The sequence below is a fragment of the Poecilia reticulata genome, chromosome 8 (genome assembly GCF_904066995.2).
Source record: "Poecilia reticulata chromosome 8, P_reticulata-male-v2, whole genome shotgun sequence".
Taxonomy (NCBI): Eukaryota; Metazoa; Chordata; class Actinopteri; order Cyprinodontiformes; family Poeciliidae; genus Poecilia; species Poecilia reticulata.
In genome coordinates this window covers 15846275-15967147 of record NC_088837.1, presented here as the reverse complement: position 1 = coordinate 15967147, position 120873 = coordinate 15846275, and the positions used below count along the sequence as shown (strand labels likewise).

General features: G+C 39.9%; 2 protein-coding genes across 9 annotated transcripts in view; both read left to right on the top strand.

Moving 5' to 3' along the window:
- Nucleotides 1–16399: 16399 nt before the first annotated feature.
- On the top strand, nt 16400–91809 carry bahcc1a (BAH domain and coiled-coil containing 1a). 8 transcript variants are annotated; one of them, XM_081610061.1, is made up of 29 exons: nt 16400–16820; nt 19700–20024; nt 55219–55401; nt 63331–63453; nt 63547–65829; nt 66307–66418; nt 66514–66713; nt 66944–67105; nt 68719–68972; nt 69062–69407; nt 70702–71646; nt 73304–73473; nt 73811–73947; nt 74126–74239; nt 77476–77590; nt 77898–78093; nt 78270–78461; nt 79427–79600; nt 80052–80332; nt 80583–80663; nt 82135–82261; nt 82614–82728; nt 83162–83237; nt 85556–85664; nt 85743–85856; nt 87004–87165; nt 87889–89129; nt 89237–89473; nt 89599–91809. In XM_081610061.1, the coding sequence occupies exons 2-29, from the start codon at nt 19856–19858 to the stop codon at nt 89806–89808; spliced, it is 8628 nt and encodes a 2875-aa protein (XP_081466187.1). In that variant the 5' UTR covers nt 16400–16820; nt 19700–19855; the 3' UTR covers nt 89809–91809. The 8 variants fall into 8 exon arrangements, with proteins under 8 accessions (XP_081466187.1, XP_008414417.2, XP_081466189.1 ...); XM_008416195.3 differs by having other exon boundaries at nt 16402–16820; nt 66947–67105; nt 77898–78132; nt 89599–91808; XM_081610063.1 differs by having other exon boundaries at nt 16403–16820; nt 66947–67105; nt 77901–78132; nt 89599–91808.
- A 21509-nt stretch (nt 91810–113318) lies between these two features.
- fscn2a (fascin actin-bundling protein 2a, retinal) overlaps nt 113319–120873 on the top strand; it is a 14382-nt gene continuing 6827 nt past the window's right edge. Inside the window, exons 1-4 of the mRNA XM_008416199.3 lie at nt 113319–114670; nt 117799–117955; nt 118207–118328; nt 118438–118605. Coding sequence (XP_008414421.1) covers nt 113848–114670; nt 117799–117955; nt 118207–118328; nt 118438–118605 — 1270 coding nt within the window. The 5' untranslated portion in view covers nt 113319–113847. The remainder of the gene's footprint in view (nt 114671–117798; nt 117956–118206; nt 118329–118437; nt 118606–120873) is intronic.

The following is a 120873-nucleotide window of genomic DNA, read 5'->3' as shown; positions in this document are numbered from 1 at the left end:
GCTCTCCATGAGAAAAGTACAGAACAAATGGTGAATGGTGGAGAAGCTAACTGTCCACAAATGCCAACACTGATAATGGAAAGTTCAGTGGAAGTACAAAAAGCGGAAAAAAGTTTTCAGTCGGTGATTTAGTGAGTCATGTTAGCTGCTGTTGTGCTTTATCAAATCCAAAGTCTCCGCAGGTATCTACCAGGAAATGTTAAATCGCTTCATACCTTTCTGTGCAGACAAACTTTAGGGAAATGTCAATTTCTTTTTCCAGCAAGACGTAGCGCCTGCCCACACTGTCAAAAGTAGCAGATCTGTTTTTATGACCAGAGTTACACTATATGTGATTTGTCAGCACAACGACCTGGCCTAAACCCCATGGAGAATCTATGGACTGTTGTCAAGACGAACGAATGAATGAATGAATGAATGAATGAATGAATGAATGAATGAATGAATGAATGAATGAATGAATGAATGAATGAATGAATGAATGAAAATATTTTATTAATACCAGGGGAGAAAATTGATCGATGTGAGATGGCAGACCAAACAGTACAGAAACGCTGGAGGCTGATAATAAAGTAACGTGAGCTTCCTTAACAGAGGCTAATTGTGTCCTTGACACACAGCATTTATGCAGTAATTCATGCAAAAACAAAACAAAACAAAACTGTGATCAAGTGTTGAATACATTCCAGTGGCAAGTATAGGGATATTTCAGCAGCTTTTTAAAATGTTCATTTTAAAAATGTGTCTTTTGAGTGACATTCTAACGTATTTAGATGCACTTGTGTAAACACAAGAATGTGATCCAGGACAGATCAGTGTTACTCCCAGAAATAGACGGAATATAACCCAAATAATTACCTTACAAAAGCCCCCTCTCTGCTTCTTCTATCGAAGAAGATACATGAGATCTATTTCCTTTCTCCTCCATCACCTTCTGCTTCTCCACGTCTTGCTTTTCACTTGCTCCATTTTGCGATCAATCTGATGCTCATTTTGTCTAATGAGCTCATTAGGATGTCTTAAGCAATAGTGATGGATTATAATGGCTTTGAAATATCCCACTGATTCACTTCTGTAGCAGGCCGGTAAAGTTGAGGCCCTCCACTGAACCCTGTCTCTTGCGGTATGACCTCTCTCGTGGGTAAAATCTCTGTTGCAGCCGCCCTCCCTTCTCGTTTTATCCGGGCAAATCCATTTTTAAAGCTTTCTTTAGAACAGTGTGAAAACACATCACGGTTTATTCACTCCTCTCTGCAGCACCTTTCTAGCCTCAGCGCTGTTACATTAAGTCGTATTTTACACAATTACAGAGATGAGCGTGTGAAACCGAATGTTAAATTTAGAAATCCCATCATCCCACCCTATCAAAACAAAGGAAATGTGTTACAGTTGGTCAGCCTGCTGAAAGTCTTTAATTTTTATGGCTCGCCTTTTTTTTAACAGCCATGACTGATGGAGCCATGTGAGTTTAAAGCAGTGGGAGTCCCAGTTTGCAATGCAGACGTGTTCACGGCTCCACCAGCAACACATCTGAGGGCATGATACGGCTTTGTGTGTCCTGTTTGTGTGTTTGCATTTGCATATGTAATTGCACGTGCATGGCAGCGGTAGATGGTGTTGAGGAAAAGAAAAGGTCCGCGCTTTGCATCCACGTAGATATTGCGGACTCAGCACTCGAGCTTGAATATCTCCAGCAGTTTTAATGGCCCAATCCTCTGCCGGTGAAGTTTGTATTCCAAATCCTGTCCATAATCTAATGGCCTTTGAAAGTCTGCCACTTCCTCCTGGCTGACAGGTTGTGCATTTGGATCTAATTGAATCCATTTACATCCTGCACAAATGGAAAGCACATGGAGGCCACATCCACCTGGTTCTGATCAGCTACCGAGTTGGGAGAAGCACACTCTTCGGAGTATGCCTCGTGCCAGCAGGGATACGCTACACAGAGCGGACTGAAGAGAAAAGGAAGAAAGGACACGTTTTGATATAACAATTGGCTCTAATTTCAGTTCAGCTGTCCTGTCTGAAGCGTGGCTTGTCCCTGTGTTTAGACTGTGTTCTGTGACTGTTGTTCTGTTTTGCCACAAGGGGGAGTCTGGCAATAATTTTGAAAGTGTGCCTGTTCAAAATGTGTCCAGGTCTCTTGAAGTGTATCATTTCTAACTCACTGCTCCGTGAAGGAGCGCATGCACACGTGCAGTGGAATTCCAGTCATGATTGGAGTGCAGGAAATGTCTTAAATTGCTTTCCTTGTTTTACCTGTTTGCTTCAGCATGAAAAAAACAAACAATTTATTCATATTTCAAAACCTTCTCTCCATGTGAAGTTAGTAAACGCTGAGCCAATTCTACATTAAGCACAAGTCTTCATAGTTCCAGTTCAGAGTTCACATAACGTCCCAAATGTAATCAAGGACAGGGAATGACTCCAAATCATGGAACACATTCTGTGCAGTGTAACTTCAAATCTGAGTCCTCAATAGTAACAGGATGTGAATTAAAAAAAAAAAACAGGTTATTTAAAGTGAACCAAACGTCAATTTTGACTCCAACATTGTTGTTCTAGAACAGCCTGGAAGGATTATTTAGTATGTCAAAAACGTGATTTCCTAAGAGGAATAAATATATTGACAAATGAAAAATTATTTTCATATTTCATAAGAAAGCTGCAACTCAGTAAAAAAAAAAAAAAGTTCCCTTTCAGTTGGAACAGTTTTCGTGGTGTATCTGGTAAAGCTCTGTACATATATTAATTAACTTGACATCCATTGTGATATCCGCTTTGACTTATTCAGCAAGACAATTTGAGCTGCTGAATGGTTTATGTGGCCCAACACGGAAAGAGTGTTACCAATCAAAACTCACGTTTAAAGAAATATATACTTCTTAATCAAATCAAGCAAACATGTTTTTGCACAGGGGCGCATCACAGACATTGTTAAAAGATAGAAAAACTTAGACAACAAACAGACAAATAAATAATTAAATAACAGAAGTTTATAGTTTTACATTCTGACACGTTTATCAGAATTAATTTATTTTTTTGTTTTCTGATTTGTCTCTTGATGCATTTTCTGAAACAAAAAAAATTACAGATAGCTGATCAATTACATTGAAAAAGACACTTTTTAATGACATTTTTGGAAGCATACATTCCTCCTCTGATTGTGATTTTCATAAGCCTTTGACCATAAGTCATATGTATGAGCTGAAATTCTATGCATGAACTATTTTGGGTAACCCATTTATGCATAAATTGTTTTTTTTCTTCTTTTTTTCTCGGGGAGACAGATATGCTTTCCATGACCAGCAGAATGCATCAGCGGTTAAGGAGTGGCTTCTGGATGTTTAAAAACATCTATTTTTCCTTTCGGATATAGACATACAGAAACTCACAATTCTGTGACAAGCTCATGTATTCCTCACGATTTACTTGTCACTCTTTTTTTTATAGTAGGTCTTTTCTCCCAGTTTAAGTCTGAATGCAAATTTAAATGCAAATGTATGTTTACATGGTACCTTAATGCTACATCAAACAAATTGTGCCATGCAAATGAGAACGTTTGGGGGCAGTTTACCCACCTAAAACAGGATAATTTGAAAAGAATAGTCTAGAAACATTTTAGGAGGGGTCAGTGCTACTGTAAATCAGTAATGTTTTAGCCTTAGCATGCCACAGATTTGTCACTATGACTTCAGAGACTTGATTATAAAATGGGATTATGTGAGATCTGTAGGCAAGCTTTTCAAAACATATTGAGCCCCACATTGTACCTAAACTCTTTATTGTTCCTAATCCGCATGAACAGGAAAAAAAACAAACAAACAAACAAACAAAAAACACTTAGAGGAACAGTGTCCTTAAGACAGTTTAAGAAAATCTGGCCAAGTAGGGCATGGCCAGTACAAACATAAAGAAAAGCATCTAATATTGTGAAATGAATGTGTGGTGAAGTAGGGACTCAAACAGGCCACCGTTGTACAAGAACAGTCACAGCAGAGGAAACGCTAAAACACTAAATTTCAGTGAAACTGTCAGAAAATAACTTACATTTTTTTATTATTATTTTACTACCAGTAAGTCTCTAAAAAAAAAAATTATATATATATATATATATATATATATATATATATATATATATATATATGTATATAATTTTTTTTTGCATATTCTATTCTGGAAATTTGTAAAGAGCATATTTATGTTTTAGGCATAAACCACGACGAGTACTAATAATATGATCATTTTCAGATGTGGTGTATGTGTACTGCAGCTGGAAAATATATTACTGAAATCACATTTTATTTATTGACAATTTGCATTACAGTTGCTTATTTTCGTATTACAGTTTCATGTCTTCTTACAATTTTTTCTCTAACTACCTAGTCCCTTGTTTCGCTTTAGCAATATTTCCTAAAAAAAAAATGTCAAAATGTATTATTAAGTTAAAGTCGTGCTTTATGACTTCACTAGTTCTGGCATGTGGATGTCTGAGTACATTTAAGATATTTTCAAGCAGCTGCTAGTTATTTTGGCTCAAACTTTTATTCACTTCAGTTTATAATTTCATTGTAATGCTTATAAAGGGACTGGGAGTTATAATACAAGCAGTCTCCAGTCTCCAAAGCTAGACTAGTGCTGACTGCCAGCCGTAACCTCATATTTACCACACAGATATTTGACTCATACTCATTTTTTATCCTTCTTCCTGCAGCACAATACACCCCATTCATTATAATTTTAGCATTATTTCAATGCAGCATTCTGTCTTTGTAATGCTGTTGTAGTGTAATGAAGTTTTGCTGGCCAGTGTCTACATTGTGGGTACGGCCACGCTGTGAAGGGTAGCAGCATGTGGAAAGCAGTGTTTATGTGTCTGCATGAATATACAATCTGGTCATTGTGAATGGCCTACATTCACGTGTGTGTGTGTGTGCGTGTGTGCGTGTGTGTGTGTGTGTGTGTGTGTGTGTGTGTGTGTGTGTGTGTGTGTGTGTGTGTGTGTGTGTGCGTGTGTGTGTGTGTGTGTGTGTGCGCGTGCGTGCGTGTGTGCATGCGTGTGTGTGTGTGTGTGTGTGTGTGCCTGCGTGTGCGTGCGTGTGTGCAAATGGAATGGGGGCAATGAGTAACACCATGACCTTCATCGGGTTCCCCTCAGTCCATCCCCAGCCCCACTTACGCCACATCTGGTTTGACCATCTCCACCTCAAAACCCCTGCTAGCCACCCCCACCTGCACCTCATCAATCCTCGGTGTCATCATTGCCACATTTCTGGCTATTGCCAAAGTAAGCCATGACGCTAAGACGTGAAAATGATGAATAGACTTTTTCCGGACAGGAAGCTGCCTGCGATGGTTGAAGAGACACCCCACCCTCACTCATCTTTCCCATCTATTTGGCACTTTGTGTGGGTTTTTTGTTGTTGTTGTTTTTTTCTTGCTGTGCCTCTCTGTTGTCTACCACTCTTGCATGGAGCAAATATGAGTGGTTACGCTTTCCGATACCTTTAACAAACACTTCATATAATGTATAGATGTGAAATATCGTTCAGTTATTCACAATAACTAGAGTCCCTGAATATGACTGAGTTTCTTACAATTGCTCTAACTGAGACATTCTTTCTAAACTGTGATCAGATATGGTTATTAGCTTCACAAATAGTAGTAACTTTTTCTGTCATATGATTTTTAATGTTTGTAGCAGGGGCATGCGTTCAAGGCCTCAGCCACATGTTTTCTCGAACAGAGCCCGCTCATAAAACCCCTCTATGGTCTGTCCTATGAACTTAAGCTTGCAGCGTCACAGCAAAGAATCACTCTCTTGTTTCCTTTCTCCCCCAGGCCAAAGTGGCACTGTTAGATATTTAAGAGATTTAAGCCTTCTTTGTCAAGGCACTGAAACCGCGTTTTCTGCATGCCCAAAATTGCGGTCCACCAGCTTCAGTAGAATAGTTTCAGTATCTCTGTTTCACACTGCGAAAGGATGTCGACACTATAAAAAGTTCTACCAAAGTTATATATAATATTCTGAGATGATTTGCTTCCCAAGTCGTTCAAAAACAATTCTCCATGGAGTTTCACGGTTTGTTTCTCATGAGATGTTCCAAGCAAGATAAACCGCTCTAGTTTGATCCACTGTGATCAGCAAAGCAGATGTGAATTTGAAAAATACTCAAAAATATGCGTAGTTACTCCAAATCTAAGGCATTTGAGAGTTTCACGTTCAAAATATTTCTGTTTTTGTTATCATTGTTATATTTGGATTTCCTTTATAGACTAATTTGATTTGTGGACCCAGATTACAGATTCCAGTTATTTATGTGGAGCAGCAGCAGAGTTTTTGACCAAATAGGGCTCACTACTCAGGGTAGTATTCTGTGGGGGGGTGGTACCTTTTTTATTGCTAAATTTTATGTCAACAATGTGGTGAATTAATTTAGAGAAAATTATTACATAATCCACAACTTTTGATTCTGTCCTAACCTAAAGGGTAATGTTACTGCTTTTAAGGACTGTGTGCTGCCTTTGATCATTTCTCGTTCAAAATATTAAATATTTAAACTGAAACTTAAACACGATTAGATTCAGATGAGAATGTTTAAATCTAAGACTGAGATTTAGAAAACCTCACTGGTGCGAAAACACAAAACCCCATTTCAATGTTTTTTTTTGAAGGGGGCATTGTAAATACCTTGGATTGAGAGAACCATACAAATGGGAGAGAGAAATCATACATGTAGTGTATTGGAGGGCAATATAGACACACCAGTGGATAAAACACACGTTACTATAGGTTCATACACACAAAGCTCTCATTTAATCCTTTATGATGCGTCTAGAATTTGTAACGATTTTAATTAGGAAAGGTGCAGGAGAAATCTACTCCTTGGTGGAGCTGAAACTCCACGGGGGCCTGGAGCCAATTAAAAATATGTGCTGATCAAACAGCCTATCCTCGCCCTACACGAATATCACCGGAGCCTCTGCTGCCGCTAAGGGACGTCCATGCTCAGGGCCCTTTGCTCTCACCGAATGAGATCTGGTGTTGCAGGGCTCCATCCAACTCTCCACAGGCCTGAGACTCGGTTTGTTCCCATCAGCAGTGGGTGACGAAGGAACGATGCAGTGAATGCAGGCCCCTTAAGAGGAATCCTTTAGCTCACAATCAGATGTTTGTGAGAAAATGTCACACACCCATTTGATCTCCAACAGAGATGGGATTTTCTTCCCCCTCCCACATAAGGGAGTTGGCCGGGCCCACTTTTTTTTCACACCTCCAGTGAGAATGTCATATTAAATTAGAATTATATGTCAATTTAAAATGACAACGAAGGTTGTTATTAATTACACTGTTCCTTTTGTTTCAGGCAATTCAGGCAAATTTGCCAGACCTAGGAGTTTTCAGAACAGATCCTGTAAATTTAAACAGATGTGAAAGATGCTTAGATTTTTTTTTTCTTTTACAAAATGTAATATTCTGGAGGAATCCTTCATCTCTGTCGCACATTTTTTTTCTCCTCCCTTAGCAAAGTCCATCCTCCCTCTATCATTAGACATTTCTGTCCCTGGTGATTAATGATTCTAATGAGCATGTGCAGCCACTCACTCAACACTACACGTTATCCTATCCTCTCTCGTCTAAGCCATGTAAAATGTCCTCTAGAGAGAGAGAGAATACTGAATCCTGGTCATCCTCAGCCAAAAAAAAAAAACAGTCTTTCTGTACGCCTTGTTTAGTATATCATCAAATAAAATACAAATGTATTTTCATCACAAACCACATTACCCTTTTGTAGGCGAGTAGATCTGCAGATCACTTAAGTAAAAGACTCATTGAACATATTTCAGAATTTTTACAAGCTTTCATTTTCAATTGTGTAAATTGTTCTTGAAAAAGATAGTTCGTATTATTTCCATGACAAAATAAAGATGTAAAAAGGTGTGGATGAAATGAAAAAAGTGAGCATAAGACAGGTGAGAATGCAGGCAAAAAGTTGCCAAATTATATCAATACTCAGCCTGTAATTCACCGCAGTGGTAAATTTACAATCGATTTACAAAACCAGTACTTTGAAATATCATCATTTTTGCAGCATTCAGATAGACATTGTCATAACTGCTCCCGGTCTGACCAGCATTGTCACTTTGAATTACGAAGGTATGCATCAGTCTGAACTCCTACCAACAACTTTGTCACCAAATGACTAGCTATTCTTACCTTAATCCACATAATCAGTTTGTCTTTTACTCATGAGAATTCAACTGCTCCACAGTAATGAATCTCAAAGTATCAATTCTGAGAATCAGTCTGTCATGCTCTTAACCTTTTTGAGTCAATCTCTATCTTGTTTCTCCACAAATATGTTATTTCTCCCTAAAACGACAGTTTACTACAATGCTGGCTGCACATGTGGTGAAACAATTGAATGTAAAATACTGACATATAATCATACAGATTAAGCAATAGTCTCTCTTTCATTTGGCTCAGACACAGAAAAAAAATGTCCATTTGAAGATTCAGATGGAGCTGTTAAATAAGGATGGTTATTACATAATTTATGAGCATCAGCATACATTTTGTACTGACAAAAGACAATTAAGATTTTAATTTTTGTAGCAAAAACTGTAAGCCTGTTCTTATTAAAAATATATTTTTATCAAGAAAACAGTCCATGTCTTAGTTACAATAGTTTATTGGACACTGTTCATCCAGATTGCACATTATCAAACAATGCATGGTACTCATTTATTGTTTTTTTAAATTTTTTTTTTAAAGGATGTGGCTAAATGGGTTTTGGTTCTCAGAAAGTGCTGTCTGCACCACAGAGAGGCCAATTTATGATTTTTTAATGTCTCATTCAGTATTTCCAGGTTGTACAGCACTCAACACTTGTTCATGACCGAGATATTTCAACATTCCTAAAATTCACCCTTTAAAGGGAGGTATTCCGTAACGTTGACTAACTTCAGCTTTATATCATGTTATAATGTTATTTCTTCATCAAAAACATATCTGAAGACTTGCTTTGATTCTTCCATGCATTTTAGAGAAATTCTGGAATCTCCAGACTGCTCATGCAAAACGCCACCTATTTTCACAAATTTCCTCCTTGGAGCTGCCCCCTCCTCTGCGCTTTCCCCACACAGCTCCACCAGACTAGTGGCAGCAGCAGTTAGCTCATCAGATGAGCTATTTTTCAGTTCAACGCTCCTAAGAATGGTTGTAAACAGCAAAATAAAGGAACGTAGTTTTGATGACTGAGGCCAATTTCAAGGTGTCAAATTGCAAAGTTAGATTTCTTTCAAGTTATGTTTGATATACAACATTTTTATAACAGCTGATAGTAACATAGTTGCCTGATTTGCTATAAAATGGCACCATGTGCCTGGAAAATGCATAATACTCCCTCAGCCCTCTAAATTTCTGCTTAATTTTTGTCAAGTTTGGGATTGTTTTATGTATTGTTATGTATTGCCTGATTGGTTCAGATCTGAATCAAAGGTCCGCTTAATTTAAAGATTTTTTAAACACTACAAAAGGCAATATAATTTGGGCCTATTCAGTCTTTTCATCCCAAAGAGTTACTGGGCTTATCAGAGCATATATTTTCTTATTGAAAGCGACAACAATTGTTGTTTTCCTCCCCATATGGTTTGCCGTAAAGATCTGGCATAGCTAAACCTTTATTCTTGGCACACAGCCATGTCAGGTAGACGATGGGAACGATGACTGCATTGTAGAAAATCCATAATAAAAATAAAACTAAAGGCCACCATATCTGTGGGATTTCTGGGTATCAGCCGGGGCGCTGAAACACGGCTCATCACTTTTATGTTGGAGTCGCAATTGGCCATTGGGATGTGAAATTAATATGACAGAGGGGCCATCTGCTTGAAGAAGGGTGGGGCCTGGGGAGGGGTGTGGGGGCACAATGGCTACCAGAAAAACTGGTTTAGGTCTTGCAGAGGACATTTTTAATTGGATGCGTCATTCGCAAAATAATATACATGTCACATAAACTGATTTGTTGTACTGATGATGAGTTTAGATTTATAGAAGCTTGAAACAAAGACAGGGAGAAACACACAGAAGGGGAGATGTGTTGTTCATTTTTATTATTTTAACCATTAACCCCCTAAATTGGATGGCATTGCATGAATGCTTCATTTTATTCAGATTATTCTGCTTGTTTTCAGAGTCAATGACATGTTAACATGTCCCGACTTCAGTGCATACTAAGCCTTTTAATTACTTCTCAACCAAGCTACACGTTATCAAAGCAACAGCTTGCCGTGCAGGAAGGCGTAAATAACTGAATACATATTGATCATTCTTCGGGAGGCTGCGATTCAGCAACAGTTTTCAGTGAGGTTGGAGTTTTGCGCTGTTGCCACTACTTAGCTCTAATTTGATTTTCTAGCATTAAACATGCTCCTCTTTGAGATTTTAATTTTTATTTCTTCAAGTAAAGCAGCAATTAAGGTACTTTTTCTTAATGCCGACCTTTTGTCATGTTTCCTACCCTAGATTTGCATCGGCTTTTTTGTTGCATTTAACATGTTTACTTGTAAGACCTCTCTCTGTTCCTGTAAATCATAGTTTCAAGGTGAAAACCCTATTTTGGTTTGTGAAATATGTGTGAAATTTTCTGATAATCTTGTTTATCCTTCAAATAAATCAAATTTGCATTTAATATGTTTTAAGGAGATTAAGAGTGCACAGCCTGGTCTTTATTTGCACCTTTCAGCCCCAAAAATAATGTCGTATTGCTTTATTTTTGGAGAAGTTTGCAAATAAGCAGCCTTAATAATTCTCCAGACTGTTTTGCAAAAAATCAGAAGCTTGGGTAATTGAAAATAAGACGCCTAATCAACTTATCTGGCTTTCCATAGGCAATACTTAAGTCTTAACAGACCTGTTTCAGAAAGTCCAAAACTGATCTTCATCGCTGCTGCTGGTTCAGCTATCTGATGCCTTTGCAATGCTTCTCCTACAGCTGTGTGAGAAATCAATCACTCCACACAAAAATGCCTTCTCCTCTTTAAAACAAGGCCTTTATGATAACAACATGCCTGCATGACATCATGACCACACTCAAAGATTGTAGGTTAAGTTGGTCTAAATATTGTCGACGTGGCAGAACTCATCTCTTGTATTAGTACAGCTTTAGACGATCAGAAAAAAGAGAGTGTATGAAAATGCTTTGTTAAAATTTGCATGGACATTCCCATAACAATGCCAGAGAGGTGAAATCTATGTAATACTCTGGTAATTTAGGGGTTAAGTAAAAAAACGTTTGGTTATCTTAAAAATGAAAATCAAATACAAGAGAGGATATCTAGCAGCTGCTTTGCAAATAATTAATACAAGTTCTATTACTTAAATAATAATGTCTGTTTAGTTTAATGTGTGTGTGCCTGTTTGTGTGTGTGTGTGTGTGTGTGTGTGTGTGTGTGTGTATAGGCCCTGATCTGTCTTTCCTTTGTATACACTGGCTGTGCTGGCAATGCTTCCAATGATCTTTTGTTTCCAGTCACAGGACGTATGATATGAATAAACAGATTGTCTTCTGGCCCCGTACCTACACAGCAATGTATTACAGATGCCCCTTTGTAAGTGTTACATTTAAGTACTAATAACTTAAAAGTAAAATCAGCGTGTTTTTAAAATAATGAAAAAAAATCAAGGGAAAGCAGATCCATGCAGGGCGCAGATTTAAATACACTGCCGGTCTTCGGTAGGCTTCTGGTTATACCATATGTCACTACAATTCAAGCAGTTATTGTGTAGGACCCCCCTCCTCTTCTTCCACACATGCCCAAGAACTTACCTCCTCCCATTGCACAGATTTAGATTATACCAATCCATAATAAGCATAGCAACGAATAAAGAGTAAGTGTATCTTACAAACATTTCTCCTCTGTGTTACGTAATCTCCAAATATATCTCTCAATAGTAAATTACACCACTTTGATTCACGCACAAACACTCACACAAGCACAATCATGCAGATCGAAGGTTATCCGCTTTCTTTTTCAGACTCCATGTGTAACTTGATAGATAAATAAATATACTTTGTCAAACAATCAATTGTGGATATTGTTTTTATTTCTTTACATTTTAATAGCTAATCATTTGTCATTTTTATCTAAAATCAGGTAAGCGTTTTAGATTGGAATGATGAGTCATACCGTAACCCTAGCCCTATTTGCAAGAAAGATTCCCCTTGCAGTCAAAAGTTACAGATAATCAACAGTTTTTATTATACTCCAATAGCTTATAGGTATTTTTATACTTTGAAATCAAGGACAATGAATTTGTCTATACCTAAACATCCAAGTCCCCTTTATCCGTGGGTAGATGTGGGTGGGAGGCAGAGACTGTCAGTCATCAACGCTTCATTGATCCAGGACAATCCTTGTCATAAAACTGGTCTTTTTCTTAAGAAATCACTCACTTCGTATTAATTATCACCAAGTCTGCTGCGTGTGGGTGTGCATGCAAGAGTACGCATCATTGTGTGTTCCTAAATGTGCAGCTAACCACCTCCTTTGACTATTCTGCACTGGATCCACTCATTCACTCATTTGACAAGAGTTCATGGACAGATGAAAAAAATTCCAGCACCTTCCAAATGCAAAAACAAATCAACCAACATCTGAGAAGAAAGAGGGGATCTCGAGCATAAAAAGGGAACATTTAATTGATGTACAATATATATATATATATATATATATATATATATATATATATATATATATATATATATATATATATATATATATATAATTTTTGTTGTTCTGTGAATAATAAATGAAGTGAAAAATTAAATTCATAAATATAATACTGCTACATTTCAGAAATGAAACACACATCATGTGTTTTACTTCAACTGACTACCTCTTTGATGATCCTGCACTGCCATTTATTCACTTCATCTTTTGAGATTTTTTAAGCAACTAACGCTATCCCAGATTTCACCCATACAATTAAACTACATAATATACATTTTATTGGTTTGCTTTTTTAATTTTGTGATTCAGTATTATCACAGAAACCAAAACGAAATGCAATAATGTAGCATTTATTTTTTTTCCAAACACATTAAAACCCTCAGAATTTTAGCAATCAAGTCATACACAATGTAAAATAATAAATAGATCAAAACTTACATTTCAAAATAGTACTGGGTTTACTTTACTGTACCCCCCGAAATTGCGGACAAACAGCCAAACCGCGACTATTATTACAAACAGCATGCAACGCCATCATCCGATTAACTGCATGAGAAAAAAAAGTCTGACTTTTAACAAATTACGCTGGTTTTTATTTTCACCGCACCGACCAAACAACGACAAACCTCATGCAGACCCATTTTAACACGGTGAAAAGACTCCATGCAGATTTTCTCCATTAAAGCAGAGCGATCCACAGACCGAGCTGTTTTCTCTCCCAGCGCCCTCACGTGAAGCCTCCTTTTTCCCTGAATTGCTTCGCTTCACCTCTTTTTTTCTTTCTTTTCTTTTTTTTTCTTTTTTTCTTCAAACAAATATAAAAAGAGATAAAAGCGTTGCTGGTCCACCTTTACGCTTAAACTATAGCCTAGATTATTTTAAATATCCAACCTAAAAATTCTCCCTCTATGCAGCATTCCCTTTGATTCACGCTTGACTCATATGGCTTCAGGGCCAATGTGGGTCCGCCTATAGGGCGCCTTGAAACAGTCCCGTTTTATCCCCTTTCATCATCTAACCAGGGACGCCTTGAAACGGTTGGGGCCAGTTATTGCTTTTTTCCCCCTCCCCGGACAGCCCAATGCGGACTGGCTAACAGCCAATCACAGTCTTGTTTACAATCTATGACTGACAATGCTCTGGCACCACGCCAGCCAATCAGATCACCACATACAAAAGACGGGGATTCATTTGTAAACATTAGGAGCAATAACCAAAGTCCATGGTAATAACATATCGAGAGATATTGGGTTTGCTGTCTTGTCTGAATGATTCATCGCAGACTTTAAACAGATTAGTTTAGAAAGTATTTGTCAAAAATCCCCCAGTGGCTGAGCATATGAAAAAACAACATTTTGAAACATCCCTAACTCTCGATTTACTAGAATAGCTGAAAATGTTTTGGGGTTTTTTTCTCTCACTTAAGCAATATATTTATTTAAAATTTCACAATATGCATACATTTTATGTAAAGAGATAAAGCTTGATTTATCCAAGTCAGGAGTGGCCATAGTGCCTCCTTGTAATCTTGAAATATTTCCATAATTGTTGCCAGACCTATTTTATTGGGGCATATGCCCCAGCATTTATCTCTGGTGAACCCCCCAAAAAACTCCAGATCAAACTTAAGCAAAATGTTATGACCTTTAAATGGGAAAATGCCTAAACATCCACTTTAAAAGATTACTAAGTCTGATTGCTTGGAAGAAAAATAAAGAGTAATATAAAAGACAAGGGGATTATGTAGAGTACTGTTTGTGCAAATAAGATTGTATTGTGAAGCCACTTATATAAAATAAACGCATTATGCAAGTTTGAATGTTTATAAAATAGTATATACATGTCCAAAAACTGAAGCCACAAGGTAGCAAAAATGCCACCATTTAATACTTTTACTAAAAGATCATGCTGTACCAAAGAATATAAAGGTTATGATTTAGACTGTAAAATTAAGTAGAAAGAAGGTAACATTTTCATTTTATTTTAATGATTGTTATTATCTCTATTGCTCTATAATTATTTTTGATTGGCAACAAAATACAGCTGGCTCAGAAAGCTAGGAAGTTTTTGATATGGGTATGGCTCTATGCCTAGGGTACCACTGTGTCAGAGGGTGGCACAATTATTTGAATCGAAAAAAACCAAGATTTTTTTTTTTGTTAGAAATGCGTTTTTTATTTTATGTCCAATCAAATATGGGGTGGATGGACATTTATGTGGTGCGTTCAGTAGGCTCACGCCCCGTCCATATGGCAACATTTTTTTTTTCTAAAATGGGATTGTTTTTATCCAAAACAAGGTTACCATGTTTTGGGGAACCCTAAATGTTGTTTTATTTTTTATTTTTTAATGGTTTCCAGAGCAAAAGTTTGATCTGGACAGAGAAAATAAATCTTTTGTGAAAACACTGACATATTAGCCCAATATTTAACCTGACCTGTAACCCCAAACACATCGCTTGTGTCATATAAAACAACAATAGCGGATTACATGTTCATGGTTGTGCTGCAGCTGCTGCTGAACCTCATTATTCAACTTCAAGTAATCCTCTGTACGTCGAACAGAGTTTGGCTGAAACGAGAAGGCTGATGCGCTTTCTTTTTGTGTTTACCAATAAACTAAGGCTTCATGTGCTTGCCCCATAGTCCATGATTAGTCCCATTTACACGTCGGAGAGAGTAAAAATAGAGTTTTGGGCTATTCTCTGTGATTCAGGGTGGTTAAAAACATACCTGGAAACGATTCCGTGTGGATGTGGGTGATTTTGAAACCGACAAAATGTTCCTTTGTGGACAGCACCCAAGTTTTATGGTTTACCAGTAAACCAACATTTAAATTGGCCACATCACAGAATCCGTTTTGCTTGAGTCTATTAGTCACATTAATCTTTAAATAAATAGAAGTAAATAAACTGTGCAGAAACTGTATTTCTCTGAATTACTAGTTTGGTCTTGCAGTCATGTTGGATGTACAACTTAAAACCAGGTCTCGCTAGTGTGAGGAAGGAGTAATTGATTTGTTTTTTGGTTGTACTTGCAAGCAAACTGTCAGTTATTTATTCAGATTTATTTGTAAATTGATGATTTTCCTCTATGATTGTGGTCATTATCTGTATCGGTTTTTCTTAAATCCTTTTTCAAGACCCATCTTAAAATCCTACTTTTAAATTTATAATACTTTAAAATATTCTTAAACTGATATTTTTCTAAGCAAATAAAAAAAAAAGGCTCATTCTTTATAAGCGCAACAAAAATGAAGTTCTGAGATCTAAGTTCTGTGTGAAAAGGAGAACTTATGGAGGATGACAGGGTTTGCAGTCGGCCATATCCCATTTTCTATTTACGTTAAATGCACAAATTGAATTTCAAATGACTGAATATTGATTAGATTCAAGATTAACATTAAACAAACAAATAAAAAAAAATGTTCCCCCCCACTGAGCCATGTTCAGAGTTAAATCCACTTGGTTTATTTTACTGCAAGGTTTTTCTTTGTAAAATAAACACCCAAAAATATATCTAATCCGTGTTTGACCTCATCCATCCAACTCCCCCTTCCTCTCCCCTTCCCTCCCTGCCTCTGCTTGACCTCATAGTTCATCTTAGGTTGTGGTCTGACGCACTGAGCGTCATTGTGAACAGTCTCACCATTAAGGCGCTTTAAATCTGGCGCTTTTCACTCAGTTTGCCGTCGTCAGCCAGCACGGCATTGGCTTTCGCTGCGGGCCAATCGCAGGCTGCCGAATCTGCGGGCGGGCGGCACGAATCCATTAACATGCACTTATCCAACCAATGAGAGGGCGTGTTTACCCTGCCCCAGAGACGCCGAGGTGCGCAGTTGCATCGGGAGAGAAACCGCTGCTTGGAGATCCGAGCCGCAATCCAGCCAGGCCGGAAGCCCCAGTCCCACTGGCCTCTGCTTTCACGACTGAAGCAGCAGACTACTGCACAGCCTCAGATGGAGATATTCCACTCTAGCCACACTAATCTCAGATTCTGATTTTTAAATGGGCGTCGCACTTGCACCTTCTGTCCCAGAGTTTTGTGATTTTAGAATTTATTGTTATGCAAGGATTTAACACACCAGTAAGTAGTAATTTTATATACTTGATATTTCTTTTATTTAAATTTAATAAAACATTTTAGGGCCTGGCTCCTCGCTACGAGATGACTGAGGCTGTGTTTCGTCCAAATTGCTGGATGTGACATGCTGTGCATTACACACACAGCACATTGTTACAATTTTCCAAATAGCAAAGCAGGATGTGTCCATCCTCTGGAATATCCATTACATTTATTATTAAATTTAATATTAATATTATTATTATTATTGCATGATGCAGTTTCTGTAAATACCTTCCATTTTCTTTGAGTTTTTTTTTCACCTACGTATTTGTCATTTACTCATCTATATTTTAGGAAAAATAGTTAATAATTAAGAAAAAACGTTTGTAAGAAGGATTTTGAATTTATATAATCTATTTGTAAATTGTACTAAATTGTGGTGTTGGTAAATTGCGGCAGCTTGTTATAAATTCGGAGAGGCTAGCTTTTACCGGGGAGGAGAGCGGAAGGCATGTCCAAACGCGACCGGCTAAGGAGCACTCTCTGCCGGCCAGCTTATCCGCGGAGGTCGGCTTCTTTTCTCAAAACTCGACCCATAAATCATAATTTGCTTTGCACACGCGGCTAATCTGTAAATGCAGCTGGCAGTCGTCAAAATTCCACACTTTTAATTTTTAAAATATAAAAAAAAAATAAAAACGAAACATTTATTTATTTGGTAGGCGAAGCCGTATCGTCACGTTTGAAAAACGGACCAGACGAAAACACTAAGAAAATCAGATTTTGAACCACAAAAAGCTGTAGCTGCTCATAATTCGCGTAAATGCGTCAACTATTTTATTCCTCGCTCATTACTGGGGAATCCAGGGTGGAAGGAACAGCATGGCGAAAAGGGGGGAGGTAATGGCCGACTGCAAAGCGCTTTCTCAGTGTGAAGACAAAGGCAGTCCTCCCTGACGGGCGGCCATTCACCTTGAATTCCCCCTTCCAGACCACAAACCGACGACCTAAACGCTGCAGCGTGGCCTTTTTGTTTTTTGGGTAAACGTCTCACCTTGTGAAATCACATGCATGCACACAAATTAACACAGGAACCTCTCAGCTGAGACGGATTTTTCCTCCCCTTGCATTTGGAGCGATTTTATTGTTGCATTAGCTCTGAATTGTGAACTGCAGCTGGAGATCTGGGGTAATGATAGAGCTGAAATGAAATGGTCAGTATAATAACAATATCCTTGGTCAGTCATATATGCTACAAAGGTCATAAATTTATTTTTTATAATTAAATTTATTGCAAGAGGATTTTTTTTTTCTGAAGAAGTAGCCCTATGGGACCTCAGACTGACACCATGACAAAAAAAAAAAAGAAAAAAAATTGTTTATATTCCTAATAATTTGGTAATACAACGCAGGTCTGCCTTCTTATGGCCTGCTTTATTTTTTTAATTACTGGCAATGTTCTCTGAGGGAATGACATGTCTGATTCCCATCTTTAACAGCAAAATATATTTTATTGTCATTTTATGAAGACTGTTTTCCAATTTAGACCAAATAATGCCTTTTTTTTGTTTTGTGTCAGAGGATGTCACTATAATGTATTTACTACTCAATTTGATTACCTGACCTGAAATAGGTCAAGTCAGATAAAGACAGTGAGAGTGCAGTTATTCACATACACTCACACACACACACACACCCACGCATGCAGGCACACACACAAACTCAAGCAGGGGTGTGCACATGTGCTTGTACACAAACACACACACACACACACACACACACACACACACACACACACACACACACACACACATATACACACTCACATGCAGAGCAAGCCTTTTAGGAGCTGCTGCATATCTTACCAAATGTATAGCAGGGGTATTTTTTAATAATAAATATTTATCTTACTTTGTGACATGTCCTTGAACCTTGTGAACTCTGTTCATGTTCATTTAGGCGTCAATATCCCTCCAGTTGAAACAATATATGAAAATACATTAAAAAAAAATATTTTCCAATACACCAGATTTGTTACAAATTGTTTTATTAAATTAAGTTGGAAAATCTTCTATTTTTTTTTCTCCCATTTACGTCAATTAAAATCAATTTGCAGTAAAATATGGACTCAGTTTGGGATTAGAGATAACAGAAGCAGGAAAGATCGTCTGCATCAAGTCGAGACAATGGAAGGAGCAGAAGGAAGGCAGCGTTGTTTACCTCGGGATGTACACTGAGTAACATCATTTTAACCCAAATGGATAAACAATAACTTCCCCCTCTTAAAACACAATCCTCTGTTTTCATTAATTTTCTTTCTTTCAGCTTCACTGACCTTTGTTTGCAAATCATAGTTTATAAGAAAAAAATGCACATTATATATTAATATTGTAATTGTTTTGGAGTGATATTTGCAGACATGGCATTTGGATTGATTATCTGAAAAGATGGTGCAGAATATAAAGATTTTAAGACTAGAAGATCTGCTTGTTGTGCATGTGTGCGTGCACGCGTGTGCGTGTGTAGGTGTGTGTGTGTGTGTGTGTGTGTGTGTGTGTGTGTGTGTGTGTACTTCGCCATATCGGCCTATGCATCCCAGGCTGATCAATAGAGCTGAAGCTGAGCCTGCAGTGACGCCTCGCTAGCCGCCTGCATGCATTGTGGCTACTTTGCCAAGGAGATTTCACTCGAACTGGCAGTTTTTTTTTTCGCCAATGCTTTAATGCAAAGAGGAGTGGAAAGATTTTAATTAAATAAATAAGCATTTTATCATATAGGAAATTAGCCTTTTTTTTTTTTTTTAAATAAAAGGAGAGTGCAACCTAAGCGTGTTGCATCGTGGTTGAGTTTTTAATTTTCCCTGATTGTGACAGTCGCTTTGAATTTCTCTGTCCTGACAGAAAAGATGATCGGGAGCTGCGCTTTTGGCTGGAGAAGCCTGCGATCGACCGAATGCAACACATAGACAACGAAGGGAAAGGATTATTTTATGGGTTTGCATCCGATTTCACTGACCTTCCCCGTCCGGATTTCGGATTACTAAACATTCCCGCGGAATGGAAGGACGGGATTTTGCTGCTCCGGCGCACCTCCTTTCGGAGCGGGGCGCCCTGCACCGAGCCGCCTCTCGGATCGCTCCCTCGGGCCACAGCTCCGTGCAGCACGCCGGTCATTTCCCACCGGGGAAGTACTACCCGTCACACATACCGATGGCTCCCCACTCAGGTCAGTGGAATATCCACGGAGGTTTTGACATTATTCTCTGCTCTTCATGGGGGGGTTTCTGTTGTTTCAAATGCGACCTCAGCGTATGTGATATGGGCATTGTGTGGTGTCGTACAAAGCAGAAAGAAAAAAAAAAACATATTAGATTTTGCTTCTCGCGAGTAACTTTCGACAGAAATTAACTGGTCAAACATAAACTAACGATATAATAATTGGACTTTTTTTTTAATAATCTAAATCTACACTTGAATCACCTTATTCCAAAAGATAACGAATGCAGTTTTACTAAACAAATAGTGATTTGATTTTAAAATGCCATGCAATTTTTTTTTTTTTAAAAGAGAAAAGAGACCTGGTCTGGTTTTTAGACACACCATATGTGCAGTGGTTTCTCTATCTTGCATGCGTTCAGGAGAATCTGTCACTTCACGTAAAACGCATAGGTGTCACCCCAGCGCCATCACTTAACCAAAACCTCTATAGGTCAAACATATAAAGGTATAAAGCTCGGGTGGAAAGGTCTTCATGCTCTACAATGCAAGCTAATGGGGGTGTTAAAGGAATACAAGCAATGCCGGGGGAAAAATCCCATTCTGCATTGGGCTTTGAAGTGTCTGGGTGCAAATGTGTTCACAGTGCATGCATCAGGTTTAACAAGTGACTTAGGTATCATCTGAACCCAAATGAGCACGTTTACAAACAGGAGAGCATGAAAAGAAGAGTCCAAAATATACCTCTTAGACTGCAGATTTATTTGGAAAAAAAAAAAAAACATAAGAAAAGAAACTCCACATGCAAAGCTCCAACTAAGCAGACATCAACAAATCTATATATTTATAGCTTCAATTGATTTTTTTAACACTTCAGGGCCACAATTGACACATCTTAGTCATTAGATTTATTTAAGCTTGGCATTATTATGAAAAACACACAAAAGTATGTGAAAAAAGCATATCTTGCAGATGTTGTAATTGCTTTTATTTTGCAGGTAGATGGTGTTTATGTCAAAGCATGCATTTAGTGCATCCAACAGTTTCGCTTCTGAAATGCTGTTCTGTGATAATATGCTAATGAAGCTTCTAAAAAGACGCTTATGATGCATCTGAGTGGTTCTCAGCTCTGGAAAAAAAAAATTCTAATACATATTTAGCCACTTAAAAGTAATTTTAACGGCTGTAACTGTACAAAATTAAATATTTGTATAGCTGGTTCAGTTGGATAAAGAACGCCATGAACCTCCTATATGTATTTTGTCTCATATTTCCAAACATTTTAGACATCAGTGTATTTATTTCTTATTTCACACCCTTTTATATGTTGCTCCACTCCACAGTGTTGTGGCAGACTGACTAAAGATTTTATTTCTTTTTTTCAAATCAAATGTTTGTGAAGGTTGTGAGTTAATTCCTAAAAAATAAATAAATCCAGACAAACAAGAAGCATAATTAGTCATTCAGGAGAATTAATGGGTGCTGTTCACCATTCATCTCTCACCACACATGTTTGCTTTTGGCATTGCTCATGTATCCACGGAGAGCCTGCTGCATTTGTGCACCTTTTTTTTTTTCTTTTTTTTTTTTCTTCTGCATGCAGATGTTTCATTGGAAACATGAAGGCTAACGCTGGTTGCACGGTGCAGGTGCTTACACCAATCAGACGTTGTGTGCCTATTGAACAACGTCAACATGCAGACCAATCCTCCAAATGTCATCACTGTTCAATGAGCAGCAGAGGTGCTTTATTGTTCTCCTTGTTTCGTCAGCAACGCATGGGGAGGGACTGAAAAGCGGCCCTGTTATCCTGCACATAAATATGATTTAATTCTTTACATTTTCTGCTTTTGATTGAATTAACTTACAGAAACAGCTTGACATAATTCCACACGATTTCAAAAACCTGCAGTGGGTTCTATGAAAATGATTTTGCTATTACATTCAGCTGATTTGCAGTATTTGATTTATTGTTTTAATATTATATGAAAATGTCAAGCATGTCATAATGCAAATGGGTGGATGAGGGATGAAGCTTAATTTGAAATTATTCATGATTTTCATTTTTCAGGTGGTGATGCTCTGAAACAATAGGCGTCTTATGTTGAAACAGACTGTTCTCGTTTGTAAGTTCACGTTTTCAATGGACTATTAGAGCATTTTTGTGAAACAGGTTCTTTTTATGACATTGAAGTAATTTGAACTCAAAGCTGAATATATATATATATTATATTGTTTTGTTTACGGAGATATTTATTTATTTATTTATTTGAAAGAGTAATTAGTGATACACCAATTACGCTTTTCCTCTCCAATATTGATTTCCAATTTTCTTTAAGGACTGACCTGCCAGTTCCAATTTTGACCGAGTCAGACTTTTTATTCTTTGGGTCACAAGAAAAACAAAAAAACAAAAGGGAAAAAGAAGATGTGCTGCAGGTTCTTCTTTATAGGCAGTAGTTTTGAATCTAACAGAAAATGGATATAGCAGAGCACATGCTCTTGTTTAAGGTATGTATATCTAGATCAAAGATTTTGAGTTCTTAGTTGGGGTGCATGTCTTAAATAGGGAAAAAAAATCTGACCTATTAGTATTTGACCCTCCAATCACCATTCAGAACATTAAGAATACGGCAAAAAGTGAAGGAATTACAAATGATAAAAATTTCTTAATCATAGTACAAGTCCCATCTCAAGTAATAATATTAAATAAAAATAGAGATGAAGCCCGTCTATTGTATTTCATCTACGTAATTGGATTTTTTTTTTTTTAGATATTTCTCCTTAATTAATATGAGCAAGTCTGGAGTTTTAGGATGTCAAACTGGTTGAGGGCTGTTCATCTTGATGAGCCTGGTCATTAGCATTCCATTGAGTGACCTGTGTGCAAGCAACATAACAACACAAACCGTGCATGGTGTTTGCTGAGTGTGTTCAGTTTCTCTGCACTTTCTCCCCCTGGGGACTAACTTGCACACTAGTTCACATGAATACTTTACAAAGAGCATGAATATTTCAGGGTTGATGTAAAAATGCACTGAGAGGCAGGTTTCTGATGTGGCTCCATGAAAGGCCTCGTCTGACTTTGCAGAGGTATTTATCGCGAGCGCTTCCGACACCTTTTGCTGTTGAAAAGAGTGACGGCAGCTGCAACACTCTCCCTTGGCATCGTTCCCAGCAGGGTTGCAGAATTTTAAACATAGTATGGGAGAAAATATTCTTTTTTTTTTTCTGTTGCGCAGACTTGTAAGTTTGGTGGTAATTAGGCTACAGCGGGCGCCGGCATGCAGTTCCACCTTCTTACCCGCTGAACCGTGTTGCTTAGAGCCGATGGAGATTCTGTCGGCTCCCATTTGCCTCTGTCCATCTTCACCTACTACAAGTCGGTCATTTGTAACGCACGCCAGGTGGTCGATTTATAGTTTACACTTGCACCGTGTTCTGGGAATGTGACATTGGAGCGGCTCCTCTCTTTGTGTACTCCCTGAAACAGTAAGACCTTTAAATGCGCCTAATGCTGTTTAATTTGGCCTGTTCCTTTACAAGGACTTTGAAATAGAAATTTTATCTTCCATTGGCTCCAGCGCAAAAGTTGGAGACAGACTTGTCTTTGGCTGTGAACCCTGGATTCAGATGTTGGGCAGTGTCAGTGCGCAGAGACACAGTGGGGCTGTCTTCCACTGCTGGCATTTATGGCTTGGGGTTCATCTTTCAGCCATATTGTTCTGATCAGGCCACTCTGGCTGAGGTGTGGCTGTGTGAAAGCAGCGTGGGGGTTCAGGGCTCTGCTCTAAACACCCCATATAATCAAAGGTCATATTTGTGTCATCTTCCTCGGTTGGCCTCCCCTTCCTTTACATCTGTCCTTCCCTCTTTCCATAAGCTGTCCTCCCAGTCTCTTCCCCTCCAATTTTTCAGTCTCCTTTCTTTCCAGCAGGAAGACCCTCGTGTCTGGGAAGCAGTGGTCTTCCTGCCACTTCTGTTTTAGCTACCCTTCTCTGCCTCTGGGCCATTGTTGCAGACCCCAGCTTGGTGTGTGTTTTACAGCTGCTGTTAAAGATAAAAAACAGTCCCTTCCACCCCCTTTATTGTTTACTGGTAGGATGTCCCTGTCATTCCCTTGGTTTTTATGTCCTAGCTGGATATCTTAGAACCCCCCCACTCGTCCCCTCCCTTCAAATGTTAGCCGTCTTGTCTTCCTTCGCCCTTTTTTTCCTCCCCCGAAGAGGAATAAATAACTTTACAGAGAGTTTTATTGAACGTCTCATTGCAAGACTATCCCATGGGTCTGTGATTGTTGAGGAGACCCTTCAAAGACAAACACAGGTGTCTCTGGTGGAGTTAGCAAACCTCAGTGAGTGGTTAACAGTTGTTCAAGGAAAGGGAGGTTTCTGTTTCAAGGCCTTGGTGCTCATGTTTTGTGAGCACTTAAAAGATTGTGCCATAGCCTATACCCACCATATGTCCTTGAGGATCCTTGGCTGTGCTGTTCAAAGACGTAGCTCAGATTTTTTTTAGTGAGGTTCTGTGAAGTAGATATCAGTAACAATTATCTTACCTGTAATAGTCGTAAGACGTTTTGACATCCTCAGAGAAGTGGAAGGCTATCCGTTGGATTTATTTAAAGATGATTTTAGCAACTCAAACTGAGCAGTTTTATATCGCTAGGATACGATGCTACATTAATGGATATTAAGAGTTTCTTTCACATCAGTGCAGTCTAGGGGACTTGCTGCAAACCGGAGAAATGGTGAAAAATGTCACACTTTCATTTCGATTTGATCCATGTTCATGCCATTATTTTTGAAGGCGGATCAAACTGCCTGGACAATGGCATGTTTGCTCATTTTGGCTTTTATCACAAGAAGCTGCCCAGTATGAGCAGCATGCCAGTCAGTGACTTATCCAGACTTGTTTTTCTGTATACAAGGCAAGAATGCAGCAGTAGAGATAAAAATGGCAAAGAAAAAGAGAGCATGACATGCACATACTCAGAGCGAAGAATTGCAACAATTTATTTAGATCACGTATGTGTTGATAAATCATGTGTCACTTTCACCCTTTAGTTCACTTTCAATCTCTCTCTTTACTTGATTGTTCATTTGTGCTTCCATTGTAAGTGAACCACACTTGGGTTTACTTGCTAATGAACTGTGACCTCTGTTTTCAAGAGCTTGCATGTTTGCTCCAGATTAGAGACTTGCTTTTTGCCTAAACAAAGTGGATTCTTATGGTAAGAAAAAAAAAATCTGCTCTAAAGCCTTGCCAAATGATTTAACTGTCACAAAAAAAAAAAAAAACTAAAAAAAACCGTTAGGTTAGTTGTTGCTTATTTCTCTGCTGAGTTGCAATTGTTTTACTATTCAAAGTAACGTTGGTCGAGGCTCCCAGATTCCTCTGTCTGCCTCATCGGCTTTCAGTAAATGGACTTAAATGACAAAGAACTTTCCTTGTCATACCAAGCACTGAAAACACTGTCCCATCCACCCATGTGAACTATCAAATGCTTTTCCAAGTTTCCAACTCTAACCTTCATCCTACAACTTCAACTGACAAAACTTTGTGAAGTAACCCAGACATTGTTTGGCTGAGAAAACAGCTACAAACTCAGTTCTCTTCAAACTTACAAAAGAGCAGACATTTATTGCATTTATTATACCATTGTATCTCAAGGCTATGAACTTTGTCATAGTTGGTTGTTTTAAATTGCTAGAGCTAGCAAAAACAGAACAAGTATCCACTGGCAAGGTTGGTTTGTAAGCCCTGTCATTCTCAGTCTTTTTCCTGTCATGCTCTCATGCATAAGCTCAACCAAAATCTTGAAACCAAACCTTTACTCCTTTCAGTAATCCTAACCCAATGGAAAAAAAAAGCAAAAAAAACTGCATCGATAAGACACTAAAGTATTGTTTTTTATCCTTTGGGGAGTTGGGAACTAGCAGAACATTGGTCTAGGTTTCCCTGGGTGCATGTGTCAAAAGGACATAACGTCATGTGTGAACCTGAAGGAATTTGGACTGTGTGGGCTTAAACTAGTATTAAAAGTCTGCAGCAATCTGTTATTTAAAATGATGGCCTCCTATCTGACTAACTCTTAGCCATATACCACGTTGAGGATGTCATCACTTTTTTCCTTGTCCAACATATTTATGTAGCTTCCTAACACCAGCGTTTACTAAAAAAAAGTGTTCCAATTCTGTCTTTCTAAAAATTTGTGGATGTTCTCAAAAGGCAACTTGATGAGATGAATTGGAGAAGGTGCTATTACAGGACGTAGGTCACTCATTTAACTTGGTCTCCTCCATGGCCTGTTGTTAGACTCATTTGTGGATCTTTGTGAGATGACACGGCTCAGGGAGGGCAGTCACTGGAGTCCGCCATTGCTTGGCATCCTGTACCTAGCTAAAATAGCACCTTGCCTCGAGCTGCTACTGCCGGCACCATCTGTCCCCTTCCCCATGACACCACACTCCTGCAAACTCAAACGTTTGGCTAGGCCGGTCAGGTATTGTTGAGAGGGTTAGCCCTTGACATAATTGTGAATAGTTTTATGTACAAGAGTAAAAGGTTTTCAGTGTACTCAAGGATCCATAAAGCGATGGATGTTTTTTTCAGTACATATTTTTTTCTTCCCATTCTAGTATGTTTATAAATCAAATCAAAAATGTAGTCTACCTCTGTTTCAGAAATTTCTCGAGTCATCAGGAAAAGTTTCCCGACTGTTTGAGATCTGTCTTTCAGAGAGAATTTCAGTGGCCATGTTACAACAGATACATGCTCTTCAAACTGCTTCCTCCCCAAACTTACACCATGTGGCACAGTGCCACACAACCCTCGCCTCGAGCGTAGGGCGTTCACACAGGTCCAACACAAAGAAGATCTACAGGTGAGAGTGACGCGCATGAAAATATCTTCCTTTATTAGGTTTCAGAGCATTGGATTTCAAAGCCCTCTCATCTATTATGAGCTAAATATAAGGAAGCGAGAAGCCGAATTAGGAATCCAGTAGTTTTATTTCACTTCCTCTGACTAAATGGCATATAGACCGATTCATTTTACCCCAAATCAACCACGTTAGTTCTGTTTCCTTTTTCTTTTTCTTCCGGTGTGCCTTTACTCCTCTGACCCTCTCCCAACATCAGGCGGCTTCTCATCAAGCTGCCCCAGGCCCACCTCAGTGCGTTGCTGTATTGCATGTGACAGCTGTTAGACATCATTAACGGCTCATGCGTAAAATCCAGATTACTTTTTTTTTTTTTTTTTCAATTTTGTTAATGTGAATGCTCAATGAAAAGAAGAAAAAGAAAAAAGAAAAAAAAAGGGGGCAATGGCTTCATTGTTGTCACTTGATTTGCGGTCAGTGACAATACTGTTTGCATGTTAATGGATGAATATGTGTGTGGCAACGTTTGAGCTCATGGGTGGGTGGGATTGTGTGTGCATGTGTGTCTGTGTCTTAGGTTTTTCCTAAGGAGATGTCCAGCCTCCTTTTCCACAGCTGAGGCACCCTGTGGTTGGTTGTGAGGCGGGGACAGGTGCACTGTTAAACCCTCCAGTTTGTCTGAGTTTGTCTCTGTTGAAGTTGAAATATGCTACTAAAATGAACAAGAAATGCACCTCAAACAAATGCAAGTATTTTCTGAACACAATTATTATTTTTTTAACTTTCTGTGAAAATTTTTGTGTGCATCATTGTTCCAGGCTTAAATTTTTATTATTGTGCAGAATTTTTGTTTGAAAAAGAAAACATTCACAGAATCCTGAGGCATTCACAGTATTTATTTCTGGCCTTGATGCTCCAAACACTTATTTATTTGTATTAGAAGCAAAAGTGACATCACATTTGCTGTAAAACAGAGTTTTGATAATATTTTAAAATAGAGAAAAGGCAATTATAGCAAGGTTCCTCAAATCCAGGCCTCAATGGCCGGTGTCCTGCAACTTTTACACATTGGTTCAAGTACTTCAATGAAATGGCTGAATTATTCCCCCACTATGCAGTCAAGTTTTCCAGAGTCCTGCTAATGACTTCAGCACTTGATTCAGGTGTGTTGTCGTAGAGACACATCTATAACCTGCGGGACATCAGGCCTTGAGGCCTGAATTTGAGGATCTCTACGTCATGGAATCATCTTAAACTGTCTCAACCAATTACCATTGGGTTAGCATGATTAGTTTTACTAAATGTAAACAGCAGTTGTTGTGTGTATTCCTTGGATAATGTATAAATGCGTTTCAACACACAGCATTCTCCGTGACCAACCGATAAATTAAAGCAACTTTGTTGTGACTCAACCTTTAAGTATCTCCTGCAATTGACCTTAGGCCAATTCACACCATGGCCAGTGCAACAAAAGTTGAGGTACAAAGTGATCAAAATTGCAAAAGTACAAAGCACTAAAGGGAAAATTACCATCGTAGCAGTCTAAATGAAAAGCCAACATGCAGTGCAGTTGACTTTTTATACCCTTTGTTCTTCTCCCAGCTTCGTATTACAATACCTCACTGATACAGAAAATATCTAACTGTGAGTCTTCTTCAGTCAGTAGTAAACATTCACTCTGAAGAGGGTTGGTGCATCCTTTTAGCACTTAGTTATTGCCTGTAAGTAGTAAAAAGTTGAATTCTTGAGTTTTCACCTGGATGGGTGCCTGTGAAGTCAAGCTGAAAGTCATCTGATTCTGGTCGCTAGTCAATTTCTCTGCTTATTTTTACTACTAACAGTATGTAGAAAGTGTGTGTATGGAGGATAATATTATAATTGCACTGATAATTGCACTGTCATGGAAACCTTGGAAAGTACTGCTGGAAATGTACAAAGATTTGCCTTCAAATCAAGATGCATCATACTTAATAAGGGTGTGGAAGGCCTTTTTTCCAGATAGAGATGATTAACATCAGGAATGCCAGTGTAATAAGTGCCCTGAAACCATCGAGCCAGATGCCTGGTTGTCAATCGAAAGAAAACTTGACAGTCTCACAGATTTCCTCAGCTTCTTTAACTTTTATTAACTAAGATATGTTTTGATGACCGTTATCTTTAACCTCCAGTTACGTCCACATTCTCTTTTACCCTGTCCCATGTTGTCATAAATGCAGTCATTGTTTAAGATAATGGATTTAAACTACTTTAAACCAGGTGAAGATTAGCTCTATAAAAAAACAAAAATTCTAGTCTAGAATTAAGAAAGGAGATACTTTATTTTTACCGAAGCTATATGTCAGAAAAATAAGGGTCCTTCAATGATAACTTTTAGCACCAATTTGCATTTCTCTTTCATCTGGACCTCTTTGCCTGTTATGACCACTAGGCTACACTGCATCCTCTCTGTAATGCAACATGAGATGTGGGGCAAACAACTGGCTCTGCTGCAACAGATGTGTGTTTGTCTGCTGTTGGTTCATGCATATTAGCTCGTATTAGCTCGTCTTGCTCTGCCCATGCAGTGACCTACAGGGGGATGGGAGGAAGAAGAGAGTGGGGGGGATGGGATAGACTCTTGTGTGTGTGTGTGTGTGTGTAGGGGGGTGGGGGGGGTTAAGACGGAGAAAAATCACAGACATGCAACCAGACTGACAGACAGACAGTGCAAAGCGACATCAAGACTAGATGCACACTGTCACATGCTGTTATACACTTACTGGTGCATCTCAAACAGAAAAGATGCACACACACACACACACACACACACACACACGCACGCAGACGCACACACTTGCACTCTGCATAAGCATGTCACACAGACTCACACATCTTGCCTCCCAGGAGGCTGTGGGGCCAGTGGGACAGAGAAAGCTTGAGAGTCTGGTTCATCTGTTTACATCTAATTATAGAAACAGGACTATTTCTGCAACTGCCGCTCCAGCTTTTTTTATATCCTTTAGAGAGAATGAGAAAAAAAGGAACAGGAGGAAAAAAAACAAAGCTTTGACAGCCCTTTCTCACAACAGTGAGCGGTTATCTCATCCCTTCAGCGCTGCTAAAGTCTGCAGTCTCTCAGTACAGTACAAGAGGACACTTGGAGGGGGAGAGCAGCTTGTGTTGTAAACCCTCTCATCTTTGTATAACATGAATGTGCAGATTTACAAGATGACACTTTCTTTATTAGAGAGCCAATAGGCAGCTACCCTGATTAAAAGAAAAGAAATACTTCACCTCTGCCCTGTGGGGTCTTACTCTGCTTCCAGAGACACAGAGAAAGTGCTGTCCCTCGCAGCAGCCATAAGCAAAAGAGAAAAGAGTAGAAGTTACGGATTAGCATTGTATCTAATGTATCTAGCGCTAAAGAGACAGTACCAGTGTGGAAGTTAATCCTCAGTCTTGGTTGCTGATATCCAGCTGAGTCGCTGAGTGGCTGTTGTCTGCCAGGGCTGCCTGGAGGGGAAACACTAAGGAGGCGGGGGAGGGGTGGGGGGAAACGCTAAGCCACGGCCTGGGGATGGCAGGTGAGAGCCAGATCAGGACGGGATTGGGCTGGTGGTGTTGTGGTTGCAGCTTCTTGCAGGTGCTTTCATAAAGATCCCCCAAGGCCAAACCCACAGCCTGCTGGGTGCAACCTGAGCCAGGTGGACGCCCCCTCCCCCCGTTCCCTTTGTAACACGCAAACCAGCGCACAAATGAAATGTACACTTGTGCACACAACCTCGCCACCGCCAACTCCACGTGCTTAAGCCTGAGACGTGGCAGGTAAATTAATTGGCTGTGAGGATGTAATGTAAACGGCGAGATAAAGGTGTGCTGTCTGGCCAAGGCATAGCGTAACGGGCGCGATGATAGCTCCATTGTGTTGATGTTAAGAGGGGTGTTTAGCAGCAGAGCCAGCAGGGCCTATTCTGGAGGGCTGGATAGCTTCTGATTAATAGTAGGGAATGCTTTGAAGTGACACCCAAGTCCTCACGCTCACAGGGTAATAGCAATACCATCAGTATTGGAAGCGTTCCCTCTTCTTCAGTCTTCATTAGACAATTTCCCAATGCGGCTCTGTCTTACCACCTGGCCTCCTCACACCTGCCTCTTTCTGCGAGAAACTTCTGGGAGCTTTCAGGCTTTTACTTATTTTGTAATTGTTTCATGATTTTAGGTCGTTGCTCTTTGTCATGTTTGTGAAACTTTTACAGTTCCTTGCCAATAAAGTTCTTACAAGCCTTGAAATTTTGCCCCATTTTGCGAAGTTGCCTCCATAAATTTAATAGGGTTTTATCGGAATTTTATGTGATATTTTGAGAAGAAGCCACAGTGACTTAGGAGAGCTACAGAGAGTCCTTGCTCAAGTGGGAGAATTTGTTCACAGAACAAAAATTAGTTTTGGCCTATATGGCAGAAATCTTGCATCAGACTATGTAGATTTGCTACAAACCGGCAGAATAAGAGGTTCTGTTCAGATTAAACCAAAATAACATTTTTTGGGCCATATTGAAAATGCGAGACAAAACAATCAGAAAAAATATGATTGGGGTGGAGATTTTTTCAGCACATCAGGGACTCTGGTCCAAGTTGGGCATAGAGGTAAATACAGGAAATTGAAGTCTTATCATTTTCTTCAATAGCCTAGTCAAAGTCCATGCTTAACTCCAATTTAAAACCATTAGAAAAAAAAACAGAAAAATGGGTACTTACAGTCTTTAGCACAAATGCATTGCAAACAGATATGTAAATATAATTAAAAATAATAATAAAACAAAAACATGCCATTCTCCTTCCACTTCACAATCACACAAAACTTTGCAGATCTGTTGGAAGTTTGCATTTGTGGACGTAGCAAAACGTGGAGAACTTCCAAGAGTACGAGAGTTTTTGCAAAGCACCATACTTTAAGAAGTGAATTGTGGTCCACACTCACGGGGTTGATGTGGCACAAGTGGGACACGGCTGGGGGACTATTACCGGGATCCATTTTGATCTCCCGTGGTGACAGACAAGCCACAGCTGTGGATGTGTTTGCGAGCAAGCTCGTCCGTGGGTGCTCGAGTGTGTGCGAGTTTAAAAAGCCGTGCCAGGCGAGGCAGGGTTGGGTCTGTCAGCTGTTGGAGTAAAGTAAACTATTAGCGGTGGGACAAGGCAGTGCTTCCAGTGAAGAATTAGAACCAGTTCTAATTGCAGTGAGGTTGGGCTATGATTACATGCTGGCTAATGCACTGACAGACCTCTTACTTGGCTGCCTCTCAGAACGCTGCTGAAATGGCTGAATGCCTTTTGGTTATACAGCATAATGGGAGGGTGTGCGAACACACTTGTGCGCTCGTGTTGGCTATGTGTGGGTGGCTGCCTGTGTGTATATGTGATTAAACTTGCTTTGAAGAGTTCTTTTTTGCATGTTTTATTTTTAAAGTTTAGCATTTCCCTTACACTGTGTGTGTGCGCGCGTGTGTGTGTGTGTTTTCGTGTGATAATGGTGCGCCGCCTGTTCCTCGAGTGGCTGTCATTATTTGTTGTAGAGGCAACTTTTCTTCCCAAATCAAAACTCAGCTGGCGCAACTGTCTCTGAGCAGTGGGGAAGGGATGCGTTTCAGATTTTATGCATGCATGTGTTGTATTTGTTTTTGTATGCGTGTGTGTGTGAGCGTGCATGCCCACGGGAAACGGCAATCAAAGGAGCTGTGTGGTGGAGAGATTGTATGAAAGAAACGAGAGAGGAAACAGAGTGGCAGGCAGATGAGAGGGCAGCACGTGGGGGTGCGGGGTGCGGGGATGGAGTGGGATGATGCAGGTGCCTAATTCTACCTCATCCCTGGGCATTTGCATAGCAGCCGTCCATCTTGTCTCAACTGCTGTATCCGTCTGTTGGTGTTGTAGATCCACCTGCTTCAGTTACAACAATGCTGGTATGTCTTTGACTGCGATTCAAATAATAACAAACAGAAGCACTTAATCCAGTGTCATCAAAGAAATTTCCAATAGAATTACTGGGTATTATTATTATTTTTTTTATATATACACATCTAATCAAAATGCCGAAATATGGAATGCGGCACGAATATATTTTCCGTTTTTGTTTGGGCTGTAATACAGACATCCTTGCAGTCTCACCAGCAGTCAGAAGGTCAGAGAAATCATTGACAGGAATTTCCTGGAATTTTGTCATTTTTCTTTGCTGATTGCTTACCGGGTTAGTCAGGGTTCAATAACACCCTAAGGTTTCTTCGTTCTTACATGTACTTCAAGGTGTTTTATGTAAGTGTTAAAGTTACACATTAGGCGTGTTTGAGGAAAACTGCGTCAAGAAATAATAATAAAAAAAATAAAAACATTCAGCTTAAAAAACAAGTAAATTTATGATTACTTTGCTTAGTTGATTCTTGTTAACGTAAGCATGAAAAAAAACAAAATAGCTGTGCTAATGGCAGTCCTCCATCATCCTCGTTTGTATAACCGTGGCGACTCATTTCTGTCCTCCTAAGGTTTTCTTTTGTCTTGTGAACAGAAAGCTTGGACAATTAAAATTTCCGATATCAAGAAGAAGAACCTTTCCAAATAAAGCATGTTTTATAACACGAGTCAAAAGCTCAAAGGGAAGAAAAAATCAGAGCAGCTTGGCTGTACTCCATTTAGCCTTCCTGTTGTTGTCCTTAAAGGCTGTTCTTGCTTGCACCCTGACTGAAATACACACAACTCGTCCATAATAAGAAATAGAAAGTATGTCAATAAGGACATATTAAGGCCATTATTTGTAAAAAAAAAAATAATTAACTGATTATGTGAAACATAATTACCCATTGGCAGATAAAGCAACAGCATTGTAGAGTTTTCATGGAGCAGAAATTACTTTCACTTACGGCATCGATGTCGACAAAATGTTTTCACACAACAGCAACGGCAGTAAAAGAAGGAAGCACAGTGATGTGACACAATTGTAACCAACATCAAATTAATAGCAGCTTGTAATGACTGTTCAAAACAATACTGTTGCTGTTTGTAGGATATTTTAATATTGTACTATCATCTAACGCAATTGACTAGTGCTACTACAGCTAGCCTCATTGATGCAAGTCACCTACGACCTATTTGGCATAAAAACCAAGATTAGAGGTATGGTTAATGAAAAAAATAGCATACTTTTTTTATTATTTAGACAAAATTTACATAAATTAGACTGTGTAGGATAGAGAATATACTGGAAGGTTTTTGGACTTAGAGTGTAATTTGACTGTTATATCAGTTGCTGACATCTTGTTTCATTTTACGGTTGTTAGGAAACAAAACAACATGTCTTTGAGTTATTTTGGTGACGTGGAAAGTCCAGACCTCTCAGGCTAATGTGTGACAAAGCAGTGAGGTATGATGAGAGGATTGGTCATCCTTGCTTACTGGACATTGCATGGGTAGAACGATGTAATGATGGAAACTGGATGGATAATGTGATTTTCACTTAAGTAAACTATGCAGCTGCCTGGGATAGGTGGTTGAGTCTGCTGGCGCCTATAAGATTAAGGAAATAATTATGATTTTGGCTTTTCTAAAATATTTTAACTACTTTGTGTTTGGTTTTGAGTGTGTGTGGGTAAATGTGTGTTTTCCCATTAGACAGATCTTCTTACAGAAAGTGGAGCTGCTTTGAGGATCAATACTGAAACACTGTATGCATCAGCACACACATAAAACACACCCGCACACACACTTCTGCTGCACTGTCTCATCTGTCACTTGACAGAGTTTTCTACTACTCTGTGGGCTCTCTTTTCCTCCAAGCAGATGGTGAACATTCAGAATGAAAGCAGATCCTAAGTCCTTTTGGATCTTCATCAGTCCACTGGTCTCTGGGTCTGTTGTGAACAGCAGCTCATGTTTCTCCAGCTCTAAGTCAACCTTTTTAGCTCTACAGCCCTACAGTAGAACAACTCGGCTTTCCATAGAGCTCATATACATTTTTGTCAGACATTAGACATATTAGCTGCTGACAGTTGCTCCTGTTGGCCATGCTGTTATTTTAGAGGAAATACTTCAAAGCAAACTGTTAGCTTTGGGTTCTACTCTTCTTTAGTGATTACCAAATTCTTTATGGACCACTTTCTCCAGATCTCCCTGTGCTGCTTACCTGTAGAAACAGCTGCACTGCTCCGTCCTCTGCAAAGGGTGTGTGCTTTTATGTGGGCAAAGGAGCAGGATTTACTTACGCATGCCTGTTTGTTCCAGGCTTGCTTCTGAAGCCTGCGCTGGTCCTAACTGTATGCGATTTTATGAGACCAGCTTCTGTGCCATTAAGCCAGGCTGCTGTGCAGGAGCCAGGGCGAATGGAGAGCTTTAGAGATGCCATTGCAGCACACACACAACATCTGGGGGGACTGTGCTGTGCAAATATGAGGGCAGGACACACATGTTCATGTTGGTGTTTGTGTGCATGTAATAGGAGGAAGGTGGTTAGCTTTGGCTGTTAGGGAAAAAAAAGGAGTTTGGCTTTTTAAGTGAGGCCTCAGACTGCCCTGCATGTTCCTCTTGATTTATGGGCTTGTGTAGGAAATCTCCCATTTGTCACTTTTCATTTCTTTTCCCTAACTTATCCTTCTCTTTTTTTTATTTCTACATTTTTGCTCTTACACCAAATGTTGAGATGATTCCTAACAGAAAGGAAGAAATAAAAAATCATTTATGTACAAAAGTTTCCAGCCATGGGGAATAAAATACTTGTTTTTGTGGCTACATTTTAGTCAATATTCATACATCATTTTGTTTGAGCTAAGAATTGAGTGTCATTACGTGGCATACACCCAATACTTCTAAATATTTGAAACCCCTTGTAACTACATTATTTCAGCATTGTTACATTAGGCAGATATTTCTGATCAGAACAAAACCTGCTAACCAGGTTTGGTTCAAATACCTTCCAGCCATCACATTTTGATACCGAGTTCATACTGAGGTCAGATTTAATCTGAAGTGTCTCTCTCTTTGTGTGTGTTTGCATGCATGTGAAATAGTAGTGGGTGAGTGTTTCAGTTTCATGTCGCACCTTGCTCACTCAGGTGGAAGCTATAAATCTGCCTTTTTCTGATTTGCTGAGGATAAAGCTGGAGCAGTCGAAGTTTCACCTGTATGTGAAAGTAGGGGAGGAAAGACGTGCGAGGAGAAGAGGATTGGATTGGAGGAAAAACTAAGGAAAAATGAAAAATACAGTTCCTTTAAGAATATTCTGAAAGGAATATTCCTTTAAAATACCCATATTCCAAAAACCTTTAGAAATTGTGTTGTGCTGCAACCATAAATTTTAGCGTATTTTATTTTATTTTTTATGAGATAGACCACAAAATACTGCATGAATTATAGACCACAAAATACTGCATGAATATAAACTAAAAGAAAAATAATATTTTTAAATACATTTTGAAAAACGTGTTGTAGGGCTGCACAATATCTTGTTACAATATTGTCATCGTGAGCTAAATACAGATTATGCACATTAAGCTGATCTATCATAGTGCTTTTGCTTTTAGCCCCCTTTACTCAGCTATCTCTAAATAAAATCTGAAGGCATCTGGTTGCAATTTATTTTGGGGTAAAAGAATTTGAGGAGGTAGATTCACAATTTTGCATTATTTTGTGTTTTTCTATCATATAAACAATCCCAGTAATATTCACTGTTGTTTATTTTAACATGATAAAATGTAATAAAATGGGATAGGAATACTTTTGCAGGGCGCATAAAATATATAAAGAGGCTTAATGAAAGACCTGGATGCCATGATCATGGGACTAGCTGAAAGAAATCAAGATCTTTCTCAAAGAAGCCAATTTACCCCCCCTCTTCCTACCCTAATTATAAATAGATTGCTCCACTGGTTCTTTACTGTACTGATAGCACTGCTCAGCACAAGTCAATATGCAGACTCATGCTGCCTGACTCAATGAGATTCTGTGTGTATGCGTGTGCAGGGGTGTGTGTGTGTGTGTATGGTGTGAGAAAAAACTTGAAACTCTGAATTTTTTGAATGCCACTTCTTTTCTTTTTTCACCCGACAATAACAGAACCACTACCGGTCTGATCCAGCAGGAGGCTCCACTCTCAGAGTCCCCTGGCCATCAGTGCATAAGGCCTCAATGACGGCCGAACTCTGTGGTCAGAGTAAATAAGCAGTGTCGGAGAATGTCAACACGACCAGGCGGCTCCTTCACAGCGCCCGCTGTTGACATAGCTTCTCTCTTATCTGTGCCGAGCGCCACAATAGAACACTGTGCCAGAGCAAATACAGTAAGAGTTGCAAAACTACACACGAACCGATTCCAGCACACCGCGGCTGATAGGGAACGCATCGGCGGCACGAGTTAAAGCCACTGCTGCTAATGCAGTGTGTCCGAGGACAACGCATTAAAGATGGCTGCAGATCCATAAAACAGCGGTGCAATCAAGTAAAAAATAAGTAAGGCCAACCTTACGGCCTGAAGGAAAGTTATTCCATCAAAGCCGTAATGGATGAGCAGCTTAGGCTGAAGTGTCAATTACCTCTTGTGTGTGTGTGTGTGTGTTTGTGTGTGTGTGTGTGCGTGTGTGTGGGGGTGTGCGTGGGGGTGTGTGTGTGTGTGTGTGTGTGTGTGTGTGTGTGTGTGTGTGTGTGTGCGCGTGTGTGTCAAAGCAAGCCCAAAGAGACACAAGACACACACGGAGAGAGAGAGATGTCACTTGCCCGCTTTTAAACACGTGTTTAAGTACCTGTGTCACATTTGCTTTTTTCTGTGTCAAAACATTTCAGTGGAGCTTCTTCCCCTCATTGCCTCACATCACCTTAATAACTCTTCTTTAGTCTCCTTCCCCCGCCTGTCCCCGTCCTCCTTTGCCTCCCTCTCTTTTCTCTCCATTATGGTCTCTGCCAGCTCTAAGACTGAGCTTGGCTCTGTCTCTGGCGTGTGATAACCTGTTGAAAGCTGTTGCTCTCCCGTGAATATGCAGCCTCCTAACTGAGGTTTATCTGCACTGCCTCTCCATGTCACTCTCTCCCTTTAAAATCGCTGTTTCATTTCACAGAGTCTCTGAATTGTTCAACATGTGATATTGGTATACTCTCTCCGCCCGACATAAAGCATATCGTGCCGCCACTCGGTGCAAAGTTAAAGCCCACATCCATGAAAAAGAATAAGTAAACAGCTTAAAGACTGTTAAATAGTTACTATGGGATTTTGATTTATTATTTCAGATCCTCTGTGGTGCTATTGAGCACTGCCATTAGGACAATATATAGTTTTAATTTTACTATGTGTGCATGTGTGTGGTATTCTTGAGTCTTTGTGCTTGTGCTCTTTTTTGAGGATATGCAAACACAGATCAAATGAGCAGCTGCAGCACATCTGTTAAATTCGATCAAATGGTGCAATCCTCATGTAACCCTGCAAGCTCCCCGTCTTTTCCATTTCCAAGTGGCTAGCTGGCGGAGGAGGCTAACACACATACGTTCACACTTATCAAGGACTAGTTCTAACTTTTACTTGACAAAGGTTAAAAAGGTCACCCTCTAAACATTGTGAAGTAACTTTGCTTCCCCCATATCAAGTAGTTCTTGTTCATTAATTGTAAAATTGAGTAAAAAAAAAGAAAAGAAAAATTCTCTGGTCAGGGGTCTATTCAGAAATTGATGTCATTCCTTATATTATAATGTCGGATTTGCCAATCTCACTTGTGTCGGCTTAATTTTCATATGCTCTCGCATCATTTATATTTGAATAATTTGAAGCTTCAAAATGTATGCTATTGTCGTTGCAACATTGATCTTTTTCATATCACGACTGCAGTGGACTAAATGGCCTCAGCACATGCAACAGATGTACAAGTTTAGTCTTCAGGTTGAAATGATAAAACTCCTAGAAAATGATGGGTCCATTGAAATGTTAGGAAAAAACAGTATGGAAAATGCAGGTTAATTACGATTATTATTTTCATTATGTTGTTCAGTCCTAAATTAAACATGAATTTTATGTATCAGTTTGCGTTTAATTTTGAAATATTTTACTGTTATTTTAGATGCTTTTATTATAAATACAGTTTTTAGACAGTTTTTTTTTATGCAAAATGTTAGTCTTCAAACATTTGTTTACTTCTTAATTAATAACCTAGCTGCTCTCATTTACAAAATTTATCTGTTAAAGGTGAAGTAAAAAAAAAAATCAATCCTATCTTTGTAATTGCAGCAACTTTTGAAGCACTGTGAGGTTTGTTTTTGTTCACTGATAAATTGCTGATTATGTCTATATGTCATCTGACAAAAAAGTGAAATTAGAAGCATTAAATTAAAATGCTGCCTCTATCTTCCGCTTGCTGTTTTATACCTGCGAACTCACCAGGATGCATCCCCCGCCAGCAGCAGGGTTCCATGCCTCCAAAACAGAGCCAGGTTTTAGTAACTTCTCACCATAATCGTTTTTTAAAGGTTGTGGTTAAACCCTTCAGTTTATACTAAGTTTAAAACGAGTGAAGGGCGAGAAGGAGGCATTCAGGTGACGTAACACGATCGTAGAGAAAGTTAATAAAGTCTGTATTAGTAGAGCGGTGATGAAATGCTGTTCTCTTTCCTTATAGCTGTTAGAAGGAGAGAGAGAGACAACCAGTGCTTCTTTGTTTCTTAAAAATGTTTTACTTTTCATAAAAATGACCAGCTGTCATCTCTATAGATTGCAGGAAATGTTTCCAATTTTGCTCATCCCTGCCTGAATATATGGCTGCAGATGTCGGGGGGAGCATTCCATGGAGGACCAGCATCAGTGGTCGGAAGGCATTCCTCAGCTTTAAATCCTGGTTTTGTCAGGAGTGATTCATAAATCTTTTTAATGTACAATTGAGCTGAACTTGTATACATTTGAGAAGATGAGTTACCACAGGCGGAAGGAAAGCAGCTATTTGTTTGAGTCCAGAAGTAGAGTCAGTTTGACTTTGAGGATTTGTGCCATAAAACGTCAAAGAGAGGCAAACATATTTATGTAGATCTTTGTAAAAGTATATTTTCTTTCAAGTTTTTTTGTTTTGTTTTTGTTTTTTTAGACCAGAAACCTTTTTTTGCATAGTGGTGGACCAATCCAAATTGTGCATATTTGTGAAGTGGAAGAAAAATTATCGTTTTCCATGTTTTTACAAACGAAATCTGCAAAGTCTATGTTTTATTTGTGCTAAGTCTCAGTGAACAGATACTTAATAAAATCACCTTTGAGCTAAACAACTTAACTGCACCTCTTGCTGTATGTTTAGGGTTGTTGTCCTGGTGGAAAGTGAAACCTCCACATCACTCTCAGGTCTTTTACAGCCTCTGAAATCTTTCCTTCAATATTACCTTGTATTTAGTCCATCAACACTGCCTAACCTCCTGTTTTCTTAATTAAAGCCTCCCCACAACATGATTTTGCCACCACTGTATCTTAACTGTGGGGATGGTGTGTTTTGGCTGACGATCAGTGGTTTTCTGTACACAGTATTTTCCACACAGTTCAAAGTTTTAACTGCGGTCTCATCTGACTGCACCACCTTCTTCCACATGCCTGGCTTGTCAATTACAGAGTGGGTGGAAAAACTACAAATCAGACAAATCAGACATCGTATTGCTTTTTTTTTATTGATGTCTTTTTTTATTGCCGTTCCTCCATAAAGGCCACATGTTGTGGAGTTCATGACCAAAAGTTGTCTGGTCAACATACTCTCCCACCTGAGCTGTGGATCTCTGAAGCTCCTCCAGAGATCCGATTGATTGCTTGGCTGCTTGTGCAATCATTGCTCTCCGTTGGATCGACGTTTGGGATATTCTTTTATAACCTTGACCTGCTTTAAACTGCATCTCTGACCCGTCTTCTGTGCTCCCTGGTCTTTGTGATGCAGTTTGTTCTCTGATGCTTTTTTTTTTTTTTTTAACAAACTCTTAAGGCCTTCACAGCTGTGTTTACATTCAAATTAACTTACACACACACGTACTGTATTTACTGTTTAGATGATTGATGCGCTGAATTTTATTTAATGACGTCCGAGCAAAGGGACTTGAAGACAAATGCTGGCCAGATTCTTCAGATTATCCTTTGAAACTAATTTCAAACCATCATTATGTTTTGCCAATTCATAATTAGACACTACTTCATACTGGTTTGTTACATAAGTCCTCTATCAAAAACACTGACGTTTTTGGTTGGAACAGGCACTGAACTGTGTGTTCTTTACAAGGTAATACTGTGTAATGCTTGGCCTTGGCTTCCCAGGTGCTTCGTCTGTACAGGTTATCAGGGCAAAAATGCCTTGAATTCGTCTTGGCCAGAGCTACAAGAATTAAACATTTCTCCTTTGTTCCCCTTGTGAACCTCACAGCAAATTACACTCATGGCCGCAGAAAGACCTTGGACTTGCTGGCGTGGCGGCTCCCGACTTGTTATCTGCGCTGTTCTGCCTCTGTGGCTCTGACAGGCTACATCAGACAGAGAGAAGCCAGAGCAGGGAGCTGCCTTCTGTTTCTCGAGCACGCAACTCCAGGAGTTTATCATATTACAAGCCGCTCCAAGAGAACTCAGAGGACAGCAGTGAGGCAAGGCCTTGATGTCCAGCACTTGCTCCGCATGACCTAAAGGAGGCGCTGGGCTGCGGATTAAAGAGCACGGCAGAGGATGGGAGGACAAACGGGGAACATGACATTCTGACAAGTCATGGTTTGCCTGTTGAGTGCTCCAAAGTTGATTTATCTAATAGAGGGAGGATGAACTTATGACTATCCATAAAATAAGACATTCATTGCACTCCCAGACAAACAAGAGTAAGGAAACAGCACGCAAGTGGGACAAGCGAAAGGGAGGGAGTGTGGAATTATTATTTATTTTTTTTATTTTTTATTTTTTTAAACCCAAAATATGAAGTGTTTTCATTTTGAAGTATTTGAACGACACCAAGAGAGAGAAGAGAGCGAGGTGATGAGGGAGGACAGAAATATGGAGCTGAGCACCAGGAGAAAGAGGCAGAGTGATGGAGAGGGTGTGAGGATGGAAAGGGAAAACTGAGAAGGGGAATGAGTGATGGGGCTCAAAGGAGCAGAAGGAGACACGGGGATGAAAGTGAAAAAGGAAAAGACAGCAGGCAAAATCTGCTCCAATGACTTGAACTGCTTGCAGATTTATGTGCTGTTCTGTGTATCATTATACATCAACCCGAGTGGATGCGGAGACTCAACTAATGTGATGCCTGTGAGGTTGTATGTGTGTGCGTGTGTGTGTGTGCATGTGTTTATCTGTGTATGTATTGCGGCGCACTTTTATTCTTCCTCTACATGCAGTTTATGCCTCTTCCAAAGCAAACTGACTTCTGAGTTTTGCAGAAAGCACTCGCCTGTGGTGAGGCAACATCCACCCACATCCAAACACCATTTTTTTATTTATTTTTTCCCCCAAAGCCTACCTACCTTGCTGGTGCTGGTCGAAAGAAAAGAGGCTTAGACCACCCAGGACCGGGTAGTCAAAAGTCTGCTTTGATGTGGCATCGGCATATGTGGTACAATCACAGCCAAAACACACTCACAAAACACAGTTTTACTGCCTCCTGCGCCACATTGCCGTGCCTCGTTGCTAGAGTGGTGGGATGCTTCAGAAGACAAAGAAGCAGAACGAGAGAGAGAAACAGCCACCTACTGTGCCAGGCAGTGCAGGGCTGAAAAACTGGAGCCGTATGGTCCCCCTCAGGGAGGGGAAACCTGCCCAGTCTAACCACATCTCAATTAAGCAATTAAGTTCAAAAGTTAACAGGGGACTAATTAGAGAGTATAATGCTGAGTACTTGTTTTAATCTGCCTTTTTTTTTTTTCCCGTTCACCAGGCAAATCTGTCCGTGACCTCGCTGGCACGCAACCTACTGTTAGTCACCCATCTATGGTCGGAGCCTTAAATATGAACCGTGCAATTTCAGACAGATCAGTCATCGTATGCAAAATAAGCCTGATCCGCAGGTTGATTCCAGCGAAACTAGCTGACTGTGAGAATCCAGTTTTAGAGTTTGCAATTATAGCGATGAGGAAATCACCGAAAAATGACCTTTTAGTCATATACACCGTGACTGTTTTCTGTTTGCCTTTTCGTTTTTAGTCCTGCAGATGGGTTTTATTAGACGCCAAATGAGAGGTTTAGAGCCCTGTTACTGGGCCATTTTTATCTCAGCACACTCAGAACAATGACTTGCTTTTAAACCTTGAGGCTGGATCATGCTCCCATCTCTGACAATATGCCTCCAGCAGAAACTGTTTGGAGCTCATACATTTTATATTTTTTGCTGAAGAGGAGAACCGGCGCAGCTAGACTGGGGCTTTCAATGAAGAAATATATGAAGACGGGATGACAGGATTGTAGTGGGGCTGCTTTAAGCCAAATATGTTTAGATTTAGGCTGACATCCATCCACATACAGGCCCTCACAGAGGTATTTTCCATCCTTTAAACAATTTCACATTGCATCATTGAATTCATTGTTTTAGAAAATCAATCAATGTGGGATGTTATTGATTAACCGACGTCTTTTGTGTCGAGCATCAGGATTTACTGCAGGGACAGTCGATCCTGCTGGCTGAATAATAGATCAGTGCAAAATTTGAATTTCTGACATTTGGAGTAAGTTGGTCAATAATTACTTTTTTTTCTAAACAGTCATTTGCTATATTAATATAGCACACAATGATGAGGCGATGATGATATAGATAATATATTTTGTCACTGTAGTTGCATGTATTTTATTGAATTTGTATTTTATAGACCAACCCAAAGTAGCTCATAATTGTGAAATGAAAAATAAGTATTCAACAAATAGGTAAACATCAGAAAAAAAGTGTTTTGCATAATAGATAGCCCCGTTATTTTGATACCCTAATAATCAGGTTTATCAGGTGCAGCCAGTTACTTTCAGAAACAACCGGATCACCTGTATGGAGTTGCAACTACTTGGCCAAATACAGCTGGGGTTTGCCATAAGCCAATGGTTAAATGTCAACCATAAAAGATCCGTTTTAATGTTTGCCACTATAGCAATGTAGTGACAGACTACATTACTAGTAGTTTGTCACTTCTAGCAGTGTAGCAGTTACAATCTTCTAACAACCAAACTTGGTAGAATATGTTTTGAGTAGATGAGATCAAAGTTAAACATCTAAAGCCCTTTAAATCTCCATAACAAACGTGACATGGTGGTGGCAGCATCATGCTGTGGGAAGGTTTTTCTTCTATTTTTTTTCCCAGCAGAGCTTTAGGAAACCCTGAGGTTGGGGTGCAGATTTGCAGGAATGCCCAACTACACATACATATCTACAATGGAAGGGTTTGGAACAAAAAGTTTTTATGTTTTAGAATGGCCCAGTCAAAGTCCTAACCTGGATCAATGGACAATCTCTGGCAAGACATAAAACTGATATCACCATAATCCAAAGTGATTGAATTTGAGCTATTTTGAAAAGAAGCGGCAAAACGCTAGGTCTCAATATCGGCAGAGCTGCTGGCGACAAAACCCAAAAGACTTGCTGCTGTAATTTCAGCAAAAAGTGTACCGACTCCTGGGGACTGAATACATATGCACGCACAGTTTGCGGCTGCAACACGTCAACTCGAAAAAGGTACTGCATACAGAGAGGTGAGAAATATCTCTTTGATTCAGTTTGTTTCCCAACAACCGGCTCTTAAAAACTCCGAAGTGGTTGATTAGCAGTTTGTGTTCTTGCCTGTGTGTTCATGTGTGTGAAAGAGGTGGGAGTGAGAACAGCCAGGATGCAGTCTGAGAGGTGAAGGACTCCCCTGTTGTATGTGAGGCCCTGGAGGATTCATCTCCCCTTCCTCCTCCTCCTCCTCCTCCCTCTCCCCCTCTTACACTCACCCCTTCCTCTGTGAGCTCCACAATGCTGGGAAGAAATGTGTCATTAACGGGGAGGGGGGAGAGAGACCAAAATAATGTTTATGGGCTCAAGCAGCACTGAAATCATTTTCCATATCAGTGCAACTGCATGGGCCCTGTGGGGGAGTAAATCTGATTTTCTCCTCCCTGTGCCAATGGGAAACATCATGGGAAAGAAAACAGATTGGATTGTTAGAGCGATGGCCTGACGCAGCTGTGGGCGGCTCTTTTTTGTGTTTGGGCGCTTTGCTGTGCGCGCGCGTCTGTGTTTGCTCATAAGTTTAAGTGTGTGTAAAAGAGAAGGATTGAAAAACGAGAGATGGGCTGTGAGTAAGACACAGCTAAATGTGGGGAGATAACGTGCACATGTGGATAAACGTTTGCATTGAATCACCGTTTAATGCCGTGGAAATGCAGAGACACGTGGCCCTAAATTAATCTCACGTAAACAAAGGGTCAGATAGCAAGCGTACTTGTTAAACCTTTGTGACCCCTCCAACAATTCACACCTCTTTTCGTGCCCAGTCTATAAGAAACGCTTAACCAAAAGACAAATAACCCTACTGGTTCAGTAGAATGCTAAAGGAAACATTGAGGCACTTGTAGAGAAAAAGTCACATTGCAATGAAAAAATTAACTAGATTGGAGTGGCCTGTAATTCCCTTCCTAATACATCTGGAAAATTTAAGGGGCAGTTTGCCTACTGTATGTTGCAACATTATTTTCACTGTGTGTGCTGTTAAGTCTGTTTTGTGGGAATCGGGAAAATCGGGAACGTAGATGATTTCACTGGTGGGTGTTACGGGAGGGTGACGAGTTTGGAATCTTGGTTGTCCAGATTGTTGTCCTCGACCTGCTGCTGTTTCAAATCTGTCCTCCCACCTTTGGCGCCCCGGTCTGGAATTCACCGCTCTTCTCTGATTTGTCCCAGTGACTCGGCAAACATCTGCATTTTGACGTGAATCATAGCCAGCACGCCTAAGTGAGCCCAAACCTTTTGCTAAGTCCAGTTAATGTGCCATATGATGCTGCTGCTTTACATTCATTTTTACTGTAGTTCTTAAACTTTATTTCTGCCTGGTCCTCCTCAAATCCACGCTCTCCCTCATCACTCAGCTCTTATCACGACAGTCAGAAATATTTTTTACTCTTAAATGGCACTCTCCCTCTAGCCTGCTCCTCTGTAAAGCTGCAAATGTGCTGCATGTCCTCTTTATTTAATGTACCAATAAAATATCTCTTCAACTGGAACTCTTCCAGACATTGCTTTCGCTGGCTCGCCGGCCACTCCCCATCCGCTCCTCATCAAGATTGGTGGCGGTGAACTCTTTGAATGGCAATAAAACTCTGTGAAAAATTACTTTATGAATGATAATTGTTGTAACACCTAGGTCAAGTATACACTGAAAAAGATTAGTGACAATTTCCTCTGAATTTATTCATACTCCTTGAACTTATTCACATTTTGTAGGGCCCAGAAAATGTTTTGTTTGATAGACCAGCATAAGGTTTACGCTGGTCTTTGTTTATATTACTGTTCAATCTCTGGAATTGGAAATAAACTAATATTACATGTTACCCTGAATAAACTATAATTCAGTGACACATGGTGGAGGGATCCTCGTCTGTTCTCTTTTCTTTTCTTTTCTTTAGCAGGGAGAGCCAAAAGTGGCAATAGGTTGTCATGAGGCATTGTTCAGTATATCATCCTGTTGCATTATGTTCTGATCTGGCTCAAAGGCCACAGCAAAAAGGGAGATGCCTGTTCTAAAATTCCTATAAATATGTTCAACACAAGCTACGGTTAAAATCAAAGTTTCTAATATGACGTGTGACTTTGGCGACAAAAGGACTCTGGTGTGCATGGGTGGAGGATATATGTGGAAGTTTTGTAATTTACAATCAAAATAATCTCGAAAGCAAAAGCAGCAGAATACCTGTGGAGGGGAGCAAAGAGAAGTTAGTTTGCAGTAATGGTTTAAATAATTGAAGGCTTTACTAGGTGCTGAAGTGTCCCAAGTATTTTTAGTCAGTGTTGGTTAAGTTAGGTTAACCTAACCACAAGGATCCTACAGGAGTCCTAACACATATAAATACAAAAGACTTTGAGAGAACTAATCAGAGAAACATGCTAACTCTGGAGGAGCTGCAGGAAACTATCGCTCACGTGGGAGAATCTGACAAGAGGACAGCTATTAGTTCCAGATCAGAGTTTTTGTGGAAGAAGAAAGTCATTGTTGATGAAAAGCCATCTCGATGACAACAGTCAAGTTGGAAAAGGTATTACAGTCAGATAAAAATCAAATATTTGGCCTAGATGCACTGTGTACATACAGCAATCTCTTATGTTGGAAGATGAATTATGGTTCGATAATGAGCTAGAGCAGACATAGAAGCTAGTGAGAGATGGTTGGAGATACATACACTGCAATCCTGTTAAAAAATGTGCTGCAAAAATTTTAAAACGGGGCACAGGTTAATCTTTTAGCATGACATAACAAAGCAGTACAGTGAGAAGTACAATAAAATGTTCAAATCAGGAGTCTCAAACTAAACGTTCCTCGAGCACATTTAGATGTGTTTCTAATTCAGTACATCTGAGCCAATATTTAGGTCATAAGACTTCTTTAGAAATTGGTTACATATTTGATTCAGGTTTCTTGCACCAAGGATGGATTTTAAAGTTCAAGGCAGCATGCCTTAAGGACTGTATTTTGAGATGCCATATTTGGATCAAAGATAATTCAAAGGTTAAAATGACCCAAAGTCTAGGTTTAAATCAAATTGAGACTTTCACTAAATGCTGGAAGACAAAAATACTTGAGATTGTGCTTGCAGCAAAATAGGGTTCTGTAATTTATTGAGTTAGAGATTGTATAAATGCTGGTCAAACTCTTCAGATATCCACTAGTAAAAAAAATACAAACATTAATCCGTTAATATTTTTTTTTCTTTTTACTTAACATTTACATAGTTGGTTTTGTTGGTGTGTCACGCAAAACCCAAATGATTGAAGTTGTAGATGTATCGTGACAAAATGTGAAAAAGGTCAATGAGCATTAATAATTTTGCAAATAATTTTAAGCATCTGTACACATAGAGTGAGAGCAGTATTGTTGCAAGATGACTGCTTTCCTTCTTCTACTTCTGTGGAGTCAAAGTGTTAGAAATATTTTGACAGTGCAAAATGCGGTGAAATGCTTTGATGTTACCTCTAAATACGTCTCAGAAGAAACGTTTCCTTGTGTTTCTGTTCGGGCCCGAGTTCACTCACTGTTATTTTCAGAATTCCTGCCAAATTACAGTAAGCCATTTTGGGTTAATTTATTTAGGATAAGAACCTCTAATCCCCGTCATGTCCTCTTGCATGTCGTGCAAACACTTGTTCAAAGTTTGTGGATAAATCATATGACCTCTCCAAATAAATTGTATTTGCTTTGTACCGCTCCAAAAGGATTTCTAGTCTGCCTTCGCTGTCTTTACCCTGTCATCGTTCTGATAGTGAACAAGTGGCTGACCACCAGCCCCACTTTGCAAACACAGGCTGTCAACTTCAGCAAGACGGCTGCCATATGGACTCACAATCGCGCACACAGATGCTCGCATATGCTCGGCAGCTCACACACGCTCTTTCACATTGAAACTTTCTCACAGTTGCTCTCACACTTATCTGCTCTAAACTCTTCACTCTTACCCTCCCTACCGCCCCCCACTGGATGTTGCCCTGTGTCAAAAGAGTCCTTCTCACTCTCTTCCTCCATGCGTCTATCCACCCATCCTTCCAACTGCTTCTCGCTTTCCACTTCTCCCACCCCCGCGCTGACCACATCCACTAAGCTCACTCCACAAGCACGCAGTGTGTGGAGAGTGTCGGAGGCGTGCGCTGCTGGCACTTTCCCCCACCCCTGCACTGGGCACGGCTCCAGCGCTGGACTGCCTGATTGCTCTCTCTTTCTCGCTCTTGCTTCAGTATACTTCTTGATCAGCCCAGCTTCTCACTAGATAGATGTTACCATCAACTCCCTCTAGAGCAAAACGAAAAAAAAAAAGAAAAAAAAAAGAAAAACATTTGCAACAATTGTTTCTGAGAAGGAATTTGGCTACCAGTTGCACAAATGCTTTCAATATGGCTTTGACTGTTTAAAGGAAATCCCCCCCACTTTAGTAGCCATTTCGAATTCCTACTGGGTTTTATTGTGAGGAAGTAGGCGCTGGGTTAGTCAGCGGCCCTTTGGGATAGCATATGCAGTCTGGCTGGAGCTGCTGGTGTGTACAGTCCCTCACTCCAGTACAGCTTTTCAAAGTTTAAAAAGCCCAGTTATGTACTGTATTTAGGAGTGAACGCTAGTGCGGAAAGTCTGTCTTGATTTTTCATGGATATCTAAATTCCTGGACAGAACTTGGAATTTACTCGTTAGGAAAGTCTGGTAGGAAAGAAAGTGGAGGTCAAACCTTTGTACCAACAGGCGTCCTGCTCAGTATGTTTTTGCTTGGTAAGTCGATATTCATTTCACTTGGTTTCAGATTGAGTTTGTTTTGGAGTTGTCCCAAGAATACATGCCACAATTAACTGAGTCACCAGTGATTATTTCGTTGTAATTATTATTTTTTTTAAATATAAACAGTGTCTCTCAAACATGTGCACAGTGCTGTTAAAATACAAGGTTTATGTAATGTCAAATAAATTGGAGAATGATAAATTATATAATAAAACAATAAATATAATGTTGCATTTATCCTAATTTATAGAATTTACATTGTACTGTAGGTGTAATAACTTGGTTGAAAAAGTGTGTACACTCTTTAAGTAATACTGTAAATTCTGCATTGATTCTTCTTGAGTACTCACCATTAATTCTATAAAAATCTGATTTATTTGAAAACAAGTTTCATATTTCTGCTGGGATTTTTCAGATTTTTTAAATTATTATTATTATTATTATTATTATTATTATTTTATTATTATTATTATTATTATTATTATATTTTTATTTTTTTACATTTGCAACCTTTGTCTGAAGCCAAAGGTCATAACAAAGATCTTAATGTACAAAGGTGTCAGTCAGGAGAAGGGCAGGAAATGTTTTACATGATTGTTTATTCCCTGGCACAGTGAAGACTCATCAGTAGTTAAAACAAATATAGAATATACAAAATAAATATAAAAACAAACAAACAACAAAAAAACATATGTGCTTTCGACGTGTCTCTGTCTAAAGAGTTGGGTTGGAATAAAAATTTAAAAATTTTCTCCCAAAAATTTCCAGGCCTGACAAAATTTCTCAAAAAATAAGTGTATTTGGCACAGAAATAATTCAGGCCATCAACGAAAGAATACGATTCCCACAGTGACATATAGAGACGGCATCATGCTTCAGGGTTTCTTTTTTTTTTTTTTGACTGATCTGAGGTTTATGCCAAGCCAAGGTAACTGGAGTTCTGAAATTCCAAAGACCAGTCTGTTTTGACTTCAGCTGAAAATGAAGAGAGATTTTATTGTTCAACCATTACTGTGAGTTGAAGCACGTATCAAAATACGTATCAAAATCCACATGTGCATAACTTTAGATGGGAAAAGTCAAAGATTTAAAATGGCTTTGTTCAGAACTAAATTCAGCAGAAAATCTGTCTGGATATCTGAGGCAGATTGTGAACAGTAGATGTCCTCACAATTCAAAACACTTTGACCGGGCTTGCAAAGTAGAACGGGCAAACCTTGTCAAATCAAAATGTGGGATGCTTATCTAGTCCTGCCAATGAACACTGAGTAATGAAATTGAATCAGAGGTGCTTCAACTCGTTTGGATAGTGCACACAGTTTTTTTTTCTTTTCTTTTCTATTTTTCTTTTCATTCTGAGCTTTGAACTCGTGTATGCGTCTATTGCTTAACAGTTCGAACTGTGTGCACTTGTGAGAGTCTCTCCATAATCACACAGGTAGAGAATGTTTGCTGGAATTATAAAGAACTCAACTTTCACACCACAGTGACTGCCTTCTTCACACACTTCGCCTTCTTGTGTGTGTTGACTGTTTCCAAAGATACGTGGTCTGCTTCTTCTGGCCCATTTTCTGCGGCGCTCCCTGATCACTGAGCGGTGGAGAGCAGGTTTATGCAGTCACACCTGCAATTTTCTCTTTGTCTCCCTTCTCTCGTCACCGTCACTCTCACCTCTCTCATTGTCTGTCGAGTGTCCTTGTCTAGACGACACGTCTATCCGTCCCTTTAGGCAGCTGTCTGAAAACAAGACTGAGAACCAAAGACTTCCTGGGCTCATTTATCAAAAGCAGCGAAGGAAACGTGATGCACTGGGAAATAATCATGGGCAGTGTGTGAATGAGTGTGCATTTCCTAAGGAGAAAATGTTGGTGTGAGTCCAGCATTCAAAAGGACAGCATGCCAGGGGTGGATGCTTATTGTCTTCTCCACCGTTTTTATTTCCCAGATTACTTCTTGACCCACGTAAATCTGTTCACATCCTATTATTGTGCAACGCCTTGTTAGGACACCAAGCAACAGCACAACCTTGAGTAATATTAATCAGCAGGGTTGCTAACAGACCAGATTAGTTACCCAAAAAGTACAAAGAGGTGGGGCCTCCCTCCCAGGATCCAAACAATTAAAACCAGATAAAATTTCTTGGTGAGGTGTGTCTGCGTGTGTGTGTGTGTGGGTGGGGGGAATGGGGGGTGCGTGTGTGTGCGTGCGTGTGTGTGAATACAAGTTCTGGGGCTTCAAGGTAGGCTGTGAAGGCTGTTGTTGCTGAGCAGCAGGCTGACTGAGTGCATCAGTCCATCGCTTGTTGTAAAGCCTACTTGCCTTGAGCGCTGTTTCTCCTTTGTTCCCATGACAACTGGGCCTTCATTCTTCTGCTCCGCCTCCCAGCCTGCTGCTCGCTCCTTTCCGTCCTCAGGGGCCTTTGCCTTGGCCCACGTTACCTCACGTGCACAGTTGTTTAGTTTTGTTCCGCCGTCATCTTACACACCTACGTTGAAAACTAGTTAACACCTCCAGTTCAAGAGCAGCTGTGCTATCTGTTAGACCCTTTTTTTCCTTTTATTTACTGGCACATTTCAACTTTTGTACAAGACATTAATAAGAGCAGGCGTTGATTAGATGTTTTAGGCTCTAAAGAAGAAAGATTTGATTCCTCAATTCATTTGTTTCCCCCTTACTTTAACTTTATAATAGGATTAATCTTTATTTCCATTAGAGATCGGCACCAATTAGGATCGACATGACCTAATGTGTTTAAGAACCTGCACAACTGCGTTGAAAGAAAAGTAGAATATATTTAAAGATCAAGTAACTTCATTGTGAGTAGTACTGATAGATTTTCTATAAATAGAGGGGAATTCAGTGCTTGTAGTAACTTTGTTTTGCACTTAGGTTGGTATCCAAAATGAAAGTCCCCCAGAAATGAGCTATTTCACCCCTGGTATTTCCAGTCTATCAGGATGTAGAGGGTAAAATATAGTATAATATTGCACTGTTTCTTTTAATAAAACAAAATGAAATGACAAACTATTGGATATGTTCATTACTGCTGAGTCAGCAAGCCAGTAACCTGATGTAAAGGTCAGTGTGTTATGAAGCCATATTTTCTTCTGCAGCTGATATTGGAAAAGTTATTGTTATCCTCTCTGGAGTAGATGTGAAGGTCTGATGTAATAGTTGCGGGAAGGGCCTTAGGTATCCCCCCCCCCCCACCCCCCGCCTCAATATAATTTTAAATAGGCCTTAAATCTAGCTTAGTCTTTTGAAATCGACTTCCTTGGCATCCTCTTTTCTCATCTCCTCTTTCTCCTTTAGTCGTCTCTCTAACAGCAGCAGCTCTCCTCTCAGATGATTACGAGAGGCTTCGCTCATGCTGTCACCTTCATAGTCTCTCCCTCTCTCTCTCTCTCTCTTTCTCTCTCTCTCTCTCTCACTTGCTCTCTGTCTTTCTCTCTCTGAGGGAAAGCTGTTAATAATGCAGGAGGATTAGCTGATCTATGTGAGCTGGAGGCGATGAGGAAAGCTGGAGTTCCTGGGGGCAACAGGCAGAGGGGACGAGTGTGTGCCGTGTGAAACGCGGCGGCACATAGGAGCCCTAGGTGCCTGGATGACGGAAGCTGGATGCGTGCCTGGTGAGCATGCTGGCCATAATCCCACCCCCTGACCCCCTTTGCCCTGTAGTTTGGAGAGCTGTGCCAGGAGCCCTCCATGGAGACAGGGTGATAGGAGGTAGCAGCAGAGAGCAGAGGGAGAAAAACAATGGCTTTTGTGGTAGTTTACAATGTGTTGCATCAACACACACATCGCTCCTACAACTGAAGAATCCTCTTCTTCAGTTCTATATATTACATTATCTAAATAGTTGAAGGAATGATGGTGTTCTTTCGGTTTATTGCAATTTTTGGATCTGTTAGCAGCTCAATTGAATTATTTTTTATATCTGAGTTTATTTATTTTCACAAAAGCAGCGCCATACGCTTGCAACCCTATTTACACACGTTGTATTGTTTTACACTATGCAACCAAAAACTGCAATACGCTTTTTGGGGTTTTTCTCTTTTGGGCTACGCCTCTCCCATCTTTCCACATATGTAAGAAAAAACTTTTGCCCGTTCTTCAACAGTTCACACTTGGCCAGATTGAATGGCGAGCATTTTTGAACTTATATGTTTAAGTCTTGCCACAGACTTGACCATTCTATCACTCCTTCTTAGCATCTTAAAGCAGGTGGATAGCCATTTTGTTCATTGGTTTTGGAGTTGCTGTGTCTTCTGTACTTCATGAAGTTACTAATTTACTAATGTATTATTATAATCTGATTTGTACAATATTTAAATTAAATTTAATTAAATTCATGACATAAAAGGCTAATTTTATGAAAGTTTATTTAATTTTTTTTTAAAGTGGAAGTTAGGAAAATTTGGATGTCCCGGAGAATTTCCACCTGTCTTATGATATGGTAGAAAATGTGGCTCAGGCAATTCAAAATGTATTTCCTGACCTACAATAGATGTGTGTGACCTCCTCTGTTGACCCTTTTGTTTTGACCTTTTAGCAATACGCCTGTTTGCTGTAGGTGCATTGAGCAACCCGGTGAGTTCAGGCCTTCTGTCTGCCTTGAGGAGGTGCTCATTCCCTGCTTACCAGATTAAAACTTCCAGACATTTTTTTCTCGCAGCCACTGGAAGGGACTGACTCATGTTTGGATTGATTAAAGGTAGAAGAAAATCAGGTCATGTCACACATGTTGTAAGATCAACCATCCTAGGACAAAGATGATTAACCTTCATAGTGTTTCTTAACCCTATGTATATATTTTTATAGCTTTGCATGTATGATACACACATCTCTGTGCATGTGTGTGTGCAAGTGAGGTCTCATACTGGCAACTTCATACATATGCATGAGACCTCATGGTTGTGTCACTTGGGGGAAATGAATGTGTAAAGAACTGGGCTCCCGGGCCCCTCACTCAAGTGCATTGGCGGGCGCGTAATGGGAATGCAATTTAAGCAGTGGTTAATCAGTGTGTTTTCACCAGCTTGCCCAGCAATGCATAATAGACAATCAGCCCCCAGTCACATGGGCGTTGCTACAAATGGTCAATTACTCATCATAGTCTTGTTAAACACAAGGTTCAGCCAGCCAGGGACAGATTGCTCTGCTGGTGCCATTATTATTGGGAAGAACAAAGCGAAGCAACGTTATGAGTCAGAAAGAAATCGTGACAGAGGAAGGGAAAGAAGAGACAATAGGAATTTGAAAAGGCACGGACATAACGTATTTCTGCTCATTGGAATAGGAAAGAGAATAGCGGAAGTGGCTGTTGTGACAAAAAAAAAGAGAGGAAGGAAGAGGGAAAACCAAAAATGGAACTGAAAAAGAGTGAAAAATAGAACTGTTATAGTCATGCTGAGAAATGCAAGAGTGAAAGACAGAAAAGAGAGAGCGGAGGTGAAATGGAGCAAAGCAATAAAAGAGATTGAGGGCATGAAAGTGAGAGATGGAGAGAGCAAGATAATGGAGAGAGGGAGAGAAATTGAGAAAGGGACGCTGGGGAGCAGGAGCAAAAGTGTGTGAGAGCGAGAGGGAGAGAGCCTGAGAAAGTGTGTACTCAGCTGTGAGATGAGACCTCTGTCTGCCCATGGGGAGAGGTGCTGTGAGGGGAGAGGACTCCGCTGACAGCGAAGGGGAGGAAAGTCTCACACTCTTTCTCTCTCACACACACGCAAATACATGAACACACAATCTCTCATCCTCTCCAAGGCTTAATGATTCAAGCTAAACAGTGAGTTTACAACGAGATAGGATGCATCTTTCTAGAAAGATTGGTCGAAATCATGGCAACAGTCCACTCCTCTAAATCTAATCTTCACTTTCTTTCTTCCTCTTTTGTCCCATCCATGATGCAGGCAGTGGATTGATGGGCAACTCGTCAGCCTCTTTCATGGGGACCTTCCTGGCCAGTAGTTTGGGTTCCCCGCCTTCTCACCCGCCTCACCCCTCCAGGCCGCCCTCCTCCCCCTCTTCGCCATCCTTCCGAGGCGGACCCCACTCCAGCGCCTCACAGATCTGGTTTCCCCATTCCCATGAAGGTACCTCACATAACACCAGCATATACACGCTCATGTAGTTATTCCATCACTTCATCACATCGTCAGCAAAAGGTGATACTTGTATCTTGGCTGTTCGGGAGACACGGGTTTGGCTGGTGTATTGTTGTCCTGACATTTCCTGTTCTGGGGATTTGCATAAGGCTTCTGCTAAAATTTGCAGTGGTCTAACGATAGTTTTGCACCAAAAATAGAAAAAAGAACAGAACGCTGTGGTTCAGTTGTCTGGATAAGGATGCAGGGTCAATAGTTCAGCCAAGGAATCTTGCGGTATTCAATTCATGTCAGCAAGAATGTCGCCCCAGGCTGTGCGAAGCAGCACATGGAAACATGGGCCAATAAAAAGTTGCAGTGATTGCAAAGCTTTCTGCCAGTGCCTCAACTGCAGCTTAACAAAGGGGCGTTCCCACCCCACACTCAGCATTACAACATCCTAACTGCACAAACATGCGCTCAGACACCCAAAAATAAGTACACACTTTAGGTTTAACGCCCCCAATGTTAGTTTCATCAGGAAGTCAGAGAAGGATGACATTGAGAATTTATTTTGTTTTTGAATTGACTGAGATAAAATATAAACAATGGCATATTCAAATAAAGATCTGAAAAGTGTAGCCTTCCTGAGCAGCTTCCATGCCACTGCTTAACAAAATCATCCCCACAACATAAATCAGTCACCACCGTGTGGAAATGGCATGCTTAATGTGATGTGTGGTGTTAGTTTTCCGCCACATATTGTGTTTTGCATTTGGACCAAGCAGTTAAATTTTTTTTTACCTCATCTCATTTCATACAGGCTGACCTTATTTGTTGATTATATGTATTTTGGCAACAGCCGGTTTTATGTAAGAGCAAAAAAGAAAAAAGTTGACAAAAACAAACGGCTACCAAAACTTTCAGATACCTTCATTTGTAAAACAAATGCTTGAAAACCGCATGTACTTCTTTTTCTTGGTCTGTCACATAAAATCCAAGTAAAACACATTGACGTTTCGGGTTGTAATGTGGCAGTTTCGTGGTGTGTGAGTGAGAGAGTGACTTTTAGAGAAATTCTTTTTGCCTGGCTTTGTACATCTGGCGAGGAGATGGACGTTCTACATTAACACAGTTTCCGTCATAAAAATCATTCTGAGTAATCCTGCTGACAAATAATCTCTGTATGAGCAGATGTTTCACGCATCAACACAACAACTCTTCAAAGACAAAAAAGTGTTTTAGAAGTAGACCAACAACAGAAACAAGTACAAGAACTCTTTAAACTAGTTTACCACCATCAATAAAATGCTTAAGGTGCAACTACAAAAGACTGTGGTGTCTGCTGAACTTCAGACTTTACTTCCTCGAGCCCACAGACGACGTGTGAGTTTGTTGGACCACCGAATGCCTCTTCCAACCAAGACATCATTGATTCAGTCAGTTAACAGTTGCTCTAATTGATGGAGAAAATCTCAACTGAAAAATAATCTTCAACATCGGCTCGCTCCGATACATTCTCCCTCCAGGCTCATTTTCTGAAGCCTCTCTGTTTGTCTTACCTTGCGCTCTTAAGGTTTCATCGTCAAGCACTTTCTTTTGTGGAAAAGAAAAATAATATTAGGAGCGATGATGGCAATGCCAACCCTAATAAAAGTAATGGAGGTGATTATGACTGGGATTATTACTCAGTTGGCAATGGAGGCCATTATCTCTATTGCAGTTTAATTGCATATAACACACTAAGAGCATGATTGAATCCAGACTGTTCATCAACCACATTCAGCTGTTCCCTCCTCGACATAATTGCACATTGTCTTTTTCCTGTTTTGCATAAAAAGCAAGTCATCAAAATGAGCGGCACAATTACCCAGACTCTCGCCTCTTCTCTCTGGGTGTCAGCAGCCCCCCGCCGGCAGCAGAGCAAGCTCTGACTTCTGCATGTGTCGCCGCATTAGTGTCTCACTTGTATGCTCTGAGATACTCCGCGGATATTTTTTTTCCCTTGTCTCCAAGTGTCTTTTTAAACAGACTACTTACATGCAAATTCAAATGTAGCAGCTGAAATTTAAAGTCAGCTACTCGTTTATGATTCACATGTTTAAGGTATAGACAGCCTAAACCAGATAACCAAGTATTTCCCCCCCTTCACTTTCTGACATTAAACTGTGATTTTTTTCTGATTAAGGTAAATTAAGGTAAATCTTTTATCTTTCTTTTTTTTTTTTTTTTGCTAAATACTGGTTAAAGAAGAATATTTAATTTATTTTTCATCTTCTTTAAACTTCCTTTTCACCTTCACCTTATTACACACTTAGTGTAAGTTGGGCTTTATTATTTTCCACATGATGTTGTCTTCTTGTGATGTCATGTATTCTGTGAAGTTCACCAGTACCCCCTGCAGCAAAACTCCCCCATAGCAAGATGCTGCCTCCACCGTGCTTTAGAGTTGGGATTGTATTCTAAGGTTTACAAAGTTACCAAGTTTTTCCCCAAATGCACCTGTCTTATTTGAGTGTATTTGCAAACTGTGATCTAGGTTTTATGCTGCTTTTGTAGTAATGGCTTCTTCTTATTCTTCCTTCCTGAGTGACTTTTCATGTCTGAACATGACTCTTTTGTGGACACTGGCACTCTTTCTCTCTCTTACAAACTTCAGCCAACACTAGGTCTTTTGCTTTTGTTCTTGGGTTGAAATGCATATTTATCTCCAAAGATGTGCTCATTTTTTTAAAACAGAACCTGTCTCATTCACAAGCAGTCTGAGGAAGGACATTCCCATGTTACATAGGTGAGAGTGTAGAAGAGGTGAATATGGCATTAGGTTCTCCAGTCTTCCTTGCTTTGAAGTGAATTCTTATGTTCTAATGGGCATATGATGTATTTGAAAGTGAAATTAAATAAGAAGCTTAAGCAATCTGGCATCTATCAATACAGTGTCTACAGAAATACTTCTCCAAGTTTTGTTTTGGTAAAAGAAAAAGAATGGAAATGTCAAATCTCACTAGACATGCAAAGCCCACAGTAATCAAAACACACTCCGTCAGATAAACGTGTTCTCACTTTCAAGCCGTCAGATGTTGCTGTTTTGTCAAAGCTGTTGGCATCCCTTCAATACGCACATGGTGGCCTTTACCGTTAATTTGGTGATGTAACAATATTTCACACCATTTATTTCTGATTTGAGTCTGAGAAAACTGTCGTTTCTTGCTAAGTCTATATTTTGTCTCAGATTAGTTTGAACATCCTCACTCTGTTCGGTCCAGAACCTCATGTCCAGTGAAGACTATAGCAATGCAAAACATAATGCCCAGTCCAATCAAACATCAACATTTCATAATATCTAGATTTTATGCTGATCCTCCAATCAACATTCCTCACTCTTCCCTTTCAGATATGCAAATTTAAGATGCTTCTTTCTCATACAAATCATTCCACAGATCAATAAGAATGCATTGACACATTAAGAGTAGGGCTGTAGATTTTGTGATGACAGTTCAGGATTCTGAGACTTTAGTTACGGTCTTGTGGTCTACTTTCTTTCAGGGTGAACTTGTATAGATTACCAGAGGTAGGCATGTTTGTATGTTACTTTAAATCTAAGCTATTTTCAAGACAGAAGAATGACTGATTTAAGGTTCTCTTGATACCTCTTCAATACCCTTACCAGTCTCGTAAGGATTTTATCATAGTGTAAATTCTCATTTAACATTCAGAAGCAAAACAAAAATGTCTGCGGTTTAAACAGAGCAATTTTCTTTTAAAAATGCAAAATATATTTTTTTTCTCATCACCTGCACTAGTGATATGCCTTTGTGGGATTTTAGCTATTTTAGATTGCTATAAATATCCAATTTCACTCCTTATGAGAAGCAGTTTTTATTTTTCTTGCATTTCACGAAATGTTTTAAAAATGTTTTAATATATTTGTCGTTGCAATTAGATGTTTTTTGCAACAACTATTTTGAGAAACCCAGGTTTAAGGTTTTTGTTAAACTTTGCAAGACATGTTTCTAAAGAATATTGAACAAAATACTAAATTAAGCTTTCTGTTATTCCTTTACTTTACTGACGTAACCTGTGTCTGTATTCAGATGTTTGTGAAAACTCGTGGGGAGGCACTACCTTGTATAGACCTAGAGACTATTATAATGGGTACTTTATTTGTTTTTTAAGTATCAGGCCTTTGTATGTATGAAAAGTCATGTTAATTCGCCTAACTTTTTTCAGTCAGCTTGGTAGCTGAGTGAAAAAAATAAAAAGTAAAAAAAAACATGTTTGAATCAAACCTGAGGCCAGCTGGATGTGGTTCAAATGATTCACCTTGTGCCAAAAAGAATCTCTCTCATAACTCAGTCTACACTTATAGACATACATGAATACATCGATTGCCTGCACACTGCTTGTCTAATCCACTCCTGTTTGATACCCCTTTCCAAGCCCATCTTCAGTTGTTCTTCTTTTCCTTCTGTGGGTCCTTCTTGTTGGTTTTCCTGTAGAAGGATTTTAAGCAGCACTACCCACCCCTCCTCCCACCCCAACATGCACCCTTCAACCACCCAACTCTCCCGAGCACATGTATGCTTCTTTCATGCTCTCTCTCTCTCTCTCTCTCTCTCTCTCTCTCTCTCTCTCTCTCTCTCTCTCTCTCTCTCTCTCTCTCTCTCTCTCTCTCTGTCTCTCTCTCTCTCTCTCTGTCTCTCTCTCTCTCTCTCTGTCTCTCTCTCTCTCTCTCTCTCTCTCTCTCTCTTGCCAGCCTGCATCCCTTCCTTTCAATTAGTCAAACCTGAGGAGATGCATCACAGTACTGCCCCTCCTCTGCCAAGTATCTCTCGCCTCCTCTGCTCTTCTCCACCCCTTCTGTGTCTTGATGGTTCTGTCATTTTTTTCTCAATTAGCGGCCCTGACAGGCAACTTGGGCTGCTCCTCCTCTTCTCTTGGTCTTCATTTGCCCTGCACTGTCCATCAATTTACCTAGCTATGAATTTTTGTAGACCATGTGCGTTTGGGTGAGGAATATAAAATCGTGAATAGAACTTAACATACTGACACCCTTATAGAAGCTGTAGAAATTTTATATTAATTCATTTGTTCATTATTTATTTTAGATAAACTTTGCAAGTAATTGATTGGGCTGAGGAGAACTAACTCTTTCCTTTCTTTCCCATCCAGACTCTTCCTCTCTTTTCCTTTTCTGTTGTTTAAGAAATTACCTTTTGGATATTCAGAAAAGGAATTCAACTCTGTGTGCTCTGTCTCTTGCCTCTGCTCCTCCCTCAGAATCAAAGGCATGCACTGTGTTAACGCCCCTCTGTCATTTACTTGCTGATGCTGACATGTCTCTGTGCGTCCCTGTGTATGTGCAGAGCGCCTGGCTGCTGTGCAGTCAGCAGACTGCACTAAGACCTTTCTCAAGTCACCTGCTGGAGCAGCAGCAGAGATTAATGGCTGAATGGGCTCCGCCATGCCCAGCAGTCTCCCCCGTGTTGTCCCATTGGTGGGTACGTTGAAACTGAGCAGGCTGGCATTATCGGGCACAGCCAGACCACACTGTGAAAAGGGATTACGCTGTCAATCGTCACGCTCACAAACAACATGCTGCTGGAGAAAAAAAGGCGCTCTCCCAGCTTGGATAAAAACCGACGAACTGCGCTCTGCTTTTCTCCCCCTTGAAAATCAGAGAAAAATGTCTTGCTTAAACAAAGGATCCCTGTGCCCCCACCTCAGTTAGTGAATTGGCATAAATCTGGATGCTTATTAATCATCACAATAAAAAAGAAGACAAAGTGGGAATGGGGAAAGAGTGTTTGAGGTAGAAAAAGCTGTGAAACACAGGAAAAATTAAGGAAAAAAAACAAGAGTATGCAATTATCGCCCTGTTACCCTGCACAGAAAGCCACACCTCCCGTGTTATTGCCATGCTGTTTGCCCTCTCTGTGCATTTCATTAATTAAGATTGGAGGAAGCAGGGGCTGCAATGAGGCAAGGTCATTAAGCCCACCACAACACTCCTCCCTCTCCTGAGCCAGCTCTCAGCTCCAGCTGCATTGTTCCTATGTCAAGAAAGAAGAGACTCAACACCCAGGGATGAATTGAAAAGGAAAAAAAAAAGATACCGTCAGATAGGGACAAGGCCACATGAAGTGCTTTACTGCTTTCCTGAATGAAGTTGGATGTTTGTCTTTGATTTAATTTAAAGAAATTGTATTCTGTTCTTTCTCTCATTATCCATATTCTCTGTATGTTGGAAAGTTAGGTTGGAAGAATTGATGTGCCTTTTTGTGGGCATTAATCTTCTGGTATATTTATGACTAGATATTTTACTTCTCTTTTTATCAGTGGTAAACTGATTGGTAAGCTGATGAACTAATAAATCAATTCATAAACTTGGTTGAAATTAGTTAGTTTCCAACTATGGATGATGGGTTGGACTTTAATGTAGATTCTTCATAGAGTGGAAGTTGGGGCCATTCCAGAAGCTTAATGCTGTTTTATGCATACCATGCCAAACCCAGTTCTGATACTAATTTGGCTTTAGGATCCTTTTGGAACACCCAAAAGGGTATCCAAGGTTCAACCACCTGCCACTTAAATCGAGGGGGGAGTTGAAGAATTTGGAGGTACCCCCTTATTAATATATTGCCCTAGGGCAATAAACCGCCTTGACTCATCTAAATATCAGAACAGTCTTCTACCGCTTGACCGTAAATCCTTTCTAAAGAAGGAATTTGACTTGTTCATATGGGCACTGAAGATGTTGGTTTTGCTTGAAGATGTTGGTTTTGTCACTTGGGCTCCTTTTTTGGTTGGCCCTCCCTCAGACCTTGTTGTGATTCCAGGAGGTTGTTTGGAGATACAGTCAGTGTCTGGTTGGACTGCAACTTCCTATCTTTAATTTACTCAAATGGATTGGGGTTGTATGTATGCAATTCAATCTATGTCTATATATTTGATCTTAATTGGATTAACACAAATCTGTAATAATTCCAAACTTGTGCAATCTGTTCTTATTTCATAAATATATTGAGGTTGCTGGCTGCTTGCTACGCAAAGAATGGTTTATATGTATCATAGAAAACTCCCAAATTATGACATTCATGTCATTGATCAGTGCACGTTTCAGTGACTGGCATTGCATAGGAATCCCAGAAAAAAGCAGGTGCACTCTGTCATGTTAGGGTTTTTAAATATTATTTGCTTACATGTATCCAACCTTAAATATAAGTAAAGATGGCCAGGCATGCTACATTATTTTTCTAGCACTCCTTAGACCTTATTTTTTAAGCATCTTTGAAAATTATTTATACACTCGTGTAAATAGGGTAGTTTAATTTGCATTCACGTGTTTAGAGGCCATAGTTACCCAGTTGCAGTGGTGTTGTCATAGTGATGCCTGTCTGGGCTTTCATCTCAGTCCACATTCTCTCTCTTCTCCACCCTCAAAGTCCTTTGTGCTCTCCAGTGTCCTATTTCATAAAGATTATGTTTTTCTGTGGTATTGGTATAAATGTGCCACAGATGGCCTTGATTTAAAGAGCGCAGGTGTACTGGCTTATAGGCCCAAAATCCAAGCATCCTTTTACCTCTAAACTAGGTTACCAAGAGTTATAGAGAACCAGCTCTCTGTTCACACAAGCCTAAAATCCACCCTCATCGCTACACTCAGATGAGTATAGGTGCTGCTGTTGGTTCTCACGATGTGATGAAGAATAAGCCGTATGCCTCAAAGAAAAATGTCATATTACACCAATCCCAGAGCTTTTCTTTCATTATCTAAATGCTAAACTCAGGCAGGAAAAGCAAACATTAGAATCACAGCCAGTACTTATTTGCGTATGAACACCAGCAGCTGCACTGGGCCTGAAGGATTACCGCATATAACTCCATCACAGTAGCGGGTGTCGCTTTATCAACCGTCTCTCTCCCTCTCTCTCGTAGGTCCAGGATACCCTCGATTTTCAGGGAGTCTGGCCCACACTTTCCTTCCAATGAGCCACTTAGATCACCATGCCAACAGTGGTGTTTTGTATGGGCAGCACCGTTTCTATGACACACAAAAAGGTAAGACATGCTAATAAGAAGACAGTTGAGAACACATTTATTTATTCATCAAATGTAACCTTCTTTGCTTACATGCCTTCTTTTCTGTTCTAGAAAACTTTTACCTGCGGGGTCTCCCATCCCAGCCATCGCTCATTTCAGCCAATCACAGCCTGCCATCGATGTCTAGGACAGGTTCAGGACACTCTCAGGGGTCCTGCAGCAGGGACAGAGACCCAGGTTTGGGGGCAGGTATACATAAGGGTCTTAAAGAGGGATCAGTGGAGAGAGGAGTGGTACCTGTCAAGGACAAGGAAAGATCCAGTGGAAAACAAGATGCTAAAGATCGACAGCAGCAGCAACAGCAACACCAGAATCACCAGACACCTCAGACCACGCACCACCACCATTCCCACACCCATCAGCAGCAGTCTCACTATCCACAGCACCCACTGCCATTAGAGGAGGTCAATAGTCGAGCGCTGGAGAGACATAAAGCATCGCTCACTATGGAGTACACTAAAGATCACCATCAGAGTATGAGCAAGCCCCTTAGTGCTTGTTTACATAATGGCAAGATGCCAAATGGAGATCCAGGAACGACAGCGGGGTCGAAAGTCTCCTTGCCAAGCTGTGGTGGAGAGGGCACAGGCCTTCGATCTATGGTAGATGGGGGGAGCAGCCAGGGCAGGCATATAGGGTCCAATGTCAATGGTCGCTGCACCAAAGAAGGGGTAAGTGGTGAGATGAGGATTAGTGAACAGCCTTCTGATTGTCTGGAAAGGGGTCAGGCACCACTTCATCACTCTCTGCCCTACTCAGTACCTCCACCCTTACACATGGGCTCTGCTGCTGGAGGGGCACATAGTCATCCCCATCCTCATGCTCACCCTCATTCACATCCTCATCCAGGAGGATTCCATTGCCTTCAGCTCCACCCCAGCCATCCACACCACCCACACCATTCACACCATACCCACCACCATCCAGATTTTTTCTGCCCACCCCCACCTGCTCCTTTGGCCAACCCTGCCTCACAAGACAGAGGGACAATCAATGTAGGACGGGAGCCTAAAGTCACAGGGCCAACATTTGTACCATCTGTGGCAGACCTAGGGGACAAATCAAATGGACCATTCCAGCTTGGTAACCCTGATTGCCAGGGTGTGGGAAACGGAGGAGGCAGCACCTCCAAGGACAAAGCAATTGAAAAAAGTGGCAGTGGGCACCATAGTAACTGGCAGAGAAAACAGCAACAGCAGCATCCATACAGAAAGACAGAAAAGTCTCTAGACTGGATGCAGAATCACCATCAACACGTTCAGCCCTCACAGCTTCCTCCGCAACCCCAACAGCAACAACAAAAAACGCCCCATTCTCAACAACAGCACCAAGTTGTACGATCACGTAGCGCAGAGTGTATTAATAGTTCAGTGGACATGGATGTGTTCAGACCTTCGCTTTCCCAGGGACCAAAGACGGGGCATTCTGTCCCTCATTCTGTCAACTCTTCTCCTTACAGAGACTGCTCCCACCAGGGACCTCCACCTAATTCTTCCCCACTTGGAAACAAAAACATGGGACAACATGCAGGGGCTGGAGCAGCCCATCCTTCCGGAGGCAGCTGCTCATTACAGAGAGAAGGCCAAAAGGTAGCTAGGATTCGTCACCAGCAGCATGGCAGACCTGGCCCAGATGCTCCTTCTCCAGCTGAGCTGAACCAGAGTAACAATCAGGAGCTTAAGAGAAAGATGGACATGTCTCCTTATGGGTATAACAACAACAGTGGGCAACATCACCACCAGCAACCTCCTGTACCTCCGTGGGGAATGAGGCCTCCACATCACATGTCACAACCAGAGGAGGAGCAGAGGAGGTCGTACATGGAGTTAGGAGGCCCTGGTGGACAACACTCACAACGGCAACAGCAGCAACAACAGCAAGGATTGGGGCTCCCTCCTCAACAGCCCCCACCTGCACCCACTCTCAGTCAGCAACAGCCACAGCAGCAACCGGACGCCCAAGGTCCAACTCAGGGCGAGAGCAGTGCCATGAAGAGCCTGCTGAAGTACAGTAACCAGCAACAACCATTGCTTCTTTCTCAGAAGAGCCCATTTGGGGGGCTGGGAAGTCTCAAATCGGGTCCATCAGGGGGTAGCTGTGCTCTCCAGGGCAACAAGCAGACTCTCCCTTCCAGGAAGGGCCCTGCTGATGGTGAGCGCCCTGATTACAGTGTAAGGAGCAGAGAAACGGGGGAGGCGGGTCATGTGGAAAACGAGGTGCGGCAGCCCCCAGTGGGAATTGCAGTAGCAGTCGCCAGACAAAGAGAGCCGCCATGTCGTTCAGGAGACGGTCACCCCAACGGCCGACAGGGACGAGTACATAACTCTGTGAAAGGTAGGGTAGAGCAATGCACAACAAATGAGAGTGTAACAAATTGTTGAAACAAAGATAAAATATTCAGAAGGCCAAAATTTGAAAAATTTGTTATGGTCAATATAAGTCGAAATAATTTTTTATTTAGTTTGTTATTTAGCAACATCTGGTCGCCTCTTTCAGGATTCTTTTTAAACGCAAACTGAACTCAAATTTTTGTGAATGTTGCTGATTACTGTTGAATTTCATTGTAAATATTCATTCAAATAATATTTTTTCATACTATATCCAGTCTCAAATATTGGGTTTTGCAAACAAACGGAAAGTCCTTTTTAAATTTGCATCAGTAACAGAAATGAATTCCACATGTCCATATTTTAGAACTTTGAAAAACTTGTAACTTGTATCAGCATGATTTTATATACATTTTTAATGTATAGTTTTGCAATGAGAAGACTATTAGGAGTATCTGCCTTATGTGTAATGTTCGTCTCACAGGACTGCCCCGCTCCATGTATCCTGTGGATCCCAATGAGGAGGAAAGGAAAAGGATAAATGAAGAACAAATGGGTCTCAATTGTCTGGATAGAGATAGAGACGCATACATCAGGTATGTAAATGTAATTCCCAAGGCTACACAAATTTGCTTTTAAAAAAAAGAAAACATGTACTGTATTGCTCTGCTCTTCTATTTTATAATGACAGGGATAATAAGGAACGTGTGGAGTTTGCAAGGATCCACCCTTCCACCAGCTGCCATGGAGACCTTACCTCCCATCTGATGGTCCCTGGTGGGACATCCCTCCAGTCTGGCCAGTTAGGAGACCCTGCTGCACATTCTGCTCACCATCATTGGATGCCAAGAACTGGAAGTCCATCCCTTTGGATGACAGGACATTCTTATGGTAAAAAAAAACCAAACAATCTTCTGTTACACATGTCTTGTTTGCAGCAGTTTCAATTTCAAATACAAGTTTTGAAAATGCAAAAGACAAATTCTCTCCATGCTTTTTGTTACCATTTTGTTTTTTAATCAAGCTATTTCAAATTGCCTTTGTATTCTTCTGGGTTTTGAAACTTATAATCACATGCATATATTAGTTTTGTAATCTCTGTTGTAATCATTTTTGTACAGCAGGTATAGGTCATACACCCTTGCATCAGAACCTGCCTCCAGGTTTTTCTTCAGCCATGCCAGGCCCCCTGCAGCCAGTCCTTCCTCTACCACAGGACCCCTCAGCCCAGTTAGTGGTCCTTCCCTCTGAGCCTGCACCCCATCCAGCGCCACATCACTTGGGTATGCCATAACTTTACGCTTTTTGTGGGGTAAAAAACCCCACAAAAAAAAAAAAAAAAAGCGTGCATAATATTAATTCAATTAAACATTATTTACTTGAATAAATAATGTTTACTTGTTTGAATGTTTGAAGTAGACATTCAAAGGTCTTTTTAAATAAACTCCACTGTTTTTTAGTGTTTGTTTGATCACAGTAAATTTAAATAATTAGTGGTGATCTTGCAAGAAAGCATATCAGAGGCAACAAAAGACTTTAGATTAGAAGGAAACTCAACATCCTTCTGGACAAAAACATTTAACACAGAGCTGCAACTGAATGGTTGGGATCAAGTTATATTTATGTGTCAGAATGCCCCTATCAAGGCCCCAAGAGCTAAAGAGGAATGGTAAAGCAATTCAATATCTTAATGTGTGAACTGGTACATATACCCCAAAAAACATTTAATAAACACACTCAGAGGAGCTATATACAAATGCTTGACCCCCGTTTTAGATTTTAATTTGTTAAATATAAAATTGTCGCATTTTTCTCCACTTCACAACACTACTAAATGTTGATCTATAGCATAAAATCCGATATTGATATGTTGAAGTTTTTGTCTGTAATATGACAAAAATTCAAGTAGCATACATACTTTTGCACCTCATGTGCACTACAATAAACTTTGAATGGTCAGGGGAGAAAAAATAACAAATGTGACAGAATGATTGCTTTTTATAAGCCACCGTATACACATATTTAGTCAATAGACAGACAACTTTAATCTGCCTGCTCACAGTCTTAGAACCGGCAGTTCAGTCGTCGCTCAGCGGGACTAACAACTGAGAAGGAAATGGATCAACACAAACTACCCTACAGGGAAACATTTGCATATTCAAGTCTGACTCTAATTGTTGGGCTATGACAAAAGAAGGAATTAAGAAAAAAAGTAGATGAACCTGTTAATAGGAAATGCATAATAAAGTCACACAGAGAGGGAAAGGGAAAATAAGGTTGTCGTGTGGCTCCTTGAGCGTAACATCTGCTATAAGAGAGGAAGTACACTTGGAGACATGGGAATTAGGATTTCTGAAATCCCCCTTTTCATTGAGGTTTGATTGAGCAGGTGGGACATTTCTGAGTTCTCCGAAGGGGCGTAGTTCTATTTTCAGCCTGGAGCTTGACCTCTAATCAACCTAAAAACAATAATCATCTGGTGTCATTCCACCATTGTTAAAACTTTCCTCCTACATTCCAAAATTCTCAGAGCAGATTGTAAGAAAGAGCTTTTTGTTTTAAACAGAGGCGGGAGAGTGTGGGATTTTTGCTGCCTGGGGAGATGTTGTGCAGTGAAGTCAAAAAAAATCGTTTTTGAAAGGATCGATGTTTCTATAAAATGTGAATACAATGGTTTTTAAATGATCCCTAATGGTTTTTGCTGTTTGACAATTGTCATCTGACAGGTACATAATGATAGAAAAAGAGAAAAGAATTGGTATCTGCATGGCAATGTATCGTAGGGTGCTGTACATGGTGATATGAAAAAAAGAATGTGTGCATGGGTGTGCATGCATGGGCTTTTGTTGTAGCGAAGAGTCCCTTCATTGAATTCCTCCTTCCTTTTTCTCATTAGACGTGATCGAGCAGCAAGGGCTGTGGCCCCCTGTGTATACTGCGCGGGGCCCACCCTCCCACATGCAACATCCTGCTGTGTACTCCCGATCTCAGTTTCTACGGCAACAGGAGCTGTACGCATTCCAACAGCACCAACAGCTCCAGCATCAGCACCAGAATCACCAGTCACAGCAGCTGCAGCTACCTCCTCAGCCTCAGCAGCAACACAGGGCCGCGCACACCATGCAGCATCAGTCCACGCACAATGAACAGGTGGGCATCAAGTCTCGGTGTGTGTGTTTATCATATTTTAAAAAGACACACATGATATGTGTATAAAACAAAACTTTTTGACATGGCAGATACACAAGAGACCAGATGAGCCGTCAGATGAACTAGAAGAACTGATTACAGAGCCAAGACCATCCAAACCTGCTAAGAACTACTCCTATAACCCCCCACAGAGAAGCAACTCACCCCCTGGAGTCTGTGCCACTCACCTGTCCCCTTGTTACCAATCCCCCTCACTGCGCCAACATCCCAGAAGCACTCCTTCTACGCCCTGCCCAGCACCCAGCCCCATGGCGGCAACCCCTCACTCTCCTGCAATCAGTCCTGCACCACCTCAGATGCTCAAGGGTCCTGAATCCCAGGATAAGAGGGGCGAAGGACAGGCCCCTCAAGATTACCCAGAATCTCTGGAGCCTGGTAAGTAACAGGAGGAAAAAAAAGCCTTTATTGTCTGCAACTGCAGAGTGCTTTTTGGATTCAAGTGAATCGCAGTAAAAGAGGTCATTAGCTTATTTCTTCACAATAATTTCAATCTTACACTGGTCATTAAACATGGTGATTTCACCCACTTCTGTCAATACTGACAATAATGACTATTGGAAGGCTAAAATCCAGTTTCTTTGAAAAGATGAATATTACAAAAGACCAATTGGGAAGGTTTATTTCACAAGATGTAAGCATGAGTCAGTGCTTCAAGAGCCACTTTGCTTACATTAAGCCGCTACTGAACCAGAGACAATTTCTGAAGAGTCTTGCCCGAGTTGAGGAGAGAAAGGACTGTACTGTGGCACATTGGTCCAAAGTCCTGCTTTAAAAAAAAACAAGTGCATGTTACAATTCATCTGAAAACCAGTGTCTCAGAACTTAAAGTAGAAAAGCAGAGGTGCAGAATCCAAGTTGCTTATGAACAAGTGTGAAGTTTCCAAAGATAGTGATTTGAAGAGCCACATTATCATGATTGACTGACCAGTCACCTGGCCTGAATCTTTGAGATAATAGTCAGGACAATAACGCCTCAACAGTCTGCCTCCATGCCACGAAACTTTGATAAGCCATGGGTGATATTATCAAAATTACTACAAATAATTGCTTGACATTATGAGTTCTCCTTTATAAAATTTAGATATCAAAATTCATTAACTTTTAGAGAATGTTCAAATTTATTGGGATTCACCTATTCATCTAAAGTAATTTGCTAACAAAGGAAAAGTTCTCAAGGATTAAGCAAAGCACTGGAAATACACTGAATGGTAACTGGCATTCAGTGATCTCTTATTTCAGCTGGTGTTGTGCTAAAATGTGTGGGTGGCTGTTCTGGAAAGCCCCCAACTGACTAAACAACTCAGAGCTCAGGAAAATGTCTGCCGTCTGTGACGGCTGCATTGGGACGTCGTTCCCTTGGTGATCACCAAGAAATACCTCAGCCATGTCCCCCACCTAGCTCAGCCATTACTCTCTTTTCATCATTATAATGTCTGGCTCATGTTTACTGCATGCCAGAGGAATTTTTAGTGTAGCGGATAAACCAAAGGCCTGGCAGACTTTAAATTAAACACATACAGATTTCTTTGAGCCCCTTTCTGCTGCTGGGAGATAGAGCCAAGAGCATCTTCATTAAGCTGTTACTCACTTCTTAAAACATTGCACACAAAAGGAAAGCTTGCAATAATTGTCCTCAGCACCTACTAATCATAATTCTGTCTGCTTTTAGATTTGCCTACGGGATATACATACCCAGCCGTTGCCCTGGGATACAGAAATGGACCATCCCCTCAGGATGTTCGCCTGGCTCAACCGGCCGACCTGGAAGCGGTCCAAGCAGAACCTCCAGAGCACGCTCCCCAGTCTCTTGCTGGTCTAGGGGAGGAGTTAGACTGCCAGGTTCCAGTGATGCCCCTCACAGAGCCACTCCCACTCAAGGAAGTGGAGCCAGGAGAGGAGGACAGCATGAATGAGAGAGCCCTACAACTGAGGGAGGAGGTGGAGGTCACCGCGGTGACGGCAGACAACTATGTGCCTGACGAGGAGGGGGCCGACGAGCAGGGTTCAGCTGAGGCAGATGTGCTTTCTTGCCCCCCAGTTGTGAGCTCAGTGTGTGAGACGGCTTCCTGCCCAGTTCCCCTTGTGACAGAGCAGCCCAGTGGGCCACATGCTGTCATTACTTTAGAGGAGGAAGACGATGAGGAGGCGGTGGGTGAGGAGAGTCAGGTGGTACATGATCAAAAGGTCAACCTACATGCAGAGCAGGAGTCAGAGCTGCCTGCCATCATAGAGCTTGACCCCGCTTCCCCTGCTGTCTATGAGTTGCCTTGCCCCCAGCCAGAGGCAGCAAAGGAGAGTGAGCATGAGAATAAGATGACCCAAGAAGATGCCGCAGTGGAATTTCTGTGTCCTTCGCCTGCCTCAACCTCCGCCTGCAGCAATGGCGAAGAAGCTGCTGCTGTGCCCTGCAAACCTTATGTGCCCTGCTACTGGAGTCTGGAGCTGCTGATTGCTGCTGCTTTTTGCACAGATGTACCCCCATTTCCCTTGTTCTCCAATAGCACGCCATCAACTGTGCTGTCACAGTGCGCCCCCAACAAGGGCATGGAGCTTCTAAGTGAGCTGGCAGATCTGGAGCTGCAGCAGATGAAGCACATCTGTGGAAAAACCCCTGGTGAGTGACAGTGGGTCTTGCATGACTCACTCAGTGCTTCTGTTTTGATTTTGTTACAACCACACACTCTAATGAATTTTTATAGGCACAGCCTATAACTTTAAAGCAGAAGTAAATTAAACATTTTTCATTTTTGTTGCTACAATGGAAGGGTTTAGATCAAAACATTCGTGTGTTGGATTGGCCCAGTCAAAGCCCAGACCTAAATTCAATTGTAAATCTGTGGCGTGACTTGAACACCAAGTTATCCAATCATCCAATCTGAGTGAACTTGAACTGTTTGGGGGGAAAAAAACTTTCTCTCTAAATGTGCAGTGGTGGTTGAGACACTGCAAAATACTTGCAGCTGTAGATGCTGCAAAACAAACTGAATATAAATGCCCTTAAAAATCTTCTTTCAAAACCATGCATCATTTCCCTTTCAGTCAACAATTGTATGCTACCGTTTGTTGGTCTGGTAGATAAAACTCCAGCAGAATAAATGGAAGTTTGTGGCTGAAACGTGGCAGAATGTGAAAAAGTTCAAGTTGTTTTATTGACAGGTATCGACATATAAAGAGCAACACACTTCTTGCACTTCCTCCTTTTTCTCTTTCCGTCGAGACTATCCTGCAAGCTCCCTCCCAGTTGCTCATCTCTTCATGCTGATCTGGGGAGCATTTGATGGACTTTAACGTGTCCCCAGAGAGGCTCCTTTCATGCTTGCCTTGTGTTGCTCATCTATTGCATGTTAAAAGCACTTTTTTATTTTCTAAAACCTGGTTTTAAAGATGCAGAAGCCTCAAGAGAGGAAGGAGAAGAAGCACTGCAGTGCTGAACTCTCAGGAAAGGGTGTGCACCCCCCCCCCCCCTTTCTTGCCGCCTCTCTCTTATGTCCAGTCGAGGAAGCTACCTCACTGTCTCGCCATCCGGCAGCTGTTTGATCCACACGTGTGCACACAGTCAAATCAAAAAGGAGGCACATCAGTTTCTTTTCCGTTCCTCCCAAACACAACATGTTATCAAAAGTCTTATTTGCAGTCACAAAAGCAGTGCATGTTTTCAAGTCGTTGAGCATTGCCTCGCTAATTAGAGCCTATTGTTTAAAAGTGGCTCTAAAAGCGTTCTCACTGTTCAAAGCACTGTGTTTTTTAATTAATACAAAAGAATGTTTTGTATTTACCACAACATAAATGCGTTTAACTGCTCCCTTATGAGGACTCTGAAAAAAAAAAATCACACGATTACAGAATAAGGAACATCATTTCCATGGTAGAACATTAACAGTTTTAAGTCAGTTTAGAGGCACAAAAGCATTCTTTACCAAGGAGAGAGATAAAAAAGCAACAAAAAAAGTGTCTTTTTTATTTGTTTATATTTGGCAGCAGGCTGCACAATGGCACAGTTGTTAGTACTGTAGTATTGCAGTTAGAGGGTCCAGAGTTTCAGTCTTGGTTCATACATGTTTTCTCCATCCATGCCTTGGTTTTCTCTATGCTATTCCTCCTGTGGTTCAAAAACATGATTAAGTTTAGTTTGTCAGTGAGTTTGATTAAGCCCAGCTGCTTGTCCAGTGCGCACCCTGCCTCTCTCTCAATGACACTATGATCACGGGTATCTATAAAAATATGACTGGTAATGTAAAAAGCTTAAACATTCGTCCTTTGTTTCCCTACAGAGGAGGACCTGCTCATGTTTGATCTCCAAAGTCTTGCCACCTTGGCGACAGCCCGCGCCTTGGAGGCGGGATCACAGGAGAGCAGTAAAACTGGCCCACAGCAAAGCTTCTCGGCTCGTCGGATCTTCAATTTACGAAGAAAGTTCAGCTGGGCGCCTCGTAATGAGCCGGTGAGGCTGGAACTGATGAGAGGAAATCATTCATTTAAATTCTTTCAGTTACCAATTCACATTATTTATATGGAGCCAATTGATTGCAATTGTGGTCTTCAAGCACTTTCCAGAAGAAACCTGTCAAATAGACAGATTTAAATACATTCTAAATTTCTCCTAAATATCAAACAATGCATTGAAGTTAATTTATTTTTTCAAATTGGTTTAAAGGCTTTCCATCTAAGGAAATTCATCAGATTGCATAGTTGCACTCTTTTCACAGATTTTTTTTTTTTGCTTTAACAAATACCAAGCTTTCTCTCTAATATTTGCTTTTTTACTCTGTGTACTCCAGGTATGCCCAGCCAAAGTTAGCATGGAAACAATGGATGGCCCTGAGCTTGAAATGCGTGTAAAACTGGCTGATATACAACGCCGCTACAAAGAGAAACAAAAGGAGCTGGCCAAACTTCAGAGGAAGCATGACCATCAGTGAGTTTTTTTTTTTACATAAAGCTTCACTCAAACACAGTCAAATTAGCTAAAACTTAAAGTAGCATGCTTCCAATTTTTAGAGAGGATTATATTCAATGTTTCACAAATAGGACCTTATGGTTTGGATGCAAGATCCTCTCCCTTCTTGTGTGTTTACGTCCTCTTGTGTATGCAGGAAGGAGGAAACACCTCGAAGTCCTGCAAGGCGAGGCCCTGGACGTCCAAGGAAGAGGAAGCCCACCCTAACCACGGGCCCTGTGTCCTCAAATGAGGGCCAAAGGAAAGTCAAGTAAGTGTAAATCAGTCCATCTCCGCTTGCCGACTGTAATCAAAGCTTTAATGAAATCACCAGCAACCAGAGATCTCCCTCACTGGCATAAACAGGACATGGGAGCTTTTAGGAATCCCCCCTTTCTTATTTGAACTCTTCTTGATCTAAACACCTGGAGTATAAATTATCTTTATCCGTACGCCTGACTCAGATGTATCTAAAAATGTTTTCCAGTTGCAGAAACATTGTCTGACTTACACACAAACAGAATTAAGATCCAACCTTTGATTTCGACTATATTTACCTAATGTTAAGAAATGATAAAACTTCAACGAAACTACTGGTGCCAAACTTACTGGTTACCAGTTTGTATATTATTTTTTAAGTTGATAAGAATTTCTAAAAGCTACTAATTGAAGATCCCTTGCTGTCTACTATGTCCTAAACATACAAATGTGACATGACAGCCTTTGGACATAAGGTTGATCTATGGAGACCAGTAGTGAAGAGTTAAATATGTACAACATCCATTACACGCTATGTACTTCTTAATTGGTTCTTTAGTGATGCCATAACCCTTTTCTGTCCAATCACAAACATATAAGTGGAGTTTGACAAACACTTTTGGGGATTTTACTAAAATTGAGGGATTTTGTCAAATGATGAAAACAAACACTCTGGAGGTGTAGGTATGACAAATAATGAATATGCAGAAGAGCCACTGTCAAATATGGCGGACTACACATAATAACACTGAAAACGGGTCATCACTGTGGGTCTTTGAATGCCATCCAACTTTTGGGATCTTTTTTTTTTTAACTTGTATGAACTTGAGGGTGGCAGCAGGAATGTGATTTGTATCTTTGCACAAAAAGGTCCAACGCAACGTGAACGCTCAAACGGCTTGGCGTAGAAAATTGGAAATATCAGAGAAATAAAGAGTTACATTCTCTTCTTTAAGCACAATATAAGTTTTTGATAGTGGTCACCATGGATCTGATAAACCATGATTCTGAAGGGTTTCTAAACAGGCTTTAATGAGCCTTGTCTTTAGGGTTTATATGGAATTAAGACACAACAGGCCACCTTATGGTATTTTCTTGTCTCCATCTTCTACCCCCCTTTCTCTCTGTGCTTTCTGGGCAACAGTCCACAGTGTTCCCAGCTGACCCTCTGCAATGTCACTTCCATTTTGCATCCACCTGTGCACCTTTGCCCCCTCACCATGCAAACAGTAATCAGATAGGGGACACTGATGACGGGTGACAATGACACCAAGATGAAAAGGTAACAGGCCAGGTTTCTGCGGGGAGGTAGAGAGGACAGGAATATTGTTTGTACAGGTCAGAATATAGTAAACCTTAGAATATCCCCTCACTTGTACAAAACTTTTTTTTTCAAGGCAACCCTGAAGGCTTAATTCACTTTTGTTTGCTCCATTCAAGCATCTCTCCTTCTGCTGAATATGAATATGTGCAATTATATAGATGTAGGAGGGCTTTACTGCAAAGTTTAAATGTTTTTTTTTTTTTTTTACTTTATTTCTAAGTGCTTTTAGGGGTTGAAGCCTCCATTATTATTATTATTATTATTATTATTATTATTATTATTATTATAAGCATTGCTTGCTGGCAAACCCCACTAATCAATTTTCTTAATTAGCCACTGCATGCTCAACCCCTAAGGCCCCCTACAGATGGGAGTCACTGTGTCATGTTGTGTTTGTCAGCAGCAGAGAGCAAGGCACGACAAGATTTGCCTCACAGGGACAGCTCACAAATCACTGGTACCTCTGTCACTCAGTCTGTCAGTGGGAAACGAAGACAGTCCAACTGCCAAACTACCCACTTCCACAAAAAAACAAAAAAAACAAACATACAAACACTTAAATTCTCTCCTTTTTTCTTTCAATAGATTACAGGTGCATGTCTGCATTTGCTAATTACGTTATTTCAGCAGAATATGCTCACCCACAGATTTAAGTGAAACAATATGCAAATGAAGACTAAATAAAATTTGCTGTACAGTATATGGTATATTTCATAAAATGAACTTTGTTATAGCTAATCATATAATGCGCTGATATTGCGTGATGATGTGGTTTGGAACTACTACATTTAGCTATTGTTAATTTGATTTTGATATATAGAGTTAAGCAAAAATATAGAATAAGAGCAGTCTGATATTGCAGTCAGCAGCTTTACAGATATGCTACTTGAAGATTTCCAGCTGAGGATTGATAAGTCCCCTTTTAGTTTAAATCTTATGACTGTCGTGTGCTTAACAACTGGAATTACTCACAACAGGCAAATGTGCCTCTCCTATTCTAGGTTAACCAGGCAAGTGCTTTCTGTTCACCCTTCACCCACCGCAACAGCTGTCTACGGATATCTGAGGACAGGGTAGGGTAGGTGACATGACCCAGACAAACTAGGAGCTGCAGTAGCCAATACAGTCTCCTCTTTACAGTCAACATCATTGTACAGTGTGGAAAACTATTGGGAAAATTCAGACTTGCTAGATCAACAGAACAATGTGAAAAGCCTACAACACCGCTTTCCACCTCAGTGATAAGCTCACAATATTGTTGATAGTTGGCAATGCAAAAACGCTCCACCAAAGGACTGCTGACATGAAGTCGTCCACTTCAGATCAAAGTACGCATTGTTTTTCTTTTAGTGAACAGTAATGAGTTGCCGTCTGTCACCCAGCTGGACACAGGTGTGCAGATGGAAGGAGGTGTGTTGCTTGTACTCTCATGCTCCTAGATAAAACTCTTGTTGTTTTTAAAAACTGCTAATTTACTTTGATGCTGTTACCAGCCCATTACTGATTGTTAAAGGTTTGGTTGTGATGCTTCTCTGCGTTTCTCAGTGCTATGAAAAATCTACTTGTACTGCTGAATACATATTACTTTAAAAGAAAAAAAAAAACTTTCATCAGCCTTTAAAGAGACGGTGTTTCTAAAAGTCATAAAGGCTTTTTCCCTTGAAAAGCTTTAACGCCTCCTATACCATGTTGCTCTCCAGCGATGCTTATTAGAACCAGTTTTTCAAGTGTGTCTCAGACGCTGAGCCCTCCTTGTCCTTTTTTGTCACTCTGTGAACCAGACACACAGAGAGAACTGTTATTAGATCCCACAGAGATGTGACTCAAACTGTGTTTTTATCTGTAATGTCCTAGCGTCCTATTTTTTCTTTCAAACCAACTCCATTCTCCTCTGATAAATGTCTCTCTCATGTTTTGACTGGCAGGTCGGCGGGGGTGGGGCTCAGCTCGTCGCCTGAGGACCAGGGAGGGGGCGGGGAGACCCAGAGACGGAAGAAGAGGCTGTCCAGTCAAGGCTTTGAGCGAATCAGCACTGTACAGGTCAGGGTCCTCTTGTCCTACTCCCTTTTGTCCTGTGTGCAGCCAGAAATGAAAAAAGGCCGCTCTCTTTGTTACTTTGCATTTGATATATTCCTTTGTTGCACACTTTTTTCTAATTAGGTACTACCCTCAGGAGTCAAATCCGCTGCTCTCCATATTAATGTCTATTTCATTGAGGCTTCTGCTGTTCTGTTTTCCTCTCAGTGCATGTGCAAATGAGGGCCCTGACATTCAGAAGCTTTTTGTGGCTGCTGTAACCGGGAGTGTAACTGGCTTTCTCTGTCTCTCTCATGTCTCTCTGTTGTAGCAGATAAAAGCACAGGGCTGCAGAAAAAGCAGTGTTCACAGCGTGCTCAGCTCCAAGCTGGCTGGTGATGTGGCTCAGCTCAAACAGAAGGCCCCGGTTAAAAGGAATCTCTCAGGAACAGGCTCCAGGGACAAGGAAGGTTCACCTTGCAGCTTAAACCTCAAGCATGCACAAAGGAGTCAAGGTGGAATCAAAGGTGAATCCAGGCGAGAGTCAGGAGGACAAAGTGATACAGGTACCTACTTTAGTTAATTGTACCTGTGGCCTTTTTTCCTGCTGGCACGTTGTTGTTTTGCCGACAATGTCAACATTGTTTTATGTGTTGGTTTTTTTCCTCTTTTTTTTTCTTTTTCTTTTTTGAAAACTGCACAGGAGCCAGTGTGGACAGTACTACCCAAGAAAGCTGGTCAGGACAGGCGCGGCATGGAAGCAAGAAAGGATCTACGCAGAGGCAAGGTTCCTCCTATTTTCACCAGGCCAGATCAAAGGTTCTACGTGGTCAGAGGCAGGAAGCAGCAAAGGAGGAGGAAAGCTCCTCCGCCGAGAGTGACTCCTCTGACCAGGGTGAGAACGTGTTTGGTATATTCTTTTCTTTCAACTTTTTCCTTTAGAGTTCACTACAACAAAGCTTATGCCTCTATTTAGGCCTGTCCTCTGCAGCCTACCCTCACACAAGCTGACTTCACTTGCTTAATCTACTTCTACTCTCTAAATTTACTGTTTTGCACATTTTAGTTAAGAGATGAACTAGCGCTATCGCTGCATCCGTTCTACCTCTTGTTGATAGTTTTATCATAAGATGCAACAGAATCAGATCATTAAAGGGTAAATCAATTCTGCAGTGTTTGAAGTGCACAAAAGCAAAAAATCCAACTTATGTATCTACCAGTGGGAGTACTTAGTAAACTCCACACAATGAATCTCAAAGCCCAGAACTCATTTTCTCTGTTTGTAAATAACTTTAAAACCAATCATGGTGAGTGCAAAAAACGTGCTGATGAATGTTGCAACAGCCTGGAGTGTTTGTGGATATCCAACACCTCTGTGATTGGCCTTGTTGCCTGCTCTGGGTTAGATGTGCCGCCACAGCTGTGGATACTTGGCTGTGAGAGACTTTGACAGCCTGGAGACTTGCAGACTGGGTCAAAGAGCTGTCAGGACAAAAACACATGCACACACACCCACCCACGCACCCGCACACACACACACACACACCCGCACACGCACACACACACACACACACCCGCACACACACACACACACACACACACACACACACACACGCACGCGCACGCACGCACGCACACACACACACACACACACACACACACACACAAACAGTGCATTGGTTCACACCAGGAAATACCATTGAAGCACTTCATATATCATCTCTGTACTAAAGAACTAACGGAGCGCCGTGAAATGACGTGCCGCAAGGAAAAAAACATTTGTTGTTATAATAGAAACTGATGAGTTTGTTAAGGTGTAGATTTAAAATAAACTGGTGCAATCTATGCTTTAACCATTAGAAGATGAAGAAGAGGAGGGAAGTTATGAGACAGATGAAGGTCAAGATTTCAGAAGTCAACCTACAAGAGACATCACTTCAGGCTCATCCATGATGGGCCCCAGTCCTTCATCTATCGTGAAACTGGAAGCCAACCAGAAGGCCAGGAACAAAAAACAGAGGCAGGAGCTGTATGGTGAGTCTTCATCACATGCCTTGATATTTTCTACATTTTATCAATCACAATTTCAATTTATTAGGAGCTTAAATCTGAGAAGTAGCAAAAAGACTTCAGAAAGGCATTTCTGGATGAACCGTAGACGTCCACTAATCAAGTGATATGGTGGCCCTTTTCTTTAGCATTCATAGCTGTTCATTTGAAAGTGGGCAATCCTGGAAAAGATTGGAACCGAGATTACCCTGATGACACTAAATATTCTAGTCTATTATATGAAATCCAGGAAAATTGACAAAGCTTGTGGTTTTAACTTTACAAAGTATGTAAACTGCAATACTGCAATACGAGTATTTTTAAAAAGCAATTAGTCAACACAATTGCCTGATATCTTTATTGGAATGATTGATTCAGCGCTCTTTACAATTTGTACTAAGTTTGGACTGAATATCTCTCTAATTGAACAATGCAGGGTCCCAGATTCTGTCGGCAGCAGAGAGTGAAGTCAAAGTGAAGAAGAAACCCAAAAATAGGTTGGGGATCGGCCCTGCTGTGAAAAACCTCCAACACCAGCGACCCGAGGGAGGTAGGAGAACATGTGGACCCAGGTCAAAGGAGTCCAGGTGGGGGAGCCTCGGGACGAGAGGCAACCGCTACAGGAAGACCTTTGGGATGGCCACCTTCCCAACAACCAGTGAGAGGCTGAAGAGGGCGACACGCAAGAGCACAATGTTGAGGGGAGCAATCAGTAAGGTATTAAAACTATTTTTTTTTCCTGAATACAAGTTATAAGGATATCAAATGGCGATTCAGTAGCAATAGTCATTTCCATGCACAACATTTAGCCAACGTTGACGTTGACCCTCCTACCAAAGAGTTTTAGTAAGCACTCAAATCTACCTCTACCTTAAAAAAAAGAGCAAGATAGTCTTCATTTAGGGAAACAAATGCCAGGAATCACTGAACAAAATGTTAATGTCCGTTCTCATACTGATTTCATCAGAGGAGAAGCTGCTGGTCAGTCGGAGCATCTTCTATGCAGAACGATGATGGAAGCCGAGGACAAAAAAACATGGACCAGCAGGTAACATTCATATTTAATCCACCGAGTAGAAGCATCAAACTGCAAACTTTATTTCACAGTTTTTGATATAGTTTGTTCTAAGACTTGGAGCTTCAGAAGTGTTGCCCTGAAGAAACTAAACTGTTTCAGCATTTGAAAAGTCCGTGTTCTTCTACCACTTCTTCCATCCCGACGAGACTACACAGTATTGGCTTGTATGAAAAAACTGTTGGTTTGAAAACTATCTGACCAACGGGTCTCAGTGTGGTCAAGTGTAGAGGGTCAACTTCCACTTGTTTCCATATAACAAGTGGGCCCAGTTTTTCCTCTGGGTCCACTTTTGTTTGTGTTATATAAATAGTCTTTATTTAAATGCACCATATGCAAGATTTCATTTGTTTTGCAAACATTTTTTTATCACTTGAAGATTGTTTTAAAGCATATGAATCTTAGGCCCCTTCCAGAAAGTAAGCATTTTTCAGTCATTACTACAGATGAAAGTTTGAAGGTTTAAAAATTGTCACTCCACAAATACTTATGATTTGTTTTGTTGATGATTCTTTGTAGAGCACATGTTGAACAACTGGTCGATAAAGTTAAAAAAGAGGTTTGAACATGTGCAGAGGGGGAACAGCGGGTATAGTTCGAGGAGGATGACTCGCTGTGGTTACCTCTGAAAAGGGAACATTTCAGGATTAAACCCAGTTTATCTTTTGAAGCTAGAAAACAAATGGTCAATTCTACTTCCATGTCTGTACTGGACTATGGTAACATTTTATACATGTGTGCTTCTCTTAAATGTTTTAATTCGCTGGATACTGTTTATTATGAAACCTAAAGATTTATGACAGGCTTAAAAGGTTTTAGACATCACTGTACATTATACGACCGGGTTGGATGGATGGATGGCCTTGGCTACACATAAAATTCATCCCTGGCATATCTTTATTTATAAGGGCGTATTTGGATTTCTGTCATCTTATTTGTTGGCCTGCATAAATAATAAAGCCACTCGAGGATGTTCTCTTTGTTGAGAGAACTTACTTTTAATTTTGATGCATAAAATCCAAACTGAACTTGAAAAGAAATCTTTTCAGTTTTATGCTCCATCTTCTTGGACCAGGTACAGAAAGACATTAACGTAAAAGTGCTGTTGTCACTTAATGTTTTTTAAGACTGCTCTTAAAGATTTTGAGAAGGAATCATTTGTCTGTAAATGTTTTAATTGAGGAATCCTTTTAGTCTTGTATTTATGGTGGTGTTAACTTTTCCCTTTTTTCTTGTGAGTGTTTTGCAAACTGTGTGGACTACTGCCAATCTTGGTTGCTGTTCTCTTGCACAAGGAATTTTTAAAGAGATTAAAAATCCCATTGATTCATTCTTGATGAATTAATAATAATAATAATAATAATAATAATAATAATAATAATAATAATAATAATCATATTGAATATTATTTTTTCTTTGATTATTTTTTCGTTATATTTTTCAGTCAAAGGGACGAGCTGTAAGTCGTCTTCTGGAGAGTTTCGTGGCTGACGAGGGCTTTCAGATAGATGGCAGCAGCTTCTCAGAAGAGGAGGAGGACCGTGGTCTTTCAAACAAGGGAAAACTTAAAAGTTAGAAGATTTAATGACAAAATAAAAAACATACAGTTGAAACCAGATATTTACATATGCTGTAGAAAAAGACAGATAGCTTCTTTCCCTCGTTATCTGGCTAAATGTTTCCGGTCTTAGGTCGTTTACGATGACATTTTCATTTCCCCACGATGTATTTGACCAAATTGAAGTACATTTGGCTCATTTGATGTAGTTTCAGTTATTGAGGGGGGAAAAAAGTTAATGTGACGTTTTACACACCACAGGCAGATATCTGGTTTCAGTTGTATCTTGAATCAAAGTTTTAGAAATTGCATATATTTTGTTGACGTTTAAGATTAAGTTTTTCAATTTGCTCTTTTCTGTACAGTTCCTAACTGCATCCTGACCAAAGAACACTTATGTGACGGACTGAAGGTGCTGATCTCCAAGGAGGATGAGCTTCTGTACGCCGCCAGGGTTCACACTCTGGAGATCCCGGATATGTAAGTAGAAAACCAGGATGCTCTTTCAGAAACTTAATAAAATGACAACTTTTCTCATAACTGTGAATGTTTTGTTTTAGTTGAGTAAAGAAAAAAAAAAAAGAAATCCTCTCAAATGTCATTCATGCAGACAAACATTCTTAAGACCTGGCACAAAACACTGTAATTTTGTCTGAGAGGACAAGCAGTAGTTTTTTTTCATCCCCATCTGTGTCTTTTTCCTCCTTACGAAAAAAAAAACAAAAAAAAAAAACATTATCTCATACGAAGCTCTAAATATCAATATCACTCCTTTGGCTCAGGCAGCAAAGAGATGCTATAACAACAGCAGAGTGGGAGTAACATATGACATGGGAGCCAGGCAAACATAATACAAGCCTCTGAAAATAACCACGTCTATTTTTCTCTCTCTGCCGTGCTCTTTTTCATTTAGCTTTAGCATTGTTATCGACGGTGAGAGGGGAAACCGACCAAGAATCTATTCACTGGAGCAGTTGCTAAAGGAAGCTGTAAGTTTACCTCACTGCACGAGAACACAATAAAAAAATAATCTCCTGTCATTTGTGTTAATTTTTCTTAAACAATGGCAACCTCTTTGTAGCGGTACTCGTCTCGTTGCTTTCCCCCTTCTCTCTCTGTGAGTCACTGAAGCTGTATAAACTTATAAATGGACACGGACAGATGGCCAGGATTTGTAGTTTTATGTGTGAGTGACTGTGAATGTCCGTTAAACCAAACCGTGGGTGGGATAATCCCCCACAACACCTGGGTATATCCTTGTTTTCAAGCTGAAATGCGAGACGTTGTTAACATTAAATCTGTTTAAATACACGAGCTTGCCTTTTTGACCAGTTTTAATACAAATGGAGTTTACAGTGCAAATTTGTGTTTATTATAGCAAGGGCTAATGTTTAATGAGACGATGGCGGCCTCTTGCATTTGGTCAATAAAAGCAATGGCCGTAATATTTTCAGCATTTCCAAATAGGGCAAGGGGTGCTAGGTTTGTATACAATAGAATATCCAAACAGGAGGAACGTCAATATGTAGGGTAGGGTTTAAACTGCCTGTTATTGTTTTAGTGCATGTTTTTTTTATAATAGAGGAAACTGTTTAAAGGTCACATTAGCTGTGCAGGAGTGATCATGATGGTTTTATTTTAAAGCTAATTACAGTGGTACAAAAGATAGTTCACAATTAGGAGATTTTGAAAAGAAAAAATATTTCCTTTGTTTAATTATTTAATCAATTGTGTTCATGTTACTGAATGTTGAAATTATTATATTTATATTTTATTTAAAAAGTTAAAAATCTATGTTTTTTTGTTTTAGGAAACAAAACTTGCTTTCAGTTGCCTCAAGTGATCAAGAGTATTTTTATCACTGTGTATTACATATTTTCTTATAAGCATAACATGCAGAAGAGCTAAGATAAGTAAAGACTTTATTAGGACTGACAGTTTGGTTGCAGTGTATATTCAGGTTGTCCAAGGCATGTACAGTAACGTACCATCATTATTATTGGTTTGTACCTGGACAGACTGTTGTGTCATCTACCTGTTTACTATTTTATTTTTTTTTAAAAGAGAGTTTTGATAAATCACACCAGAAAACAAGTTACCTCTTCAGCTTGGTGGTTAAAAATGTTTATGTGTCTTTGATCTTATTTCCATTGTTTTATTAGAAGTGTGCTTGTGCTCTCTGGTTTTCTAAAAATTTAATTTGAAGTCGTCATTACGACATGATTTTACTCTTGTCTGCTGTAGCTAGAGATTCCACAGAGACTCTTAGATAATAATTCCTCAGATTCTCATCAGTTCTACAATGTCTCCCTTTTTTATTATTATTATTTTTGGATTATTTGCTTATAGCCTTTTTAAGAGCAGTAACCACAGCAGCACACAAATACTAAAACTGCATGTACTCATCTTCTACCATCACATTATTGTATCTGATTTTTCATAGTATTTAAAAATATATTTTGTATAAATTGTAGCATTCTAGTTATAACATATAATATATTTTCATGTTAAAGCTTTATTCTTTTTTGGCATTACATTTACTTATTTTTTTATTACTATTTCTAATGGGTGCAAGATCAGAATTTCCAGTTTTAGTTAAACAATCCCAGGCTTCAACTGGACAATGAACTTTCAACTTCACCCCTAATTTCCTCACCAAGCTCAACTTGCTTAGTGGATCAAAGTATTTTTTGTTTTTCTTTCACTTTTAACTCTCCTGCGATTTTAGCACTTAGCATCTCTGGCAACCGTTCTCTTATCTAAACACTCAGCACAGAGCAGCTGCTTCTAATTACGGCATACTTCCACTTTAAATGTGTCCAAAAGCCATTTATTTGACTTTGACACCAACACCGCAATTTTTACTGATCCCCGCGCCACCCTCTCCCCACTATACACACTCTAACATCCACACCTCATCAGTCAAAAGGTCCCTCACCATGGCAACAGTAAATGAAAGCAACCTGAAAGGGCCCCCAGTGAGCGGCGGATGCTGAGACTGGCTGCATTGTTGGAGGGAGGATCTGGCAACCTGCAATCACAAGCCCTCTATTCAGACCCTCTTTAGTATTACTCAGCAAGTCAGGATTTACTGCATCATGGCTTCCGCTCCTTTCAGCTCTGACTGGCACGTTGGCATGAGATAAGGACCGCTTGGAAACGTGGCACAGTGGCTGTCCATTCACAATGCCCCATTGGTTTCACACTGTTTGTATGTGTGAGTGTGTGTATGCATTCACATCTTTGTTAGGGGACGTTGTCTGCAATCTGTAATGAATCTTAATTATGCTTTTGGTCTGCTTTCAAGGTCTTGGATATACGACCAGAGTCTGAGGCTGTGCTAAGTGACGGAACCAGGGTGTGTGCTTACTGGAGCGAACGCTCACGGTGTCTGTACCCCGGCTACGTTCGCAGAGGTGCGACGATAAATACACATTTAACTGAATTTGCATAGTCATTATTTAGCAGTATAGTAGCAGTTTTGTCTCTTGCAGGAGGTTCAGTTGATGAGGGGAAGCCAGGAGTGATGGTTGAGTTTGATGATGGAGATCGGGGGAAGATTTCTCTCCCAAACATCCGGCTTCTTCCTCCAGGATATCAGATCCAGTGTGAGTAGTCTTGTTTTGTAATTAATGCTCCTACAGTTATCATAAAAAAAAGAAAGTACACCCTTGCTAGTACTATATTTCAATAAATAAACTATGTGGGGCTTCATGCACAAAAATCTGTGTGGATTTGCCTCTGAATAATGGTGTAGGATTAACTTCAGAAAAGGTCATACACACAAATAAATTCAATATGTATGAAATGGAACATTGAGACTAGGACAGACATAAATATCTGACTTGACACACAAATATCCCCTGTACATGTGATGGAAGCTTGTTACATACAGAAAGAATAGGACCTTAGCATGCGAGTTCAACCCGTCTATAAATGAGAGGTGCATAGAAAGACTTCACAAGTAGTTATATTTACATACACGATTTGTGCTTCATCTGTTACTTCTTTACATCACTTACTCACTGTTAATATAAATCAATGTAGAAGTGTGCCAACAAAAAGGCAAGGCTGAGGCATGTCAGACTTTATGCCTCTGTTTATTAATATAAACAGAGACTCCTAAGCTGCATTTTAATCAGCAAAAAACAATGTGTCACAGGCTGGATGTGCACCTGGCACTTTAATATGTATCTGTGTTAATATGTTCTATTCCAACCACGCTGTTCATTAGAATAAATAATCATGTATGGTCACCTCAACAGGTTGCTTATCTGCTTTTGCCCATCACACATAATTTGTAAATTACTTGAATAACGAATCTTTTTTTGTTGTTGTTGTTGGCATAAACAAATTTACAATGTGATCGTATTTTTAGCAATGTGTGTGCAGTTGATTTTTTGTTTATTATAGAAAAACAATGTAAGGTTTCTTTTTATTTGGATGGAAAATGCTTCTTGTTGAGTTTTGTTGTGACTGTGCACTTTTTGTATATGTGGTCTCTTTACTGAATTCAAACAAAATCGCATATATCACAGATTCCACTGTTACTGTTTACTAAAAATAATACCAAAATTGAAAAGGTTGTGAAAGATTAATCACACCCCAATTCTGGAATTACATACATAATACTTAAAGAATTTAAAAGGGTTGTTAGATGTGTTTTACCATTGTTACACTTGCAATGGATATAATTTTCTGTATTTTTTAATCAAATGCTAATGTTTTTTTTTCTTTTTACAATTCCTTATTAAGGTGAGGAGTCTTCTCCTGCTCTGCTGGCACTGAGCGGAACATCAGCCAAGAGAAGTTCCAGTCTGGAGCAGGCCCCAGTCAGCGACAGGCCTTCTGACAGACTGAGCTCCACCAATTCTCTGTCAAACACCCAAAACCTAACTGTTATCAAAAGAAGACCTGGTAAGATTTAATTCTGAACAGAAAATGATGTTATTCAACTGCTGCGAAGTGAAGCCGAAGTCCCTCTTATTGCTCATAGACTCATAAATCATGTTGCTTTAATCTTTTATTCAATGACTGGTTTTAGCAACACACCTGTAAATGCGGGATTAAAAGTACTTGAGATGATTAAGCAAAGGTGACACGGAATCAAAACAAACTGAGCAGCAGTAAGCAAAATAAGTCATGTGTAATCAACCGTGCAGAAAGACAACACGGTGGAGCTGCTGTCAAATTTTGCACTACTTTGCTTAAAATGAAAAACTACCAGAAAATTTCTTGTGAACATCACACAGTGTGTGGTATTGCTGGCTCTCATCACACAGAAATAAAACATTGTGCTGAGTAACAATATGGATAACCATGGAACATATTTATTATCAGAATTATTTTCCCAAATCAACACCACATGTTTAAAAAAAAAAAAAAAGATCCCAGGTGCAATTTTTCTTATTTCAGTTATCTGGAGCAATTTACAGCTTGCAACATTTCTATTAAAATTGTCATCTATTACACATCTATTACATATTGTCATCTATACACAATCCACTCTGTGTAAAGTTTCTGCTGAGTTAGTTAAGGTATTATCCCTAAACACTATAAAAAGTGAATGCAGCAGTGTTGTAAGTGTTTGCAATAATTTGCTTGAACGCAATGTAGGTAACATTTTGTTGTTTATTCTAGGGAGACCAAAAGGCTCAGGGAAGAAACAAAAGCAGCAACAGGCAGAAAATGCCAACAAAAGTCCTCCAGCTTTCCTGGGTTGGAGTTCACTGGGTAACACCCGGAAGAGACCTGCTGACAGTCTGTTTCAGTTTAACGGGGCACCCAGGAAGGCCTTGAGAGGAAAGGAGGATGCCTTGTTTTCTTCTCCTCAAACGCAGTCCCTGACCTCCCAACCAACCAAAGGCCTTTTCAGCAGCAGCTCCTTTGAGGTGGATTCTTTTAGAAGCATTGCAAATGGCTATTCCTCCTTCTGTTCTCAGTCTGCAGGGGCAGGACCTGGTTTATCTATGGTTCCCAGGACTGGCATGTACAGTGAGAAGCGTAGGCAAGATGACATGGTTGCACCAAGGAGCAGAAAGTCTGGACAGGAATTTCTTATCAAATTGGACCACGAAGGAGTGACATCTCCCAAGACCAAAAACAGCAAGGCACTGCTGCTGCAAAGCGAATATTCCAGTGTGAGCAGTATGCCTAAAACTGAGGCATACTCTCACCCAGTCCTGCTGGTCAAAGACAACAAAAAAGGTGGTGCCTCCAGAGTGGAACTCCTCTTAAAAGGAACCACTCCACAAAGAAAGCCCTCTCCTTCTCTGCGGCAGGAGAAATATGGTGATCTGGGCTTCAGTTCTCACAGAGAGTGTCACCCTTCCTATTCTGACCTGGATGATGAAGAGGAAGAGGAAGAGAGGAGGCGGGCTGCACTGGCTGCAGCCACAGGAGGACTCAGGATGCCTGGTCGTTTTCTTTCTCGCCTCTCTGTCTCCTCATCCTCTTCTGGTTCTTCAAGTTCTTCCTCTTCAGGCTCCCTTTCCAGTTCTAGCTTGTGTTCATCAGACAATGATTCATCCTACAGCTCAGATGACGAGGATAACTCGGCGCTGATGCTCCAAAGTTGCCTGTCTTCTCACCAGGGACTGCTGCCATCCGCAGAACCCTCAACTTCTTCAAGGCCTCGGCAGCATTCCTTTGTTGCCAAAGCTGTTGCTGTTTCCAGTGCCAAAGGAGGCCCGTCAGAGCAGTTGTCCAACAGCAAGCCCTTAAAGAGGAAGGATTGCATGGCTGCAGTCTCGAAACCGGCAAAGGAATGCATGAAAAAACCACGGATGCTTCCAGATGACACTTCATTTATTCCAAGACCCAAGGTATCTGCATTCCTGGCTGGCCGGCAGATGTGGAGGTGGGCCGGAAACCCTACACAGGTGAGAACAGTTATTCACGTTTTTACTGCATTCACCAGGTTGCTTTATAGAAAATACGTGAGGGAAAGATGTGCAGTACAATCACTTCATTTCCTTACTTTCCACAGAGACGAGGATTAAAGGGCAAGGCCCGAAAGCTTTTCTACAAGGCTATTGTCAGAGGAAGGGATACTGTAAGAGTTGGTGATTGTGCCGTTTTCCTCTCGGCTGGACGTCCTAATCTCCCATATGTGGGTCAAATCGAGAATTTCTGGGAGTCCTGGACCTCAAGAATGGTTGTCAAAGTCAAATGGTTTTACCACCCTGAGGAGACCAAACTAGGCAAGAGACATCGTGATGGCAAGGTATGTCGCAATTCTGTAAGACTTACTTTTGTTAAAAAAATTAAATAAAATATTTAATTTGTACATAAGATGACATTCAAATTCTTGATAAACATCAGCCTGCTGTGTCTGTGTTTCCTACATAGTACGCCCTTTACCAGTCGTGTCACGAGGACGAGAACGATGTCCAGACGATCTCTCATAAGTGCCGGGTTGTGAGCAGGGAGGAGTACGAGTGTCTGACTCGCAATCAGAAGCCAAACAGTAGTTATCCAGACCTGTACTACCTGGCTGGGACGTACGACCCCACCACCGGTCAGCTAGTCACTGTAGAGGGGATTTCTATCATGTGCTGAATTGCCACGGGGACACTACTGAAGGACTTCTTGGGAGTAAGGCTTGTGAATAGAAAACGATGCCATGGGTGAGTCTGAAAGGTCCACTAACTGAACATCAAGTCGCCAAAGCAGGGCTGTCTGCGATTACACACTGGAGCATTCTGGCGTCTATAAAAGTCCGGGTCTTCCTGGGGATCAGAAACTTGAACAAGTGGTGTTTCAATTCCATAATGAATCTATTTTTTTAAAAGCGGTCTTTCTTGACTGAATACTGGTTTTAAGACTTCTACTTCTGGCTCTTCTCCATTGTTTTAGAAAGAGAGCTACGATTGCACTGGATTGTGCAAATTAAAACAAGGTCCAAATCGTCACTGTTTGACTACGTTTCAAAAGGCTGGCCTTGTCTGAGTCATTGGAAGAAAATCTTAAGGCACATGGGGAGCGTCTTCATGCCTTTTCATTCCAGAGAAGCTGAAAACATGTAAAGGCAAAAGTGTGTAGAGTTAAAAAAAAAATGTCTGTAAATATTTTGAAATCTTCCCCAATCAAGCCATACACTTCAGTACCTCTCGCCTGTCTTAACTGTTCAGGTGTACATTGTACAGATAGATCAGTTAATGTATTGTTGTCTCTTGTCTATATGTACATAAAAGCTATTTTATATAGGAGTTTATTGTATATATGAGATGTATCTTTCCATGTTTGCAATTGATTTATTTTTATATGGGTGTAGACTACATTGTATTGTGTTGTTTCTTTTTCCCTTTGCTTTGGGGAGTCGAGATTGGAGAGATTAGTGTTGCACTGCGTATGCCCTGCTGAGACAGACCCGAGAAAAAAGAGAGCACAGACGGAGGCAGAAGGATTTAATCTGTAACAGGAGAAGACTCACTTTCTCAAAGAAAGTAATCGCCCTGTTAAAAAAAAGTGTTTTCTTTCAAGTGTTACTTCATTTTTTTACAAAAATATTTTCTTTTTATGTCTTTTTTTTTATTATTTATGTATCATGCATCATTATCACAAGGCAGATCCCATCGGACTGCTGTCACGGGTCAAAAATGAGTGTACCATTATGAGACTATGTTTGTGTGCGATAAGTGTCCTAGCATCACTATAATCATGTCCACACAAATAAATAAACAAAACAAAACAAACAAACAAACAAACAAAAAAACTGGGTCTTTCAATGAAAATGTGTTTGAGTGTTGCACTCATCAGCAGTGGCGGAGCCAGAGGGGGGGCCAGGGGGGCCAGTGCCCCCCCTGTCATCTGATTGGCCCCCCCAGTGGCCCCCCCAGATGATTGACATGTAACAGCACCAGGTTATTCCTGTACATTATTTGGAATCATTCTAAGTCAACCTAATATCTAAAGAAGAAAAACAATAATAAATATATCAAAAGAAAATGTATAAAACTTTATATAAGTCCATGTGATGACATAAATAAATAGATTTAGATCAGGCGCGATACCAGCCTCCTTTATACTCATAAAAACAAGCTGAAATTCTTGTCCTGGGTGTTTCAGTTGTGCTGCGCTGTGGTGCAACTCAAAGGCTAAAGCACTTCATACCTGGTGGTTGTAAAACACCAATAAGTTATTTATTGATCCTCCGCAAAAAAAAAGAAAAAACCGAAGAGGGGCCGACGATGTTCGTAGTTTGGAGGAGAGGTGGCGCTAGAGTTTTTTCGTTGTCCGTCAAAGAAAAACATAATTTTATTTCCAATTTGTAGTCATCAAACGAAACATTTATTATTTCTCTGTTAGAACGTTTTTGAAATCAGGTAACAATTCACGAAATGACGTGATTAGAAGACGACAGAACTCTGATCGTTTCCTGATCCCGCACTGACTTCCCTCAGCGGGAGAAAAACTCCGCAGAAGCGGATCAGCTGAGCTAGAAGCTCCAAAGTCTCTGGTCCGTTAAAGCGTCCAGATCAGAGATGATTCTCTGACTGATATTGTTCTTAGTATGATTAATAATGAGCTCCACGATGTTCTTTGTGCGTAAAGTTGAAACTGTCTGCGCACCAAGTGGTCAGCTGATCTCAGTCTGGACAGAAACCAGCGGACTGCTCTCTGTTCTTATCAAGACGAGGCTGAGGAGGGAATCTGACATATTAACTAGTTTTTACTGGTTTTGTTTTTAAAACACCATTAACTAAGCAGTGTAACTATAAATTGTATATTTGGCGTTTGTCATCTCATGTGTGATTAGTTGGAGCGTAACGGTGGAGCATTTACGCGCATTTATTGCCCAGCGCTCTGCGCTTGTTTCTGCCTAACGGATCTGCACTTTAAATTCTTTCCTCTCTCAACAGTCAGCTGCTATTCCTCTACTTAAACTACAATAAGTAGATCACATTCTCTTTAGGTTTTCTCTGTGTGCTGCAAACTCATTAAATGTAAACTCATTAGAAGCCTGAGCCTCCATCAGGCAAATAATTCTGGTCCGACCCGAAATATTGTTACCTGTCAAATTACCTGTCCAAACAGAGCTTCCTAACCAAGGTGTCCATAACTCTTCAACACGCTGTCAGCTCTCGGTCAGAAAGACGCATTTAGTTCAGTGTCCATGAGATGATATTCAGAAAGGATCTTTTATTTGATTGATTTTAGTTTCCTCTGCGATGAACTCTGCATAAAGTCTATCATGTCTCCATGTGCGCCAGTCAAAGGTGTTAATTATAACATGTCAAATGACAGAGGGGCTTAAAAATAACCAAATATTCAGTTTGGTTATTTTTTTAAATTATAGATAGATAGATAGATAGATAGATAGATAGATAGATAGATAGATAGATAGATAGATAGATAGATAGATAGATAGATAGATAGATAGATAGATAGATAGATAGATAGATAGATGTACACACACATTTTAAATGTTGCCCCCCCAGAGGTAGTCCTGGCCCCCCCTTAGCCCCCCCAACTTTAAAAGTCTAGCTCCGCCACTGCTCATCAGAGCTTAGACTAGCACACCATGGCCTACAAAATACCAAAGTGTCTTTAGAAATTTTATTTCCTTTATTTAAATTTTTTACTGAAGCACTTGTGCAAAAATTCAGATCAGAAATCACTGGCAATTTCTAAGAATGCTTGTCCTCCACTGTGTGCATAAATATGAACTCTGCATTGTGACAATGGTTTGTTCCACATGTACCTGCAGATTTTTTCAGTGCAAAAATATGCATTAAAAAAATGCCACCTCTAGGGATTTGACAATGAAGGTCAATGTACTGGCAAAGATAGATGTTGACAATTTGAATTTAATTATTTTATTCTCATCGCCATCTGTGTCTATTTTGTACAGTCCATACACAATCTCAGTGCTAACTGTGAACGACAATCAGATTCACAAAGCAATGGACAAAGTAGGTTCACTCAATCTGAAAAGTTTATTTAATTTGTGCCAAGTACATTTTTTTTTCTATTTTTGTCTTGTCTGATATGCAAGCTTGAGTATTTTTTGTTGTTGTTGAAAGTTTTATTTTGTTTGCCAACATTTTATTTATTGTCAGTTTGCTGTTTGTCCATGCCAAGAGAGCTTTATGAGAATGTAATTTGTTTTTCTTAGTTTTGTTTTGTTTTTTGTTTTTTTCTTTGTTTTTGTGTGCTGTCGCATTTGCATTCTGGTCCTATAGAGGCCATCTAGTGAAAACAAATAAAGCAACACTGGATTCGTCTAATCCACAAAACAACCTATTAATTGTATATGCCTTTTTTTCCCTTCCTTTTTATTTTTGCTTTATTTGGTAGTAAATCTATTTTGCTATCACTGCTGTCATTTTCCATCACCACATTGTGGTTAAAATCTGTTTTTTTTCTGTCAAATTTGCCCCTGCCGTTTTTAAAACTTTTAAGCAATTTAGTAACAAAAAGAGTTTGGGGGGAAAAAAATGAAACAATAATTTTACTGTTTGTTGTGCATTGAAGGTATTTGAGCAACAAAGCAATGGTCATAAATTTCGATTAAAACAGAATTAAATATTATTGGGATGCTAGGATTAAAATCAATGAAATAATTTAGTGTCTTACAAAAATATTCACACCCCTAGAACTTTTTTTCACATTTTCTCAAACATTAATGTTTATTTTATTGGGATTACATTTGATAGACCAACACAAAGTAATATATATTTGGGCATTATTAAGATTTTTTATTATTATTTATTATTAAATACAAGTGGTAATTCTATGGTGTCTGCTACGATTCATTTTATTTAAGTAATGGTGAAAATGTCATGCAAATGCACATAATACTTTTCAAACTTTTTGCAAAACATTTTAATACACTCACATCCCTTCTTCATAACCTTTATTAAAGATTTTGTGTTGTCTTTTTACAGAAAGTCCTATAAACATGCTAGTACAATGACGTTTGTATTTGTGACCTGACAAACTGTGAAAGTGTAAGAGGTATATATAAAAAAAAATGCAAATCACTCTGTGTTAGTTCTGTAGCCCTGTGCAAACAGACAGTTTTGTTGCAGCACCATATCTAGTTTCGAGAATTATCTCAAAAAAAGTTATGTATTTAGTAATGAAATCAGTAGAGGTGAAAGAATGTCATACAATAGGCCTAAAGAAATATGGAGTCTTAATTTGACATATGAAGGAGATTATTTAATAGGTGAAACGTTGTTTTTGTTTGCAAGTGTGTCATCTATAAATATATGCAGTATTTTTATAGCAAATGCAAGAAACTTATTTTTCTGATTAGGTATAAATAATATAGTAAAATCTTTTTTTTTTTTTATCAAACTAAATGCTTAATGGAATTTTAGTCTGGAATTGCAATTCAAATCGCTAAAGTAGTTTCTAGTAAAGTAAGTCATACTACATTATTCAAAATACCTTTTTTCCTCAAATTAAAGTATTCTTTTGTGCTCTTTTTTTTATTAGAGCACAAGATGCCTTCAGCAACATGTGCCCTTCTCCTTTCGCAGCCTGGAGCTCCAGGTATTTTCCTCTAGCCGCCCACACAAGCCATAACCCACAGCATCTGTCCGTTTGCATACATGCTCATCAGCTTTGACAAAGCCAATGTCTCTAACCTAAATCAGTAAAATATCTACTGGCTATGCCTGGAGGCATGGAGACAATACGGGTCACTGACCTTTTTCTCCAAACCCAGGGGTCTTCTTTGTCCTGCATGCAGCCAGAGCACCACCACCACCTTGCCCCCCCTCACATGCCCAAGTAGGGGCTAATGGGCACATCAGTCATCTCCAGCAGTGGCCCAGTGAACACAAACAGTTGTGTTTACCACCACAACCTTATGTGTTGACTGTGGCCACTGCCCCGTGTCCGAGCCGCGGCCTTTCCTGGATCAGCAGCATGAGGGTAAGAGGCACTCTGCACAGTGTTTGAGTTGAGGAAAAGGTTAAGGTGTCTGAGTGTTAAGGTTAATGTGTTTTGAAATAGTTCTGGTTCATTACCTTTTACGCAGTAAGCATAATATTCATCAGGGATCTAATCAGGCACTTCTGATCCATAATACAAACAATGAGGAGGATAAGGTCACCAAGTGATTACATTTAGACTGTACTCATTTGGAGCAGCTTTTTGAAATATGGAATGAAGGGTACGTTACATATCACTTGACGGACATGTCTGCCTGCCTCCCTTTTCACTGCCTGTCTGGTTCAGCTTGGTCAGCATCCAGATTGTGTTCCTCGGTGTCAACAGGACAAATGCTTTCCTGCGCAAATATCTACACCTCATAAATGTCTCACCCTTTGCTTGACCCCGTCTGGCCTCAGAATGTGAGTGGGTTGAGAAAGGGACCGGCAGTCCTGTGTGTGTTGGGGTCTGTGAGTCTTGAGAGTGAGGAGCTCAAGGGTTGAGGTGAGGTCTTGGGTCTTAACAAGGTGCTACGAGAAGAGAGCAGAACAAAGGCACACACTGCCTCTTTTTAAAGGGCACTTATGCTCTTATCATCTATTTTAAGCAAGTGTTGCTGTTGGAAAAGGTTCACTTGTAATGCATCTTTAAACGAAGCAGGTATTTCAAGTTATTCTTGTGTGATGTGAAGAGAAGCCTTTTTGTGGACGTTTCGATGCCAGAGAAGATAGTAGTTTGAATGCGCAAATGAGCAAATCTTTAAACGGAAATAAATTATACAACACTGCTGCGTCTTTGTAAGATAAATGTATTTAACTGAAATACGGTAACAGGTGCGCTGTACAAAACCTCCACCTACTGATGAGTTCTTATAATTGTTTTTGTTGGCGTTTGTCACCAGTAACCTTTCAGGTCTACAGTTCCTTGAAAAATTATTCATACTGTGTAAAAATTCCCAGAGTAACTCCTCAGCAGCTGCAGAAGCCCACAATTCAGCTGGGAGACTCTGGTGAGAGGACTCATGTACTTTACAAATCTGTCCTTTGGTAGATTTAAATTCTGTGCCAAAGTCAAGGAGAAGCAAGAAGGTGAAGGTGTTCTGGTCAGATGCCCTTAAAAAAAAAAAAATAATATATATATATATATATATATATATATATATATATATATATATATATATATATATATATATATATATATATTGGCACTGCACATTAACTTAAAATGTTCATGTTTAGACGAAAATGGTGGCACCAGCATAATGTTGTGGAAATGCTTTTGTTTGGTTAGAATGTGATGGTCAGTTGGTCTATAGATGGATAAGGATAATGGGGCTTTTCTTTAAGAAAACATGTTAGCATTCCAAAAGGCCAAAGACTGTGGGGAAGATTCAACCTCTAAAGCACAGTGGAATCAAATATGTGGCAAAACCTAAATGCTTATGTTCACAAATGTTTTATTATTCTAAAAGAATTAACTTACAACTGCTCATGTCCTGGAGATAGATATCTTAGGTCTTCCGCTTAATTAACTTTTCATGTTTCGACCACACACAGCACAGTGTGGTAAAAATACTGAACAATTGGAACAGCAAAATCTCCAAAAGACCTACTTGAAACCTATAGAACTAATTATGAGAAGCACTTTGAACGTCTGTAAATTAGGTGTGGATTCAAACTTTTGCATACTGCTGTACAGGCAGCACATTGTTGTTGTAGCGGCTGCTGTTCAGACGTGCCACGCCTGATTCATGCCTCTGTGGCAACAGGCTTGTGCAGATTCTGAATCAGCTATGCTAAAGAAACTTTTCTCTGTAATACACGGGATTACAGTTGCTCCTTGTTACATATGTCACGTACAAACTCTGATGCGATGTTGCCAGCGTGTTGAAATGGCAACAACAATATAATTAACAGCGTGACTCATATTCATATTATCACGTTTTCTTTCAGGGTTGAAGTGAGTGAGCTTTTTTTTTAAATTTATTTATTTATTTTTTGATAATGTTTCTGCCAGTGAGGAACGTGGTGTTCCCATGGATAAATCAACAAAGTTAGGACCAGAAGAAAGGAATCAGCAAGCTCTTGAGGTATAACAAGAATATAAAATGTTTGTTTCAACTTTGTCTTAAGCAATTTTCAGTTTTGCATTTTACATTTTTACATTTTCTTTACATTTTAAAGATTTCTGCTTTTACAGCCCTTTTTTATTTTGCTTTCTTTTTTTTTTTTTTTGCAAAGTTCTATGAAAAGAAAGAATATGCAGCATTTAGTAAAACTCCATGCACGTTGTTGCACATACAAATTTAGATTTTGGGGAGCCTGTTTAAGACTATAGAATGTATGTGTCAATATTAAATTCGAAATATTTTGTGTTTTTGTTAACCAGGCACATTTCCAAACAGCAATATTTGTATTTTTTGCAAGCACAGTGGAAGTCACTCCTGCACCTATCATAAAAGGTGGCCTCTTGTATTATCTGTTTATAATCACAGGACAATTGGGCTCACTCCTTATCTTGTAAGCAGCATTAAAGTGAATAATTAAAAAATGTTTGGTCTTCAATATCATTAAAGGAGCCACAATCTTAAGTAATCAAGATTACAAAATAAAATTATGTAAAAGATAATTGTAATTCGGTATCCAGTCAGAAAAAAAAACATCATTTATTTGTATGTGAACCGTGGTTGGAGTAATGGTTGTTTCACAATGCACCCCCCCCTCCCCCCCCACCTCCGTCATTTCTTCCCAAAGCTGCTATGTAGTGGTGTTTGTGCATTCCTGTGTTGACAACCCCTCCATTTAGTTCTCTGGGGTGTTTACCCCGCTCATGGTAGCAGAGATCCAGACCCCCCCTCCCCCCTTCTCATTCTGTTTACACTGCTCTTCTCCTCTGTTTACTCTGTGCTCCAGCACCCTGGCGCACCATGCTCCAAACAGCTGTTCCATTATGGAGGGAGCAGCAGCTTCAGCCGAGCAGCGCTGCCACACAGCTCTCTGACAGCCCACCACGGTCGCTGCCGTGGCTCCCCTGGCACGCCTGCCATTGTTGCCGTAAAGCCCGGCCTCTTTCAGTTGCCAGAGTGGCTCCTGGGTAGAGTCAGCCGTAGAAACTGTCAGAGATTGTCCTCAAACCACACAACAAATTTGCCAAGTTCAGCTTTTGATCAGCTGGCTCTGTACGGGATTCATTCGAGCTTAAGTAAGCAACAATCATATCCAGATGATCAAGAGAATGCTATCCTGCTCCAGAATTATATAATCTGCGGTTTTCCTTCCTCTTCAATACTTTTCCTGATTGCCGTCAGCTAAAGTGAACACTATTGTCCATCTGAGGTCATACTAACCTCTGAAGCCTCTTGTGAATTATAGATATATATTTTTTTTACTTTTCACAAGTTTTTTTTTTCCTTTCTGCTGGTGCGCACAGCTGGTGCTGAATCAGGAGACAGGAAACCTAGGACAGAGGCCACCAAGCATCTGCAGGCTGCCTTTGGAGAGCTGTGGAGCCCTCTGGCTACAGGGACAGGAGACAGTCCATTTATCACAACACAATAGCTGCTGCCTCCAGCTTGTGGAAAACAAGCCTGTCTCAGTCAATGCAGCATGTATATGAGTAGTAAAATGTAAGTGAGAAAATGTGAGTGTGTTGGACTTTTTGAACTAGAAATCATATATATATATATATAAAACTCTAGATTGTTTAGATACAAGTCATCCTTTTGTATTACATCCTGTGTCCTTTTTTATTTCAAAAGAAGGACATAAATTCCCAAACCTTTAATTTATGTGGTTTTAGATGATCCATTTGGGAAAAGCAGTATGGAATTAGTGTTTTATCTTGACACTGTGATGATTAAACTGACAATAACAAGTATTAAAAATGCATTTCTTTTTGAAAGTGAATCTGTCACTACGTGCCGCGGTATCAAAGCTTCACAACAACAACAACAAAACAGAAACAACTGGCTGCTTTGGAAATTGTACTAAGCCCCACTCTATAACTGTGCTCAGTAATGACTTTGAATGGATTTGATTATTATAATTATATTTTGATATGATATTTATTAATGCTCTCGTGTAACCAGGTAATTTAATTTCCATTCAATGCCGTTTGCTTTTGGGGTTTGAGCTAAAAAAAGAAAAATCACAATATTTATCACCATAATTATCACCATCATCATTCTAAACAATTCAACAAACTTTATTATTTCAAAATAGTGTGAAATATGTTTCAATTAACAGAAACAACAACTAATAATGGTCTGAGTCTGTCTTAAAAATTTTATTTCACTCTAAGTTATATAAATAACATCCTTTATTTACCATTTTATATAGGTTGGATCATGAATTATAGACATAAATAATCACAAAGATGTTTATTTTTTTGTAAAACACCCCATCTCATTTGACTGTGATTCTGATCCATATTCATCCATCCATCCATTTTCTTACACCCTTGTCCCTCAGTGGTGTCGGGAGGTGCTGGTCCTATCTCCAGCTAGCGTACCGGGCGAGAGGCGGGGTCACCCTGGACAGGTCGCCAGCCTGTCGTAGGGCAACACAGAGACACACAGGACACACAACCATTCACACACACACTCACACCTAGGGACAATTTAGAGAGGCCAATTAACCTGACAATTCTGTCATGTTTTTGGACTGTGGGAGGAAACCAGAGTACTCGGAGAAAACCCACGCATGCACAGGGAGAACATGCAAACTCCATGCAGAAAGACCGGGGCCGGGAATCGAACCCAGAACCTTCTTGCTGCAAGGCAACGGCTCTACCAACTGCGCCACTGTGCAGCCCCTGATCCATATTCAGTCCAGTTAATTTATCTAAACAGATGTGATTATGAGCAATGATCAAAACAAACTTGTTTTCCTCCATTGGAAAAATGTGATAGCGAACAACAAAAACTGTAATCTTTCTTGCTGCTGACAAATACAAAAAAAAAGTGATTGAAAAAAAGAGAAACGAAATCTGTCTCAGACCTGGGATGGACATGCTCTAAGAACATGATACACTACTGCTTCCTCATGACCTTTCTGCATCACAAAGGCTCATTTGTGCAGCACTTTAAGCTTCTGCAAGCACATGCAGAAAACCTCTGCCTTAAATATAAACAGCCAGACGCGAAAGAAAAAAACGTATTTTTGCATGTATGTTGGCATGAGTGGAGAGAGTTTGCATCAGTTATGGATTAGAAACAGAGCATGAACCTGTCCATACCGCTGTAAATGCTAGCAATTCCGGTTTCTAAAAGAATTTCGCTCTGCTGCCAGGCCCCCAGAGCCGCTTTGCAGAATCCTTAAACACATCTGAGTCCCTCACAGGAGCTCTGCTTTTCTCTCCTCCTCAGTTGTATCTTGCACTTTAAAAATATGCACTCTGCTCAGATAACCACGCAGTCATAAGCTCCATGACTGGCACGTGGACATCTTATCAACATGAGTTGAAGGCCCTGGGCAACTAAACAAGGCTTTGATCAGATGTTTTGGAGACATCTCTCGTTTTCCTGCAGACAAATCCAGTGGGGGTTGATGTGCTAATTTTAAGACAAACTCAAAGTACAAAATGTACTTTGAGTTGTGATGTGATGTGAGAAAGAGAGACAAGTCCATTTATAGTTTCTGTGATATTACAGAGGTGAAATACAGAGAAAAAAAAATGCATTTCTAAATGCGAAAGAAAGGAAAAGATGGAGAACAGCATGCATGGATCACACTATGAGATCAGCTGACAAATATCTCTGCAGCCTTAGCGGGGGCAAATCACCGTCTGTCCCCTGAATTGCCTGTGACAGATGTTATAGAGGCCCAATTTTTACCTTATATTTTCTGTTGAATGTTCACTGTGGAACCTGCCAGTGGGGGAGACTCAGAGAGTGAGCAGACCAAAGAAAGAGATAGAAAAGTCGTGCACAGCATCCAACAGCCAAACGGTGGGGGAGAAAGTGATAGAACAAGACAAGAAAGGAGGATGTAGACGGGAGAAAAAATGAAAACCTAAAAGGACCAATTCAACTGGCAGAGTCCCGCAGAGAATTCACCTCGAGGTAGCCTTGTGTCCAGTTTGTGTCTCTTTGGAGAAAGGCCTCCTGAGTGTGTACCACTGTACAGACTGACAGTAGCTCAGTGAGTTAGAACTGCTATTGGTTTACGTGGTTTTAAAGTCAAAATCAGTGGAAGAGTGGTGAAAACCCCTGCTAAAATCAGGCAGTACGTCTCCTTTGTGCCTACAGAATTAAATGGATAGTTTATGATTTTTTTTTTAAAGTGTTAATTAATATTTTACCTGCTGTTTATTAAACCCATATACCCCCCATCTACATAATCTTCCTTTTGTTTCAATAGCATTGGACGAATGCTATTGATAGCCTTTCAACAGATTTAAAACTTTACACAATTTAATGACCAGAGTTCATGGAAGTCAAAGCATTGAAATGTCATCTAAATTATTTTTATTTAATTTTATTTATTTATTTATTCAATTTTATTTATTTATTTATTTATTTATTTATTTATTTATTTATTTATTTTAAAAAAATGACTTGAAATATTACATGATCTGTTTGGAAAGGAGCATTTAGAAGATACAAGATCTACTGATTCCCTGTCTTCCAATACCAGACAAGCTTACATTTTTCCACAGTGTATGACATTTAAATGTCATTTTCTTATCCTTAAATATGCAATTAATTATACATATTTGGTCTTTGAGACACCCATTCCATACAACATATTTCCCAATAAGCTGCGTCTGAAAACAGTAATGGGGTGGAAGTTAGCGTTCCGCTGGTTGATCGGCTGCAGCTCTTTTCTGTGGAGGCACAATCTCAATTTAACTTTGAAGCAAAAAAAACAAAAATAGTTTTTCTTTATCACTGTGGGTAGGTTTTTTTTTTTTAAAGATGGCTTATATTTGTACTTTAAAAAAAAAAAATCATCATTTAATCCATTCCATAAATCTACCAGTCATTGGGGGCACGCCTCCTCCTACTGGTTTCTGTCAAATAATTATTGGCTTCATAAACAGCCAGCAAATACAAACATGACCAGGGTTTAAAGGTGTTACTTCCAAAGGCCGAAGTCTGAATCTGATCTGGACCAAACGGCAAGTCAGTCTGAAACCAGTCAACACCCTGCTATTAGAGAGCAGTCAGCTGAGGTTCATATGGCAGCCAGAGTCAGAAATCTGAGTGCAGTGCTGCTGCAATGCTGATATGATTCTAGACATTCATAAATGCAGCAAAGTGCTTAGTTTATGAAGAAGTCTTTCTGTGAGTTTTGATTAACCGAGATTAATTGAAACCACAAGTCAAGTCAAACATATAGTGCATTCCAGCAACATGGCAGTTAGTGCTTTACGAGATGAAAAAATAAAAATAAATAAATAAAACATAACAAACAAACAAAAAACATTACATTACAGTGGTAAAATAAGAAGAAGCAATGAAAACATGCATGATATTAACGATAATAATCTGTCTGCTATATCTCATAGCGTATAGTTGATTCGAGTTTAAAGACTCCAACCAAATTAGTTTCAGTCTTGAGGGCTTTCCATATTATGTTGCCTTAAGACAGAAACGCATTTATGGTCTGACCCATATCAGTCTCATCTCCCTTATTATGAGCTTTTAAGCAGTTGTCTTTCATTACAAGGCTTTTTTGTCATCTCTCGCCTTCATCAGCTCTACTTATGGTATGATTCCATATGAACCAGATCAGAGACTCACTGGTTTTAACTCGGGGTCTTTAAGACAGTGTCAGCTTACAGGCCCCACTCTCTTCACTCAGAACATTATAGAAGTTTTAATAGATGATCAGGGCAGCTGTTGTCGACACTGTGTGATTTACTGTGGCGAAGAGAAAGCTTAATGACTACAAAGCCAGACATTGATGTGCAGTAGATGATGTAACCGGATCAGGTAGCTGCCCTCTGGGAAAGTTACATGCTCTCTAATGTACTAGTATAAGAAAATACATTTCTTTTGGATTACAACTACGACATCTAAGAGATCCTTGATAAAGCAGTGGCAGCTTATTTCTGGTGTAGACTTCAAACAAGCCAATGGGTTAGTTTTGCCACTACTGGCATAACTTCTCCACAGTCAACACAGCATCTACAAAAAAAACAAAAGAAAAACACATAAAACATCCAGATACAATTGTGCTGATTGCTGGCAGGTGGTGCATGCTCAAGGAAATAGAAGATTGCCTAAAACAAACAGCCCCAGCAGACCTAGCACTTCAGCTGGGAGCAGTTGGTGTATTTATGCACGAGTTTGCACTACTGAGACAATACAGCATCCATCTCAGAGGTCAAATGGTACAAATTCTGTTTGCGCATTGAAGATGATGATATCCTCTTTTCCTAGAGTGTTTGACATTGCGGGTCTACAAACAATGGGCAGTCTCCTGGCCAAAGAGCCATGAGATGGATTAGACATCCAGCGACGTGTGAATCTGCCAAAAAAGAACCAGGATCCTTAGAGATTTATTTCATTCTAATAATGATACTTTGATGAAAACACAAATGTTGGGTCCATATGTCTAAGCTTTGCTACAGTAATACGCTTCCTAAGTGTATTTTAAACAAAGTCGACACAAATTCTGATGAAATGTCTCTTTCAGTGTCATCTAACGGCTCTCTGTGCGAAAGCAAAATAAAATTTGTGAATTTTAATATATAATAAAATTCTAAGTATCTAAGAGAAACAGCACACGGTACAAGAAAATGTATTCATACAGGAAATATTTGGTTGGTAATCTATTGTCCATAAATATGATAAAATGCTGTCATAAGTTATTCGTGGGTTGTTTGGGGTAAGAACAAAAGGTTGGTATGAATCGACAAGATTCAGCCCTAAGCTACAGTAGGTGGAAATATTTATTCGATCCCTTGCTGACAAATTGAAACTTTACTACTTGTACAGAGAGAGAGAACAAGCCTCTAGTATTACCATGTTACATTATTTTGCTTACACAAATGATCACTTAATTGAAGGAAACAACTGAACAGAGCACACAGGTTTATTCTAAGCAATAACCAGAGAACAAATTTTGAACTTAATACTTTAACATATGTGTGTTAATACATGAAAATTGGAGTTGCATTTGAAGAGCTTTCCATTCAGAGCAAATTAAGTAAATTTAAGGAAAAAAGCTTTTCTTTTTTTTCTTTTTGAAAGGCTTGTCTTTTAAGTAAAGCCTGATATCTTTTTCATATATGCATAAAAGATTGAAACAAAAGTATTATTTTATTATATTTTCAAATCCTAGACTATTTGCAAACAAATCACAATTCTAGAGTCGGCAGGATCTCATCTCAAGCTCCTTAAAAAAAAGGTTTTTAAATGAAACTGTTCAGTTTGTTGATATCTAATAACGGTGCTACAGTTAAAGGGATCACTGAAACCAAAACAAATAAACCCAGATGTTTGATCGATTTCATTAATAAACCACAAATATTTCAACATGTTAATGCTTAAAGAAAAGTCTGAAGTCAGTCTTGATTGGTGAAGTCAAACATCTGTGTAAAATGTTATGACATTTTATCATATAGTTGCTGTAATGAAATGCTCTTGATGGATGTTGATGTCATTGTCATCATGATTTATTCTGATGAATTTACTCATTTTTTATTGTAGTTCATTCCTTCAAATTTCCCAAATTTTCATCACCTTGAGAGGGTGAAATCAGACAATCTAACATATATTTGTAATCTAGCGTGGATCAAAGCTAAAGAAAGTTTCCCTTCCCAATGCTGACTCAGTACCAAACCCCTAAATATGCATTGTCACCAAAGTATCATGAAAAGCAACAAATGTTCCTGAGCAGTAATCATTGCTGCCACCACTGAAAATATGTGCCAATCAACTGTTTTGAACCCCAGCACAAACCTTACAGCCGGGGCCACATTAACCCATCTAGGAATGATGGCTAAATTGTCCACTAGTTCTCAAAGGCTGTCCAGGAGGTAATCAAAAACAGACGGAGTAATCAGCAGAAGCGCTTTCTGTTCCGGTAAGGATGTCTCCCAAAAGCACATGAATTACACTGAAGCGGGCGCTGGGAACTGTGAATGATGTTGGGCTACCAGAGCCAGCCAAGTCAGTGTCTCCCAATGCCAAGTGAGAGGATGCCAGACACTTCCTGCTGTAAACAATCTACCCACAGACCGAGAAGGAGGGGAGGGAACCTCTCAATGAGAAACAACCGGAGACACAGAAAAGACCCAGTTGCTCAATGAAAATTTCTCTCGTGAACAAATGTGCTCAATTTGTCAGACAAGCTACAAAAGTCTGTTTGAGGAAATGGTGTTTGTGTGTAAGTGTGTGTGTCAGGACAAATGGCAAATCTCTGTGCACTGAAAGTGAACTCAAAGCCAGCGCTTAGGGCTTGAAAAAAAAGGAAAAAAAAACAAAACAAGAGCTGTACACAGTGCATTGCAAAAATAATTCCCCCCTTTGAGCTTCTTCACATTTTGTTACTTTACAGCCACAAACTTTATTGTGTTTCATTCAGATTATGTCTAGTGGACCAACAAAAACTATTGCATAATAGCAAAATAGATGCTTTCAATATTTTTTACTGATAAAAATCTGAAAAATGAAAAAAACAGAAAGGCAGATTTAGTTTCTGGCACATTTAAGCCAGAGTGTGTAAAGAAGAAAATTGTGACTGTATAAAAAAAAAAACTAAGCAGAAGTCATGTCTGCAGTTTGCCACAACCCATACATTGACATCACATACATGTAGAAGAAGATGTTGTGGTTAGAGCAAAGCAAAACTGAACTTTTTAGCCTCAGTCTAAAGCACGTGCTCAGTCTAAAGCACGGTGGCGGCAGCATGATGCTATTTTTCAGTATTTTTCAGCAATGGTCAGAGAAATGAGCTAAATGTAGGGCAAGCAAACAGAAAGAAAAAAAAATGAAAGAGACAGTAATAATACTAAAGATTCCCTTCAAGAAAGAAAACAAATATCCATTATATAAGGTAAAAAACATGCAATCAATTTTGTGGTGGTGATGTAACAAAATACAACAAAACTTCAATCTTAGTGAATTCAGCTTGCTGAACACCTCCGATGTTGTCTTCTTTAACAGTTACCTTTGGCCTTTAACATGTTTTTCATTTAACATTCAGAAATATCATAGTAGAAAGTAGGTTTCAGTCCACAAAGCAGTTAGAATCGCTATAATTCTGTATTTGAACTGTTTTGGCATTGTCTTCTCTTATGCCTTTGGCTACCGCACACAAACAGTCCCCTTTCAGAAAAGGCTGGGACACTAAACAAACATGCTTGTTTGACCCTCTAAAAGAACCTTGGGCTATCTAAAGCCTTTGAGTCAGCAATGTGTACCATAGATTCTTTTTTTTTTTTTTTTCCAACTCAAAGTATTTTCTCCCTTGTTTCCAGAGCGCCGTATTTTACTGTCTCTGTGTGTGGGAATGCAGAACAAATTCAGAGGGGAGAAATTAGGAGCTTGATGCATGTCTGGCTCTTTGGAAAGACAGTGCTTTGTAAATGAACCTCTGACAGAGCAGACCTACATGTGGGCAAAAGACAAGCGTTTGCACAAAAGTGACCATGCATGCATGTACGTTTACTCCCAGGAATAAACCAAGAGCATGGGAGTTTTGAACGCAGCTCCCTCACAGAGCAAGTGCATTTCTTACACGCCACTTTAAATCACATGATCGCTCTCTTTAAATGAAAGACACATTGAATTGTCAGGATGGCAGCAGCTGAGGCCACATATTAGACCTGATGTCAGGGTCGGTGAACCAAGAATGACACTGATGTGAGAACTCATGTCCCTCAAAGCTTGCCATGTCTACCTCATAGCAAGAGGGTAGCCTGTGCAGCTGAGCTCCATCCTCTAGTCTGCAGCTTCATCAATAAGAAACTCAGCCGTTTTTACTGCCTGCCTATTTACAGGATGCTTCACCTGAGAGACGGCATCTCTTTGTCGATAATGTATTGCACTGACAGCAATAACCTCGTGTTGAGTTACGCCACTGTCTCCTGCCGCATGAGCAGCCTTCTGTGTCTGTTCCTCCGAGACAAGTTTGGGTCACTCTTTAAAACAAACGTGGAAATACTACCAACCCTTAGAAAGCCTGAAATTTATCGGTGCTGCGCTAATATGTGACTTCCCAAATTGGACTTATTGAAAGTTTCAATTATGATGCTGTATGGTGCCTTACAGAAGTGCTCACATCCTTTTTTTCCACATTTTACCACATTATAGCGACAAACATCAATGCATTTTATTGTGTTTTTTTTATTATATAGACAAGGGGCGTGCAGCTCTAGTCCTTTAGGCTTATGTCTGGTAACTTTATGCCTGTTCCAAAATACCTGAGGCAAATAAATGCTTCATTATAAGGCCTATAAAACTTGATGACATGTAAAGGAGGTAAGTCAGTCTTTGGAAGAGCATAAAACACATTGTTTTTAAACAGTTAAAAATATATATACATATGAATAAGAAATAAAAATGAACCCCACATCATGATACCTGTACATGTCTTCCCCATGTTCCCATGGACACGCAGCAGAGCCAAAAGTTGCTTTTTGATTTCATCTGACCAGAGTGCCTTCTTCCACTTGTTTGCTATGTATACCTACATGACTTGAGGGAAACTGCAAACTTCAAATGGTTTCATTTTAACCAGGAGTTTATTTTTGAAACTTTAGATCTACTGGTTTGTGCCATCTGCTTCTTCTACTTGCTCTGTCAAAATAATTCTCCCACCTGACGAGTAGATCCATACGGCTCCTGAGTTGCCTTTGGCCTCTTGAGTGTTTCTCTGAGTTATGATCTCGTCCAATTACGTAGCTGACAAATCATTTTGGAGATCTGCAGTACTGTCTTAATCTGTCCTTTTTTCAGATGATGGATTGATCAACGCTTTGTTCAAAGCATGGGTTGCTCCTTTGCAATTTAATCCTGCTTTAAACTTCTCCACGACTTTATGATCTGTTTGTCAAGCTCATTGGTCTTTGTTGGTCTGTTTGTTCAGGTAAAAACTAAAAAGAAAAGAAGAAGAAAAAAAAGGAAATAGGGGAATTAATAATTTTGCAGGCACTATAAACCGAACACTTCTGGAGAGAGACTAGGCTGCCTCTAAGGAAATACACCAGGGTTTGTCTTTAGCTGCCTTTGGGGGTGTTCGTACTGTAGATGAATGAACAGCTGGTTTGATGGGGTCAGTGAGCACAAAGCTGCTGAGGAAGGAGAATCACAGCCAAGCAAGTCATTTTACATTCTACTTTTTACTGGTTGTCTCATAGTTTGTTCGTTTTCCTCTGCTGGTTTTAGAGGGGGCAGCTGGAAGGTCCAGTGGGAGCACAGGAGAGCACAGAAAGGACATTTTTGGATTCCTGTACATTTGGTAGGATGGGCTTGGACTGGCTGCTTTTTATGCTTTTCTGGTTTTATGAACACACATCTGCTTCAAGGACAAAACTGGACAGAAGTGAGTGGTTTATGCTAAAAACATTCGGAGACAAAAAACCACAAAAAAAACCCCCTACAAAATGTGAAACATGATAGAAAAATGTCATCTCAGATTTTTTCAAGATGGCTATGCGCAATGTGCGACAACACAACCCTTGACTACTTGACGAAAGTGCTTTTTGATGAAACCTAAAGAGAGCAAGTGCTGGCCCTTTAGCTATAGTAGAGGCAGGGAGATGGGGTTTATAGGTGCTAATGGATACCAATGTGAAAAATGGTGTTATCTAAAAAGGTCTGAGACAGTAATAAATTAAATAATCGTGCCAGAAACATTAATCTATGTTTAAGTCATGTACGAGTGGACATGAGTTTACAGTTTGATCTATTTCAAGGAGCTTGTGTGTATGTGTGTGTCAAACGATCTCCACATGTGTTTGTGCACGACAATTTGCATGCCAATCACTATTTACCAAAGAATATAACTAAAAGAAGAAAGTAATGCTAGCATTTAAAAAATAACAATGAGAAAGCTGCATCGAATATAGTACAAATACAAAAAACAATAACATTTAAATGACATCCAGCTATTACATATGAATAAGGAATAAAATGAACCCCACATCATGATACTACCATATATATATATATATATATATATATATATATATATATATATATATATATATATATATATATATATATATATATATATATATATATATATATATATATATATATATATACTTCATGTTACTTGTTACTTCATGTGTTACTGTATTACAATTACATTAAGGGCTGAATTGCACTGTATTTAAACAGAATTTAAATGTAACTATGCTGTATTGTCATCATCTAAGTGAATCTGAACTGAAATTGGATATGAATCAGATTTGTTTTTAAAGTGCATTTGGAAAAAGGTAAAAAAAAAAGTGCATTTACAAAACCTCTGCTATAACTTGGCACAGTAAGTGAGATGAATTTAATGTAACTTATTCTTAATTTTTTTGTTTGATCCCTTTTTTCTGAGCAGCAAGCCCAACATTGCTACACAATTTTAAGAAAAGGCTATTTCCAATTTACAGACAATGCTGTCCTCTGCTGGCCAGGAATACATTTGAACAACCCACATTTAATATGTGCAAATTGACAAAAATGTTGTTTTGCTTCAAAAGTAATACATCTAAATCAAAGGTAAAAATGTAACAATTTTAGTGATCAATAAAAGCTAAACAAAATGTCAAACACGTGTTATGGTTAATAGTTTTTGTGTAATTAATTTAGATTTTGTCTGTGGCTTTCTATACATGTTCCTGTTAATGACTAAACAAAGAACCATTTCTGTAGACAGATGCAGTCCGTGCAGTTTTTTTTTCTCTTTAGATTCTGAAAACAAACATTAAGAGAACAGCTGTCCTTCCTGAATTTCATCTCTGAATTTTTTGCATTTACTTAAACTGCTGTTATACTTTGAAAAAGACAATGCTGCCACCCTGTGAGCAGAGGATGAAAACACAGAACCACTTCCGTGTGTAATGTCATTGTGAATGTTATCTTTTTTTATTTTATTTTATTCTTTAATTTACTGAACAATTATGACAATGTGCTTTAGTTTAGCAGAATCAAGCTTACAGAATACATTTACTTTAAATGACAATTTTCAACTCACTTTTTTTTTTTTTGCTGAAAGGCAGCACAGAAGTTGACTGCATGAACAGAAGTAAAGACAATCCAAATAAAAATAAAAGTGTTTCCTGAAAGAATGCTGTGTGTTCAGATGATGAAGTATTTTTGTTAAAATATTTTACTGAAATACTTACTGTGACAGACTGGCGACCTGTCCAGGGTGACCCTGCCTCTCGCCCGGAACGTTAGCTGGAGAGGCACCAGCAACCCTCCCGACCCCACTGAGGGACAAGGGTGTAAGAAAATGGATGGATGGATGGATGGATGGATGGATGGATGGATGGATGGATGGATGGATGGATGGATGGATGGATGGATGGATGGATGGATGGATGGATGGATGGATGGATGGATGGATGGATGGATGGATGGATGGATGAAATACTTAATTAAAACCTAGAATTATCCCTCAAGGGGGGAAAAAATCAAATTTAAGGAGTATGTATGATAGGGGACAGACTGTAAACAGAATATTTCTGCAAACTACAATTTCTTAACCATATAAGTCAAAGGAATACAACTTCACGGAATAACAGTAAAAAAAAATTCACACTGAAAACATTATGACATGATTACTTAGAAAGTCCAAAGTTGCTGTGATGTTGACTGTTTTGTTACCATTGTTAGCTTAGTTCTGTTGTTGTGTTTTTCTAATCCATTTTTTGATGCCTTAAAGCCCCTTGGTCAAGGTGGAAGAGCCTAGCAATTACGGCGGGATTTCAAGTCTCCTGAGGAAAGCTGTCAGTAAACTTCCAGAGACGTGCTCAGTTGATGCTTGAGTAGCAACTGAGACGGTGTACTTCCAAAGCTGGAAAGCTGCGGAATCACTCAGCTGTGTCCAGCAGTTTTTGTAACTTCCCAAACCTGACACACCAACAATCAGAAATGTGTAAGGTAGGATTTTTGATTTCTCTGTCAAGGTCTGTTGATTTTGGGTGTTTTAAACGCAATGATGGAAAGACTGTATTCAACTATCATATTTTATTTCATTTTAAAAACAACTCAAAGTTTGTATATATATTTTCATAGGTATGCCATTGATCTTCCCAGGGAAGAGTCTTAACAGGTCTTGTGTTCAAAGGTTGACATTGTTAATGTACTACCAACTGCACCACTGAGCAAGCTATTTTACATTATAATGCTTATTTGATTTCTTTCATTTTTGTGCTTTGTGTTTACATTTAATGTTTTTATCTGTTTATTTAATAATTTTTCAGGATAATCAGAGCACTTTTCTTGCTTTAAAATGAGTAATCTTTAACAAGAGTCGTGAACATCTGTATCCCAGAGTGAACCTGTTGTGAGTGAAAAATGAACGTATCAACTACCATTGACAAAACAAATGACCTTGTGAAGAATCTGCCTGAGATTAAGAGAGTGTTGTTATCCACAGGAAAACAAGGCCTGTAAAGAGATGAAGGTTTCTTCTCCAGTGTGCAAGACGTTATATCTCTATTACTCCAAAAGCAACATAAACGGCAGGACGCAGCTTGCCAATGCACTTAGAAACAAAGACCTTGATTTTATGAGCGATGTCCAATGGCATTAATATCACAGTGTTTAATTATATTGATCTTCACTTTTACATGAGCAAAATGGGAAGCTTGCAAGCCTAGGAGCACCCCTCCAACTGTAAAATGCAAGAGTGGAGACATCTTGTTACAGGAGGGACTGGTACAGCTTCAACAAAGACGACGTCATGAGGAAACCCTGCTACATGAGACTATTAAAGCAACATTCAGACATCAGCCAGATGATTAAAGCTGATGCAAAAATGTGTCTTCCAAATGCACAATAACTAAGTGCATAGACCCGTATTATCTACGAATAGCTCAAGTGTAACAGAGTCGATGTTTTAGAATGGCCATCAGAAAACCCTAATTTCAGTCCTATAGAAAATTGATGGGCTGAGTTGAAACATTGTGTGCAGGCAATGTGGTCTGTGTACCTTATTCTGTTACTCTAGATTAGCTGGAGGACTTTCAGCAAACTATCCAAGTGACTAGAATCACCCAAGGGACAAGTGAACTAAGCTTCATTTTGGGATCCTAAACCTTCAGGGGCCTCCCGTACATGTTTTGAATTTTAATACAAAACATAGGTCAAACATTGCTATATTTCTTTATTGAGAATGAGGATGTCGTTCCAATTTATCTGACTCTTTCAGTATAAATTCAGATTCCATAAATTATTGAACAATAATATAATTTTCTACAATCTATTACTGAAGTGTCGGCAATGGGTCTGAGACAAGCATTTAGATAATCCAGAATTCTTGCAGGGTGAATCCTGCCTCATTTATCTAACTTGTATTTACAGTATACACTTCTCTTGGGCTTTAGCTTCCCCATCTTTAGGAAGCTGTAAAAGAAGACAGTAATGCTCTTACGAGGCTTGATCATGGCGTGTGGTGTGACAAAGGTCATAGTGGGGCATTAGAGTTGCATCTTCCTTTATTACCCAACTACAAGGATAAAACGCAAAGGTTTATAGACAGATTAGAGAGAAGAAGAGTGAGAACCAAAGAAGATGAAAGTGAAGAAAATGCAAATATTAATGCACATTCAAATTTGTTCTATTCAAATCTTTGGCTAAGCTCACAGACTTCACCTATCATTTAAATATGTCCAAGAAGTTGAAGCAAATGTCACGCTCCTACAAAGAATTCGTGTGGATAAGTAACCTGTAAAATCCTGGTATAGGAACATTAATATAGCTTTTACATGCGTCTGAATCAGTCATCCATGTACAAATAATTTCAGTTCTATATGAAGGAGGTACATTAGTGATACAGTTTTTATCTCATAAACAGCCCTTAGCCACAGATCAAAGCATACTGATGCAGAACTAAAAGTGTTCTGCATCAGTACCATTAGCATTTTCCTCATAGAAACATAAATATATGTTAAGATCTTCTGGAAGATGAAAAGCATGTAGGGTCCTAGAAAAAGCACCTTTATTTAGGAGACATTCTCCATTAAGACTGTGGTGCACCAGCAGATCAAAGCGAGGATTATCCTTGCTCTGGATAGCCTGGCCGCTAGGATGATGACCTCACTATGCGTGAGACTCAGCTGAATACCAGCTGAACAATGAGTGTGTCAGACATCTAAAAGAAGGGGGAGGAGTAGAAGGAAAAACAAAAGAGGTGACAAAAGGAGAAAGATGTGCAAGTTGGTATAGAGGAAGCTATACTGTTTCCATAGCGAAGGAGAGCGAGGCAGGAGGTCTTTGGTTGGTGCACTGGAATGTGACGTCAGCAGCTTGTTGGATTGAGGTGCCGTGTCCTGCTGATGTTAATCCTAACTCATTAAGGAACTGAGAGCAAGTACCTGGGCACGCTCTCAGGGGAAAACAGAGAAAGTGATTTGAGAAGAAAGAAACTCTTAATAGGAGGAGATAAGTGGAGTTACTGCACACCCCGGGAAACAGAAGAAGGAAGAAATCAAACATTTTGATTTTCAGTCTCATGACTACTTTCATTTGTCGACAGTTCCCTTGTTTGTTTTAAACCTCTGTGCTTGCAGTTTTAACGTGTGGCCTGTTCAAGAATGCCCACCAACGGGATTAACAAGGCTCTCAAGCTGCAGTTTGGTCTGATTAACTACGAGAACCGCTACCTGACCGCTGAGGCCTTCGGCTTCAAGGTGAATGCCTCAGGCATCAGCCTGAAGAAGAAACAAATCTGGACTTTAGAACAGGACGAGCAAGATGGGCAAGTCGTGTTCCTCCGAAGCCACTTAGGACGCTACCTTGCTTCTGATAAAGCTGGAAAGATCATATGTGGGGCAGAGAAGCCAGACCCTGAGTGTCGTTTCCTTATAGTACCCCAGTCTGATGGTCGTTGGGCACTGCAATCGGAACCTTATCAGCGTTACTTTGGAGGATCAGCGGACTATCTGTCCTGCTTTGCCCAAGTCATTGGGGAACAAGAGCTATGGGCTGTTCATCTGGCTTTACACCCTCAGGCAAGCCTTCTCAGTGTGGCACGAAAGCGTTATGCCCACCTGTCTGCTTCCGATGGAGAAATCTCAGTAGACAGCAACATTCCCTGGGGAGTGGACTCGCTGGTCACCTTGGTATACCTGGATGGAAAGTACAGTCTGAAGACCTGTGACAGCCGCTTTCTCAGCAATGATGGCAAGCTGGTGAAGGAGAACTCCAACGCAACCAGCTTCACGCTGGAGCTGAAGTCTGGGAAGCTGGCCTTTAAGGACTGCGATGGGAAATATCTGGCCCCAGTGGGCCCCACAGGAACCCTGCGCTCTGGCCGATGCTCCAAACCTGGAAAAGATGAGCTTTTTGATTTGGAGGAGAGTCATCCTCAAGTAGTCTTCCAAGCTGCCAATAAAAGATTTGTTTCAGTCAAGCAAGGTAATCAACTTCTTTTGATTGGATGAAAGCAGTTGCTCTTTTTTCCAATCATAACTGAGCTTAATGTAATAACAGCAGCACAAGAATTTAATTCTATTTAATATTAATATTTTCAAGTATTCAAATGGTGGCAAGTCTGAAAAATATTGAAAAATTAACCCTGACAATGGATAGGTCGACTTATAAAAAATTGGAGTAAAAGCTAGCAGTTAATTTAATTAATAGTAATCATAATCATCATCATCATGGTGTTTATTTCAAAATGGCATACTACTGTTGGTCTAATACGAGCAGCTGTTGTGCAATTAAAAAAATCCATTAACTGTGTTTTGAAGTCCTTAAATTCTAAGTAAAGGTTATGCTAAAAGAGGAATTATATCAACTGTTCTCAGTGTGTTTCTGTTAATTGAACGTTATATTTTAAACATTAAACAAGTTCCAGTCAGTACAGTTGTATGGCTAGTCGATGTGTGTAGTTGCTGCAATCAAAACATCAAAGCAGGTTAATTTGCTAGCAGAAAGCTAACATGACATTTTGTACATGTTGGATCCAGAGTGTTGGTAGCCATATTGTGGAGGTCACTGTGGTAATGGGCTTTGTCATTTTCACTGTGTGTCCCATGAAGATTAGCTAGTGTGCAAATGACTCCAAGACCGATCTAAGCAACAGGGGTGTCAGTTACTAGCAAAGGGTTCTAAGCCTTATAGTCATTTGCTTCTTTGCTATCAGTTCAGTTCAGTTCAGTTCACACATGTCGTCTGCAGTCACTGATTGTACATTTCTTGAAAGAATTAATCTAAAGAATGCAAATGCAATAAAAAAGTGGTGACAGACACACTAGATATACTTGCCATGTCAATTGCTTGGGTTTCAAGCTTGCGTCATTTTATTTATTAATTATTTTTATTTTTTATTTTTTTTAAAGCAACAACTGTATTTTCTTTAACTGGAGCCTTTTGGGATTCAGTGAAAGCATCAGCCTCTATGAATGTTATAAAAAACAGCTTCAATTTTGGATTTGTAAAGTTGCCCAACAATGCATGTGCTCCAATTGGAATAGGCTACACTAACCTTTTTGTGCAGGCATTATTATGCCTATGAATAAAATGCTTTCAAAAAAAAAAAGAGAAACAAAAAACTAACAAGGAAACAGTTCTGCAAACTTCATTAAACAGAACAAAAAAACTCAGTTTTGAACTGAAGTGTTTGGCCTTGTGGTAGTGTCGTGTTTTGTAAGGAACTAGGCACTGAAAGCTGCTTAGTGGGCCCAACAGTGCAGATTTGCATTTTGCCACTCAGGGAATTACAGCATGCGACTGAACAGGAAGGGGTGGAGGGTTGACTGAAGGGGATTAGTGTTCTAACGGGATTAAGAGAAAGGTTGAAGGATATTTCTGTGGCACCTAATTTATACTACAGCAGACACAGTTCAATTACAGGCTATGTGTCTGTGCATTCACAAGACCTGACACACCCCAGCAGCCAGAGTTTATACATGTAGATTAGGTAGGCAACACTAGGCCGACTGCAAGTGAAGCATTGGTGTGTAAAGAAAATTGGGGAGTAACTGAGTGGAAAGATGGGTGTGAATTTGATTGATCTTTCTTGCATAATAGGTTCCGCACACAAAACAGATCATGAGTTGATGACATAAAATTTGCTGATGTGTTATACTTCAGAAAACATGACAAAGGTGGCGTGCAATTGGTTACAAGTCATTTGTTCCTAATGAATCTTCAATTTGAAATTAAAAACAGGCACTTATGATATTATGTTTCTATGGTTGTGTACAAAAGGTAAAAACATTAAAAGATAAAAACAAGGCCAAAAAAAAAAAAGAAATCCTCTTTCCAAAATTAACATCATCTATCTTTTCTATTATAACACAAACAAGATTATTACTTATGAGCTCTTCCATCACACAGGCATGAGCGCTTCGTACTTATAGTGTGCAACACTTTATGCTTTTGTATAATGTTAAGCACTATGTTACACTGTATACACTTATGCTAGTTACTTCATACTAGAATGAGCCTCTAATATCCAAATATTCAAGATGAAGCTCAAATTTAGCAATTTGAACTCCTAGTGGCTCAATTTTAGTCATTTGAGCCACTAGATGTCACCAAACTCCACAAAAAATTAATAGATTACTGAAAATGCAGACCACGATAGAAAGTCAACTTATAATAAAAAAAGGGATTGGCGTTTTGCTGAAATTCAGGGATACTTTCCATGTAAACTAGACAAACCTGGATCTTCCAGTTGTTGATGAAAGACAAACATGGATGGTAAAAAGTGGAGAAGAAGGATGCACGGACTCGACAAGTAGATGTAACTAGAAGTGGTTTATCCATGTCCGTACACACTGTAAATCATTTGACAATTTCACTAAAAGTTATTCACAAACGTCCTATAAGGGAACAAAATCCGAATATAACAAAACAAAATATCTTCACATCATGTCTGACCTGAATTGCTGTCCCTGTTCATGAAAAGGATCCCACTAACATGCTGTTCAAATAGGCTTTTTGGCTACCTCATAACCTCCACATTAGGAACTTTGAGCAGTTCTTATATTATTGGATTGCTTCTCAAAGTATCTTTAAATAAAATTGGGCTCCCGAGAAAATCTAATTTGCAAAAGCATTTGGCTACTGTGCTATAATTCTGTCACCCATATTTCCCTTTCAAGCACTTGAACTTGTATACTTGCGATACCTTATGTACTTTCTTGTTTAATAGTTCAAACATTTTAATGATATTTGATTGGAAATTTTATTAGGGCACAGAAGGTATATATGGGGTACATGTGTCAATTTGCTAGGTCTTGCAAGGCCAATTAAAAGAAATTCAAAAATTTGGGTAATCATAATTTAATTTGTGCTGCCACGACCTGAATGTTTAAGAAGATAGAAAATGTATGTCCTGAGTCAGCATAATAATACATCTTTATGAGCTGAAGTAATTAAACAGTCTTCGCATTTTGAATATGGTTTCTATTTGTACTTACCTTTACTGCAATTTCGGATGAGATGCTGTAGGCATTCAGGATGATACTGTAGTTAAAAATCCTATCCTCAGGAAAAAGTTTAATTATCATGGGTGTCTTCTTCTTTGTTGCCAGGAGTGAGTATTTCAGCCAATCAGGATGTGGAAACTGACATGGAGACTTTCCAGATGGAGATAGATAAGGAGAGCAAAAAGCCAATGTTCAGGACCAATGGAGGGTCCTACTGGACTCTGGTGACCCATGGAGAGATCCAGTCCACTGCCACGGAGGTGTAAGTAGATATTAAACCACTGAAAAGGAAGCTTTCTAATAAGTTTTAACTACTTCGGAATGGTGCTGCTCCAGTGACCCTTTGCAGTTCAAGTACATACTAACTCAGTTTGTACAAAGTTCTTGCTGTACTCAACTTTTTTCTTAGGTTATCTATCATGCGATTTAATTTAACCTTTAATTTAGCTACTTTTTTTTTGTTAGTCTCACTTGTACAGTTCCACCGAAATATCTATCTTGTTTTCCTTCCAGAGAGGTCAACACAATGTTTGACATTGAGTGGCGAGGACACAGGGTAGCACTCAAGGCGAGTAATGGAAAGTACGTGTGCACAAAGAAAAATGGGCAGCTCTCAGCAGTCAGCGATACAGTGGGTAAGTGCTTTTAGGCTACTTATTTGAATTTCCAAATTGTGTTTATCTGAAATACCTGCCACAAGCAGCGGAGACACACCAGATGAACAAAATATTTTGCTCATTATAGGTGATGATGAATTACTTCTGATGAAACTCATCAATCGCCCGATGCTCATCCTTCACGGAGAGAATGGCTATGTGTGTCACCACAAAAACTCCAACACCCTTGATGCCAATCGATCGGTCTACGACATCTTCTCGTTGCTATTCGACAATGGCGCCTATCACATTAAAAGTCAGTGTTTTCATATCACACTAGTTTTCTTAAACTCTTACAGCATTGGTAAAAACAGTCTCAGAATCGAAAAATAAATACTTCACTGTGCATCTAGTGATTATTTTTGCCAGCAAAACACAAATATACCAGGGTATGGCACGGAATAACTAAAAGTATTTGATTATATTTCTAAGAAGCTTACATTATTAAAATATTTATTTCCACTGTTCTTTATTTTTCTTGATTTTGTAGGGGTTTGTTTGTATTTTCTTCCTCTCAATATTTTGAAAGTCCCACCACAGCCTTTCATTTGGGCTGAGGTCTGGATTTTGAATGGGTCATTAATCCCCTTGCATTTTCAATCCATCTGTTACTGATTTTGTTGCTGTGCTTAGGGTAATTTTCCTGCTGCTTGGCCCAGTTTCAGTTGTCTGCGAAATTCTCTCACATTTAAGTCTAGAATACCTTTAGTTGAGGAATTGTTGATGTACTAAGGTGCCCAGATTCTGTAGGAATAAAACATTATCAAACAACAACTCTTCTACCACAATGTTTGAATGCATATGTTTATACCCATTTGCCGTGTCCAAATGGAGATCAATCCAAAAGTCCTAGACCTTGTCCAGCACCACACTTTGCGAACAAAATTACGTTCTTTAGTCAATCAAAAAATATTCTGACAATTATTCCAAATAACTCATCACTGTTAATATTCTTGACTGAACCCCCCCAAACATTTAACATAGTTGCCTTACAAACTTAGACGTCATTCTCCTTCTCCTCTTTCTTCTTCTACTTCTAATTGTAAAAATTTTGAACCCCTTTTCATTTCTGTAATTGTAAAAACTGTGAATGAGTGAGAGCAAAGATATCTTGATCTTTCATCTTGTTGACGATGCGAGCCATCATCAACAAGAGCATGCCATTGGAGATATTAGGCTCCAATGTTAATTCTCCGTACCACAGGAACATTGCCAGGCCTTTTGCATCTATATAGTGTTCAGAGTTACTGATGACCAGGTCTATGTGTAATGTTCAGACCTGAGGACCCGAAATTTCAGTCAGACACAAAGTAAAAATCAATAAGGTCTTTATTGAGGACCAGGTATAGGGACGGGGAACCACGAGCAAGGAACAGGAACCTCTGAGGACAGAGAAACAGGTTAGAGGGTTGTAGGTAGGAGGGGAAGGCCAAAAGTCTGTAAGGGAAAAGATCACTAACCTTCCTGGTGTTGTGGGGGATGAGGGATCCAGGTAGCACAGAGGAAGAGACAAGTGGCACACCTAGGGAAGGACAGGACTGGGAGGCACAGGGTTTAGGACAGGCAGGACCAGACAAACGTATCTGAGGGTTGGGCGAAGAGCAGTGGTCAGGTCACGGAAAAAGGGTCCAGTACTAGCAGGCAATCTCAGGCAGACAATATCCAAGGGCGAGGCAGGAGGCAGAGGTCAAAAGGCAGAAACAGGGTCGAGACCAGAAAACAGAAGCCAGTGAAGAATCCGACGTGGGCAAGGCAAGGCAGGAAAATCCAAGGGTCAAAAATGTGTTCGTGATCGTGGTCAGGTCAGGAAGAACGCTGGATATCTACTCACTCGGTGGCTTTCAAAAATCTGGCACCGTCTGCCTGCCTGAGAGCTGAATATAACTGCTGGTGAACAGGTGGAAGGCATGAGTCTGATTGTGCTCCAGCGCAGCAGCATGCAGGTGAACCAGATGAGCTTGATGAGGAGTACAGAGGAGAGAAACATAGCAGGCAAACGGGCCAGAAACATGACAGTACCCCCCTCCTAAGGTCCGGCTCCCGACGGACCCTTCGGCTGATCAGGATGGAGGCGATGAAAGTCCCTCAGGAGAGAATTATCGATGACAAAACGGCCGGGAATCCAGGACCGTTCCTCTGGTCCATATCCCTCCCAATCAACCAGGTACTGGACACCACGTCCCCTTTTCCTGGACCGGAGGATGCGGCGCACTGTGTAGACGGGATCCCCATCCAGGAAGCGAGTGGGCGGGAGAGGTTTGGGGGCAGGCTCAAGACGAGGTAAGGTGTAGGGTTTAACCCGAGACACATGGAATGTGGGGTGGATCCTCAGAACCGGGCAACTGTAGACGGACCGCCACTGGATTCACAACCTTGGAGATGGGGAAGGGACCAATGAAACGGGGTGCCAACTTCCGACTCTCCACCCGTAGGGGGAGATCCTTAGATGACAACCAGACCTTCTGGCCAACACGGTAGGTGGGTGCCTGGACACGGTGCCGATTAGCAGATCTGGACTGCACCT

What these genes read in the sequence shown, in the direction of transcription:
- bahcc1a (XM_008416191.3), top strand. Translation starts at nt 19,856, where the DNA reads ATGGAAGGACGGGATTTTGCTGCTCCGGCGCACCTCCTTTCGGAGCGG. An exon ending in AAACAAGGGAAAACTTAAAA is followed by an intron (nt 82,262 to 82,613) that starts GTTAGAAGATTT and finishes TTTTCTGTACAG; the next exon opens with TTCCTAACTGCATCCTGACC. An exon ending in AGCAGTTGCTAAAGGAAGCT is followed by an intron (nt 83,238 to 85,555) that starts GTAAGTTTACCT and finishes TCTGCTTTCAAG; the next exon opens with GTCTTGGATATACGACCAGA.